The sequence below is a fragment of the Uloborus diversus genome, chromosome 5 (assembly GCF_026930045.1).
Source record: "Uloborus diversus isolate 005 chromosome 5, Udiv.v.3.1, whole genome shotgun sequence".
In the NCBI taxonomy this organism is placed as follows: Eukaryota; Metazoa; Arthropoda; class Arachnida; order Araneae; family Uloboridae; genus Uloborus; species Uloborus diversus.
Window position 1 is genome coordinate 145,911,521 of NC_072735.1, and position 144,179 is coordinate 146,055,699.

General features: G+C 32.1%; 2 protein-coding genes across 2 annotated transcripts; one reads left to right on the top strand and one right to left on the bottom strand.

Annotated features, from left to right (window-relative positions):
- Window positions 1-8,144: 8,144 nt before the first annotated feature.
- LOC129223401 (fatty acid synthase-like) lies at window positions 8,145-56,584 on the top strand. The gene is made up of 29 exons (XM_054857996.1): window positions 8,145-8,165; window positions 20,321-20,511; window positions 22,309-22,461; window positions 23,779-23,952; window positions 25,225-25,425; window positions 25,568-25,690; window positions 27,096-27,326; window positions 28,063-28,505; window positions 31,617-31,853; window positions 32,773-32,962; window positions 33,554-33,783; window positions 34,047-34,348; window positions 34,799-35,169; window positions 37,390-37,638; window positions 37,750-37,926; window positions 39,296-40,502; window positions 41,337-41,485; window positions 42,570-42,770; window positions 43,296-43,625; window positions 44,191-44,310; window positions 44,842-44,964; window positions 46,029-46,261; window positions 47,536-47,886; window positions 48,809-49,052; window positions 50,543-50,782; window positions 51,645-52,102; window positions 52,992-53,267; window positions 54,078-54,329; window positions 56,236-56,584. The coding sequence occupies exons 2-29, from the start codon at window positions 20,382-20,384 to the stop codon at window positions 56,347-56,349; spliced, it is 7,509 nt and encodes a 2,502-aa protein (XP_054713971.1). The 5' UTR covers window positions 8,145-8,165; window positions 20,321-20,381; the 3' UTR covers window positions 56,350-56,584.
- Window positions 56,585-56,906: 322 nt separating this feature from the next.
- On the bottom strand, window positions 56,907-107,156 carry LOC129223181 (uncharacterized). The gene is made up of 9 exons (XM_054857747.1): window positions 107,088-107,156; window positions 91,158-91,256; window positions 85,434-85,551; window positions 81,272-81,329; window positions 78,730-78,787; window positions 59,341-59,364; window positions 58,439-58,473; window positions 57,965-58,040; window positions 56,907-57,140 (listed from the first exon to the last, which is right to left on the bottom strand). The coding sequence occupies exons 1-9, from the start codon at window positions 107,154-107,156 to the stop codon at window positions 56,907-56,909; spliced, it is 771 nt and encodes a 256-aa protein (XP_054713722.1).
- Window positions 107,157-144,179: the final 37,023 nt, after the last annotated feature.

Here is a 144,179-nt window from a genome sequence, read left to right on the forward strand (position 1 = left end):
GTGAAATTGAGGAGGATAGTCAGATCCGTTATTTAGCGGGAAAGAGGTGGTCAGAAAGGGCAATTGCCTCCTTTTGTCTTTGAAAAATCAATGTATTTACAAATATGAGGCAGTGAGAAGCAAAGGGATGTGAGTGCCAAAATCAAAAATTTGGAGATAGCCAGTACAAAAGGTAGGTGAACCTATCCTCTGTTTTGAGGCAAGAGATAGTACTTCTAGTAGTCCTGGTAGGCGCTGCTATACAGCATGATTTAGAAAACTTTTCAACGAAATCTTACCTAGGAACTTGAAAAGCATTTTAATCAAAACTTAAAAATGTCCACGTAAATGACCAACTTTGCGTCTCATTGCCTTATACGTGATCCTGATTTTTGTTGTGTTTGATAGAATACAGCGAGTATGTACCCTTTTACTCCCCCCCCCCCCCATTGAATTATATTGAAAAAATTTTAAATGATGCGTTTGAGTGCACTTTATCTCAAACTAAAGGAAGCTTCAGCTGAAACATGTATATGAGCATTTGGTTAAATGCAAGAGCAGACAAGTGAGGAGCGACGGGTTGGTGAGGAGCTTGCGACCAAACAGAGCAGAGGTGGAGAACATTAATTCAATACGTTATTGCATGCATCAACTCATATACCTCCGACAAAGGGGTACACCTTTTTAAAAAATGCACTAGAGGTATAGTGAAGGGGTTTAAGGGGGGTTCTTAGAGCCTTTGTTCTTAAGCCATATTGTCAATTCTTGTACTTTAATACTAGAATTCACAAAACTTGCATCTATAGGGATATAGATGCAAGAAGTAAACCAACTTTGAGTTATTCACAAAGCGATCTGCAGAATGAGTTTTCGAGATGTTTGAAGAAATGCGTTTTATATTCAACTAGCATTCCCGTGCCCGGGCATTGCTCGTGTCATGGAATTAGTAGGGAATAACATTGCTTGGTGCACATAGTTACGAAAATCTCATATAATAATTACTTATTACCTATATTTTTCTAATTTTGGGAGGGTCCCGAGGCCCCTGGACTCTTTATATATATGTCCTTGTCCTTAACCAATCCTTAACTGTCATTAACGATCCTTTTAAAGTATTGCTTTTCTTTTCCCGAGCAATGTCGGGAACGGGAATGCTAGTATATATATGTTCTCTCAGGACATTGATTTTTATCATTTACTTTTACGATGTGAACTAAAACTTAAATTCTTTATGTATTTTATGTGATGATGTTCTTAAAATCTTCGTTTCCAGTTTTGAAAAAGTGAAAGCGAAATCCAGAAACGTTATTATTTGACTTGAGAAAAGCCTCGAAGAATCACGTGAAAAACAAAAACAATATCATAGTTAAAAATCGCTATCGATCAAAAGTTGAGATGACGTACTGAATAATGATTTGAATGGGGAAAAGCCTTCGAAAATAAGGGATTTAAATTTCAATGACAGGTTTTAATTTCCCAGAAATTAAGGGGTTTTAATTAATTTCTCATGAAGTAATTGATATTTCGAAAAATCCTTTCTTAGTGGATACTTTCGTAATCATGTGGACATGCCTGCCAAATTTCACGCCTTAGGTTTCATTGGTATTCTCTGTGCGTTGATATATATATATATATATATATATATATATATATATATATATATATATATATATATGTTATCTCAGGACATTGATTTTTATATATTAAGATTCTAACAATTGGGAAATGTTGGAATTAGACGCTCCCTCCCCCCTTTTTTTCAGCGGAAACCAAGTAAACAAACTCTTGTACAATAAAGCTACAAAACAATAGATAACAGAAATGAAAAAAAAAAAAAAGAAAGAAAGAAAAGCGAAATGAAAAATTTGCAGTTACTGCCTTTTCCCTGCCCATGGCAGTACAGTTCTTTATACCAGTGGTTCTCTACCTTTTCACTGCTGAGGACCACTTAGTTCCCTTCCGAATACTAAACGAACCACATAAGCTAGAAATAATATTTTCACAACAATTTTATTAGGTGAAATGAGATAAATACAAAAGTTTTCCGTGAGCGAGTGCATTAATTTTCGTCCCCAGATCCAAGATTAAGGTACACTAGCTGTTCGTGGACCACATGAAAATTGCTTGAGGACCACTAGTAGTCGGAGGACTACAGGTTGAGAATCACTGGTCCAGATAGCAAAAAAAAAAAAAGTGATCAAATATAACTCAAGATCGAGATTATATTATTGAAATAAATATACGTGTTTGATCCACCAAGCATCGAAGATTAGAATTGACGAAGAGATCGAGACGACAAGTTTAGAACATCCGTCATCACTTCGTTAATGACATGGAGGGGGTGGAGAACGCTATCTTCTGATATCAAGTTAGAGGACGACTACCCCAAATGTCACGGTCAAGTTCAACTGTCTTGTTTGGGTTGCCAAGATAGAACCTTCATCAATTTGTTGAAAAATCACATAAAAGTTCCCAATACAGTGCTCCCCTTTATAGCTTTATAGCTATTACTCACGAACAAAAGGTTTTGCGTCACATGCAACTTCGCGAAGATGTTAATTTCTGGTAAAGTCTCAGTTTGTACAATTGACAATTTAAATCTAATTTGAATGGCGAACTTAAGTTTAATTCATCAGAATTGATCATCTAGTTTAGTATCATTTTCTTTATTTTTTTAAAATAAGGTAAAATAGCAGCAGGTGTGCAGTGAGAACGGGGAAGAGGTTAAAATCCTTTCCTACCCAGCGCACTTGGTTTTAAACTAGATTCCTATCATGCTAATATATCAGGTTGAACTGTTATGACCACCGTCCCCAACAATGAAACCAAAGTACTAAAATTCAGACCAAAAAAGTAGTAAGAGTTAGTAAAAAGTATTCAAGTCGTTATACTTGAAAAGCATTTGTTGAATCATTTTCAATGAGTAATGAATTTATTTAGAGTTTTGATGACATAACAGCCAAAATTCGTTATGTACACACAGCTGCAATACTTTGTTTACAGAGGCAATGGAAAACTAAACCCTAGGATAGTCTGGGCATACAGGTCCGATTGGCAGTTTAAAAAATACTTTTAGGGGAGATATCAGATAAAAATAACTTACCTTTTCATTTCATTTTCAATTATCATTTTGGTACCAGTGGGAAATATTTTATCAGAAAATAAACATTTCTGTGTGTGGGTTAAAGTGGCCTCATGTGGCTAGGTTCGGTTCAATATCACTTTTTAAAATAAAAAAGTGAAACATTTCGAAGAAAAATAGAAAAGTAGAAATAGTTTTATCTTTTTATACAAAGGATGTGTTGAGCAAGTTCAGAAACTTTCATGAAAACACATTTTTTCCCCAATTAACGAAGTAATGCTTATAGAATTGCAACGATAGGTGCAATCATAAAAGCATTAATGAGCTATAGAACTTGTGACTACTTTCGATCAGGTGAATCGTATTTGTGACATTTCTTGCTAACTTGCTCGTGATTTACTTCTCACGTTTACTGTGAGGTTCTCAATACTTTTAATGGTTATTGAGCTGGAATTTCATTAGTTAATTCTTTTTGCCTCTAACCTTTTTTTTTTTTTTTTCAACTAGCGTGATTAACTAAATGCATACAGTCTTTTCAAATTCTCTGAAACTTGCAGCACTCCTATTTCTCCACTTTCACTATCTTTTTTTCTTTTCTTTTTTTGCGCTCAATTTTAAACTTTTTTTTAGAGCTCGCTTAAATTTATGACTTTTGCTGAGCAATTACTTTTTGTTTTTACCTGACCATAGCTGATGTCCTATTCTTTTTGAGGTCCACCGGCGTCCGTACGCGGGTGTTCTTCCTGGGCGGTGGTATGGTAACTCCTCCGTCTTCTAGTTCATGTCCCCTGAATCGACATAACACAATCCTCTTTAGACAAAAAACAGCATCCAGCAGACAACATCCAGCACCCAGAACACAACATCAAGCATCCAGCCCCTGGCATTCATTTGAAATTTGACATTTTGAATTCAAATTATGTTTTTCGCAATTATAATTCCGATAGGAACCATATATCGAAACAAGAAACACAACGAGTAGGTTTCTATCAGAAATCGTGATTGAGAAAAAAATAATTTGAATTCAAGATGTGTGCTGTGTGTTTTTTCTTCTTCTTTTTTTAATGATAGGTATCGTAAGAGTTTATGACAGCATTCGTTTTGAGGAGCTCTCCGTCTTCCTTCCATCAGATTCAGGTTTTAAATGAATTGAATCTATCGAATGATGGGATATAGTACTTTTGAGACCAAATGCCCTTCCTTCAAAAATTTTTCATATGGAAAGGTTTTTCGTTTTATTTCGCTTGTTGTTTTTATATGCTTTCATCATGGTTTCACTTTATTTACATTAAAAAGTTAATAGCTATTTTTACATTTTTTTCTATTTTTGCTCGAAAATTCCTTTTTACTGTCAGTTGAAAACCAATTTTCAACTACAAATAAATCTCAGTCGAAATGTTACGTCAGAAGCTGTGTGCGAAAAAAAGGGAGTCATTATTTTCCTCCTCTGTGTTGCTCTGTGAAAATGAAACCTTAAATCAGAAGTTGTATCTGGACGTGATCAGAATATCAAAATGAAAAATGTAATTGTCATGCGGTTACATTCTAGGAGAAAAACATCGTGAGAGAACGCAGACCTTACTAAAGATACTTATTCTAAATAGTTTGACCGAGGGGGAGGGGGGGGGGAGAGTTGCCCCAACACACGCCTATGATTTGCTTAAACTTTTGTAATATTTATCCCGATAGCTACTTGTGGGGCGTCAGTAAACGTTTTTCTTGTTTTACATTGACCAAACGAAGCGAACTCAATCGTTCTTCATTTAGTGCATCTGACTGTAAATTTGTTTGTTATGCAGTAACAGCTGTACGCTTTGTTTAATTTTCTTCAAATAGGATGTTATTTAGAGTCATTAATACGTAAAGATTTGAATTTTTGATTCCTTTTCTAAAGGTGGCTATTTCAATGTGCAGCAAAACTTATATGTCTCTAGTGTTTTTTTTTAAATTTTTTATTAAGAGTTACGTATTCACTTCAATGATTTCATTTGCAAAATAACACCTGTTTGCAAGCTTGCTTCTTAAAACTGCCTTGTTTACAAAACTAGGTCACGTTACCTAGTTATAATACTAGCAAAGATGTATACCTTTTCATTAGTAGCTATAGAAAGCGCTATAAATAAATTGATAGTTTTAAATTTATAGATAAGATATGTTTTGTGACAATCTATAAATAAATTTTGGGTAACGTGCTGATCGGGCATGGGGCTCGGAGTTGGAGGATTCAGGGTATACCGTCACCCCAAAACACCCTCTACGCAAGTGTGACCCCTAAGAGCAATGGAGTATCCCCCAAATACCATGAAGACCCTCAAGAGCGGAAACCCACGAAAAGGTAAAAAAAAATGCCCCAAAAATGCCCCCCTAAAATTTTCAATTGCGCCTTCAGCTCCACGACTCCTTCAGTTGGGGGGGGGGGCACTCCTCCTCTGAGTACATGTGGAGTAAGTGCTCGTCTGTAACTCCAAAAATTCTGGGGCGGAAGAAGGAGGGGGGGATGCCAAGAAAGAGAGAGATAGAGGGAGAGAGTAAAAAAGAACGAATACGATTAAATTTATCGTCAAAAACAACAAATTAATAATAACAATGGGTCGGTTAGATACCTTGGTTGCAGGGTAATGAAGACTCTCCTTCCCCTTCAGTATTATACCTAAATTATGGAGGTTTAGATATGTTGGTGCCGAGTCGTCGGGACTGTTTTTCCTGGAAGATGCAGATGCATATGAAAAAAAAATCTTCATTGATTCCACAAACACCTAATATCAACTTCACGAATATATTTTTTTGAAAATCTTTAAATAAATGTATTTTAGACTTTAAAAAAGAACTTCCTGTATGACTGTTCTGTTTTTTCCTGCACGAATGTCAGATGTCGCTCATGTCATCATCGGGTAAAATGTACCTCTTTCACTGATTTTATTGTACTAATACAAATGTTTTCTAAATTAAGGTTTGGCAATTGGAACTTTTGAAACAAATACTTGCAGCTTCGTACTCCCACTTTTTAACATGGAATTAAGAAAAAAATTTGATTTACATTTTTACATTTATGTAGCATACAAGGATTTGTGTCCATTGATAAAAATGAATGTGATAGTGATGGTAATTATTCTATCAAGTCAAAGACTGCGCTCCCTTTCTCCGTCAAAAAGACTTTTACGTTAAAAACCATTTTTAGGAAAGGAAAAAAAGAAAGGAAGCCTTTCTGTGCTGGCTGTTTAATTCCACCGTAAGAAAAAGCCCTGGGCATGTTTAACATACACAATAAAACTGTATTTCAATACATACATAACACACATTATGAGAAAAAGAGAGGGACTTTCAATTCAGGGGCTGTCTCTAAACGAGCAATTCTCTTGTGGGTACGTATATATATTTATATTTCGTATCTCGGAAACGGCTCTAACGATTTGGATGAAAATTTGGATTTAATTGTAGTTTAGCATTCTAAGTTCATCTGCATCAGCGTTTTTTCTGTAAAACCGTGATTTTTTTTTTTTTTTTTTTTTTTACAAAAAAAGAGTTTTTTAATATAAAGTCTAATTGAGTTCAGCCCTGAAAAAAATTGTGACTTGACAGATAAGGCAGACGATTTGCAACCATAACAATGAAAACTTGTCCCTTCTCGCTTTAAAATTTTAAACTTGCTTAGGGTTGCCAGGTTTGGCTGATATTAGTCACTTTGGCTAATTTCAATCGCACTTATCTAAAATCAAATTCAAAAGCATTATTTAAGTCGATGTAATGCTTTTTTTTTTTTTAAGCAAAACTATTGCTTGACCGTCTTATTTTATTTTATTTATTTATCTTCCTTTTAAAATTTCAAAATTTCAAATAATTTTACATGTTTTTTTAAATCACGCATCTAAATTTTATTTCGAAAAAACAAATGTCTTGAAACTGTTTATATTTTGTTAAGAATGTTGTTGTTATAATTTGTTGGTGTGGTTTGTGCATCATCAGTTTTTATGAATAGCATGCTATATGTAGCATTTTCTGGCGTAAAGTGACCAACTACACTAAAAGTACTTATTCCAAGTGAAAATCTCGATTGGGTATAAAATCGTGAATCGCAACATAGTATGGAAGGAAGTATTGGGTTAAAACCGATTTCACCATAGTAAAATTGGCTCCAAGTTCAAAATCTTTTAATTAATGACAGGAAAATTGTATAGTGGAAACAAAAATTTAACAGATAGTTTAAAGCAAAATGTTGATTTAATTGCATTCAGAATCTTTGTTTGGTACTTTAGTGTTATAAGATGGTCGCGGCGCATTTTCAATCCTAGCAGTTTTTTCATACTTATTATCGCAATGTTTGGTCTTAGTTTTGGCAATACCATGCGTTAAATATGTATGCGAAACCAGCTCAGAGCTTCCCTATGTGGTAGACTGTAGGGGAGAGAAGGACTATATTCTGTAGTAGACTTCTTATAGCTGAAATGATTATAGTGCTGATGAAGTGATTACATGTATATCTCCCTTTTTTCGGAAGCATATTCGACGACTGGCGAGGAACCTTAATATTCCGTTAACGTGATGCTTTTCAAGTATATTTGAAAAAGTATCGAACCTTAGAAAAACATGAGTTGACAAAAAAAAAAAAAAACTTTTAAAGCCGAGCGAGGCTCGGTCGCCCAGGTACTTTACCAATAAAAATACGGACAGAAAAAATAAATAAATAAATAACATCACTTCAAACAGCAAAATGTTCTTTTGTTTGCTCTCTACAAAAATTCAATAATATTTTATCTTCACCGTCAACACATATTGATTAACTTTACCCATCAATAAAACAAGCTCTCACCCACAGTTCCCTAAAAGCCTCCGATTTCGGCAACCCTACTGAAAGACTCAAAAAAAAGTTCAATAAACTACTTTTTGCTACAATCTCTGTATGACCGGCTTAATTAAAACTTAAATCAAAGTCCAAACGTGTCAGCGCTTCCTCCAGAATTAGATTACGGCAATCGAAACCGAGCTTATATAAAGATTCTGCAACCCCTCATTCCGAATCAATTCCGGCCTTTATCCTGAAGTCACCATACACGTGTCAGAAACATCATAGAAGTATTTCAGTTGCACAATCTCATATTTTTTCTAGGTAAGTTTGAATTTGAATTTCGTTCCAAAATGCAACAATGTGCAGTTTTCTAGACCAGTGGTGTTCAACCTACGGCCTTATGTGGCCCATTGTTATGTTCAATGTCACAAGTTGAAGACTACGATTAGTTCTGATGTCACAAATTAGGAGCCATATATTGAAAAATTGATTTTCGAAAAACAAATGCAATAATATAAGAATAATAAAATAAAATTAGCAATATCAATCAATGTTAATCAATCAAGTACTTGATAGTAACAACTCTTGGTTCCAATTTTTTTTTTCCATGTTTTTCTCTGCTAATTACAAAAGTTTTTAGCATTTTGAAATTTTATATGTGTTTTTATCCTCAAGGATCATTTTAATCAAGAGGTGTGGCCCTTGGATAAGAAAAGGGTGGGCACCACTGTGCCCACCTAGCAGGGCTTGATCAAGCCACAGTGGTGCCCTGGGCCAAAAGTTTCATGCATGCACTCTCCTCACTCATTAGTGGTTTGATGCAACTGAAAGTGCTCGGGAAAAAAAAATCTTAATTAAATGCAGAATTTACTATAGTTGAACAAACTGCAACATAATTTTAATATAATATTATATGAAATTTTGTTATGAAAATATACTGAACGTTTAATTTATCATCACAACTAATCGAGAAATTAATGAAAAAGACAAGAACAAAAAACATTTGCAAATACTGTTTTAAATACTTTAATGCATAAAGCCTAATAAATGCAAATATTAAAAGTTGTAATGTGACTTTGAAAAGAGTAAGGGGCTCTAAACTATGGGGCCTCTTGGTCCAAGGTCCAGTTAGCCCTTGCGTAAATCAGGACCTAGAGACCAGACGTTCTCAAATTAATAAACATTGCAGTTCACCTTTCAGAAGGAATCCCAGTTTGTAGCGTCTCATTTTATTCTCTGATTGTTTCCCGAATTGCTTCATTCCGATTATTTTCGGATAGTGGGCTCTTGGATTATTTCGTGTGTATTAAACTTGGCACAGAAATACTATATAAACCGTTTGTTTTTTTGAAAGTTTCGTTTAGTTTAAACTAATGATGGGGGCAGGGGAGGGGGAGGATAATTTCTCGATATGAAAAATTTTCCACTATATTTTTCCAGAAAATTTTCTGTGCAAAAAAGTCAATTTTGCGGTGAATATTTTGTGTGACATACTAAAACTTCTCATGTTTTCCTTCATTTCTTAATTTCAGCTGCATTGAAACAAAATAATGCAGGTTTTAACTTCAACTTTGTACGGGACAAGCATAAACTTATTATTTCTTTAAACGTAAATTTTTACTGCTTCATTTGAAAATAATAACATAGCATTTCTCAATTTAAGTATTCACTGGACGCTTATAGAAGATTAATAACTATAGTTGGGGCAAACTTAACCTGATAGCGTCGTAATGTTGCTCAGGATGTGCGCCGAACAAATTTGCCGAATAAAGACATTTTTAGAGGTCAAAAGGACCTCCCATCGGAGCATCCCTGACTCGGAATAGTATTTTGGGATTTGAAATAAAATGTTGCTTTTAATCTTTAATTTATAAACAAAAATAATCATAAACAGGTTGAATTTTAACTTTTTAAATTTTCACTTTTAATTAGGATCTTATTTAAAACTCTTATTCGTTTCGGATTCTTTCTTTTCGGAAAAAAAAAAAAAACGAATGAGATTACAAACAAAATTATCAGAAGAAAATCGCATTTTTGTATTCTATAAATAAGCGTAAAATGTGTAGTGTCACACTTCTTGTGTCATATCCTCCCTCTTTCATGTCCCAAACTGTCAGTTTTAGGAACCCCCATCTCCCCCTTATCCCGAACTAACAATTTCATGAATCCTCTCCTTTCCTTCCCATGTTCGAGCACTAACCCAGTTAAGGTGCCTTATATGAGTTTTCTCCTACACATAGTGTAAATGCGGTGTAGCTACATTTAGAGCGCCTACGAGATAACAGACGTCCCCTTTAGATGCTCTGCAGTGAAAAATGCTAAACGACAGTACGGAATACTTATCGTCAGAAAAAATGTGTCGAATAACGATATTTATAGGAGGTCACGGTGACCTCCCGTTACCTTCCATCGGTGTGTATAATTGAAGAAGATGGTGGGTGAAATACTTATTCGTTGGAATTCGAAGATCGTCAGAATTCATAATTCGTGTTTGTTTTCAAAGCGTATATAATTTCGAACCATTAGACGAAATGTCTACTAAAAATAATAGTTTAAAAACTAAAAAAACACGCATTTGTAGCAAAATTAACCAAAAAGTAAAAAATAATCTTTGGATGACAGTAATTGACCTAACACTTAATTTTGATGCAATAAATAAAACCGTGAGATGCTGTCTATTTACATTTTTGCACGGAGAACAAATGGATGAAATAAAGGACAACTGATAAGAAGCCCCCCCCCCCCCACGCTTTTTTGTATTACATAAAAATTGAGTGTTTGGTCTAGTACTATCACCCAAAGATTACTTTTTACTTTTTAGTTCATTTTGCTACAAATGCGTGATTTTTTAGTTTTTTAAACTATTATTTTATTTTATTGTTTTTAGTTTAACTTGTTTTACGAAAAAATATTCATTTGAATGTAATTCAAAATCTTTTATATTCATGTTTATCCAAAAAAAAAGAGAGCGACTAAAGGTCTCGGGCAGCATTCGAAACGCGGTCTCTCGAACTCCAAAATGAATAACTATACCCCTTAAAGTGCAATAGCCGAGCTTTAAAATCGTTCAACTACGCTTATAAATTGCCTTTCAAGTAATTGTCTGATCCAGCTAATACATCTCAGTCATTAATGTATGTGTGCGGAAATCATATTTACATTACTTTGAAAATTTGAGATATTTTAATAAAAGTATTGTTCAATAATGGCGTGATCAGCAATGAATTGCCAATTGAAGACTCACTTAAATTTTGGCATGAAATTAGTTAAAAACAATACTAATTCATGTTCTAATTACCTTGGAACAATAGAACAAATTTTATCTGATGCAGAAAAATCAAAGTTTTTTATTGATGTTTTTAAATATTTTTTGCGAGCATTTTTTAAAGTTTTTTTTTTTCTTCAAATTTTGCTTTTTCACATTGTTGGAATTTAGGCCAAAATATTGATTAAAATTGGAATAAACTAACAATTAATAGTTAATTAATTAATTAATTTTATTATAGAATATTGCATTGTCATCGGGGCTGAGGTCGCGTGCCAAATTTCAAGAATCCGATCGCAGAAAGTGGGTGAAATTTGAGTTGCAAGATTTCGTTACACCATTCTTAAACTAAAAAATAAAAATAAATGCATAAATGTATCTTTTTTACGTTTTTTTCTCTCTTTCTTTTGCAAAACGAATTTAGAGGTATTTGAAAGGAAATATTTAATTGACGTACTTTTCAAAAACAGAAGTAATTTCTTTTTAATGAAATTATTATTATTATTATTTTAAAAATGAGAATCTGGGGAATTAAAAACACTGACACTTACAATTAAAAAAAAAAAAAAGAAAATTTGAAAATTCATAAACTTGACGATGAATGCTGAAATACTTTCTTAGGGTTCAACCAAGGAAGCACCTGAGCTTTAATATTTTTTCCCTTTGTCACTCCTTCTTCGAACTCGGAACAATCGGTTTCATGTATGTTTTTAATTTCGATATTCGCTGGCTTTTTAAAATTATTATGTTGCCTTTTAAATAATCATCGACCCCTCCCTTCTATCACTCCTCAAGAATTGTCACCCCTCACCCCCTTGAGGAGCCGAATTGCCCTGGTTGGGAATCACTGATGTAGATCATAGTATTCACTCCGCCCTTTTGGATTTTTTTTTCTTTTTAATTTTTGTTATTTTGTTCTAAGGATACAAGTATCGTACTCTTGTTTTTGTAATTCTTTGAATTTTACATTAGATACTCGTACCTCCACTTTGCCCCACACCTAGGGCGAAGTGAAAATTTTCAACTAATTTTTGAAGGTACAAATTTACTGCCAAAATGAAACATAGCATGTCAATGCAAGTTTTGTGATAAAGTAAATTGTTCTTTCTGTACAAACTGTAATTTCAAAAACAAATTTCTAATTTCTTCATTTTGGTAAAAGGAAATTTATCCCTATATTTCACTTTGATCCACTTTCTCCTACATTATAATGAGCGTGAGTGAGTGAGTGTACTAATATGTTTTATTCGGTTATCTCAGCTCCATACCTTACATAGCATCTCTTCTTCTTCGACTGTTCCCCTTTCCTAAATGTCAATAATTCTTAAAGGTATACCACGTAGAGTGTATACATTTTTATAGCTTCGATTGTAAAAGAGATAAACTTAACGGCTTTTAATGACATTAAAGCGCATAAGATTGTAGCTGTTAATGCATAAAACAGACCAAAATTCTTCTTCCTTTGTGAAGGTAAATGGAGATGTGACCCAAGGCGTATGAGCACTAAAATTTTATCAGCCGAACAATGAAACGTGTGTTGGAAGACGAACGACAAAAAAATAATAAAAATCTTCCTGATAATGAATGTTTTGGATTATACACATTATTTAGATCTTTAGTTCATATAAACCCAAAAAACTAGATTACAAATAAATATTAATTTTTTTATTAAGCCTTCTTAAAAGAGTGAAGAAATATTTATCGGTTTGACCCTTATCCGCCGCTATGACAAAAATTGACTTAAAGCACGCTTATTTTTCTGTATGAATCCCCCCCCCCTTATGAGCACCTCTGTAATATGGCTCTGAAAACAATGCACTTGATCTTGAATAATCTCATTCATTTTGGGTTGAAAGAGAAGTTCTTACATTGAGACAACGCAAATAAACTATTATTGGCAAAGCAAATTGTATTTTCTTCACTCCAATTTTGACATATGGAATCAAATAATCCTTCGCTCATCTGAAGTCATCTTATTAGAGCCAGACTATTTCATTTGGGTTCATTAGGGGGCAATCCCCCCCCCCCCCCCGCCTGGCTTTGAGAATATAATGAATTTACATATAAGTGCGCCTGTGCTTTTGGTTTCTTTAAAGAAAAATTGGCATTGAGAATACACCCTTTGACTCCAATTATCCCGTGGAAAATGTCAAAATGACTGACCTGGGGCAGTTTTCGAAATATGTTTTTTTTTTTTATTATTGAAAATGCAATTGTTATGTAAATTGGTTTCCACTCACTTTTTCGTTTGATGAGTCCCCTTAAATCCCAAGGTGAGTTTCCCCAGAACCAGATCTGATTACTCGCAGACCCCGCAGTGCATGGGGGGGGGGGGATACGCCCTTAATGGTTTCAACGGCCCACAAATGGGAAAAAAAAAAAAAAAACCTGCAATAAGACTTATTAATGTTGCAAATAACTATGCACTGCTGGCCTCTGGGGTGGGGCCCCACTGATTTTGTTGCGGTGGGGGGGGGGGGCGGAGGAAAATTTATAGTTCTGGAACTGGTTCCCCCCCAAGTATTTTTTCCCCAACTTCTCTGCGGCGAGGAAAAAAATGATTAAAAAAAATATTCTAGTTCACTATGCTTGATGAGGTTTCTGCATAATGAAACATGACGCAAGTAAACATAACGTGTTTGGTATAAAACAGTTCGGAAAACTAACTTTTACACATATAAAACAATTTAAAATTTTTACCAGCGAATGTATAAATTTTTAATTACCATTCAGAATAGCTTCAAATGAAAAGCCTACTTTATAAGCAAAAAGAAATACAACAAAAAACACAGTAACAAGAGAACCCAAATTTCTATCGGCAACAAGTTTTTTCTTTTACAATTTTGAAGTCCTGTCAATTTTTTTTTTTTTTTTTTAAATTTATACCAAACATTTTTTTGTTTACTAATCATGCTTGAAACGAATATTCACACGAAATAGTTAAAATATTGTGGTTTTTAGAACGAAGGCATGAAATTCACTATTCATAAAACAATGAAAATTAAGGAAGTACATAACATACTGTAGTGAAGTTAAGAAAAGTCTTTTTTGTAAATAATTTTTTGTAAATAATTTTTTTTTCTTCTGATTCTAAAATTTACATATGTACGTTTGCAATCATGTCGTAAATGAGTGACATATAAAATCATACAACTCTTTGTCTTTTTTTTTTCTTTTTTTTGTGGGGTGGTGGGGGGGGGTGGCGGGCGTGCATGGCGCACATTGCGTCATTTACATTTTTAGGGAGGATTGAGAGGTATCCTCCTTTGTAGTAACTAAATTTTCAATTTCTTGCGTTACGCTAACGATTTTTTTTCGGTCTGCAAAGTTGCATCACTTATAAATCCAGGTGTGCTTGCCGCATGGTAGCGGCTGGACCTTTGATGATCGATTTCTTTACTTCTGCTTCTAGAAGATATTTTTAGATCAGTTACTATTCAGTGAAAAACGTTCCTCTCGCACTTGACACTTTATCTTGTTTCTACGTAAGCATTTCTTTCTTTTGCATATCTGGGGTATTTTCTCAATTTTGTAAGCCATGACTTTATTGCGTGGTCATTAAATGACCGCACTGAAACAGGGAATAATGCATCCAAATCATTGGACACGCGTCGTCACGTGATATGTGAGGCGATGAGAATTTGAGTACCTGATTGGCTGCCTTATAAATGGCCGCACATCGGATCATTGCAGCGGTAGAGACAGTTTTGTATCCGGTGTAACATAGAAAAGATGCAGTATTAAGCCGGCTGTCAGTAGATGAATTTGAAATAATATAAAATATAGCTGGCAATAACTTTTTTTCAATCATTTGGATTTCTTTCTAGTCTTTTTTCCGGTAAGAACTACCCTTGTCAATACATTTTTAACATTTTAAGTTAATCGATCATGCAAACTATAACTATAATTTCTTAAACTGTTCCACTTGGCATTATATACCTAATCAATACGAATATTTTTGTAGTAAGAGAAAAATATTAGATGCTTCCAAGAAATCAATACTTATTTGTTACTGTTCAATATTTCTGCAGCATATTTCGTAAATTTTATTAGTCGAACTGGATCTCGAAGACAAATATTGATCCTAAAGAATTAAAGATTCATTAAAAATACTTTGAATACAATCTTCAATTGTTTATTCAGTGTGTTGCTTTTAGTTATCATTTTTTACTGTTTTTTTTTTTTTTTCATTTTTAAAACAAGTTGCTCTTTTTATTATTTTGCCAGAAGCAATGACTTGAAAGTCAATTTTATTTTTGAACTTGTCACCACAGTGAGTGCTTTGTAGCTAATATGTTAACATTATTTTCACTTCAACCTGTGTCAGATTTTTTTTTTTTTTGAATAACCTTGGCATTTTTGTTTTTATTGTAAACATAGTTTTAATTTTCTTTTTGGATTTTTAAAAATAATTGTTAAACTTGCTTTTTTCACCATAACATATTTTTGAAAATAGAAATGCATTGCATTACTCTTTTTAAGTGTTCCAACTGTGTTGAAGGTGTTAAGTGATATGAAATGGAAAATGACAATTGTCATTATTGTTATTTAATTTTTTTTCTTTACTCTTATGATTGTTGTATACTAATTCTATAAGAACTTGATTGAGATTTTGAAATTAAACAATTTTTTTTTTACTATTTCATTTAAGGTTTTACAAAATTGATATTAAAAAAACAAAAGTAGTTGAAGCCTAACTTGTTTATATATCTATGTTAGAGTAATGATGTTTAGTATAAATCAAAAATAGTTTGAAAAAATCTTTGTTTTTAAGTTATGAGTTCTAATAAAAATTGCACTTGCACATTATTTCATTTTGTAATTGCAACACTGACAACAATTTGCTTCAATTTCGAAAATCTATTTCAAACATTGAAATTCTTAATTTATGCTGTAGAAACTGAATACTTTTAAAATAATTCTTTAATTATTCTTCATTATTGTATTGCTTTGTGCACACTATTGTTTTTAGTTAAAAGTGCTAAGAAGATAATGTTTTCTTAACTAATTAAAAATTTTTATAATGAATAATTTTTGATGAAATGTATGAAAACTATTTTAAAACTCTATTGATACGATAAAGAAATATTCATCCGGTTCATGTAAAAATAACTTAAATATTTAACCACATTTTATCTTAAGTGGACCAGTCATATTCTGTTTGCAGAGCAGCATATCTTCATGCTTATCAGTCCGGAGGACCACTTACTTTTTTTGAAGAATTTCTAGTGCTGCAGGATTTTAACTTAAGCAATGTTCTTTAAAGTTTTTGACCAGTTCTTTTTAAAATATGGTATATCCATTCAGTTCAAAACTGGATATAAGTATTAGAAAATATATATTGAAAACTGATTGCTGGTACAAAAACTCTTATAATGTTCAGACTCCAAAACAAAACTAGTCTTAACCAAACTTGTTAAAGTATGCATATATTGAGTTTTGGAAAGTTTTGAGCATTTTATATGGATGAGCCACAATTCTATAGTTGTCAAACCAAATTTATCTACTTATTGAACTAATTGGATATAAAATTTCCTTCTTGTAGAGACCAGATTTTGTAAAATTTATTCTCACTTTTTAGAATTGTTCCAAAACTTTCATTGTTGAACCAATTTGAATTTTTGCATTCTTCTAACCCATTAAGTGCAAATTCTCAAATTTTGGGAACCTTTGATTAAGATTTTGAAATTATTTTAAATTGAATGATAGAGAACCTAACTTTATTGGTAATTTTTTCAAAAAGGTTTGGAACGTAAAGTTAAAAACAAAAAAAAAAACCTTCAATTTCTCAAACATTTCTCCGTTTTTTTATTACATGGGAAAAAACTTCCCTAAAAATTATTAATATGAATGCAAAAAATTAGAAACGTAGAATATGAAGCTAAATAAAGCTTTTTTCCAATCACAATAAATGGCCCACACAACACAAACTGGTGGAATAGACGTTGAAAAGTCGTCGAATCTGGTCTGAACACTCGTCTATAACTGATCTAAAAACCGTCTGTAACTTGTTGAAATGTCCCCTCAGAACAGTCGAAAGTCGTCTTGTACACGTCGAAAAGACGACTACAATGGATGAAAAATGGTGGAATTAGATCAATAATAGATGATATCCATAGCGCTAGATAACGTTACCAAGTTCAGTTATAGATGATCTAAAAAACGTCTTCTAGGTGCGCTTATTAACACAGCACACCTTTTTTCAATTTTGGACTCTTAATTGTAATGTTTATACGACACATTACATTTTCCTTAACCTTTTAACATTCATACATTTTTGTCTAATCTGCCAGTTCAATTTTTTAGTACTTATTGCAATTACACTATTAAACTTAAAACCTTATTTTCAATTTTTCATGTGTGTTAGCTTATTTTTTTTTCCAAAGGTCTTATTTCCATATATCATTTTGAAACAGAAATCATCAACAAGATGAATAAGCTTACCGAAATCAATAAGGCGCTATAAAACAGACGCTAAAATATCAGAAGTAAAAGAAGGCGGTGCTGCTCAACGTACGTTGAAGCACGTGCTTCAACACTAATAACACAGCAACAAGTGTTGCCAATTATGTTAATAAATTATAAATATCATCATTGTCATTAATATTTTTTTAAAAATAAAGTTCTAGCCCTTTAACCAATGTTACATGAACTAATGAACTATTTTTAATTCACTTTTTGCAGCATTTAGCACCACCGCAATCCACTTTCACCCATCACTGTTTGTGTTGATTCTACTGGACACTTCTATTCGACGTTTAGTAGACGACCCTTGTGGATGATATAATTTACGTCTGTAAAGGATTACTAATAGACGTCCAATTATAGACGTTTAATAGAACATCTAGAAATGACGTTTATTAGTTGTAGAATAGATATCACCTTTAGATGTAGATGAGTATAGATGAGTTTCGATGAGAAATAGTCGTTTTATAGACGAGTGTGCTGTGTGGGGGGGGGGGGGGGTCAGTCAAAAAAAAATTTAAAGGAGTTTTATAGGAGTTTATTTACCGATGTCCCAAAAGGGTAGACTTTGCGTGTTCAGATTAGCAGAAAGTTACGGCTGGTAGAAATGGTCTTCACCCATTTTGCATGAATGAACTCTCCCTTCTCTATTTTTTCCTGTTGAATCCACAGCTCCCTTTTGCATTTTCTCATTGTAAACACTCTGTTGTTCAAGGTCAAGATCAGGTGCTTTTATCAAAATAAGTGACATTCCCATAGTTGCCAACTCGTACAATTTTGCCGTACATTGTAAGACTTTCGGACGTTCTCTCTCTATTTATCGGATAACAGCATGGAGAACATTTTAATCTGTAGGAACTTACAGAAAAACTATTGCTTCAAACAAGTTGTTGATAGATAATTTTTGAAAGTTGCAAAGTCGGCAACTTTTAAAAGTTTAAGTTCAAAGAAATGAAAGTTTATTTATTTACTTATTTTTAAATTTATTTATTTATTTTTTACTTATAAAAGCACAGATCAAGTAAAGGTAAGGATTTGAAAATGTTATAATACTTTAAATTTCAATACTTTTCTTTATAATGGTCAAAAAAGCGTAGAAATAGCCACCGCATACATTGTAAGATTTTTAAAGTTGGCATGTTGGCAGCTATGCATTCTATTTCTCTGGAAGAAACTGCTCGAAAAACAAGTGCCAATCCTCCCTAAGGTGGATGACCCATCTCTCTGATTTTCTACAGAGTGCGGAAGAGATTTCCCTAAAATGAGATCAAAGATTGCTTTAAAATTATCCTCCTCCCCTATAAATGTCAATAGCTCAGTCAGCGCCATGTGCTCCTTCCCCCATGAGGGCACCCCTGGAAAAAATACAATAAAGTCTAGGTCAAGGGCTTTCAATAAGGGAGGTAGGATTTCAGTAGAGAAATTTCAATAGAATATTTTACTGTTTCTTGCATTTTTGACTTTGCCACTTGCATAAAAAAATATGGAAATAATATATTTTAGCATATTACAAGAAGATGACTGTAGTATCACTTGTTTGTGAACAGCCAGATTCTGTTCGGATAGTTGTGGAGAAAAATAAATAATCGAAATTGATTAGATCACTGGTAATGCGATAACTGTCTCAATTTGCATTCTTACAATTTACTGTAATTTGTTGGATAAAATCGGTGAAGCTAGAACCATTGCTAGTTCCTCAACTTGAAGCATGCAGGCCATTGATCTCTGAAACCATTTGGATGATGTAAATCATTTCATCAAACATGTTGTGAGGCAACCGAAACATAGGCTGTGAGAAAAATCTCACCTATGATGAAACAAATACACCGTTAGGCAGCCCAAACATACCTTAGTTCCATTTTATACCAGTCTAATGCTTCGGATCATTGTCATTTACTGTTACTCGATCCTCGAGGTGGTTATACTTGAAGAGACCTACCACTTTCCTTTTCGTATATGGAAAACCTAAAGCTTTTCACTATAAGATACTAAATTGTGTGAGAAAAGTTCCGTTTCGTACACAAATGTATAAGAAAAAGGAATGAAAACCAAGCTCAGATCAGCGTACCCGAAGAGCGAGCATGGAAAGAAGGGGGCACATCCTTAAGGGGCCCCAACAGCTCAAGTATTGGAGAAAAAAATGGAAATGACTAGCACTAAGACTTATTAACTTTGCAAATATACACCGTTGGCCTCTGGAGCTAACCTCTACATATTTTGTTGCAGGCGGCCCAAAATTTATAGATCTGGGCCTCATGAAAACTTACAAGTTCTATATTTCTATGCTTGAATATGTTAAATATGTGCTTCAAGTACCAATAACTAACTTTATTTATTACATAAAGATGATTTTTGGGTTTTCAAACTGGATTTAGTCAGATATTACTCAAGTATTAAAATAGTGGCAGGGATATATATATGTTATCCCCATTAAACGCCAATTCTCGCACTTTGGGACCATACCATATATCCTAACCTAATAAATATTTTTGCAAAATTTCAGCTACATATGATAAGAACTTAATTTACTTTAAGAATTCACTCTTGTCCGTCCCCTTCTCTCTTACTGTACCTCTTTGCTGTTAATATTTATTTACTTGAAGTGTAATAGGAAACTTGATTTACTAAAGGTTTGTTTAAAAAACAGCAAAACTAAGTCTTACTGCAGATTTGTATAAATATTTTCTACATTTTATTTCTTTTTAAAGATTTTGGCTAATTCTAATTGCGTTATCTTCTATTGCAGGTGTCCATCATTTCATGTTTTGTAAATAATATTTCATTAGAAGAATTTAAGATATTTCATCATGCCAGAAGAAATTGTTATAACCGGCATGTCCGGTAGGTTTCCGGAATCTGATAACGTTGCAGAATTTGCTGAAAATCTTTTTAACAAAGTAGACCTTGTTACAGAAGACAACAGACGATGGGAGCCAGGTAATTAGTTTCTTAATAAAATTTCACTTTATTTTAATATGGATAAATGACAAACATTTGTTTTTTTTGTGCATTTCAATAAAGTTGCAGAATTTCCTGCATTAGTAATAGATCTGCTAAAAAGTGCCACATAGGTCTGGTCAGCTTATAGTACTTTGAGACAGGGGCATTCCACTGTATTTTTGACATTTATGTAGAGTCCGTAATGTGACCTTTTTTGTCATAACTTTTTAATTTACTGTTTGATTGGCATATTATTTTATTTTGATCTTTTCCTACCAACACACCAGCTCAAATTAAAATAATTTGCAAATCAAACGGTAAATTAAAAAGTTATGGCAAAAAAAGGTCACGTTACAGTCTCTACATAATGTCAAAAATACTGTAGAATGCCCCGACAATGAATATATATTTTTTAAAAAATTATTTTTTAGAAGTCGGTTATAATATTGCAAGTTGGCATGGGGCCCTGTGCGATTGCCCGGCCAAAGAGCCACCCCTGCTCAGTACCTTTTAGTAACATTTCTGTCAAAGGTAGCAGGCTAGTTAATTTACAGCTCAAATGCTGTATATCCCCCCCTTGTTGATTTCTAAACATTAAAAGAAATAAACGAACCACTTGACCAACATTTTGATGCACAAAAATTGCAAATTTTTTTGCATCAAAACATTGGTTAATTGAAGGCTTGCCAGACGTCCCAGTTTGACTGGGACAGACCCCAGTCAAACTGGGGGAAATGATAATGCCGGTTTTCAGACAAAATCCTGATGTCCCGGTTGGTTTACTTTAAATCCTGGAAAAAAATTAATTTAATTAGATGACCAAAAAAGTCTAAAAATAATTATTTGTGAAGGGTTATTTTAGATAATTATTTTGTCACTTGAAACATAGACTTATAACAGCATCATTAAACCAAAAAAAGATTTTCTAAAAAAAAGTCGTGGCGAATGAAAAATGCATCTAAATATTGTTCAAGTTTTTATTCCTCATTTAAAGATATTTCTTCTTACCGAAGTATTTTAATAAATATTTGCATTTAAGAAATAAAGTGTTTAAATTTATCTGCTTGTGTCTTTTGTCATTACCCTCGGCATCGAGAATGAACTACCCTCTAAAACAAGCAATCAGCCAGGGGTGTATGTGATCCGAAATTTGGCTAACAGCATTCTAAAGTTGATAAATTCAAAAAAAAAAATATATATATATATAATAAAGATTTTTTTTTAGATTCAATAAGTTTTGTTTGCATGTTTTAAAACTTTTAACTGGGGGGGGGGGGGGAGCTTTCTCATAGTTTCTGAAAGTTTTTTTACTGTCTTCAGAAATTTTTACTTGAGTCCACTATTACCCCGGTTCTCTATTGAATACTCATGTTGGGAGGGGGGGGGGGTATTCTGGTGTACCGGTTGAACATTTCAGAAATCTGGCAAGCCTAGTTAATTGGTTCATTTAATTTTCAAGCACAAAGATATTTATTAATTATTAAAGAAATAGCTGGTAGAAGAGAGCCTCAGCAGCTGCTTACTGGCACACTTAGTGCAATAGAAGTGGAAGATATGATTTCACCCTCACCCACTTTTCCTTTTATGTGCTGTTAATTCTGTACTATGTGTCACATTGAACAAGAGTTCACTAATGGTTCTTGTGAAACCAACCACTACACAAGCTAAAAAAATAAATAAAAGTATATTGTGGAATAAATGATTTTGTATTTAATAGAAGATTTATATGCACTAATATTTTGGTAATTTAACCAGAAAAAGATTTCATTAATTTACTCATGACTTGATTTTCAGGACTCTATGGCTTGCCCAGACGAATGGGTGTAATAAAAGATATCAGCAAATTTGACAACCAATTTTTTGGTGTTCATCACAAACAAGCTCATAATCTGGATCCTCAAGCAAGGATACTTTTGGAATTAACTTATGAATCTATAGTAGATGCAGGTATGAAATACTAATCATTTAATTTTGAAGAAATTTTTCATTCATTACATGGAATTCAAATTGAAGTTGTTAAACATTTTTATTTATTTTTTTGTTCTCTGTGAACCAAACCTAATTTTGTACCAATCATTAATGGAACCCAATATTATTAAATAATGGTGTACTAAATAATGGTAAACTCAATATTACTAAATAATGGCAACTGTGATTTAACTACGATAATAACTAGTCCCTTATCAAATTCTTTGGATAAAGCTTTTGTTTGTCAAATTAGTGAACCGGAAAATACAGGGTGTCCTAAAAAAGACTGACTGCTTTCAAAAATTTATGACAGGAAAACGATTAATGATAAAAAAACAACAAATTCTTGCTGAAAATTGGTGGCTCTAAATTTTTCCCTGAGAAATCCAAATTTCAGTTCAAAAATGTTTCAATAGATGGCGCTGCACATAATAAGCTGGTAAGTCAAAAAATAAGAATTGAAATTCTTCGATTTTTCCTCTGATTTTTCCTCTGATTGCGGCATGGGATTACAGGCGACAATTGTTTGAAAATATTGTTTTGTTCTTTTGTTCATTATTTTCGAAAAAATTATGACGTAATTTTCTATATATTTCTTTGATTTACGGGCTTACTATCGCAGCGCCATCTATTGGAAAATATTTCAACTAAAATTTGTAACTCAGAGAGAAAACAATTACGACCCACCACATGAATTTTCTGCAAGATTTTTTTTTTTTTATCATTTACCCTTTTCTTGTTATAAATTTTTAAAAACAGTCAGTCTTTTTCAGGACACCCTGTATGTAACTGTGTAAGATTAAAAGTATTCAATAATATTATATAATTTATAAATAATTTTACCGACATTTATTATTAGGTGTGTTAAACAAAATTATTACCTTATACGAGGAGGAAATATCTTTATTGTTACATATTTTTGAATTTTTTTGCCTTCATAATTTTTGTAATCACACTCTATTTTAACGGCCTTCTGTATATTTTCTTTCACACTAGTTACAACACAGTTGTTTGATATTGTTTATTAAATTTGTTTGTTTTCAATACATTGAGTTGTCAGACAGCTAAATTTCAACAATGCGTGGGCTTCCAGGATTTTTTTCACAACAGTAATAATTTTACTACATATAATTTTGATAATTGGAAAAAAAAAAAAAAAAAATCTAACTAGTCAATGCAAACAAAACATAAATTTATTCCAGTATAATTTATACCTCTGCTGGCAATTGTAATGCACATTTCTTTCATCAAGAAATTTTTTATCCCTAGCGTAACTATTAAAATTTTCATTTATAGGTTATGATCCTGATGAACTCAGAGGCAGAAACATTGGAGTATTTATTGGAAATTGTTCATCCGAGAGTGATGAATTTTTCACTTATGACCCAAAGAAAATTAATGGATATGCTATGACTGGTTGTTGTCGTGCAATGTTTGCCAATCGTATCTCTTATACTTTTGACTTTAAAGGTATATAATGAAGGGAATTTTTGGTACTCTAATTGATATTAGTTTGATTTTTTTTTCTTGAATCATGGCTAATACAGTGTTTGAAATTTTTAGAGCCACAATCACTAATCTCCTGAATTAAATTTAATAATTATTTAGTAGCAATGTTTTCAGTAAGATTTTTTCAAAAAGTGAAAAGAAAGTAAAAGTTTTTATTTTTTCGCTAAATAGTTATGTCAGTCAAAAGCAGCTTTGTGTTAAATTTTTTGTTTTCTAAAATTCTATCTATGAAGCTTTTCTTGATAAGTTATTAAATTATTATTTTATTATTTGTTTATCTAACATGAAATACACTTTGCAAGTATCTCGTTCAGGAATAAGTTGCAAGTTTATTTATATAGATAAAACATTTGGTTGTTCATTAATGAGTCTCTTTTTTTTTTTTTTTGAAGTTTTGTTTTTAAAAAGTTTTGAAAATTGAATTTTGTTTGTTATTAGGTAATTGCTTAATAATTGGATGTCTTTGACAAATTAAAAGAAAAGAAATTTTACAGAAGTAGCAGAACACGCACAAACACGAGAGGAAAAACTTGTTTTCTTTGGAAAGAATGAAAGCACTTCTTTTGCTGAATAGTTTAAAATATTATTAAAAATTCACTAGCACCTAGTATACTTGCACTATTGAGATTTTTTGGCATAATGCTAGTTAAAAAAGCCTACCCGGCTGCAGTAACCCCAATTAGTTACATTTTACTTAAAGAAGAATTATTTTCATGCACATTTTGTGCTTTCCTTTTAAACATTGCTTCATTTTTTATATTCATTTAAAAAATAACAAGCATTCAGTTGTTCTTAGCAATTCTGTGAACTACTAAAAATATAAAACAAAAAAATTGATTCAGTGATGAAAAACTTAAATAAGTGATTTTATTATAAGAGAGAGGTTAAAATTATAACCATAATAGAAGAAATGAAATCTTTGCTATCTACATAAAGTAATTTTTTTTAAGAAATAAGTACAGGAATGAAAAAATAGTAAAAGGTACATTCTAATTTTAAATTTGAAGGTGGTATATATTTATTGAGCACAAGATTGATCACAACATATGTGCTTTTATTAAAATCAAAGAGTTAAGAGAAAATTTTTCTAGTTTTTTTTTCTGTTCTGTTTCTTTTTGAAGATTTCCACACTAAATGACATACTGTCTTATGCAGTATTATTCCCCATGTTAAGTTTCGTTATAAGTATTAATTAAAAATGTCCAGCTGCATGTAAAAAATATATATTTACAGGACCAAGCTTTTTAATGGACACAGCTTGTTCATCAGGAGCTTTGGCATTGTATGAAGCAGTAAAAGCTATACAGACTGGGCAGTGTGAAGCTGCTATTGTTGGAGGAGCAAATCTGTGTTTAAGGCCAGGCACTGCTTTGCAATTTTATCGCTTAAATATGTTATCGGATGATGGCAGATGCAAAACTTTTGATGCTGCTTGTAAGTAAAAAGCTATTAGTTCATATTTAATTCAGTTCTTTAAAAAAAATAAATAAAAACATGATGTTCAATGCATTTTTATAGATGTTAAATTATGCACTGAATAAAAAAGATTGTTTAATAATTGATCTGTATTTGATAGGTAATGGATATGGGCGAAGTGAAGCTGTAGTAACTCTATTTCTACAAAAATCCAATGTTGCAAGAAGAAAGTATGCCTCCATTGTACATATCAAAACAAATACAGATGGTTTCAAAGAACAAGGTACAGTAACACTCAAGTTTTATACAAAATGAACTTTTTAATGTCAATTTTATCAATTTAGTTTTGTACATTTACAACTGTCATAGATAGTTTTTATTTCACATCAAAGATATATGTTGTAAATTGTATACAAATATTGAGTCAAAAAAAAAAAAAAAAAAGATATTTTTAAACGATGCTGAAAAATGTTAAATAACTTCTTATTTAGCGTGAACTATTTCGCTTTATTTAGCATAGCTCATTATTTTAATTATGTGCACCATAAATTTATATTTTTGTATGATCTAAAATCTTTTTTTTATTTATAAAATCTCATTTTCTCTAAAAAGAAATAAATAAATGATGTAGTATTTTTATGTCTGGGCATTTCACTGAGGACAGTTTGTAAGTTCATATTTTGTTTGATGTTCAATGCTGCAACATCAATTTTTATCCTTTTGTGTCAGTGCTCAAATTTGATCACTACATATGTAAGCAGGCTTAATTTGAAGTTAATCTGCTTTTTAATCAAGAAAGGATCCAACTTCTTTTTTTGGAGGGGGGACATTAGGCACAAATAGCTGATCTTTGGAAAATTTTTCAAGTAAAATGTCCACAAAGTTCAGATTTAGGCTACATTCAGTTGCTTAAGAAAGAAGGGGGGGGGGGGGCAATTCTCAACTCCCATGACCCCCCCCCCCCTGGATTTGCACTTGATCTGAATTCATAATTTCATTGCAATGTCACATTATTTGAAATTTTTCTAAAAAAGAGGTAAGCTAAATAAATAGTTGTGCCATTTTATTTTGTAATGCATAATATAGTTCCCATCATCCAATACAAACAAGTGTACTATATGTCAAGTTAAGAAGTGTAGCAAAAAGAGTATTTTTTTTTTAGTTTTTTTTTTTTTTTTTTTTTTTAAAGAATAAATTTATATTTAATGTATGGTTTTTCCTACCACATTTTTTTAATATTTATTGTTTTCATTTCATTGCATCTTAGGTTACTTTTTTAAAGCACAATTTAGATCTTTTTTTTCTCTGATCATAATTCATAACTCCTCTCATACTGTAATTCCTAGCAAAGCTGGGTATTTTCTCTTCATTTCATAGAACCTTTAAACTATTTTTACTTTAATGTTAGAATTGCATCCGTTTTAGTTCATGTGTTAGTATACAGGAACAGAATGACTTTCTGTAACAAATAATTCCATGAGTCACAAAAATGTAAATTGCTAATTGAACCAGAGTAGCATTGTACGATTAAAGTTACCAAGTGTACTAACTTACTACTGAGACTACAATTAACGAAGAACTTCATTGAGGATAGTTTTGACACTGTCAAAATCATATGTTTTCAATATCAAGGCAGTTATTATTGGAATATTTAGCAATTTTGAATGTTTTTTTCTTCCCTAATATAGGAGTGACATTTCCATCTGCTGCTATGCAAAAACAATTAATCAAAGAAGTATATGAGGAGAGCAAATTAGACCCTTTACAAGTATCTTTTGTGGAAGCGCATGGTACTGGTACTCCTGCTGGTGATCCCATTGAAATGTCTGCTATAGCTGAAATTTTTTGCAAAGGAAGGAATGAACCTCTTCTTGTGGGATCAACAAAGAGCAATATGGGCCATTCTGAGCCCTCTTCAGGTCTGTTTGAATGCTCTTTTTGACATTTGATTTTCCAATTATTATTTGTAGTAAAATTGTTCTTGTGTTCTTAGTTAAATTCAAATTTTGTCTATATCATCATCGTACTTCAGCTGTTCTTTAAACTGAAATTTATGAAAATTTTGGGCTGCCGTTTCCAAAAATTTTGGGTTGACAACACTTATTTATAATGTGTAACACATTATATATACATAAAGATGAAAAATTATATAAAAAGAACGAAAAACTTTTAAAATGTTTTTTTTTTCAGATGATTTCAATGAATTTTGTATACATATTTGACATATTAGATTTTTATGTGTGTGTGTGTGGGAGGGGGGGGGGAGAGTAGAACTTCTTCATAGTTTCCGAAAATTTCACTGCCTTCAAAAAATTTTACCTAAGTCCACTTGCACCCCTGGTTAAACTTAACATGAAGTTTTCTAAAGTGATCTAAGTGGTGGTAATCTAAAGTGGGTACCTCTTTTTAGGTCAAAATTAAACTTCTTCATATCTTTTTTTAATGAATGTATGTCTTTAGCTGAAAATCACCAAGTTAGGTGGTGAATAGCATTTTTTATAAAAAATAAAGATAGATAAATAAGTAAATAAAAAGAGAACCTGTTACAAAAAAAAAAAAGAAAGAAATCAATCTTTATCCATTATTATTATTATTATTATTATTTTACGTAGAAGAATAGTCTTGCGTTACTGAATGTTACATTTTTAAATTTAGGTATTTGCAGTGTTGTAAAAGTACTGATTGGCATGGAAACTGGTCTTATACCTCCAAATTTACACTTTAATACACCAAATCCAGAAATCAAGCCTCTGATTGATGGGGAAGTTAAAGTTGTAACTGAGCCAACTCCTTGGGAAGGTGGTTATGCTGCTTTAAGCTGCTTTGGTTTTGGAGGTGTGAATGTGCATGCAATTCTGCAATCCAACAGTAAAACCAAAAAGTCAGAGGAGGCACCTGACGGAATCTTACCCCAGTTGGCATTGTATAGTGGTAGGACTGAAGAAAGTGTATTAACAATGTTTGACTACTTAGACAAGGAGAAGTTGCCAAGAGAATTTTTTGCATTGTTACACAAATCTGTTTATACATCACCTCAGTTAAAACCATTCCGAGGGTATAAATTACTTGCTGGCGATCCTGAGGCATCAAGTATAAAGGTAATTAACTACTTTGTGTACTCATTTGTATGATTATTTTCTGATGTTAAACAGGAAATGTACTATTATGGCAAATTAAGTTTTCATAAAATGTAAATTATTTAAATTTTAAATATATTGATAATTTTATTTCAGTCATTGATAACCAATTTTACAAAATCATCAATTTTAAAAGTTGTCTAGATTTTGCATTCTCAAGCCTCTTCTTTTACAACAATTTTTGTGCAGAATAAATTTTTATATTTAAAATTTAAATTAAAGAAAAAACTTTAGTTTTGTGTTTAGTTCATTTTTTAACCGACTTCAAAAAGGAGGCGGTTATCAATTCATACCGTATGTATGTTTTTTTTTTTTTGTTTGTCCACTCATAGCGTCTCACCTAGTGAACCGATTTTGATGATTCTTTCTTTAATGGATAGGGGATGGCTCAACTTAGGTCCCATTACTTTATTTGACCATATTTGTTCTTTAGAAAAAAAGTTATGGGCAAAAAACAGTAAATTTTATGCAATTTCCCTATTAAATTATTTTGTAGCGAAGTTCGCACTTTTCATCCGTGGATAACGGTGGCTCAGTGGTAGAATTCTCGCCTCCCACACGAGCGACCCGGGTTCAAATCCCGACTAGGACTAAGTGAATTTTACTAAAATTTCGTTTCTACTGTTTCCCGTATTTTCTCGAATCTTCTATTAATTTCTGTATCTTTCCAAGTCTGGAAAGTTCCAGCACTTTCTGAAGTTGTAGATGTAACGTTCATTCGTGGTTCTGAATAAAGATCTCGAGTTGAGACTAACGAGTATTCGCTTCATTTGGCTTTCACATTGCCACGGAAATATAAGTTCGTTGCTTGAGGCACCTGGGGCCCTGCCCCTTATCCTCTGGTGTGGTATGTTGATAGTTCCTCGGTTGGGGCCATGGCTTTATTTTGGCGCAGAAGATGGTTGCGTGGATGTACGAGAGATGTGGCTTCCTCTAACGGGAGTACCATAATGGTTAGCCGAAGGCTCTTCAAAGTAAATTTCAACTAAAGTTCTTCTTTATTTAAATAAGTTTAAGTATTATTTTTTTTTTGCTTCCTACATATTTTTTTAAAGTTTTATACTTTTTTTCCCCGTGGGGGATTTCTAGGCTATTTGAATGAATAAAAATAAAATAAAATTAAGACAATGATAAAATGTTAACAAGAAATTTAAAAAGAAAATAGTGAAATGAAAATAGATAGGAGCATGCTCCCAGCCAGAGTGTAGCACAATAACTAGAGTCGAAACGAGGTATGAACCCGATAAGGGATTCACTCACCCCGTTTCGAAATTGAAACTAAGCTAGCAGAGCGCGAGGCCTGCGAGAATTTGCCGGATCCAATGGATCGTAATTTGGAAGGTTGTTAAGTAGTGGATAACACGGGGGATGTTGTAGTGAAATCTCTTGGCGAGCTTTTTGCAAAAGATGTGGAGCGTCGGGATGCCAACCTCTTCCACCAGCTTGTCCGTACGGACGTAAAGGCTTTCACATTGCCTTCGCTATCTTCATCTACGCGACAATAGGAAACTCAATGTTATAAAAGTTTGGTGCCATATAACAGTAACATTAATAGTAATTGTAATGATAATTTTGAATGAAGGCTTCTCTGAAGCAAGCATCAAATTTCTTCAAGGGATATTTCGATAATGGGGAATCTGGCGCTGTCGTCTCATTTTTGGCGTACATAATTTTATTTTAGTAACCCTGCTGATTTATAGTAACCCTATGTGAATTATCAAAATCTTCCTTTCTTCAGTGATATTGCTCCATAGTAGGGGTAAACCTAACCTGGAAGCGAGGTGATGCACTGATTACGATCTGCTTAGCCTTCACAATGCTACCATTAGGTTTGACTCAACTACTCTGTAGTATTTTTATCGTTATCATCTATGCCGATAACAGATGATCGGGGCTAAGTAAGAAAATACAGGATTGCATCATGAGCAACTTAGATGCTGTGGAATGTAAATTAGTTAGGAAAAACGTAATACTTAAATGGTTATAATTAAATTAACTACGCATGATTTCCAGAGAGGAACAAAGATAAGTTTTTAGTGCCAATCGCTTAAAGTTTAACGCGTGTCAATAGTTTTTTTTTTTTTTTATTATGGAGCATTTTGAAGAAAAAAATGTGAAGTTTCGTGATGGTAACTTCTTATTACTTCTGAAATACCTACATTTACACTAAAAAGAATGAAATAAAAAAATTTTGAAAAAAAATAGAACCGACTTCAAAATTGCTCTAAAAAGTGAAAAATAATTTTATTCTTTAAACACCATCGATAATGCTTTTAAACATAATTTTTGAAGTTGGCGCAAAAACGATAGATAAAATCATTCACAGTCATAACTCAAATACAACCATAAATTTAACCAGGACCAGTTTCTTCACTATCACATACATTATGCATTGATGACAGCATATTTGAATAGCGATATAAATGTTTCGTTCGTAACTTAGGATGCTTTTTCTGAAAAAAAATATGAACGAAGCATGGTTACACTGGATTTTACGTTTTGTTTTTGCGCCAACTTCAAAAATTATGTTTAAAAGCATTATCGATGGTGTTTAAAGAATAAAATTATTTTTCACTTTTTAGAGCAATTTTGAAGTCGGTTCTATTTTTTTTTCAAAATTTTTTTTTATTAATTTATTTTTGTAATTTTTGAGTTATGAAATGTTACTAGGTAGTTGTAACAATATTTAGTTACATGATAGTAGAAATTGTTAATATTTTTACACTCTTTTTTTTTTTTTTTTTTTTAAGTTTGATAAAGGTGTTTAAGATAAAAATTCACATCTTTATGAAAAAGAGAAATATATATTTATATTTATTCAGGTAAGTAAGCAATATAAATATGCTTATTTGAAATGTTTGCTTCTTCTGATAAGGTATAACTCATATGAATAGCTAAATTTTAATTCTCTGACTGAATTATTAGATACATATTTCATCTCTAAACTGTTTAACGAGATTGCTTCTTTCTGTCTTTTATATTTTTAAGCTGTTGTTGATCTCAAAAAGATGTTCTTGTAATTTTATTGTTTTGAATCTTAAATGCTAAAAGTAAAATTGATTACTATTTTAGCAAGTATCTGCTGAAAAACGTCCTGTGTGGTACATTTTCTCTGGAATGGGTACACAATGGCCTGGCATGGCAAAACAATTAATGAATCTTCAAGTGTTTGCTGATTCAATAAAGAGATCTGCTGAAGTTTTGAGGCCATATGAACTTGATTTAATCGATTTGGTAACTAATGGTGTAAAGGACAAGACTAACGTTCGAAGCATTATCCCTGCCTTTGTATCCATTGCTGCAGTACAGGTAATAATATATGAAATTTTAACACTAATATGGAAGTTAATAAAGATTTAATGTTCAATAGATTGTCCTGCATGAAATCTACGCCTAATGTTGGGGAAAACCTAACAGCACACTTAATGATGTGATCAAGCTCTTCGTAGCTTTCACAAAGCTGCCAAGTTAGCTTTGCTTCAACTATAGTTTTGACTTCACTACAAATTTGAGTTCACAGTTGATGTTTTGAAATTTTTATTTTCTTTATAGAAACGCTTTTAACTGCATTAAAAGGTTTAAAACCATTTAAGAAAATATAGCATGGGAAGAGGCATATAGATAATGCAAAAAATTGTCTGGAATTGTATCATGAAATTTTTCTTTTACTACATTTTGTGTACAAACATGAAAAAAAGATCACTCCAAATTTGGAAATCCAACTGCACTTTCTACTTGCAGCATAGCTGGAGTACAATATTTTTAATTACATTCACACAAATCTGTGTGTGTGTGTTTGAACTTTTATGTAATTTATTATTTTATTAACTGCGTATGTTTTATCCTTAATCGACATTTTCTTTTTTTTTCTATCTTAAAAAATGCTGCATTCATGAATTAAATTTTTTCTTTTTTATAATTTTGATTAAATAAATAATTTAAATTGAAATGTATCACTGGTTAGATTTTATTTTTCTATATTGTGTTTGCACTACAAAATTGCAGTTATATCCCTTTCCTCCCCCCCCAAAAAGGAAATAGTTTTACAAAGTTTTCTACTTTCATCTGTTTGGTTAATTAAATAGGGAATCAAATCTACTTCTCTTCAAATTATGTATATAAAATTTCATTAAAATATTTATTCTAGTTACATTTTGTTTTATTAATGAGCAGTTTGTATTAAGAATTAAGTTTTAACTTCTGGAAATAAATATAAATGAATTTTTAGGTGGCTTTAGTTGATGTTTTGAATGAACTTGGATTGAAACCAGATGGTATTGTTGGACACAGTGTTGGGGAATTGGGATGTGCTTACGCAGATGGTTGCTTTACTGCTGAGCAAATGATACTTGCTGCATACTGGAGAGGAAAAGCTGTTGAAGACTCTAATCTGGAAGATGGTGCAATGGCTGCTCTTGGTAATTTGTTTTTCTTTTCTTTCCATGTTCATGTTTTAAAAGTATTTTCATTTTTGCCCTTATCAAAAAAAACTTATAACAGTACAAAAATAAATAAGTGTAATAAAACTTGTCAAAAGGTTAAGACGGACAAATTTGTCAGTACTAAACTTTCTATGTATGAAAATGTTTTTTAAATTGTAGGTATTTGTCTTGATTTGCATTGAAAAAAGTTCAATGTTATCCTAGTAAATGAACTTTGCTTTTAATTACCTTTAATAGTTTTAACCCTTAAGCATCAAAATTAAGTATCCAATGTCATGCCTTAAGTGATAAAAATGAATAATATAATAGTTTTCAGCTGATTTTCCACTACACTTAATAATAAGAAAAAAGGGCAATTAAAATCAGCTAAAGGATGAAAATTTTAACCTGTTTGTTTTGTTGTTTTACAAGAAACAAAATAAGTTTCATACACAGTGTGCATCATCTTTATCTGGCAGAATGATTAAGATAACCATTAAACACACATTTCAGGTTCCCTGGTTCTAAGATTTTACAATTCTTGATTATGTGTTTGAACCAATTTGACTTTTTTTCCCCACTTTTCAGGAATCACATGGCCTGAAGCTCAGAGCCGCTGTCCCAAAGATATCTTTCCTTCATGCCATAATGCAGAAGATTCCGTCACAATATCTGGTCCCAAAGAAAGTGTAAAGGTTTTTGTGCAAACTTTGAAAGATGAAAACGTTTTTGCACGTGAGGTTGACAGTTGTGGTTATGCATTCCACAGCCAATATATTTTCCCTGCGGCAAGTAAGCTTCGAGCAGCTTTAGAAAAGGTAATTTTTTTCTTACTGAAATAAAGTTCAGACGCTTTGTTTTTCTCTTAACTTAAATTTAGCTATCATAATTTTCTAATTATTGATACTTATGGTATTTTCATAATGTAATTTAATGTGCATGAAACATCACGAAAAAAAAATCATTTTTGATGATAGCAGTTGAGTACTTGTAAAGTGAGAAAGTAAAAAAAATTATCTTGTTTTAACACATCTTCTTATGAATTACTTAGTTTTAAATTGTTGATTTGACTTGTTTTTAGGTCATTCCTGAGCCAAAAGAACGATCTCCGAAATGGATTAGTTCATCATACCATGAAAGCAAATGGAATGAGCCATCTTCCAAACTTGCCGATGCTGCTTACTTTGTACATAATCTTGTGTCACCAGTTTTGTTTCACGAAGCTTTGCACTATGTGCCTAAAAATGCTCTTGTTGTTGAAATAGCTCCCCACCACTTGCTGCAAGCTATTCTTAAAAGAGTTATTGGTGCTGATGCTGAATATATTGGGCTGATGAAGAGAAATGTTGATAATACTGTTCATCTTTTATCTAGTATTGGAAGGTAAGAAAGAATCAGTGTTTATGCCATTTGAAACTTATTCAGGCATTGGAAAAAGAAAAAAAAAAGTAACAATAATATATGAATTGAAAAGTAGAAAAGATGTATAGAGGACAGTTTAAAATTTCTACCTGTTGCTTGTTTTCAAGTATATATACTTTCAGGTTTTTAAGGAATAACAATTTTTTATTGGTAGAGTTCCACATTAAATCTACATTATTAAAAGTAATTTAATGATATAACTATGTATTATAAATTTAACTATAACTTTAAATACTGTGTTAAGATTTAAAATTAAATTTACTTGAATCAATGTCTAAATTTATAGCTGAGATCTCTTTTGAAGAGCATTTGAGGCTTTGTTTTAAATTTTATTTTTCACACATCTCATTGCAACACTCTTGTTAAATGAAATTATGCAATTGAAATTGAAGTTATTTGCATTCTTTCTAGGCTTTACAATTGTGGACTCAACCCTGATATTGAGAAATTGTATCCCTCCGTCACTTTGCCAGTACCTAAAGGTACTCCCATGATTTCACCACTTATCAAGTGGGACCACTCTGAGAGCTGGACAGTGGCCAAATGGGACAAGAACACCAACCAATCTCAGATGATAATTGAAGTTAATGCTGGTCCAGAAGAATCTCCAGATAATTATATGCTAGGCCACTGCATTGATGGAAGATATTTGTATCCTGCTACTGGCTATTTGGTACTTGCTTGGCAGGCACTTGCTGAGCTGAAAAATGTGGAAATGACACAGTTGCCTGTCACATTTGAAGAAGTCAAAATTCATCGAGCAACTGTTTTGTCAAAGACAAGTATGCATTAGTTTTGTTTTATGTATAGCCAGTGGCGTAGCTACGTTTTCTGCCGCCCGGGGCGGTTCCTCAATTTGCCGTCCTTTTGATGGGAAATAGTTCATACATTAAAGAGTCAAAAGTATTTAAAAAAGATTTTAAAAAAGAAAAAAAAAAATTCCTTTTTTCCCTTGCAGAAGGGAAAAAAAAGGAATTCAGAGCTCCACCGAAAAATTCCAAAAGTTAAGTCAAAGTTGTTAATTTAAGCAATTTTCGGCAACGATTTAAATTTAATTTTTTTCAAAATTAAAATCAGTTTTATGCTTTTGACGTTAGGGGGTTTGGGAGTTCGCCAGGAAATTTTCTGAAACTGAAGTCTTAAAAAGGTAAATTTAGGCTATCTTTGGATACGTGAAGACATTTGGGAAGGTTCAGCAGCACTGTCCGGAAAGCTTTTCAACTAAACTTAAAAGCACGTAATTGTGGGCTGTATCTAGTGTGTAAGGGCCTCCCCTCACTTCAATAAAGACTGGATTTTCCTCTCGAAATATTTTCAAATTTGAAATCAATTTTAGTCTAACTTTAATGACGTCAAAGAGAATGTGGAACGTAGGCGAGCTCTTGAGAAATTTTCCAATGCCGAAGTTTCAAATATGGAATTGTAGGCTATTTTGACAGCATAAGTTTTTGACTATTTTTAAAAATGTTGGGAAGTCAGATGGTTTTCCTGTCTCCCAACGGAACGTTTTGAAAATGACGTTCTAAAACCGCAACGTTTGCCATTGTTTGACGGACAACGTCATGAGAGAGAGAGTTCGGAGGGGGGTTTCCTACTGAAATCTTTTTTGGAACTATTGCTCATTTTAAGCTCTTCATCCCTGAGAGAAGAAAGCTTTACGGTGTTCCCTTAGAAATTTCTAAAAACGAAATTTGGAGCCACCTATGATGACAGGTTGGTGCACATTTTGGGGTCCCTACCTTAGAATTTTTCTGAAATTTCAGTTTCTAAAACCCAACGTTAAACTATTTTTGGAGACATTGGATGCGATGAGGATTTTAAAGTTCGAAGTTAATGTCCTTAATACAAATATTAGACTATCTTTAACGATGTTAAAGGAAGGGTCAGGGCTTAACCGCCCTCAGGAATTTGTTGATATTAAAATTTTAAAAACTCAATTTTAGGCTAAAAGATGAGATGTAAAGGGATGGGGTGGGCGTTATCCTCTGGAAATGTTTCGTGACTCAAGGCCTAAAACTGCACTTTTGAGCTGTTTGGTGACGTTAAGGAATAGGAAGGCTCTTCCGGTTACTCTTCCCAAAAAATATGACACCGCCCTCAGTCTGTAGCTTCAGACGAAGGAAGAGAGAAAAAACAAACAATATAATCCTGAGGTGTTCACAAGACCAACACGTGTTTTGTATTTGAGTATAATTTTATTATCAAAGTCGTACCACAACCTTAGAATTAAAAGACCGTTTTTTTTGACTCCAAAAAAAGATCAAAAGCATGATTTACTAATTGGGGAAACGCGTTAAATTTTTTCGCATCAAAAGTGCGAAATTGCCGCCCCCCGAAAAGTGCCACCCGGGGCGAACCGCCTCCTCCGCCCCTCCCTAGCTACGCCACTGTGTATAGCATTTGTTTTGGAATTAATGATTTTCAGTTTAAAGTTTCAAGTTTGTTTGTAATTATATTAATTAGTCATATATCCATTTGTGAACTCGACTATGGTCATGCAATGCTTAATAAGTTTACAAAGCTTACAAAAATAGACATAACTTTTTTCTAGTTGTTTATTCAAAAGATAGACATATTTTCTTAAGGATGGAGAATGATGTAATTTTTCTGGTAAACATATAACATATACAATCATAACATATAATATACAACAATAACATATCTTTGACTTCTTTTTTTTTCTAAATCAATCGGTAAAAAGAATAAAATATTTTTGGAAAAATTATTTTTCAACTGCAAAAACTTATATGCATAAAACTCGAAACCTTTTTTTTTGGGGGGGGGGGGACATTAAAAAAAACCTGTTTATGGAATGCAAATCCATATTAAATTTTTTCTTAGCAAGTAATTTTTTTTTTCTTTTATGAAACTATGTGATGTAAATGTGGTTGCATTCTATTTTGTGGCATTTTTTACATATTAAGACTTTTTTTTCTTGAATTTGCAGCAAAAAAGTTTCTTTGCTTAGCACAATAACTTAAAATCCTGTGACTTTATTTCAGATTCAACAAAATTTTTGGTGGATATTACGAGTGCTGGTGGAGATTTTGAGATATCGGAGGGAAACATGACAGTGTGCACTGGACGTGCGTATTGCCCTGAAGAATTACATGATCCAAACTACATGCCAAAATGGAAATCAGAGAAGCCTGATCTGCAACTTAACAGCAAAGACATCTACAAAGAACTGAGGCTGAAAGGATATGATTATGGTCCTACATTCCAGGGTGTAATTGGCTCTGATTTAGAAGGTAATTAGTTTATTTATTGCATGAATGTTTTTTTAATCAAAAATATCATTAATAAATCAAAGCTGAGGATTTCTAGTGACAAAATGCTCATTTAAAATTTGTCTCTTATAGGAAACAAAGGCCTTTTGAATTGGTCTGAAAATTGGGTTGTATTTTTGGACACTATGCTTCAATTTACTATCTTAGGCTCAAATCAAAGAGCTTTGTTCCTGCCAACACGAATTCAGAGTCTGAAAATAAATCCTGTGTTGCATAATAAAATAGTTGAGGAGTCTCAAAATCTTGAAGGTTAGTATTTTTATTTAAATATTTTTCATAAATATATTTTTAATCAAAATTTTGTTTTATCTGCATTAGGACGATTCTCGAAAAAGTGTCCCGTACGTAACGCTAAGTTTATTTATTTTTTCGAGCTTACCAAAGCCTTCAAAAAATAATGCTATTGGGGAATAATATATGCTTCAGTATACTATCAAAGCACAACAGTTAATACCATATTCAATTAATAGTTACTTGAATAAAATAAAAAGTTTAGCGTTTTTCGAGAATCGCCCATTAGCTACTTGGCAATACAGCTGTTTCAACCCATTGAAATCTTATTTAACTACCCCTGGTACAGGTAAAGGACAAATGTGATAAACGAACGAACATCAACAAGTAACATGGTGGGAAAAGCAGTCCCGGGTTTTGGGGAGTTCAAGATATCCTAAAGGGGGGGGGGAGGACAAGAGGCAGTGTAAGCCTGGGCACTTTGTGGGCAATGGATATCCTTTGTATGCTAGACCAGTCAAGCGTAGTCAGCTGTGACAAGTCATTAGAGTTCAACAAGTTAAATGTCTTGATAATTATAACATATTAATAACCAAGGTTTATTAAATTAGGGTAGACAAGTTTGTAGAAACTAGTACTAATTTTTTGTAATCTGGGCTATACGAGTATGTTTGTAGCTTTTTTGCCATGTCCTGATCATTTTAGAGCAAAGCCATGTTGCTGATTGCAACATTATAGGAGAATTCCTGCAATTAGTCCCATTGTTTTAGCACTCTGACATTTTTTATCAGTGCTTTCTGCATTTTTTAGGAAGTAAACAAAATTATTTTACTTCCTAATATTGCTATGAATTTCATTTTTAACCATTGTGAATGTTATTTGATTTAAATGTAAAGTATTAACAACCAAAATTCCTGATATAATGGTTAAGTTTTTTTTTTTTTTTGTTTTTTTTTTTTTTTTTTTTTTTACAACAATACAGAGTTAAGAAATATGGTGAAACTTTTTAAAATATAACTTGTATAAAATGCATCTTAGTATTCTTTTTACATTTTTTTTTAAAGGAAAAGATTTACAGGGTAATTCAATCATCAAAATTGATCAATTAATATCATTTTAAAATTTATTTTCTTAAAAAATGATGTGAAACATTATTTCATTCTCACAACTTTCAATCACTTCTTGATTTTTAAATTTGCATAATTAGTTCATGATTCGAGAGAACAGATTTATCAGTTACTCATGCAACTAAATGATTGCATTTACATAATTTATATTTTAAGATTGGAGCAATGCTTAATTTCTTTTCTTACTATATCATCAACCTACTATAGATGGAATAAGATTTGTTTCCTTAATTCTGAAATTCAGTTTCTCATTTTTACAGGCATCCCAATTCTTCATGAGAAACATACAAAGCAATGTTTTGCTGGTGGAGTTGAGCTCAAAAACTTGAAAGCTAGCATTGCACCTAGGCAGCAAGTTAAACAAACACCCCTTTTGGAACAATATCGATTTGTTCCATATGATGAACCATGTGCCGTGCCCAAGGCTGAGATTGAATCCTTAGAAAGATACACTCAAGTGTGTTCCTCTGTCGCAAAAACAATCTTAGAATTGTCTGGAAAGAACAAGGATCAAATAACAGATGTTATGAATGGCTTTAAAGAAGCTGATGATGCTCTCATATCAAACTACTTAAAATCCAACTCTGATAACCATGTCCTTTTAAAAGCTCTTTGTGGCATTATGAATACAGCTACTAGCAAAGACTTAACCCAACATGTTAAGAATCATTTGAACAACTATATGTCCGACAGAGACACTGATGTTTTGTCTCAAACAATGCTCAATGAACTTCCATTACGAACAGTCGTTGATATTGTTTTAGAAAATGCTTCTTCGAGGAAGCTAAAGGTTGTTGAACTGTCTAACAGTCTTTTACCAATGTGTGCTAAAGTGGCAGACTTGATTCAAGGTTTAGGAATGCTAAATGTTTCTTACACCCTAGCGCATTCCAACCCTGGCATCTTGGAACAAGATAGTCTTTCTTCAAAAAATATTCAATTGGTATCTTGGGACTCAAAATCTGACTTTGATTTCAAGGATGTGGATCTCATTCTGGTAAAATACCTTGATTTCTCTAAGAAAGAGCTTAAGCAGATACTTAATAATGCTTCCGAAGTATTGAAAGATAATGGGTTTTTAGTTATGTTACAAAGGACGCGCCTGATTCCTGCAGAAATGTTCCTGAGTGCTGTGGGAGAGACTGTTATACCTACATACCGTGAATCTGAAATAGAACAATCCTTCAAAGAATCGAATTTCAACATCATTTGTAAGAAGTCAGATTCCTTGGCATCAACAATGTACCTAGTAAGAAAAGTTCCAAATGTGAGCTATGTTGATCACATTGTACCAGTGATACATAACAAGTATGAGAAATGGGTTGATCAACTAAAGGAAAAATTAAGTGAAGTGCAAGCTTCTTCTGATCCTGCTAGAGTATGGTTAGTTAGTGAAAAATGTCATGACAGTGGAATAATTGGACTTGTCAATTGTCTTCGTCAAGAACCTGGTGGAACAAGCATCAGGTAAAAATGATTAATACTATGAAACTTAGATTTTTTATGTACATATTGCTTTATAAGGTAGTCATTTATTTATTCTTGTTTGAATTGTTCAATTTTTCTGAAATGAGATTTTGTAACCTTCTTATTAGTTATGTGAACTAAACACAAAATTATTCTGGATTATTTTTCATAGTTGTTCAGTTTTATATTTGAGCAGTTTAAAGAATTACATTTTCATAAGACTAATAAAATATGTAATTAAATTACAAACTTATATTGTAAAGGGAGGGAATATAATTTGTTCTGTTTTGGGTATACAATCTTACCCGTTTAAATCAAATTGAAAGGGACCAGATAAAAATACTGTTATAAGCATAATTTCATTATAAAAAATAAAATAATACACAGTGAAACATAAAGAGTTATTTGTTTCGTTCTTTGTCATTTATGTGATGCGCTTGATTGTTGTTTGTGGTAACATAGTTGACTGAAAAAATAAATCTTTAAAAGTAATACAGTCAACTCTCAATAACTCGAAGTCCCAAGGGACTAGCTAAAACGTTCAAGTTATTTGTGGTTCGAGTAATGGGAAGTTTCCAAAACAGTCTCTAGAGTTTGGGACCCGATAAAAGCTTCTATATAAAAGAATATTCGAGTTATAAACTTCGAGTTATCAAGATTGGACTGTATTTAAATGGCATAATTTAGTACTTTAATACTTTAAAAACACCATCCAGTCCCTTGGCTATACCTTCCCTCTAGGTCTCAGCTGCTCATGAGGTTTAACATGTTAAATGTATTTTCTGTACACATTTTGTCATTTCTAATTACTTGTATGATTTTCTATTTTATTAGATGTGTTTTTACAAGTAAAGAAGTTCAGGAAGTTCCTGATTTTAAGCTAAAGAGCCATTTCTATGAAGATGTATTAAATAGAGATTTAACAATGAATGTGTTTAAAAAAGGCACCTGGGGCTCTTATAGACATATAACTTTCAGTGAAGGTAATTTTATTTTTTAAATAATAAATGTCATGTTTTCAATATGTTCTAGTTCTATCATAACTGATTTGAAAAGCAATGAACTTTCCTTTTCAAAATTGAAGTTCTAAATAATCCTTTTAAACAAATCCAATGAGTGTTACTGATTTCAGGTCCTCTTTTTGTTAAATATTTTATGAATTTTGTAATGAAATAGTGTTTAAAATATCTTTTTTACACACAATTGCTCACAATGAATCCCGCACCTTGCTTTCAGGTGCTGCTTACATTTGAAAGATTTTTGCAATAATTTTTCATTTCCTTTATTAAAAAAAATAATAAAAATGTAGTTCATACTATACTACATAATTAAACGTAATTTTAAGTTGGCGACATAATTGTTCTAATTTTCTTCTTAAGACTTAATATAAGTTTTAAAAGAGTTTAAAAGTTGAACCAAATTATAACTGTTAAAATTTGTTTGAATAACTCTTTCATTTTTCAGAGAATTAGGAAAAATCACTTTATTTTGCTCTGAGAATCTTAATTTTACTCATATCTTTTTTTTTTGGAATGAAGAATAGAGTTTAAATACTGTATTTTTTATGTTGTTTGAACTCTGGGTAAACCAAATGTTTTTAAAGTTTTTTTATTTTTTAAGTCAGCTCTTTTAGTAATAAAATCTTGCATGTTTGGGATGGTCATGCAGAATCTATCAAACAGAGTTTAAAAAAAAGTCTGAAATATTTATTCCTGGGCATAGGAAATATTTTATGAGATGCTTCACATTTTTGCATGTTTCATTATATTGCAGTTTCGATGTCACTCAATATAAATATCATTTTTTCTAATAGTAATTAATGCGGTTACAGCTTATGTTATGATTCTTTTTGTACTCATTTCTGTTTTCTCCAGTGAAAATGTATAATTTCTGTAAAAAAATTCCTCTTATAACTTTTCTGTAGTATAATATATTGTTGAAGTAAATTCAAAATTCTTCCTCATTATTTAAAAAAATGTTCATTAATTCAGTGACAGTATTTATTTAAATTTGTTGACAGTTTTAATACAATGTTGCACACTTTAATCATTTTAATCGTCATTTTAGATCCTACAAAAGTAACCACAGGAGATGCTTACTTGAATGTGCTTACTCGAGGAGATTTGTCAAGCCTTGTTTGGTTAGATTCACCCCTGAAATACATTTCTAAACCTAATTATGGAATCTTATGCGATGTATATTATGCATCTCTTAATTTTAGAGATATTATGTTGGCTAGTGGAAAGTTACCTCCTGATGCTATACCAGGTAAATTTTATAATTACATCTTAAAAAATGTAATATAAGTCACATTGTTGTATCATGTATTGAAGATAATTGGTTTTTATGTAACAAACACTAATTTAGTTTTTTTTTTTTTTTTTTTTTTTTTTGTGAGCTAATAGTTATGATTTTCTTTCAACCTATTACTAAAACAAGTCTAATAACATGTTTGTACCAAATTAAAATAATTTGTTGCTTTGATGTCTATCTTGAACTTATCTATAGCATTATAGTGTAAAGTCAGCTTGTTTTATAGTATCTTATTTCCCTCCACGATTTAAAATTATAACGTAACCACGAACAGAACTTCTTTATATTTTACTAAATCATGTCTGAATTCTTCATTAAAACCATATGGCTAAGTATTCAAACTTTGAATTAAATCACAGTGACTAAAATTTCAAATTTTAAACTCCAAAACTGAAATAATTTGAGAAGCAAAATTCTTCTATAAATCTGTTATTGAGTGAGCAAAAGCTGCTTATTATATGAGTATCATTTTCTTCCTAGGCGATTTGGCCCTTCAGGACTGCATACTTGGGTTTGAATTCTCAGGACGTGACAGAGAAGGTTATAGAGTGATGGGTGTTCTACCAGCAAGAGGTATGGCTACAAGTGTTATTGCAGATGAAGATTTTGTGTGGAAAGTTCCAGATGCTTGGACCCTTGAGGAAGCTGCTACGGTTCCAGTTGCCTACTCAACTTCTTATTACGCTCTCATTGTCAGAGGGAACTTGAAAAGTGGAGAAAAGGTTTTGATTCATTCTGGAAGTGGTGGTGTTGGACAAGCCTCAATTGCAATTGCTTTGAGCTATGGATGTGAAGTTTTTACTACAGTCGGTATGTTGTGTTTTTAGTTATTCAAAGTGTGAATATGAGAAAAAAATATTTTGATTTAGTATTTTTTCTAAAATGCCTAATTGAAACTAAGTATTAAAATAAATAATTAAATAAATATAAAATAAGTTGAACTGCAGAAGTCAAAAACAACAACATACTATGGTGTACATTTCTCAACTAAAAACAATTTTTATTATCTTGAGACTTCTTAATTTTCAATTTCATAACCATCTTATTTCCATTGTTAAAATGATACTTTACCTTTTGACATCATAGCGTTTTTTGAAAAAGTGGATGACTAAATGCCCTCCTTCCATTTTTCTGTAAAAGCAAGTTTTTTTTTAAATGTTTACTTTGTTAATTAATTGCTCAGAACTTTTCTTAAATATATCTTAATGTTCGAGTTCTATATTTCAGTTTTCATTTAAATAAAAATTTATAGCAGATACAAAACATTCCTTAAAAGGGCTAGGATTTACGAAAATCATTTGAAAAATATTAACTGAGTGATTTAATTGTAATCAATTGTATTGCACCAATTAATAGTATTTATTTTTCTGCATAGGTTCACAAGAAAAAAGAGATTTTCTTAAACAAAGATTTCCTCAGCTGCAAGATAGAAATTTCTGCAATTCTCGTGACACTTCATTTGAGCAATATATTTTGAACGTCACAAACGGTGAAGGTATGTTTTTTTCAGACTGAATTCATAATACAATAAAAAATAGTTGAAGTAAATTTTTGCTGCTACCAACCCATTTTGACCTAAATTTTATCTTGAAAGTAAGAAAGATAATCTTTTAATCACATTCCTCACTAGGCAACTAGTACGTAAGATTAGCTTTTTATCCTTTCTGTCATTCAGAGTGCTTTCCTCAATCCAATTAGGATTCGAGAATTGAATTAGTTGCAATGCACCAAATTTTAAACTTTATTTAAAAATAAACAAAAAAATGTAGTTTTAAAATATTTTGGTTCTATCTTTTTCCAAACGACATAGGCTTAACTTATGACTATGATTACAAAGTAATCAAAATTTACCTATTTTTTGTTGCATATTCTTGAATTGCTTACCTTTAAAAGAAAATCCTTAATTGATGCAAGTTCAAGGAGCCTGATGCCTGCAGAGTGAAAATCCTTTATTTAATCATTTGGCACAGTAGGCTATTGTGATTCACACTGAGTTAAGTGACTTTTTTTTTTCTTCTTTTAATAGGAGTTGATGTTGTCCTCAATTCTCTTGCTGATGATAAGTTGAAAGCATCTTTGAACTGTTTAGCTCAGCATGGTCGTTTCTTAGAAATTGGAAAATATGATTTGTCTAATAATACACCTTTAGGTAAGCATTCTTTCTTCAGCTTTTTTGTTTTATTTATTTTATTTTATTTTATTTTTTTTTTTTTTGTGAAGGGAGTTATGAATGCAATTGATAGTTGTGCATCTATGTTCAAGCTGTCTGTTAAGTTTTAAATTTTTTATTAGTTAAATAAAGATATTTCATCTTTCAAAAACTGCATTTTTTTGGGCATGTAAATTATTAAAAATTGCTTCAAGTTTTGAAATGTAACTTTTTTAAAGGAGATACAATGCCTGTTAAAACTGGTCAGTCAAAAATATGGCCTTAAAGGTTAAACTAATTTTGTTTTTAATGAAAGTTGAATTGAATTTTTTCTGCAAAGTAATTTTATCGCTTTAAACTCATATCAAATGATAAGTTTTATTATGTATGACATATTTGCAAAACTGCAAGTACAAAATGGAAATTTTTGTAAGCACTGTTGTTCATTTATAATTAACATCTGAAATATGAGCAATATGAAATTTAAAATTCTTCTTTAAGTTGCAGTAAAAGATTTTACAACATTAAATTATAAAAATTTGCAGGGAGATGCAGACGTGTGTTTTGTGGTTACACAACCACTTTTTCAATGCTAAAGAAGTGATATTATGAATAAAAAGACATCCAACTGAAGCCTTGTTTCATCCCTTATAAACCCCAAAACATGTCTGCAAATTTATTTAATGTTGTAATCAGTGGCCTCGCTACAGGGAGGGGAGAGAGACGAGTCAACCCCTCCCTCCTGTATGTCACCCGTATCGGGGGTGACACCCTAAGTGGAATTATAAGTTTTTGAAAATATAAAGCTAAAATGCATTTTTAAGACTATAAATGTGAAAATTTTCAGGGGGGAGGGGTGACACCACATACTGTCCTGGTGTCACCCATGTCAGGTGCGCCGCTGGCTGCAATATTATCTACTTTTCAACACAAAGTTACTTCTCTTTATCTTATTCATAAGTTATGACAACTTAAATGTTGATTGCATAATAAAAGTTTATGATAATGCAAGAAATGATCAAATGAAGGGGAACTATTCTTACATTTTTAACCTCTCATTTTAGGCATGGCAATCTTTTTGAAAAATATGTCTTTCCATGGAATATTATTGGACGCGCTCTTTGAAAGAACAACTTACAGCTCCCGTGCCAAGCGAGAACTTGTTGCTTTAGTAAACAAAGGAATAGCCGATGGAGTGGTTCAGCCACTTAAAACCATACTGTTCAACCATGACCAAGCTGAACAAGCTTTCAGATACATGGCTAGTGGGCGACATATAGGAAAAGTAGTTCTGAAGGTGAGTTCTAAATCAATCTTAAGAATGACAGTATGTTTTTCAACTGTAGTACCTAGTTAGAAAAGAAGTTAGAAGAGGTGTTTAGATTTTAAAAATTTTCATATTCACAAAAAATATTTTTTTTTACTAAATAAAATTCTACCGGTTGTAAAATTTTGTATTCAAAATGTAGTTTCTAACTGTCTTACTCTAGAATAAAATTTTCACAATCATTCGAACATTTATTTCCAACCTGTAGTCATTTATTTGAAATATGACCACTTTACCCGATTGACCACTTTTCCTCACCAGACCCTAAGCAATTTAGGTGCTAAAAGTTAATATTTCTGTGGAAACAGGCATTGAATATTTTAATTAATTTAATTTTTCATGTTATTAAAGGAAAAAATGTTACTATAACACTGCTGAGCACACTTCATACAAAATTTGAAATAGTTTTACACTTTAACATAAGATACTTGCAAATGATAGTCTTAGTAACTTATTGAAAATACAGTGAAACCTCTCCTAACGGACACCCCTCAAAGGCGGACATTCCTCTTATGCGGACAATTTTTAATTCCCCAGTTCCAATACAAATATCATTATTAAACCCCTGTCCTGCGGACACCTCTCTATTACAGACAAAAAAAATGTCCAGTTAGTGTCCGCATTAGAGGGATTTTACTGTAGTACATTCCTGAAACTTGCTACCTTGTTGAAGCAACTACAAGAGCATTAAATTTTATAAAACAATCCAAGCAAAAATAAATACAGTTTAAAAAGAAAAAAAACTTATTAACAGATGCTAATCTCAAACACTTAATCTGATAACCTACTGTTTGTTGTGTAAAAGTGTAGTAAAGGAAGTGTAAGGGTGAAGGTGATATTGTTATTGACTTGATACTAATGAGATATGAATGTGCAATAGTTGAAGTAAGACTATATTGAACATTCCTTTTAAAAAAATGGAAAAACAATGGCATTAAGGTTAAAACTCTACCCTGAGCTCGAGTTATGGTTATTAATGTTGATAGATTTATAAAAATACAAAAAAGATAGTAAGGATCCTCCCCCCTCAAGGAAAAAAATGTTTGCATAGCTTGAAAAAGATGCTTGCCATTTTCATTATTGATTTATTATTAATAGCTTGCAATATTTTATAATATTGTAATATTTAATTTTTTTGATATTTGTGCTTCAACTTTTCTAGAGGTTAAATTCTTACATGTGTTCTGGTAAAAAAAAACTATACATTAAAAATAGTAAAATCTCTTTTTTTTCTTCCATTATAGGTTAGAGAAGAAGAATCAGTTAAGAAAATGCCTGCAACTCCAGTCAATTTCACTGCTCTTGCTCGCACTGCTTGCCATCCTAAAAAGTCTTACGTTATTATTGGTGGTTTGGGTGGATTTGGGCTAGAACTGAGCCAGTGGCTGGTTGACAGAGGAGCAAAAAACATAATTCTCACTTCTCGATCTGGCGTCCAAACTGGTTACCAGAAAATATGCTTAAAACGATGGCGAGATGAATCCATAAATGTTGTGGTTTCAAAGCTGAATGCTGCAAAACCTGAAGAAGCAAAGGCTTTACTTGAGCTAGCTTCAAGATATGGACCAGTAGCTGCCATTTTTAACTTGGCTTTAGTAAGTTATTTATTGCTTTACACAGTTAGTACTTCAAGAAAGATAAATGTGAAGCATATTTATGAATTTAGGCTTCTGGTTACCTTATAAGTTTAAAATTTCCTTACAAAGATTTAGTCTTATATAAAATCATTGTGAAATAATTTTACCAAATAAAAGGTGATATTCTTTTGATGAGCCTTTGATTAATTTTAACCTTAACACAGGCATAATTTAGATTAATTTGTAATTTAACTCTTAAAATGATCTATTTATATCAATATTAATATTTAATTAAACTTTTTAAAATTCAGCTAAATTTATTCAACTTATTATAATCTTAAATAAATTATTTTTTTTAAAGAAAATGACCAATTCATATGTTGTCATCTTAAGAATATTATGAATTAAAAATGTTTTATGCATGTATAAGAAGCTATCATCATTGAATTCTATTTTTGTTAGAAATATGAGAGTGCATGAAAATGAAATGCCTAAACTATTGTGTAGGACATATTGAAATAAGTTTTCAAGCGATTCCATTAAAAGATCGCTTGTTAAACGAATTCAGCAATGTCATAAAAGAACAATTTCTTTGTAAAGCACTTAACTTTACAAATTTGTAAGCATGTTTAAAGCATAAAATTCTACAAAATTTTTATTTCTGCAACCTGTGTGAAATTGTAGTCACGTGTATTGTCTGAGTAAAAAAAAAGGTGAGTGTGGCTGGTTAAGATCTTTCTTTCTCTCTCTCTCTCTCTCTTTTTTTTTTTTTTTGTTTTTGTCTTGGCATTCAAAACCAACGCAGAGCTAGGCAAATCATCTACTTAAAACAGATACAACTAATAGAGTGAAAAAAAAAACTATTGCTTGTTAATTGTTTCTACCCTTTATTGTACCACAATTATTTTATTTACAATTTCTTTTATTTCAAAAAATTTAGGTTTTACGAGATGCTTTCATGGAAAACCAAACTGTAAAGAACTTCCAAGAAGTTGCAGAATCAAAAGTATCTTCCACCAGACATTTGGATGAATTGTCTAGGAAAATGTGTCCAGAGCTAGAATGGTTTGTCTGCTTTTCTTCAGTCAGTTGTGGTCGTGGAAATGCTGGGCAGAGTAACTACGGTTATGCAAACTCTGTCATGGAAAGAGTGTGTGAAGAAAGGCACAAAGAAGGTTTACCTGGTACGTTTCTTAATTTTCTGAAAAGGATGTTACCATTCCAAATGATGTTTTAACATTGAAAACATAGCTTTGTGTTCAACTAACCATTGTAAAAAAAAAAGGGAAGTTAATGTTTTTTTTCATGCAGATTATGATGAAACGTCTAAATACTTCAGAATTAATTATTATTAGACTCTCCTTTTAAGAAAAATGCAGTTATATACCCTGTTAATTGAGGTTTTTGTTTCTTCAGATGCATTTATAGGACTTAAAATTTTGAGTTTGGATTAATTTCAACAAGTTTAACAAATTTTTTTTAAAAATTCATTGATCACAGAAATATATATCTCATTTGCTCTTCAACCGTAAGTTTTGAAATGAAATGTAGTTTTAACTCGGAAATATGGATTATATTGAAAGTTATGAGCTACATGTGCTTATGCCTGATGCATTCCAACCAAATTCACTTTTTCATTTGTATGGAGGATCAGTTTTATGTAGTACAGTGCAGAACCTTTTATCCGGGAACCAAAAAACCAGGAAACCAGAAAACCGGCAATTTTTTTTTCCCGATTTTCCGCCATTTTTTAAAAATATGCATTTTTGGCAATTTTTGAAAACTAAGATCTTTTTTTTTTTTGAAATACATAAAAGAATATGAACGGTAACTTAATGAATATAATGTTAATCACATGTAACTTGAGAAAATGTTTACGAAAACGAACTTCAAAGGGTTATCATCCTTTACGAGGAGCAAAATTTCCGAAATATTTTCTTGAATTAAAAAGTACACTCGTAAGTCTGAAATTTTCGTGTTTAATTCCAACTGAAAACTAAAGAAATGAATATTGTCCTATTCTAATGCAATATTTTATTTAATGGCCTTTAATTAAAGCCGTTTAGAGCGTAAGTGACGTCGCAAAAGTGCGGGAGACGCTGGAAGCCAGATTCGAGAATTTTCCGCATAGTGTTTGTGCAACTTAGAAATCGTTAAACGCAAGACTGTAATAAGGATGCAAGAACTCACAAATAAAATTTCTATTGATATTAACTTAATGCAAAAGCAGTAAGAATCAAAAACTACCGTAATTGCAAACAGAAAATCTTTACAAATAATTTTAAAAGAAAGAAAAAAAAACGCGTTCATAAAAGCCAATTCTTTTTATACATTACAGTAAAAAAAATCGCACATTTACGTTCCGACTTTTTTCTTGCCCTTCTCTTCATTTTATCATTAGCGTTTTTTTAGCGATCCAGAAAACCGGGAAATTCAGATATCCGGGATAGCGATGGTCCCAAACTTCCCGGATAATTGGTTCTCTACTGTATTTACAAAATTTGATGCAGTGTATGCATAATTGTCAACCAAGAACTAGACATATTACACACCTATCAAGAGTGTTTTCATAGTAATACTTTAAAACACTTTTAAACTTTATTTTGTTATGCATTTTTAAAATTTTATAATTTATTTCTATAGTTCATTGATTGTAACCAAAATTAAATTTCAGGTTTAGCTATTCAGTGGGGTGCAATCGGTGATGTCGGTGTTATTCAAGATACTGTGGGATCTGATGTAGTCATCGGCGGTACCATCCCTCAGCGTATTCTCTCTTGTGTATCTGTTTTAGATAAGTTCCTACAACAAAACCATCCAGTTGTGTCTAGTTTTGTGCCGTATCAACCATCAGAAACTACTACACAGAAATCATCAAAGCACAATGTTCTTTCAACTGTTGCTAATATCTTTGGTAAGAACATGCAACTACTTTGTAATTTAATTTATTTTTAAAGCAAATGTTTCACATTGTGAAAAGTTACTAAGAATAATTTAATTTTTGTATTATCAGATAACAGATTGTTAAAAAATGTCCATTTTTCTCATGATTTTGTGAAAATTATGCAGTTTAATTTTAGTTAAATATTTTTAACTTTAAAATTCATTTCCTTACTTTTTTATACAGTGGATGCCGGTTAGTTGAATCAGTGGTTAATTGAACCAATTGCTTTAAGGAATCAAGCTGTTAAAAACGGAGCAAAATCCAGCTTTATTGAATCAGCCGCTTTATGGAATCTAAACTGTGTAGAACAAAAGTGATTCATATAAGAAGCAGCCACTGTATTAAAAAGTAAAGTTGAATTTTAAACTTGATTTAGGTAAAATGTTGCAATTGAGACTTTATCTTCAACAAGACATAGCAATGGTTGTGTATCATGTTTGGACTTAAGCAGCATATTTTAGATACAAATTTTACTATATTTTTCGTGCATAAATTTGACTCATTCAGGAGAAATTTTTACTCAAAAAACTTTGTGGATCAGAAATTTGAGTTAAAAACTTGACTTTTGCAGAAATTTATTAAAGTATTACTGGTCTTACCGAGACATTGAGAAGTTTTACATTTTTGATGATTAAATTTGTATGATTAATAGTTGATTATTTACTCATATATTAACATTTTTTGAATCAAACGAATTTAAAAAAAAATTAATTAATTTAAGTGATGCAAATCAACACTAATAAAAATGTTCATATAAACAGATAAGAAATGGACGCCTTTTAGTTCTTGCATTTTGTGTTGCATGTACTTATCATACTTGTTTCTTTTAAAGGTATCAAAGACATGACAGTTATCAATCCGGAAACATCTCTTGGTGAATTGGGTATGGATTCTCTGATGGGTGTGGAAGTGAAACAGTTCCTGGAACGTGATTATGAGCTTGTATATTCTATTCCTGAGCTTCGAGGACTCAAGATTAAAGATTTGAAGAAACTGGAAGGTGAAGGAGAAGACAATAAAACGAAAGAAGAATCTGCACCCAAGCAAGTGGAAAAAGTTGCTGGACATTTTAGCTCTCTTCTGAGTAAACAGCTTGTACCTGCTGAAACATTAGTTCATATGAATTCAGTGAAGACTGGTTCTCCATTATTTATAATTCATCCCATTGAAGGTACAGTTGTGATGCTGGAAAGTGTTGCTCAACTGCTACATTGTCCTGTGTATGGAATTCAATGTACTTGTGATGCACCAGCAGAGTCACTTGAAAAACTTGCTTCTTGGTACTGGCAGGTTAGTATTATTGTCGAAATTTATTATTATACATACTTCATTGTAGGCGCATTTGAAAATTATTTTATTGCATCATTTATGATGAAAACTGCAATCTAATTGTAGAGTCCACACAAAGTCTTGTCAGACCTGTATTTAACTCTGTTAAAGTGGCATATCCTAAAAGTTAGTTTTTGTTTTTGAGTACCTTACCAAATATTTGGTTTTTCCTCTTTAATAATTATGTGTTTTGTTCTTGATTGTTATTCCAAATATTTTTTTATTATTTAGCTTAGCTCTAATGTGTTGGTAATTACAGAATTAAGTAAATTTTTCTACTTAATTCTGTAATTGATTTTGCCTTTTTTTAGTAATTGATTTTTAAAGAAAAAATGTCTCTGTAGAAAATTGAAATCTGCCCTTCTTGCGTAGAAAAGCAGAACTGGGACTGAATGACAAAATATTTATTCACACTCATTAACAGGTTAACATTTTAAATGTTACGATTTAAATGTTATTCTATTTGTTAATCTGATCTTTGTAAAAAGTGTCTTCCAGAGTATTGAAACAACTGGTTCATTCAACATCTCAGAAAAATTGGATACTATTATTTTAACTGAATGAAATCTTTTGTTGTTATTAAATGTATTTTTTAAGTTCATTAAAAAAATAAAGAGTTAGAAATAGATACTTATCATAATAGCCCTAATTCAAAATTCAAAGAGTAAATGATTTCATCTTACTTGCAATATGAGCATAGTAATTAAATTGTTAGATTTTATATAAAAATCATTTTAAGCAGAATTACACCTCAATAATAACCAAAAAATTAATAGTTTGTGTATAGTTTATAGTATTGTTGTAAATATGAATTTTTTTATTTTAATAAGTCCTTTTTTTTATTTTGTAGAATATCAAATCTCTCAACATTAATGGTAATCCTATTTATCTGGCTGGATACTCATTTGGAGCTTCTGTGGCTTATGAAATGGCATTACAAGCCCAAAAAGAACCTACCAAATATCCTGTGATCAAATCTGTAATCATGTTGGATGGTGCTCCTGCATTAGTTACTGCCTATACAAGAGAGCATGAGTCCCACTTTTTACAAGACTCCCAAGTAGAAGGAGAAGCACAAGCATTATCATTCTTTACGTTACATTTCATGGAAGAAGATTTACGTGATGTAAGTTGATGTTATCTTTTTGGTAAAATTATCTATTGCCAAGTTGATGTTTGCCAAATCAATAAATTCAAGCCTGCTGTTATACATTATATTTCAACTGGGATTTTTAATTTAAGGAAAATATCAACTTTAGTTTGAAGTACATGTATTAAAATAAATTGGAATTATAATTTTATAATATAAGATAGAATTATAATTTAGATACAAATAAATAAAAGCAATCTCACATGGAAAAATATTAGCCATTCCAAATTGCAGCAATGTATTAAGTATAGTAAAATATAGTGCATGGTATGTAATTAGCTGTTTTTTAGTGTATCTAAGAGTTGAATAGCAGGGTCTTGAGTCTCAAAATGAATCTTTTGAATTAGTTGCAATTGCAAAGCATTTCACTACAATCTTAATTGCAAGAATCTATTCTTCACAAGATTATAAACATTCATTTGCATTCAAATAATATCTTTTAGTGTTTATGATGATTTGCTGTGCCATGTTTATATAGGTACTAATTTTCATTTTGGGATAATCTTTTTTTCTGTGATTTTGATTTTGTTAGTGCATCCATTAAATTTTTTAATACAAAAATAAATTGTGAAATTTGCAAAAGTTAGCTTTATCAAAAATAAATCATTTTTACAAAAGCAGATTAGCCTTAATTAAAACATATAAAAATGCTTATATTTTGTTTAATTTATGTATCAGTTCTTTTAAATATCTATCTTAAGTTTATTTTGTAAATTTTTTCAGCATATTTAAACATTCAAATATGCATTTTCTTAAGTTTTCCATTTTTTTTTTCTCTTCCAACAGCTCAAAAAAGAACTTCTCAACTTGCCCACTTTTGCTGATAGAGTCAAATATACAGCAGATAAAATTGTCAAAGCATGTCCTAGTTTGCTACTAGAAGATGTTGTTACTGCATTTGACTTGTACTATAAAAAACTTTTGATATCTTTGAAATACACACCTAAGTACAGACTACAAAAGGATGTCACACTTATCAAGGCCTCTGAGAGTGTTGATATCGCGAAAACATTTTCAGAACTGTACGATTTGGAAAAGGTAGGAAGAACTCTTTTTCCTTATAAAACATAAAATTTTCGTTTACCAATTTTCAAATTTTAACTAAAATGTTGACTTGATTATTCTTAGTTACTTTAAGGTGAACAGATCAAAATGTTTATAATTTTCTTGTAATTTAAACTTAAGGGGTTACGCTCATTTTGTAGAGAAATTTGCTGCACAGGGTCCAAGTGTCTCTCAAGTGACGTTTCAAAAAATGGATCTTTGAAAATAAATAAAAAAAGATGCGAATATATATGTTTAAGAAAAAATTAAAATATTCAAGCTACAACAAAAAGCAATATTTAAACTAGTAAGGCGGTGTAATAAGGCGGAATAAGCGGTGTATTTCATGTATTTCTACTTTAGCCCTGGCTATTGGGCAGTGATTTACTGAATATACCATGCCTTACCTGCAATCCTCCAGTGGAACCGAACCATTGCTTCGGTCACTCGTGTGGTCTGCGCTAATTCTATATTAGCTACCAGCTTGTTTGGCACTCTTGGTTTCCTTAAGAGGTTTTCCATCTCCAGCTCAGTCACTTTCCTATGCCGGGCTGATGACTGCTAATAAGCACGAAACTGCAGTCCTCGGCAGGAAATGACTGAGCTGGCTGTGTATTTCATGCATTTCTGCTTTAGCCCTGGCTATTGGGCGGTGATTTACTGAATATACCATACCATGCCTTGCCTGCAATCCTCGAGTTGAACCGAAACATTGCTTTGGTCACTCGTCTGGTCTGCGCTAATTCTATATTAGCTACCAGTTTGTTTGGAACTCTTGGTTTCCTTAAGAGTTTTTCCATCTCCAGCTCAGTCACTTTCCTATGTCGGGCTGATGAGTGCTAATAAGCACGAAACTTCAGTCCTTGGCTGGAAATGACTGAGCTGGCGGTGTATTTCATGTATTTCTGCTTTAGCCTTGGCTATTGGGCGGTGATTTACTGAATATATTTAAACTAGTAGTTAACAGGTGACGAAGATCAACACTTATTTGAAAGTATGTATGTAGTCTTACAGAACTCTTAAGTTAAACAAAAAGCCATTCACTAATAACACTAAATTCAATTTCAAAATTTTTATAAATAGCTGAAATTATTACTATGTGTACAAAATGGATATGATTCAACATTATGACACACAATCATCTATTATTTTAAGTCTTCATTTTTGTCAGCAGCTTTACAGAGCTCTTGAGTGAACTCGGTACATGTACAAGAGAGTAGATAGATTAATAAAGAATTGCATATCTGGTTTTTGGCAAACATTTCAAAATTAATGATTTTACAAATGGATTTTTGTAAATGGAGAAATTAAGATGTGTACATAATGATGAAATTATACTTAGATTCTAAATGATAAATCCATAAGCCCATTTTCCTTTGTTTGCTCATTCTCCCTTCTCCCTCTTTGACTTTTCAAGGACTTCATGAATTTGTTTTGTTTGTCTTGTAGTCAGTCTACTATTTGAAAATGATTACAGTCGGGGCAGTTTGATGAAAACGTTTTATAATTCCATGTAAAAGACTTTTCTTGGTATAAATAGGAAAAAATTATATTACATTACTAGTAGTCACTTACTCATATGACAATGAAACTTTAAAAAACATTATAAATTGACATCCTTTAACTAAATTATTAAATCATGAGTTTTCCAAAGGGAAAAAAGTTTTTTAAATTCTTTTTAATTGCTCTTTAAATTTAACAAATCAACTATCAAATTATTGATTGTTAAGATTTTCTACTTAAAACAATACATTGCAGAATATTCTCAGGGGCAGCAATTGCTCCTCAGTCACTCTTTTTTGTTGTTAATAGACTTATAGAACTTGAACATTTTACCTAAGTGTATTATACATAAAGTTTCAAATTAATTTTAAAAATACTATTTTCTCTACTTTTATAGGTCTGTGAAGGCAAAATCACTGCACACACTGTCAAAGGCACGCATAACTCTTTCATTCAAGATAAGGGAGCAAAAGAAGTCTCAAACTTAATCAGTGAAATTCTCAGTCACTGAGCAAAGGACTTGAAATGACATTTTGCAATTATCCTGTAATGTTCTAATGCATTTCAGTTGTTTTATGCATTTTTTTCTTGGTTTTTGTGATTAAAACTCAAGCTTTGTAATATAGTTCCAATTAAGGTTTTTTATTTTTAATTGGTTACAAGTTTGAAATTTGTATAATTTGTACAAAATTGTTGTATAAATGTTTAATTATATGAATATTAATAAATGTTATGTTTTGTTTTGATTTTTAAATGATTATTGGATTTTTATCATTTAAAAGTAAAATATTACTTATGTATGTATCAAATTACAGAATTTAATTATATTGAAGTTAGTCAATAATGCTGTTTATCAGAATTTTTCATCAATCATAAAACTGCATTCAGGAGTAAAAAAAATGCCTTGTAATCAGTTAAAAGTGATTAAATTTGAAAGCAAGCGGATGTGCAATATGAGACAGATTCTAAGAAGCTAAACTTTAAATATCTCATAATGTGATAATTTGAGAGAGAAGCAAAGGTTGTTCATTGTCATAAAGAAAGAACAAGATACAGTTCCAGAAATATTTAGTACATTCTTTTCATTTGTCTTTGGTTAGTGCCAGTTTTTACTGAATCAGGGAGTTTGAAATGGAATTCATTGGAGTTATTTTTATCATGAAAATTTCTTATTTGAGACTTACGTTTCCTTTGTTTATTAATTCGAATTATAGTATCCAGAATGATGTCATAACTGCCAAGTAGAGAAATTCCAAGCCACATTCCCATGTAGCCGCCAATAACACTAAAGAGTTCCAAGTTCTAAAAAATATAAAATCGAAATTAAAACCACGGGTTTCTAAATTATAATGTAATTCTATCAGAAAATCAGAGAATTGTAGAAAAATAAGTGGTAGGAAGACAAAGTAATGCACCATATAAACCCTGAATTAGTACCATATAAGGGAAGTTACAAGAAAAGGTCAACGGGGTAGGTTGGAAACAAAGCACTGATTGGAAGAATTAAAGGTAGAAAACATTTTATATCATCCTGTCAGACTTTTTCAGTTTTTTTTAAAAAATAATTTTAAGAAATTGAAATAGTAAATAGGAGAAAAAAAAGCATGCTCTTTCAAATATTTGATCTTTCACTTTTTGAGAATGAAAAACAATATTAGGCTAGAAATATTGTAACAAACCAACGCATCACGGTAAAAAATAGAAACAGGTAGAAAAACTATGGTGATAAAAATAACAAATGTATCTGTATCAAGTTGAAATATTTTATTGCTCATTACAATTACCCTAATTCCTGATCGTATATAAGAAATTTAACCATACTGAACTGAAACTACAAAACCCTGTTGCGTGTGACGTTTGTTAAAACCCTGTTGATGTTTGTTAAAACACATTTACCGTTTTTCAAATCAGAAAGAAATTTCATTTCCTATCTTTGATTTATTTATTAGTTTGACAATAATATTCAATGATTTATCTTCTAGTCTTCAAAATTGATTAATTTAAAACTGCTTAATATTTAAAACATAGATCAAAGCTCACTAAACGAGATGAATTTTTTTCATAATTAAAAAAAAATAAGTAATTAAATATGATGAAACAATGCAACTGAAGTTAAGATGTATTACCTCAAATTTCGGCTTATAAGTGTACTTGGTTACTTCGAATTTATCAAAGATGGCTTCAATATCGATCAAAAAACACCTAAAAATAATATTTTGCGATTATACATTAACAAATATCCTCGCCTCAGAGCAACAGTAAGTCATTGAAACCCCAAATAACCTTAAGATATTATACTGTTGCTCTGGAGCGGCAATATAACATTGTATAATGTATATACATATCTATATATACAGCATGCAATCGACAGATTCTTCGCCTGTAGGAAAATTGTATGTTCCAATAATAAAGAAATGAAGATCTTTTATATGAATAACTTTTCGGATAACCTTTTAGTTAAGTAATGCAAGATCTTTATAAAAAAAAATGTAATGACTCGCTTCAAAAGCTAATAGTTAAAATTGATTTATCCCCATTTTGATGTTTTCCTAGAAGTTTATAATTTCAAAATTTTTTGTAAATATATATATTTTACTCACTCTTGATCCCACATCCTCCTTCCAGAACAGTTACGCTGAGAAAGAAGAAAAAATATTTTTTTTAAAAACCAAATAAAGGTTTAAATAAAATGTTTTAACATTTAAAAATCAAATATTGTTATGTAAAAAGCATAGTACGATTAAATAAAAAAATATAGTAAGAGGCAATTTCAATAAGTTTTTTTTTTCTTTTTTTTTAAAAGATTGATATTTCCGGGATTTTGTGGAATTCTGCTTTTTTCTCCATACTGATGGCAGCGAGCAGGAGCAGTTCCCCCTTAGTATTTACATAAATGCATATAATAACTCCTGCTAGGATTTGTTTTACATTAATGCCATAATTTTATTGACTAGATAATATTTTGTTTTTGGACATTGAAGTGCTCACACATACGCTACTTTTTCCTTTTTTAAAAACTAGACTGTTTTATTATGTGATTCTTTTTTTCTAAGGCTTTTTTACTCATAGGTAATAAGAAAAATCTTTTATTGCCTTTCATTTACATAACGTTATAAATAAATGATAGGAAAATTGTACTAATATTTCTCAAAGAAGAAAAGTTAGTCAATTAAGTTGACTCTTGTGAGCGCAACAAAAAATGTTAGTCAACTTTTTCGGAAAGTTGATTTAACTAACCACCGTAATGAAACTGATATCGCCAAATGCGGTATGTGTTTCATTTCAGATTGACACAAATGTGAGTTACGATAACTCGATGAGTGATGAAACGCCATGCTACAAATAGACATTTAAACATGGTTACACAAAATATTTACAGCTAAATGACCAGAATACAATATGTGTACTAATATAATTTTAAATATACTACTTTATTTTAAAAAAAATGACTAAAAATAGGGGGCGGAAAAGCATTCATTTCATTAAAAATATCAACTCTTACCTCTAGCACTTTTTTCTCTATGCCCTAAAAAGGAGAAATAAAAATCATATTGACAATTATATTCTAACAGAGCAAAGTTATAGTGCTTATGAAATAAAATCAACTACAAAACTTGCTATTCATAATTTCAGTAACGAATTTAAACCAATTTTGACCATTCCGCATGAGGTTATATCCCATTCTCGCGTAACATCTATACCGGGTGATCCAAAAGTCACGACCAACTTAAAAAAAAAAAAAAAGCTCGAAAAACGAATGAGGATAAAAAGATGCGGTTTGCAGTAAATGGATGGAAAAGAAGTCAGATTCGGTATGGCAACAAAACAAAAATAGTTCTGTTGGCGACCAACAGATGGCGCAGTCTGATGTAGGTTCACGCAAAGCAACAAACGATATAAAAAGGAGGTACGGCCCAGGGTGAAGGAAAAGGAGGGTGGGACCGTGTCTTTGATCTTTCAGTTTCCCCGCTTCGTGGCTAAAGGAGGGGTGGAACGGCCGTCTCTGACGTCATCCTGGAAGCACTCTGACTTGGGTATTTCCATAGCTCAATACTGGTTTGCATCTTCAATTTTAATTTTTCTGCTCGCACTGTTTATCGCACGGGCTCCCTTTGCCCGTGCCCTGGGCATGACATTTCCAAGAAACAGGCCCCCTTTGTTTACTTCATCTGTCGGCTCTCGCTGATTGGGTTTAGCAACCTTTTCCTCAAGAATCCAACATTAGAAGGTGGGAGGGCAATTTTTCATACTTCATTTAAATTATTTTTCAAAAACTATCCCAGTGCTTTGAAATAAATTCTTTAATTCTTTGTATTCCTTCCTATATTGTTTTCCCTTTTTCGTTCGGTGAGGGGGGGGTGTAGTTTATAATGAATTTAAAACACAGAAGCAAAAATAAGATAACTAATGACTAAAATTAAGAGCAGCTGCAACATAGGTTTTGGTATAATTGGAAAAAAATGGGTCAGACAGTGATAGGGGTGGACGGGCCCGCCGGCCGATGCGCCCTCAATGCACCTTCGTTATTGTTATTTTCTTTTTTGCACCCTCAAATTTGTGTGTGACTTCGTTTTTTTTCATTCATTCATTCTTTTTTTTTTTCTTTTTTTTTCTTTTCTTTTTTTTTTTTTTTTTTGCACCCCTTCAATCCTGAGCCTCTTCTTTTTCTTTTTTTTTCTTGCTTCCTCAAACCTAATCTCAGTTTTTCTTTCATCCCTTGAACCTGTGTACCTTCGGTTTATTTATTTTATTTTACTTAATTTTTTACGGACTGAAACCTGTGCGCTTTAGGGGTGTCCCCCCCCCCCTTAAACCTGTGGGCTTTCGAGGGTTTTTTTTTTTTTTTTTTTAAACCTTTGGGAGTCAAGGTTGGTTCTATCTTGGGGAATCCTGTTTGCCCATGAATAGTTATGGATTTCAGAGTGGTTTTTTAAAAATTACCTATGAATTCAAAATGTTATGCATTTTTTTTGTTATTTCATAATTAGTGATGTTTATTGAATGAAATTATTTAAGAATGTAAATTAATTGGAGATTAATAAAAGATCTGCATATATTTGATGACTTGTGCATCTTTTAATTTCAATTCGTATTAATTCGTATCGCTTCATAATTATTTCCGTTTTATAGTTGCGTACCTGAGTGGTTATTCTTTATTTTTTTTTTTTTTTTTCGAGTTTAAAATCTTCTTATGAAACAAACTTACCTGTACACAAGAAGCAAAATATTTAACAAAAATTGCTTAACATAAGTTCGAAATTTCTTCAATTGAGCATCAAGTCGAAAACATGAAAGGGTTGGCGGTGCATATCTTTGATGTTCAGTTTCGTATAACGCATATTTTTCCATCTAGAGTTGCGCATATATTCTACAAATGCAATTATTTCAGTATATGTATTTATTGCAGCTTATTTCATTTATTTGAATCATAAACATCAGTAATTACATAGTTGATCATACTTTGAATGTTCATCAGTGGTATCCATTTGACAAGTCACAGCCAATAATTCTTGGAAATATCAGTTTAAAGTAAAGGTTTGGTCTTAAAAATATTTCATCGGATAATTTTTTTTTTTTTTTTTTTTTGGGGGGGGGGGGCTATTAAAGAAACGTTATGTATCAACCAGCTTCTGATATTCCGTACTTATTCCTCTATAATTATTTTAATATTCTGCAAAAATAATATTTTAATATATATATTTATTGTAGTCATTTATGTACACAGCTATTTGCATTTTGAATCAACATAGTTACAAAATCTTTCCATTATACACGAGTAACAGTACTTGGGAAATATCTGCTTGTAATAACAGTAATTGCTTTAAAAATGCTTCATGAGATATTTAATTTTTTTCATAAAAGACGTATAAATGAAGTATTACCATGTGGTAATCAGTTTCTGAGTATTTGTATTTTTCCCTCTATGTTGTTGTATATATTTTATAAATGTAAATATATAACTATTTTGAACTAATATAGTTGCTATATATTATTAAATTCAATCATTATTCATTGAAAAATTCGTTTTTTACTTCTTAGAATTAATATTAATTTATTATATTATTAATATTAATCATGATTCTTTCTCTCTTCTACTATTTTTTGAAGATAAACTTTAAAGTAAATGAATAACAGTAATTTCTCTTTCAAATCACGAAAAGATTTTTTGTAGTAGTTTACGAATTTAATGACTCAAATAGATTACCATTTTCTTCTAATAAAATTATTTTAAGTTGTAGTCAAACTTGGTTTAGTTTCATAATAATTATCGTTTGAAATCACTCATGATCAAGTTTTGTTTTTCCGTTTTATTCGAATTCAAAATAATTCTCGTAAAATATGGGTGAGACACTAGTATCAAAAAAGGTAAATTAAGACACGAAGACTTATTTTTTTTATTTTTTTTTCCAAATTATGCTTTTATGTCCAAAAATAGGAGCGAAGCAACCATTTCCTATTGAAATCGTCTTAAAGTGCTCCGCGAGTGCTTCCAGAGCTACGTCACCAATTTCATTTCCCCACAACCTGTTTCGGGAGATGGTCCAACCTAGAGTCCCTATATGAAAACGTAGTTTTCAGAGTTGCGACAACGCGGTATCATTTTCCTATTGGTCGAAGACCGCCTGAGGCGAGGTTTCTTCTTCTCCCGTAGGATTAACATGGAGCGTATGACAGTGCTGTAGAAAAACCCAGAATCTGAAAAATTAAAGGTGAGTCCAAGATTTTAATGCTCATATTACTGTTCTACAATGTTCAAATTATACGTGTGTAGCTTTACTTGAGTGAGTCCATTCCTATTTCTTTAACTATCGCGTAATTATATCAAGAACATGTGTTCCGGTGTGCTAAAATTCCATCCTGACACTTTTTTTGGGTCTTTTATAGTTATTTTTTCTGTTAAATCGATGATTCCAATCACAACGTTATTGAAAAACAACACTTTAAGACAAGGAAAATGTTTAAATTGTGTAAATTAAATTTTTTTAACGATAGTTCTCTGTATTCGGTTTGGCGCGATCAATTTCGTGCTTGGCGACGAGTGGAAGTAAACAAAACATACACTTGTGATGCGAAGAGATCTTAACTTGTGATTTGTATTATAAATGCTTATGCTGCGGAAATTTTTATTTTGAATGAATGTGACTTGATATTAAAACCCGTTTTAACTTATGTTTTAATGTTAAGGTTTTTATTTTTCCTGATCATTTCTTAGACAAAAATTGACTAATGTATCTTTTTTAATGTTCCTTCAAGCAATAAAACTCCAAGTTAAATCTTCTCATTATGCAACGTAAGTATTTACAGTGTCAAATTTTTGTTTTTTGAAAGGAGATGCAGAGGAAATAAAATGCTTATAAATTATAGGACTTTCAGTGCTTGCTGGCAGTATCTTTTAATAACATTTTGATTTATGGAAACGTTTTGTTATGATATTCTGCTAAATGTTTATTAGTTAAAATTTGTTTAAAAAAATGTCAGTTCGATTATGAAATTAATGTGTCCACATGAATTTGCCAAAGCGTTTGAGGTGGATATGAAGTGCAACACTTGCTTGACACACAGTACAGTTTTTATCTATTTTTTAGGTTGAGCGAGCCAATTTAAAATGTATTATTTTATTAAAAATTTAATGAATTGTAGGTAGTTTTGGTTATTTTGGTAATTTACTCTTTTTTATTCAACAAGCATGCCAGTCGCTGTGTGTTCCATCATAAACAGAAAACTGAGGTGTTCTAAGTTCGGTTCAAGTAGTGGGTTGGTACGTTTTATTATGCTCTAATTAGGGTTTACTAATTTTTAGGTTGCCTTGTTATTTCCTTTACCTGCTATTTCTTTATCACCTGAAGAATCAAGTGCATGCTATCAACCCACTTCAGGTTCGTAAAAATTTCTATTTTTATTGAGAAAATGATTTTTAAATAATTATGCCATGATTGATACATAGTTAAGTTTTAACAAGTTTTGAATAACCTTTGAGGTGAGAACTGTTATCATGGCTTTTTGAGATTGTAAAAGTCCTCCCAGCCACAAAGCTCTTGTTTGTCAGAAATTAGGTACATTTAAAGTTTTGCGAGTTGAAATATCAATACTTTTATAGTAAAATGCTGAATCAAAGATTTTTTAAGTGAAACTTTATATGCAAGGGCTTTGAAGTTATAGGGTCTGGTGGGGGAAAGTGGTCAATGGGGTAAAGTGGTCATAATTCAAATAAATGGCTATAGCTTGGAAATTAATGTTCGAATAAATGTGAAAATTTTATTTTAGGGTAGTGCATTTATAAACTATATTTTGAATACAAAATTTTACAACTGGCAAAATTTTATTTGGTAAAAAAAAAATATTTTGTGTAAATATGAAAATTCTTAAAATCTAAACACCTTTTTTAACTTTCTTGGGAAATTTTATTTGTTAGAATTATGAACAGTTTGACTGTACAGGAAGCTTCCTACATGTCTCAAGAACTCTTACTCATTAGCATTTAGCTGAATCTATTTTGAATAATTTGTTAGAACAATTTAAGTAAGATGGGGTAAAGTGGTCATAATATTAGGCTTAACGAATATTGTTCTTCTAAAGTCACTAAATCTTTAAGTATAAGGCAGATATAAATTAAATCTTAATTTCACTTAATATGTATTGTTTTTACAATAAACAGGGTTAAATATACGAGTATATGCGTATGTATACGCATATACTCGTGTAAGCACGTATATATATACGTATTCACATAAATGCACCAATAAACACGTATTTGGGTACCTGCAAGTATTTTTTATCTATACAGATATACATTCGACTATACACGTATATTCCCGCTTATATACTCGTATATATACGAACAATTATATACTTAGGGAGACACGTATATACGCATACGTACTCGAGTAGACACTTGCATACAAGCATATGATATACATGTATAGAGGGTGAGTCTGAACTCTTGGTCAAATTATTAAAAGGTGTTAGACGGGAGGATAAGAAGCAAGAATCATAAGAAACATCCAGAATCAAACTCAAGGCTGACGCGCTACATGCACGCAAAGCCAGAAACTGATGGATGCAAAACATGTCACAAATTTATTACACAAAGACAGTTTTACACAACATTTTAGGTTTTAATAAAATTTTAAAGTTATTGATGAAATGTGCGGCCGGCAGCTGTAATACATGCATCGCAATCACTCTGTTGCAATTACGAGACTTTTGAAAAACTTTCATCAGTCGCTGCACCTTCGTTGCGATGCGTGTATTAGAACTACTACAGGCCGTAACTTTTAACAACTGCTCTAAATATGTCTTAAAAACTAAAATGTCGAATAAAATCATCTTTGTGTAACAAATTTGTGACCTGTTTTGCTAACGTCAGTTTCTGACCTTTTGTGCATGTAGCGCGTCAGCGACCATAAGTTCCTTATGATTCTTTGCTTCTTATCCTCCCCTTTCACACCACTTAGATTTTGCAAAAAATCTTGGATTCATTCTGTAAGCATACATGTATATTAGCGGATATACTCGTGGATATACGTGGATACATGTACTGGTGTATACACGTAAATGCACGTATATACGTCTAACAGGTATATAATCGTGTTTACACGTAAACATACGAATATACTCGTGCTTTCATATATATTTACATGAGTAGACACGTACAAACACGCACTGGATATATCCACAAATCAACTCGTGTATACTCGTATAAGTATGTATGTACACTTATATATGCGTATATACGTCGACTGTACACGTATATACTCAGGTATGCACGCATATACTCGAGATACAACCGCAAAACACGCATATGATGTTCTTTTCTACGCTTTACTCGCATATACACGTGATACGTATATACTCGTGTAGACACGTATACACTCCTATAGGTAATCACGTATACATGCGTGAGTATACACGTATATACTTGAGTAGGCATGTGCATGCATCTGATGTATACATGTATCTATTCATATATGAACATGTTTACTCATGTCTACACGACACGTATAGTAGACTCGTGTATACCCGTATATACTCGTACATATACTTGTAACTATAAAAATAACCGAAATATACAAAAATTATTGTTATTTGTAACGGTTTTGCAGTTTTTTAAAACTATGACCACTTTCCCCCATGCTATGACCACTTTCCCCCATCCCATGGGGTAAAGTGGTCATAAATACAAAGGGAAATGAAAGTGTTATAAAACTAATTAAATTCAATATTTTTTTTCTGAAATGCAATGTACCGTGTTCTTTAATAATGTAATGTAAAATAACAACAAAAAAAGTTGAAGTGTTTGAAGAATTTATTATTTTTATTATCCACCTAAGTTGAAAACCTACGATTTTATGACCACTTTACCCCACCAGACCCTATCCAACATTTTTGTGTGATGAAAAGTGGTGGGGATAAGCAATGTCGGTTAGAAGGGAAATAGTGGCTTGCTTGCCTTCAGATATTGGAGGAAAGTGAGACCTTCCGCTCTTCTCGCTTTCTTTCTCATTTTGTATGGTTGCATGTACTACGTTTAGGCAGCGCGGAGATCAATATGTACATTTGTAATTACTTACTTTAGTTATCGTAAACAGATCATTTCTCTTCTTAAGAAGGAAGAAGATGATCATTATAAGTGAACACATGTATATAATTTTATGTAAGAAAATGAATAAGAAATACAATCTATTCAAAAGTGTTTGATGAACAATTAACATGTTTCGCATCTATCGTGTGTCATTATGACACAACCCGTTTCTTGGAATCAAACTTTAAAAGAATTCTACTCTTCTAGATCAGCAGAAAAATAAAGTACATGAAGTCTCACCCCACATCAATTTCGTAAAAATTTCGATATTTGGTGGAAAAATGATTTTTAAATAATCCTATCTCGATTAATGTGGAGTTAAATTTTAACTAGTGTGGCATTTTAAAATAAAGGCTGTCATAATGGGTTTTTGAGATTATCCGTAAAGATCAGGGTTCGAAAATATCCGATATTTTGATATATATTAGATATTTTTATATTTATCCGATGTTTTCAATCAATGCAAAATAAAGTGGAGTTAAATTTTAACTAGTGTGGCATTTTAAAATAAAGGCTGTCATAATGGGTTTTTGAGATTATCCGTAAAGATCAGGGTTCGAAAATATCCGATATTTTGATATATATTAGATATTTTTATATTTATCCGATGTTTTCAATCAATGCAAAATAAAGTCTTTAGTAACTGCTTCCTTAAATCAGAGTTGTTTATTTCTCTTATATTATTATTATTATAAATGCATCCACTTTAAAAGTAATGTTTCTTTCATTATTTATATTCATTTATTACATGTTCTTGATTTTGCCTCACCCACTCAAAAGGTAATTCAATTGCATCTGAGTTCATTTCAACCACTCATAAAAATAAATGTATAAATAAAAAATATTCAATTTATCAGAGATTATCTTAATTTGTTAAAGGCTTTAGAAAATCAATACTTTTGTCAGGAAATAGAACATTGAAATAAAGGGGAATTCAAATGCTCTAAGACGATGGTGAAAATGGACAATTTTGAAAACATATGGCTTTCAAAACTGATTCATGTGACCAGCTGAAATATCTGGTATAGATAAATGAATTTACTGAAAAATGTGGCTTTATTTTAAAGAATAAATTTAAGCATCAGTTATATTGCATTCTCTATATTTTTACTTCACTTAAATTTATATGTTAAAGCCAAACAAGAACAGTTTATAAATAGTTTCTACAGTATGCACACACATTTTTTCAATCACAAGCACAAGTAAGCTCTTTCATGAGGTAGTGACATTCACGTAAAAGTTTAAGACAGGAGTTTAATTTTTTTTCTCCTCAATCTTGACTAAAACCATTAAAAAAATTAATTTTTAGTTTTCTGAAAATTACTCAGGACTGCTGAAATAACACTTTCTGGAAAAGAATTTGTTCAATATAACTGTGCCATGTGATTTCGTGATAGGATTTGTAGGACCTTAGGAGCTATTTGTAGGTCAGAAAATAAAATAAAAAAGATTAATATTATTAAAATAATTGGGACTTGAACAATGTGCCCCACTGTCCAACATACCCCACCTACCCCTACAATTTTGCTGTGGATATTCCTAAGTGAAATGCAGAATAAACAAGCAAGTTTTCTCACGGTTCCTATAAAATTTGGAATCACGAACAATCATTACTTATTTTAGTCATCATAAACTGATGATTTCTCTTCTTAAGAGCAAAGATGATGCACACTAAAAAATATGTACATAATATTGTGTACATAAATGAATGAAAAACATAATCTATGCTAGTCAAAAGAGATTGATGAATTAAAATATTCCCTGTAATATGTGTTTTACTTTTTCATGTGTTTTTAGAACACCCTGTTATTTGAAATTAAACTTTACAACACACTTAATGCAAAGTAGTTGAAATACAGCTCTATTTCAATTAAAGTGTGTTTATTTATTTTCCATTTATAATTTTATGAACTACTTTAAAAAACATTCCTGCCAATTCAAAACATCAGCCGTACTGATGATTTAGCACATTTGAAGAGTTTTACTTCAGCTTTAAAATTTATTTGCCCTTAATGTTTTTTAAGTTTCTTCCAGATATTCTGCAAATTAAAGAAAGCTCAACTACTAATTGAATTGTAGCCCTGATGCAGATGTTCTAGAAAACTCATGGTAATATTGTACTGTTTGCTTAAAAAGTTGTATAATAGAATGATCTCCAGTATTAAGTTTACAAGGATGTCCAGAAATCATTTTCGAAGTTTTCTTAGCTTGACAGCTTTATCAAAACTAATTTTAATGAAGTTGTTTAAAAAAAAAATAATAAATTTCCATGTATAATATGCCATTCATGTTTGTTATGTTGTAAACTTCAGGAAATTTGTTGCCGAAATGGTCTTTGGATTTTCAACAACGACATACAAACCAACGAAAATTTTGTGTTTAAATGCTAAATAGTGTAATTAAATGAAATTTTGATCTTCTTCATACAGACAATGCTGTATTTCTGATTTGTTACACTTATTATCAAATTTATTATCAATCATTAGTATAATAATATTGAAATGTAAAGAGGTTAAACAAACAATACTTTTGCAACAGAAATTTTGAAATAGTAGCTGGTGTTCTGTTTTGATTCTCTAAATTTAGAGTTTTGAATTTGTTTTGTAAATCAAGTGCTTTCTTTAGGTTTATGCTTGTTTGTCATGTAAAAATATTGTTTTCAATTCAGATTTATAATAAATTTTTTGGTATTTAAAGCAAGGCTAAAAAATTTAGATATACATAAAATTATGAAAGATGTATTTAGGTTTGTTTATTGTTATACCTTATTTCAGCATTAAATAAACAGTTCATTTCTCCTTATTCTGTTCCTGTAATTATCCAGAACCTCCCCCCTCTCAAAAAGAGATTTTTCTCCCCACTTAAACTACAGGACAGAATTTGAATAACTGCAAATAGCTCCAATTTTGGAAGGGATTGGTAGCAACTGTTATCTTAGTCCACTTTTGACTGTCAGTGCACCTGTTCTGTTTCTGACTGAGTTCTGGGAGCATTTTTCAGGATATTAGAACATACGTCATGTTCATCCATCCATGATATGGGGTAATGAATGGAATAACAATCTATATGAAAAAATCTGAACAAAAAATTCAATTTATTTCAATCAAGGAAGTTTTTTTTTCATAAAAATTCACTTCACGAATAGTATAAGAGAAAATAAATTACAAGCATCAGTATATTTTGCCCTGTCTACTCGAAACTCCCTGATTGAGTAGATGGGAGTAAAGCCTATAACAAAATTTATTTTCTTTATTTTTCTATGCTTATAAATGACTGAAATTTTTGATTAAACTTGTGTTTTGTCCATAGTTGTTAGTTTTAGGAAATGATACTTTGGTGTAAAGAATTTTTAAAAATTTGATAATAATAACCACATTTTGAACATGTGAATATTTTAAAGTTACGTTGCATTTCAGAAAACACAAAGATTAATCTTTGCTTATTTTGTTACTTAAGCAGTTATTGACAATAATAGTTTGCCCCAAAATCTATAAAAACTACAAATTCTGTTTTGGTACCCCGAATTTGATTTTAATTGCCTCATTGAGAAAAATGTCTTTGTTTTCTCTCTTTTTTTTTTTTTTTTTTGTGTGTGTGTAAGAATGTTAGAAATTCTATATTTGTAATAAAGTTTACAGATGTAACAACATCAAAAAATAAATTGAACATTAGATACTTTGGTTGTAATTTTTATGTGGTAATGACCTGAAGACTTAGTATGGAATTAATGAGTTTTCTTCATGCTAAGTTGTATTTAAAATATCTGTCAAAATTAAATGTAAACATTGCTTTTCCACAAAAATTGAAAATAAGTACAAGTCCTCTACTGGTGCTGTGAATGATTTTTTCTTTGTAATATTGTTTTGATGTGAAAATATTGTTCAAAATTTAAGTAATAGATGTATGATGCAGAGAAATAAATAAATAACAATAGATACATTTGTTTCTTATTCATATGAGTTGAAAATAAGTAATGTTTAAAATTACACCCCCTCAACTCCTCATTTTATTTCTGAATATTTCTATCTACATCAAATTAAAGTAATAATTTTAAATTTTATTCAAATTAATATTTTAACCATGATTACCTACTGAACCACTAAAATATTTAGAGGTTCTTGGTATTTTTTCTTTCTTTTTTTTTTTTTTTGGGGGGGGGGGGTTACCTCGTTTTAACCATCTACCTATTTCTAGTATTAAGCTTTCAAATTTTCCTTTGCATATTTACCTTTCAGATTTTTAATTTAATGTTTAACTTAATCACATTTAAATCAAAAAATTGTACAGGGTAAACTTAAACATGCAATTTTTTTAATAGCAAACCATTTTTATTAGTAATATTGCTTTTTAGATGGTTACAGGAAATATTTTTAGATTTAAAACTCTTTATAACGCTTGCCTTTCCGAAACAAAAACAAGCAATTTCTAACGTGCATTATCTGTCATTCATTTATTTATTTTCATTTTCTTACCTTTTTTTATCACTTCATTTATTTTGAATTAATTAAATTCTAATACATGGAGGTAAGAATTCACATGCTGCAAACTCCCAAAAATAAATAAATAAAAATTATTACAAAAAAAAAAAAAAAAAAAAAAAAAACTGTCGGCAGATTTAAATGGATATATTTTTGCTGAAATTAAAAAACTAATAATCTATTCCTTAGTTTTAACTGTAAAAGGCATGTGACAGCAAAGTTGCACTTTTTGAAGATTAGCCCATTAGTGACTGAAGTTTTTAATTAAACTAATGTTTTCTTTTTCGGATGAAAATGCTGGAAATTTTGTGTTTTAAATAAAGTTTATAGATACAATAACACCAAAAAATAAATTGAACAACAGAGATCTATGTTGTTTACAACAACAACAAGATAACAACTATAAGATCATGCTATTGATCTGAAAACTTAGCATGAAATAAATGAGTTTGCCTCATGCTAAATTGTTTTTAATTTTTAGTTTTTGTTTCCTCATAAAAATTCAAAATAAGTACAAGTCCTTTTTTGGTGCTCTGAATTGTTTTAATTTTGTTTCATTAAAAAATTGTCTACTACCTAACTACCTTTCATTCTAGTATTGTTTTGGTATAAAAATGTTGTTGAAAATTTTAAATAATAGATAGTGTACTTTCAAGAAATAAATATAAAACAAAGGAGACATCTGTTTCTTATGCATATACGAATGTTAAAAAAATATATGTCAAAATACACGCCCCCTCCCTTAACTTCCCAATTCATTTCTGAATATTTCTATCTGCATCTAGTTTCAAATAAAAATGACCTCTGATTAATATAATTTCGTATTCAACTTTAATACAAATTAATCTATTAACTAGGTGTACCCACTAAACCATTGAAATATTCAGAGGTTCTTAATTTTTTTTTTGGAGTGGGGGGGGGGGAGCGAGATAGGATCCCCGCAGTGTGGGGTGTCCCAGGACTTAAGGGGTCCAACGGCCCATGAAATTGAAGAAAAAAAAATTGAAAAAAAACCTAGCACTAAGACTTATTTAATGTTACAAATGCACACTGATGGCCTCTGGGGAGGGGTTATAGAGATTTTGTTGCAGGGAGTCCCAAAATATATAGATCCGGGCCTGGATAGGATACCTTGTTTTAAGCTTCTGCATATTTCTAGTATTACTCTTTCAAACTTTCCTTTGCATATACATCGGTGCCCCCCCCCCCCCCCCCGTAGGTGGACATCCCAGGCATATATTTACTTTCGGAATTTTTAAGCTAATGCTAAACTTTTCCATTTAAATCAAAAAATTGTATTTTTTTTCCTTTTATAGAAAAAAAAAATAAATAAGCAATGCTTTTGATATCAATTCAAGAAATATTTCTATGTTCAAAAATCTTTATAAAACTTAATTAATGTAGCAAAAACAAGCAATTTTTTATGTTCGTTATTTGTTGCTTATTTATTTATTTTCATTTTCTTAATCAGTTTTTATTCCTTCATTCATTTTGAATCAATTCAAACTATAATATAATTTTCGTTGTCTCAGAATCTTTTGATTAATTTAAAATTAATCGTATTAAAGAGAATAAGGTTAAAGAAAAAATCTGCTTTTAATTCTGCTAACACAGGGCCATTTTGTCTTTTTCTAATGTTTGAATCAAAATCGAGCGTTTCATTTATTGACAGCATGCATTTTCGAATCCGCGTGCTTACATCCTTCAGAACCCGTTTCAGCCACTCTTCCCGCTCCCGCTTGTGACTATTTTTTTGTAATGAAACTCGAAGGCGAACAAGGAGCCAATCTTGCAGCTCGGCAGCAACCCTATCTTTCTCCTGTAACCGGTTGCGCTTTCCGAGCGTAGCTGTTGTCGCAACTCTGAAAACTACGTTTTCATATAGGGACTCTAGTCCAACCATAGTCTCCTCTTCTAAAGACCCTGGGTACGGCCGCAGGTCAAGCCCGTCGTCCTCCCTCACACCGCCCCTTCACGCCAGCTCGACTACTGTTTATTTCTCTCATTCAGACCGCGTAAAAGAACCTTGGTTCTGGCACAGTGAACTCTCCCGATCTGTATCTGTATCTGTCAAGCCCGTTTAATTAAGGTGTAATCATGGAGAAATAGAAAGATATAGCGCCATCTGTTAGTCAAAAACAGAACTATTTCTTTATTGTTGCCACACAAAACTCGTCTTCTTTTCGATTCGTTAAGTGCAAACCGTTGTATCTATTCGTTTTCAAATTATTATTATTCATTTTTAAAGTTGATCCTGACTTTTGGATCACCCTGTAGTATGTATTGCACATACATAAATACGTTCATACAATACGCAGGGCCGATCCTAAAGTGTCGGCCGCCCGTGTGCAAAGACCTAATGTGCCGGCCCTCTAGAGTAATTTGCATATTTTGACTAATCTTTGACGTCCATATAAATATTTCTTCAAATTTCTGTATGAAGTACTAATTTAAAAAAAAAAAAAAAAAACAAGAATGATGAACTTATAAAAAGGAAGAAAAGTTTCATAGTAAGAAACTTCTTAGGTACAATTTATATCGTTGAAGAAAGTAATAAATACCAAAATTTACTTGTCGTAAAAACGCATTTTATAGTCTGTCTTCGGTGACATCAGAGAAAGGACGGAGGAGGGGGAATCAGGAAGGGGGGATTGCTCCAAGAAAATTATCGAAATTGGCGTACGAAAAATAGTATTAGTAACCTTTGGTTATGTTTGGTTACAAGGAGAAAAGAGTCAAATACAAATACAAATATGACGACCAGCAACAGGCTCTGGGCCCAGGTAGGCTGATCCTAGTCAATTAATTAGTCCCCAATGAAGATCAATGGCCCTCTTAAAGCTATCTACTCACTTGCTCATTACCGCCTCTTCCGGTAAGCTATAGTTTTTCCTGATTTCCAAGTTAGCCTGAGACTTAAATAGCTTAAAACAATGACCCCTTATCCTGCTTTCCCCGCAAAAATTTAATAATTGTATATCGTGTATATTCAAGGTGCATGGAGAAATTTTCGAAATTGACGTCAAATATCGCTATTTTAGGAACTTATTCGAGACTTCAGGGGAAAAATAATGTTGGAGTTCTCCCCTAAAATTCTTTCAAAATTGAAATCAATTCGAAGCTATTTTTTGTGACCGCATCTTAGGAAAGATCGGCGCTCTTCCAGAAAATTTTCCGATACTGAAGTTTTAAACAAGCAGTTTTGGGTTATCTTTGTTGACATTGCTAGAGGGAGGGAGATTCAACATCTCCCATTGAAAGTTTTCGAAATTGAAGTTTAAAACGCAAATTTAGGCTGCCGTTGGTGACGGTAGGTGATCTGGCAGCTTTCCTCCGGTAATCTGTCGGCACTATTGTTTCAAAAACCCATTTTTGGCTATATTTGAAAACGATAGGGGAAACGTGAAAAAATTCCGAACCGAAATATTTTTCGGAACTAATTCATTTTAGGCTATTTTTGGGAAGGAAGGGTTTTGGGGTTCCCAGGCGGATATTTCGAAAAGCGCAATTTTATGCTATCTTTGGTGACGTTAATAAAACTGGGAAGCTTTCGGCGGATCTTTTTGGGATATTTTTCGATATTAATATCTGAAAAACACAACTATAGACTTTTGTCCACCTCACTTCGACGATTGATGAGTATATGCCCTAGCGCCGTGAAAAGTTACGTATAAGCCAGGCAGTTCTCCTCTAGAGTGTTTTATAAATTGAAGTCCCAAAATCGCATTTTAGGCATTGTTTGATAACGATGGAACAAAGAGCGGGCGGGGGTTCAGTGTGCCCTCACGAACTGTTTTTTGAATCTGAAGTCAATTTCAAACTGAGGAGGTGGGATTAGGGACCTCTTTAAAGACGCTAATTGAGACTATCTTTGGTAGTAATGTTTGGGAATGGATTTTGGGGCCCTCCATCGCAAAAATTTCGAAAAAGAAATACGAAAAATGTCATTAAGCAATTTTTGATGACATTAAGAAGGCCTGTCCAAATGAAAACACATTTTCTATTTTAAAGCCATCGTTTTCAGAGATTTAAGTAGGTCCTTAAGATCGCGGTTCAAACAGCAAAATTTTCCGAAATTAAAGTCCTAAAAACGCCATTTTAAGCCTTCTTTAGTTTCGTCAAGCAGGTCACTGCATTCGTTTGGATCTTCGTTTTGGAGCTACGTTTAAATTTACTACCCAAAGCAAGAGCCCTGATCTGAAACCGGGCAGTTCATTCGTGATTTTAATTCGAAAAAAATGCTGTAAAGAGGGAAAATTACAAAATTTTAGTTCATTCATATATGTTTGACTCTCAGGGGAGTCGCAATTTTCCACTGTCTCTCCACTCAGCCGCGACTGTTGAAAACAGAGTTTGTTGTTTGAAATGCTTGCGAGAGTATCTAATCAGTAGAGCTTCTTTTTAATAAATAAAATATGTCTTCATTGTTTAGGTCTATAAAAGCTTGGGGGGTAAACATTAGAGGCCGCCCTGGGCCTTGAGTGCTCTTTTTAGAAGGTACCCTTTCATGCTTATGGGGGGGGGGGCATTTCCCTCATCTCCTCCCCCCCCTGTATCCATGCCTGATTACCGGTTCTGTCATAAATTTTGCAACTAAATGAAGCATGTGTGTAAAGAGTAGATATTAATGGACAATGAACCAACACAATGTTCCCTAACAATCTATTTTTCTTAAAACTATGCTATGATGTCGGGAAATCGGCACTTACTTTGATAATTGAACATTTAAAATTCCGCACATTTATTTGACTTATAAGTTATCTTTTGAGGAATTCTTGAGGAATTTTGCTTAATTAAAAGAACTATATGATGCGGTCTGCGGCCGCCCCTCGCTTTGGCCGCCCTTGTGCGGTGCACACTCTGCACACCTGCTAGGATCGGCCCTGACAATACGGTGTAACGAAAAAAAAATTTTTTTTTTCGTTTTTATATTTCGTAAAAGCACGGGAAAATTGTGTATTGATATAACTGCAAAATTTGGATGGTACAAAATAGGGATGCACCGATTAATCTGCCACTTTGTCCATTATTTATGATCGGCCAAATTTTGCCGATTAATCGGCGGGAAAAAATATTTTTCAAAATAGTTTTTTAAGCATTCCTTCAACAAGAAACTATGATAAATACATTTATGAAGAATAAATAAACGTATTGCTGCAAACATTATTTTCGAACTGCAGTATGAAGGTGTACAGAGTAAAAACAAATAACTTAGAAAGTGCGTAAAATTGGATAAAATATTAAAGAATAATTCTCACAGCTGAAATTCACATGACTATACAAAGAAGAATTAAATTACAGGACTTTTAAATTGAAATGCGAAAAATATTTACCCCCCCTTACCCTATTAAAGAAGAATCAAGCGAATCGAAAAGACGTAACTATAAGGCAACGCCAAATAAAACATCAATAATTTTAATGGAGATGAAAATTTTTCGAACTGGGGGGGGGGGGAGTTAAAGGCTTGTAACTTTTTTTTCCCTTTGGAGATAGAAGCGATAAGTTTTTCGACCATAGGTCGAGTTAGATCTGGAGTAAAAAAATCCGCTCTTTCCAGTGGTGTCAAAAGGAAAACTGTGGGACTATTCCTTCGCTTTTTACTGATAGATTTAAGGAAGAAAGTAGTGCCTAAATTTTAGCTTAGCCTAAAAAAGTTCGAGCTAAAGACGCAAATTACTCCCGCCATATTTAAGTTAGAGCATTGAAACAAAATGGGTAGAACACGGAAAATTCTACCCTTTCCAACGATATATGTGCAAGTAATTTTTCAGCCCTTTAATAAGCAATTTACGCTAAATTTGAGCTTTAAAAAAATTTCAAGGCTGTAATTGCTATGGGGTCTCGCAGGTCCGCCACAGACTTCCTTCCAGAATTTCTTTGAAACCTTACTTTTATTTACTATAGAGAGAAAAGAGAAAACAACCCAGAGTTCAATGTTCCTACGGCTGCTCAAAACTGTGGTCTGCGGGCACCTTGGGGTGGTGACTGTGCTATGTTAGAAGATCCGCGGCAAACTTCGAAGGAAAAAAAAAGTTGAATGATAGTTTAATAATGCTTCTGCATTTGTAAACCTGGAGCTTTAATCTTCGAAATAGTTTCGCTTTTAGCACTTTCTTTTCAATGCTTTGAGATACAGTGTTGCAAAATCATGCATGGTGGGGGGGGGGATCTTATAAAAAAAAAGGGACATGTTGTGGAACTTTGTTGTGTGCTGGATGCCGAGAGGGTCGGGCGGTCGGGTATGAATAAAGTCGATTCCGGGGGGGGGGAGGAGCCGTTTGTAAAAACAATAAACCTAACGAGTGTAATCCTATCGCAACTCGTGATTGTGAAAAACATAATTTGATTTCAATAAGTTTAAATTCAAATATACATATATTTTTTGCGTTATCATTAAGTAAAAGCTAAATCGAGAATCACCGCCTTATCAAGCATTTAAGTTCGGGGAGCTCCATTCACGTATTTTATGAGTCGGTAATATCTGGAGTTGCAATCGGTGAATTGAGAAATTTTCCCCTTCCATGTATTTAACTTCGGGATGGGTGCCATGCAAAAAAAGACAATCGTGCATACACACGCTTTGGTCCAAAATGGCGGAAGCGACAGCCAATCTTTCTTGTTGCTTTTTTTTTTTTTTTTGAGCAATCACGATTGCTTATTGTTATCACTTGACAGTCTTTGGCGTCTGGTTCCTTTTTCAGCTTGGACCAGGGGCCTCAGCCGCACCACCGCTCACCGGCCAGTGGTGCAGGCCACGCGGCTGCTCCGGTCCTGAGCAATCCGTTTCTCCTGGTCGGAGGCGTCCATGTACTACACACGCACGCTCCCACACACACGACTTCACACACATAATACACTCATACATGCCTACGTGCACACACACAGGTCTACGCACACACACAAGCCTATAGCCTACACACTTACACACATAACTATGCACACGTAACCGCATAGGAGGAGAGGCAAGCTTGGGGGGGACAGGAGCCGTTTCTAGAAACAATAACTCCAATGAATAGGGTCCTGTCGCAGTTCGTGATTGCGAAAAATATAATTTGAATTTAAAATTTCAGAATTCAAATTAATTAATTTTCTTTTTGTTTTTCGTTACGTTAAATCGGTACTTCACATTCCGTTGCGAAACAGCATGAGTAGGCCCGACGTTTCGAATTTTTTCAGGGGTATCTACTTCATGCAAATTACACAGAAGTGCATCATTTTCTTTTCTCAACGCCAACGCATTGAACCTCAATATTTGCAGCAGGAACCACCAATAGAGACCATTTTGCTGCCTGCAGGTTGTTTATTTTACATAGCTTGAATGTTCCTCTTACATGCTTCAGGCTATGTAAAATAAGCAAGCATACAGTTAAAGAAGAAGCCTTCATTTGCACAAGGTTAGACTGTTTGCTCCTTTGTCCTGAATCCTGGTCTTTGAGTAATAAAGCGTACTAATCACGATTTCAAGAAGAAATCATTATTTTTTAGATTAATTTTGATAATACCTTAAAAGTTATTCACGATTTAATTTGTTAATTTGTATTCGTAAAACTGTATGTTGAATCAAAACTTCGTTTTTTTACATCGTATTGTCCGCGGATTATACAAAGATTTTTTTTTTCTTCGGGTCGATTTTAGACATGCAGATTATTTGCCGCCGCAGATGATACACAGGAAAATACGGCAAATGCATTAATTTTCCAAAGCCAGTTTGCGGGGGCAACTGACACTCCCTGATCTCTTTAAATGACGGGCCTGAAGATGAGAAAAACTGCGGTAGCAATAACATGCAATATAACTAGTATATATAGTGCAAGAATCAACGTGTACTTACATCGTCATCATACACGTACACAGCTTTCCTTTTTCGCGACACAGTATAAGTTATGGAGCTGGAAAAAATAAATACTTTAAAACATTTCCAATAAACATAACAATCAAGTAATATAACGAATCAAAGATACATGCACTGTAAAAAAAAAATGTGTAAACTTACTCTATCGAGTCGATGGCAGCATAGTGCCTTGGGAGTAACTTAACTGATATAGCTAGTGTACACATTGATTGTGGAAGGTAACACCATGGTAATGTAACTATAGCTTAATTTCTCACTCATTTCCGCTTAAGGTTACAACAGAATATTCTGTGTGCTTACATAGAAGTTGATTGAAAGGTTAGTAAAAATTAAGCTTTCATCTGACTTTCTTGAACGGGTACTCATTTTTAATTGTAAGTACACTTATACTTCAAGTTAACTTCGGTGATTTAAATCATCCAGATATATTAAATAATCAGGTAATAATTTCTTTCTATTCGTTTTAAATCGAAAGTACAAAAATAAATTAGTACTAGATTAAGTTATTTGAAATTTTGCTATAATAGTATAGAAAAAAAAAATCACGCTAGAAACTCTTGTTTTTCGTCTTCTTTTCAGCTTTTGCTTTCAATCATTCTTCTATTCAATGTTTATCAACTTCATGCTTTTTCGCAACCAATATACGTATACCAATTATTTATTTATTTAAATTTACAAACAAGATATTTTATTGACTGAGGGAGAAAATAACACCCAGGAAACTTGAGTGGCGTCCAAACATACAACGCAAGTCTCACAGACAGATCACAAAGCAAGAGTTTTTACCGATCAGTCACTAAGGCCAGCTTTCGTTTCGCTAATAAGAGTTTTTACCAACTCTTTGCCGATGCTGATCTTATCTTTGCGCATGCGCCTTGAATTTGAATTGTTATTTATACTCTTCAATTTAAACGCAAGCAACTTATTCGGCACTTAACAGAAAACGATACATTCTCGGAAACTTCTGGGGGAGAACAAGCATACTACAATATATTATGCACTTTAAATCATATAATGCATTGGACTTTATATGATTTAAAGTGCTAAAAAATGCAGTACAGTATAATTTGGATCTTATTAATCCGTTTTAATTATCTTGTTAATTCAGATCTCCGGTTTATGCGGATAAAATTTGTATCCTTTAGGAAAAAATGCGTTCACCATAGATAATTTTACAAAATACACACATACTCGTACTGCCGTGCTAAGCTCAAAAGTCGTATCTGCAGCTGAGTTTAAAATGAGAAATTGCCGTTTAAAGTTTGGCGCCTCCATGTATTTGATTCGGATGCAACTTTTCAGAATTTTTTTAAAAATATTTCCCATTGAAAAGTGACCATAAAACATTGTATTTTGGTGAAATATGTGACAAAGAAGCACCAGGAGACCGTAACTCAATTTTGATGAAAAGTGCAGATACCATCTTTATGCTTATTTAGTAATTGCAGTATTGCAATTATTCCTTGAAATTTGTTGAATATTTAGACAAAAGTTGCCGAATAAGGAAATTTTTGGGGAGGTCATATTAACCTCCCACCTGGGCGCCCTTGCTCAGGTGTGTTACATTCACCGCTAAACTGCCATAATGGTAATTTTTATGAAGACAAGATGTAACTTTAAAGATATTAAAGATAGCTTTTCAAGAATAGTACAGGTATATTGCGTCACATATGTAGGAATCAATGGTGACTGTAAGAAAAAAAAAAAAAAAAGAATTTGAGATTAGATTATTTTAAGTTTTGACGTTTGATATTTGAGGTATAATATGTTCAAGATATCTTTGCTCTAATTTAGTTTTAAACTTTCTTTTAGTCATCTTTACACATTTATGTTGAAGAATATTAAAATTTGTTTTCATTTTTAGAAACCTTGATAGCAAGCCCGTCATTTTAGGAACATAACATAAAAATACATTTGAGTCAGTGAGAATCAAATGGATGTGATTGCTAAATTTAAAAATTTGGAGATCTCCAGTACAAATGGCAGAGGATAACTTCTCCTCTGATTTGGGGCAAGAGTTGGTGCTGGTAGCCCTGTTAAACGCTGCCATGCCGACTTTAAACCTGTTTTACTTAAAACTTGAAAATGTCAACTTACATCCCTTTGCTTTCCACTGCTTCATCTGCGTATGTATTTTGACCCCCCTCCCTTTTTATACGCATTGATGATGTACTCATACCCGTCGTTTGGGAGATGGCGGGAAAGGGGTGCTATTTACCCCTGGATTTTCGTAATATAATGCAATTAAATATTTTTTATCATGTATTTATCTTTTTTTCCCACAAAAAAAAAAAAAAAAAAATCAATGACCGTGCACTCTTTGAAACCCCTGGAAAACTTTGAAATGACGGGCCTGTATGTACCCTTTGCCCCTCTGGAAAATTTAAAAATGACGGACCTGTTTCATATTTGGGATTTAATGAAACACATAGCTTAAAAAATTGAGAAAATGAATCTGACATTGTTGTTCACCAAACATTACTCGTATATAATACTTCCAATAACTTATCATATTACTTACTCGCAGGGTTGGTTGTAGCGCTCTGTTAACATAGAGCATTCACTTACATTAACAGGAGCTGGAGAAGAAAAAATATAAGACAGGAAACACATTAAAAAAAAAAAAAAAAGAAACATGTAAATCAGAAATGCGTGAGAACGTCCAGCTCAACAATTTCGAGATGCGATTTGTGTGTTTATTAAAAGTTACTGAAGCAAACTGTACACATTGTCCTTGATGCATCCTGTATATAAACAAAGAAACCCTGGATGAATGCTTTTAAACATGGCACTCGTTATTTTATTCGTAGACTATTTTTTGTTCTCAGCAATTTTTTTTACTGAAAATTAAGCCTTCTTCCACGTTCTTATTTTAAACTTATCTAAAAAACGTATGCGGAAAACCTTTGTAACAAAAAAGTAAAATCACGCTATCAGTGCACACAGAATTTAAAGTGTGAGCGGGGTGTAGGAGGAGGTTGGAGATACAAGTTCTTAAACGTTACATGCATGTACATGCGATCCTAATGCAGTGTTGGTCAGAAATGTGATTGCAACTGAAAATTGCGCGGATTGTTTTTTTTTTCTCCAGTTAATTAGAATTTTTTCTTATTCGAGTTTATTATTATACTATTAAAATGTGTGGTATCTGTGATTTTTGAGTAATTTTTTTTAAAGTAACCAAAATTATTTAAAAAAAAGAAAAATGATGGTTATTTTGTCCTCCTCCCCTTTCCCCCAAAACCCGACGTGCAAAATGCTGGGACTTTTTACCCTTTCTTGCTGGTAGGGTAAGAAGTAATTTGCAACGGGTTTAAACTTTTTTTTTTTGGATGCTTGGGTTTGGCCATTCTTTGGTCTAATTTTACTGTACTATTTATAAAACATGTCGGACAGTTTAATATCTGCATCGTAAGTTATGTTTCCGATTAATTTCCTTACAATGCTTGTTTTTTGGAGCAAGTTCGTCTTATCAGCCTACTTTCCCAGTAAAAGTCAGAAAAAGAAGAAAAAAGCATGAAAGAAGGCTTAATGTATCTTAAAAATATCGCGAAAAACAAAAAAAAAAGTCAAAAATAAATAAAATAATTAAATAAATATCGAAAAATTAAAAATTGGAAAGTAGGGTATTGAGATGGGGAAAAATGTCTGTTGGTCTGTCGGTCTGTCTGTCTGTCCCCCCCCTAATAACTTTTGAATGAATAATCCGATTCAAACAAACTTTTTTTTAATCGAAAGATCTCGGCAAAGACACCTCATTCCCATATTTCACTTTTTGATTTGAACTATTTTTGATTCAATTTTGAACAGTTCAAAAAACTTAACATTTGCGCCTACGGGGAAATTGAAGGCAATTCCGAACTGTGAGGCGAATTTGCTTCAAATAAATTTTGTAGGAAAAAGCTTTTGATAAAAAACTTGTATATAAAATATCTTTTTGATTTGAACAATTTTCCGTTCAATTTTGAACAGTTCAAATCCCTTAACATTAGCGCGTACGGGGAAACTGAAAGTCAATGTAGAATTCCACTTGAAGGCGGATTTACTTCAAACAAATTTTGTTGGAAATAGCTCTTGAAGACAAACTCCTGACTCTGTCTCCAAGAATTTTGGGGCATCTGACTCCGACTCCGACTCTTATGCCCGAAAATTAGTCGGACTCCAACTCTCCTACTTCGACTCTGACTTCGCAGCTTTGGCAAAAATTTATACACGGAGAATATATGACTCAGTCCGATTCTCGGAATCTCGGATATTCGACTCCGACTCCTTTATCTCAACATGAGATTGACTCCGACTCCGACACCGCAGCTATGGTTTTAACTGTGAAATAATTATTGTTGATCTGACTTTTTTATATTTTCACGCTTAAAGTTTTAATTTAGGTATTTAGTTTTCGGGGAATAAACTCGGAATCATTTATGTTTCTACATAACGATATGCGCAGACAATTATTATTATTACTATTATTATATTTTTTTTTGGCAATGAAAAATATTTCTTTAAGTTGACATTTTATTGTTTTTATTTATTTTGGTAAGTGCATTAATTCATTAAAAAATAATTATTTTTGGCTACAGGTGAAAAAGAAACGATTTTTTTTTATACGATGTATTTATTTTAATGAGCTTATTAATTTGAATTATTATTTTTTTTTTATTTTGAAAGCTGTCAAAGATTTTTTTTTTAATGTAAAAAAGTGTATTAGCTGCTTTGTTTAAATGGTGCTGCTATTTTATTTGTTCTTTTTTTAAATTTAATTTTATTTATTTTATTTTTATTTATTTTTTTTACGCATCTAATTTTTTTAGATGAGTGAGGAATATTTTATTCCTAGAAATTAGCTTAAAATATTTAAAAAATATGTTTGAAACAATTTGCGATTTTAGCTATTTTTGAGAATATTGACTAGGTACTAGAATGTAGTATGGGTGGGTATACGGGAAAGTAGGCTCGTATAGTTCTAGACAGAACTTCTTGTTTTCATTCTTTTCAGCCTTATAGAAACAGAAGATAAGACTACCTGTATGTCTCTGTGGTTCATATTTGCCGAGACTAAAATTTTCTATATACAAATAACCATTCTCGATCTATTTAGTTGCATTGTTTTTCAATTCATGCAAATTTTGCTTTTTAGAACGTACACACACAAATACAGTTATCTTTATAATTTAAATCATATAAGACAGCTGTCTTAATTTAAAACACATTTTCTGATTTTTTTTGTACTTAAAAAAAAAAATAAATAAATAAAAAAGGCTTCATTGGTTTCCAGCTACATGCATTTATTTTCTGGCCTCATCTAGCCAATTTGATTTCTCTTTCGTGTTCAAATTTTGACCACCTTTGTATATTAATACAGTAACATTTGACATAAAACTCTCTGCTGAATTTTCCGCACTCTGCATGAGTGCGAATTAATAAAATGAGTTAAATGTATGGTTCATGCATCTGTTTGGCAATATCAAGTTTTAGAGGTATATATTGCCTCCTTTTTTTCCATTTTAAATTTTAGGCACAAAAGTCATTAAAACACTATCTTTAAGAAGCACTATACTATGAACGTAAGCGTTTTACAAGCTTAAAATTGAGGAACAAAACGTAATAAATGGTACATACTTAAATTCAGCGAAATTGTTATTGAAGTGCTTGCTTCAAACAATAAATTCGAAAAAAAAAAAAAAATTTATAAATAAAATGTTTAAATCGTAAATAACGCTGAATATTTAAATTTCGATATTTGTTCTATGAACCGGTATTTACATGATGCATAAGCAGCCACTGGGTTAACATCAAGACATGACGAGTTATAAAACATATCGAAATACAAAACCTTTTCTTCTTTTTTTCCAAAAAAATTATGTATTGCAAGTTTTAAAAATCGCAAGAACTGGGAAATGCTAGGTTTTTTCGGATGGAAATTGCATATTTCAGCTAGCAGGTTATACGAAGGCTATTCAGAAAGTAAGAAAAAAAAACTATACACAAGGGGGGAAAAATGTATTGCATACAGCTGAAACAGCGAATAAAATTCTACTTTTTTACACAGTTAATGTTAATATTAGGTACTTAACATAGCAGTGGACAAGCTTTGAAATATTTTCGTCGTAAAGTTTTGTCTCCAGCGATTTCAGCTATTCAATGACACGCACCCGAAGTTCGTCGTCGTCGTCAATACGTTGTACTCCTAGCCAGTTCTTCATTTTTGGAAACATTTGAAAATCACTTGCTGCAATATCGGGACTATAAGGTGAATGAGGGAAAACCGCCCATCATTAACCTCCCTTCATTGTGAACCTTAGTTCAATCATTTTTAAACTTACTGCAACATTTTCGGATGTAACTTTTATTTATTACGTTGTTTCCATACACTTCACCCACTTGCAGATAATTTTTATAGGTTTTAAGTTTTGTGCCAACAAAAACCGTATCACAGACCGCATCTCTCAACTGATGGGAATTTCATCTGCAGCGCACATTTTAAATTTGACTTAAAAAAAAAAGCAGAGATGTTCCCGTTGGGATGACTGGATGCCGACTGGGAAACTGAGGACGTAGATACCAAAATATACGTGATTGGCGCTCAACTAGCGGCGTCAGATGGAAAAGTTCCTTACTTTCTGAATAACCCTCGTAAATGCTTATTTTAAAAGATTGCTGTATGTGTAAGGAACTGTACTTACGTGGACATTCTTCAGTACACGCTCGGCAAACGTTATACGTATGAGGATAGTCTATATCCAAGGGAATACAATTGACAGATTCAAGGGTCTTATTCACACGGCATTCCTGAAAAACACCCTGGAAGGGGAAAAAAGTTTTGCTATGAAAAATATTTAGTTTTAATTAACTTTCACTAAAAGTTAAATAACACTCTCTTCACACCGATCGCGACAAGATTTCCAGCATGTTAACGAACTATATTGCTTTCACGAGAAAGATAGACTATTTGTAAACAAAAAATGCGCGGTTTGGCATCGTCAAATACGTGTCAGGAAAAAATCCACAAAAGTAACATAGTTTAGTGGCAAACTGCTTGTTTACTCCTGGGCTATTTTTTCACTGAATGCAGTACAGCAGAAAAAAAAAAAAAAAACACACGAAAGGGCAGTACAATTTGTTATAATAATGTAGCTCCGAAATTAAATGAAAAAAAATAAAATAAAATAAAATATGGGGGAAATGAGGTATATGTCGATTATTTCCTTTTTTAGTACTGCATGGGAACTAAAGCGAGAGCCATGGCCTCATCTATATTGACTGGTTGGAGCGCAAATAGTTGCAATAGCTGAAAATTGCGTCGGATATTTATAATGGCGTAACCCCTGTCAAGTTTTTAGAGCCGTTGATTTTCATCTGGACCAGTCGGGCTTGATTTCCGGCAACCGGCATGGTAAAGATCTGCCACTTCTCTCGTGCTACATGGCAATCATAAGACTTCACACTAAATGATTATAGGTCGTTTGTAGAGAAGTACCTATGTAGAGATGGGCAAGAATCTGTAGCGGAGTGTTTTGGTTCAGGGACAAACGATATGGTTTGTTGTTGTCGTACTTGACAAAGTGCAAAGGAAGAAACGATGATAAAAATTATATATTGCCAAAGTCATGAATTGCTGCCTAGGCAATGTCTTCACCTTCCAATTTTAGAACAATTTAGAGCTGTTCCTAGATTGGATGGTTAAATCAGGTTTGCGTTTTGAATGGCATATAAGCAAACAAAAAAAAAAAAAAAAACAAAAAAAAAAACCCAGCAAGTCCTATATTATTGATCTGGACAATAACTCCAGAGAAATTTCCGTGAAAACTTCCGAATACTTACAACATGCAATGTCAGTGAAACAACCCAGTCATCTCTACCAATCTATGCAAGCCAAACTCTCTCAAACCACGAGATTAGAAATTTTTTTTTGTTCCTTTGAAGACGGACTTCTACAAGGGACTGCTATTTTCATTCAGTACAATCCAGCCTAATAATTTGTAAGATAGAGGCAATTGAAATTCAATATTTCGTTTTTGCATCTTGTCTTCGCAGTCAGATGAACTGGATGAACTACGCAGAATTCGTCTAGCCTAAACTATAGTGCCTAGAAAGAGTAGTGTGCCGATCGACGGGGAAAAAGTGAGGTCAGATATGAGGAAAAACCAGATGGCGCTGCGCTCGAGTAGTACGTTATTCTTCTCAATCAGACTCGTTTTAAATCAGCGATTGCATGCTCATTTCGCAGCTTAAAAGCCCCGTTTTTCGGATTGAACTTATTTCTGCGCAAAAGACAAATTCTGTAATAAGTGCTATTTCTTACATGGGTGTTCATTTATTTTTTGAAGCATATAAAATTACCTTATGCTAATTTATCTTCAATGAAAATAGTAGACTATAAGGGGCCATTCATTAAATACTTAAGGGTCCCGAGGGGGAGGGGGTTGGAAAAGCCTCTACGTACCTTGGGGGGGGGGGGTCAAACTCATTCTTACGTAATATTTTCCAAGTCGATATTTCACATTAGAAATTGCGCGGTCAACAAGTGATTTGGCAGAGATTATGTTCCATTTGCGTATGGAAGGTAAGAAACGTGTTAGGATAAGATGTTTTTTTATTTGTTTTACAAAGAATGAATAGTGTAAAATATAATAAAAGAGTCGCATTATGTATGGCATGTTTCATTTTTAATTAATATTACATCAAAAAAAAAATGTCGAAAAAACATTCAGTTTAGATTCTAACTTTTCAGTAACTATTTCTTTACGCAAAAAGTTAAATTTAATAATGTGAATTTAATAACGATTCCAGTGATGAAACGATTTCAAGATTTGTTATTTTCTCATTTTGAAAAACAAAATGGAATCTTACTTAAAAATAGGGGGGGGGGGTGAAAAATCTTACGTACCCTTACATGGGGGGAGGGGGATCAAAAATTGCGAGATTTTAAAACCTATAGGAATTTTAAGGAAAGCGAGTCTCGTTGTTCCAAATTTAGCGAGTTTCGATGGGGACAGACATCTTTCTCACGCTCTGTAGATATGGATGTCCTGCCACATGCAGACGAGGAAATCGTCTGTGAGAAATTGGTACCTTCAATCCCTCGCCAGGTGTTTAAATTTGCCACTTTTCTTACAATTTCGGGAGACTTAAATATCTTTTATCTCGATAACGGGGGACGATAACAAAAATAATTATCAATTTCGTACTGGATTTTAAAAGGCTAAAATTAATTTTTTTTTTTTAATATAACTTACGTGCTCGTCGATTCCGTTTGTCCGAAAGTCGAATGGTCGTTCGCTAACAGTTACCAGGCGTAGCGTTGCTGGAGATTTCCAACCTATTCTCCAGACCTATAAACTGTAGAGCTGATGCTACCATATACCGTGCTCAAGTCGGGCTCTTTCTCATTTAGGGGCCTCATTGACTCAGGAGTTGCTCCATTCTGCTTTAAACTCATGCTGGTTACATGAATGGGGCTTGAGTCTCCCAAGTGGCATTAAAAACAACAACAAACTGCGCCCTAAGCCATCTCGATTGATAATTCATTTGCCTTAAAATATAAGTATCAAATTTTCAGTCAATTGTGTAAAATTTTGTTTTGAAAACATCCTTGTCTTTGTGTCTACTTCAATAATGATCTTTTTATCGTCAATATTATTTTCCACATAATTTTCATTATATACAAAAACTACAATATTTGGAGATTTTTTAAATTTCATACAAACCCAATATTCGTTAGGCAAATTAATATGAACAATTTCATTTATAATAGATTTATACGTGGTTATTTCAGTTTCATCTGCAGAAAGATCAAGTTTTATTTTTTTCAAACAGGGAACATTTTTCTTAACTGCCTAATTCCTGATGGACCTTTTCTTTGGTAATTTTTTAGAAAAGTATGTTGGCAGACTTGGAAAAATTGTCGGAATTGCCTCATCTTTAAAAAAAGTTTTTCCCCGAGGAATCAAAACTTCCTCACCATTTATAATATGCTTAAAATGCGTTTCAATAAAATGTTTTTCGAAATGCAGAGCACAAATTGAGCAATATTTATCAAAAACTTTATCTAACCTGGGAATTAACCAGTTCCACTTTAGTTTTTCTTCATCTGCTGGAGCTTTAAAAAGCGTAACTTTTCCTTGCATGTTTTGTACCCACTTTTGCACCCTGGTACGAAACAAGATGAAGCTTTATTTCTTCCATTGTTCAACTTTGATGCCTCCATTAAAAGCCTTAAACGCTGTTTCATGAAATATTCACGAAATAAAGGTAAAAAAGAGAAACGCGGAACTAAATTGTAACAAAATCCCGCGTCTACTAATGTAAACACCGCGAAATTGAACGTACATCTCGACCGCACTGCCATCCAGCGGTTTTCATACGACTTGTCTTCAAGAATCGTGGGGAAAAAAACGCCGGTCGGCACACTACTCTTTCTAGGCACTATACCTAAACTTCGAATCTAAACTTACTGCCGATCTACCTTCCAAGTGAATCGATTATTGCATAAAAGGCATAAGTCACATTTTTTTCAAAATTGAATTAGCTGTGGTTTTTCCATATTTGTATGTAGAGACATCGACTAGTGTAGCAGGGAAGTCAATTCTTGTGCAACAAAGCACTTTATTTAGGGGTCACATTTTTCGTTTAGTGCAGAAAGGGCGTAAGTCCCGATTTATGACCTTTCTGCGCTAAACTCGAAGGAAGAAACAGTAGGACGCAATGGCAAGTTCCTAGAACTAGATTTTTTGGCGAAATGAAGTAAACACAAATAACTCCTTTAAGGTAGCTTAATTTCGGTAATGGTAGGTTCGTCAGTTCGGGGGGTTAAGGCGGGGGGGGGGGATTAGAAATCACCGAACCAGAATGAAATTCGCTAATTTCCTAGGAGTTTATAAACATTACTCTAGGAACTGCGAAAAAACTGTATACTTTCAGTGAGATATACACTGGCCAAAATAAAAAACAACACTGCAGGAGACTTTCTAGAAATAACTCTGAAAAAATTTAACAAGATTGCTGATGACTTTACTCTGGGAGGACATTCGTTTGTCCTTTGCAACCGGAATTTTGGGATAGTAAAGCAAATGTTAAACAGATATGACAGATTATAATCATGGGAAATCAAATCTCTTGTAAGTGAAATCCTGAAATTATATCAAGATTCATCCCCCCCCCCCCCCCCCGTCAAAATCTGTTGAAAACAATAAAATCTGTAACTGCTAAAACAGGTGCCCTTCATTTTTTAAGTAGACTTATCTCTTAAATTGAGATTTTGGAAAAATATTCTACCGGGCGACAAATGTTTTCAATATCAATATTCATGATGTTTAAATATTCGATAGAACATCAAAGGAACGGTTTCAGACTAGCTATTTTATAGACGGTTTTCTAGAGAATATTGCAAAGTAACGCTTGTCGGTTGAACTACCTTTGCCAATATTGAGTATAAAGGGAAAATTTTCATATTGTTGGAAGAAATAACAAATAGCAAGATGATTATTCAGTGCAATTTTGAACACAGTCATACTAATATGTAAATCGAACTTGGTACACTGAACTAGACAAGAAAAGAATAGAAGAAAAAAAAAAAAGAAAGATTTACATAGAGGATGTATTTGATGAATATGAATGTAGTTTTATACGCAAGTAAAACTTTTGCTTATTCTCTCAGTTTGTTAGTTTTTGTATTTTTTTTTTTAAATTTTAAACCACATTTTATTATTTCATTAAAACAAGACTAGAGAAAAAGGAAAAACAAGATGTATTTTCTTAAGATAATGAATTTATGAATACGGACTTCACTAATTATTTTTGTCACTTTGTCATATTATTTTTCATTATCATAAATCAGTTTGAATCAAATCCGATTCACTTGATTTACATTTTTATCACTCTAAACTTGTCTTTCAGGATATTTATTGCAGAAAGGGCATACGTCCAAATTAAAAAACAGTTTTTTAATTAACTTCAGTGACAAAATGAAACTTAATTTAAGGTGAGGTTTACCACAAGTAGGTGATCCTACTTTTGGCTGGATTAGTCATAAAAATTTTCATAGAATTTAGTTCATTTCTGAATGAAATAATCACTTTTTTTATTCCTGAAAAGTTACATTTGTTGGACTTATGCCCTTTCAGAAAAAATTGATTCAAGTTTGGAAAGCACTAAGATCGACTCCGGGGGAGGATCTCCTCCCCTGTACCCCTGACACAATCCCGTTCAAAGCAATAATTTCCTTGACCAATGAAAATGCTACAATGTGCTGTCCGGATATCTTACTGGCGTTTAACTGGGTCGGTCAATATGACCTTAAGAAGTTTTGATCCGGCTAGGTTATAAGGTCGCAAGACATGTATCCGATCTAGATACACTTTATTGGGTGCAGCAAAGCAAGCAAGTCGTGGCAATATTTAATTTCATACCAGTTGATTTACAGGAGCTTTACCACCGCGTTCTCTCCAAGTCTGTAAATAGTCTGTGCAGTTCGACTCGTATGGAGATGGCAGCAAACGAGTTTCTTCCTGCAAAAAAGTAAAAGTGATTTGAATAGCAGGTTCACCACATGAAAATAACTATTCACTTGAAGCTTTGGGCTCAAGAATAAATACTAAGGCGCTATAGAAATGCAAACAGGTCGAAAATTTGAAGTAGATTATGATATATACCGATTTCGACTTTTTTCAATAATAACGTTCTTGTTTTGAAAGAAAATCATTATTCTTTATTTTTAAGCAGAAACGAGACTTCACAGAAAATTCGTTTTCATTTCGATAGCGTTTGTTGGGAGAAAAGCACTGGTTTCCTAGGAGCGAATCGCCGATCTTCGACGTCGCTCCTCGCCGTGTCGCTGAAATCAAAGTCAAGTGGATTCCGGCGTGGCCATTCGAGACGTCGCTTTAGCTCGGGCACGCATGCGCAGAAGAATCAAGTTTTTGCCTCGGCGAGGAGCGACGCAGACGATCGGCGTGTTCGCTCTACAGCATTGGTTTCCTAGGAGCCGACCCTCATCGTCGCTTATCGCCGAGAGGAAAACTTGATTCTTCTGCGCATGCGAGCCCGAGCTAAATCGTCGTCGTGAGTGGCCACGTCGGAATCACTTGACTTTGATTTCAGCGTCACGCCGAGTAGCGACGCCAAAGCTCGGTGATTTCGTTTCTAGGAAACCAAAGCTTAAAGCAGAATTTCCTCGTAGCAGATTTGTCTTAATGGAGTTCAATTTTAGTAGTTACTGGGAGGGAACTGCAGGATGTAAAAAGAGACACATTCCGCTGAAGTGTACACATTTACATCTAAAAATGCAATAAAATGCTGTTCTTTCTCTATTTTCTTAACCGGAATCAAAACAAGTGCATTATTTGGCACTCTCACAAAAATTCAAAACCTAGTATTGTGTGGGTTTGGATACGACACTGGCTTAATACTGCTTCGAGCTTCATTTTGTGAAACCTACATCATAACGAATAATGAAATACCGGTATCGACATGATATTAAATCCAGAATTATAACAGTTTATAAAACACCAGTCCTGGTATGCTGATGGATTTGGTACAATTTCGGTTTTGGTATGTTATACACAACGGTTCCCTTATGATACATGAATGGATATTGTTCCGGATTCGATATCATACTAAACCGATGTTTCATGAGTTGAGTATTATATATTTTTACTGGATTTTTCTGGATTAGAGTTGTCACTACAACAGGCTTGTATCAATGGTTCTTCTGAAAGTACTTGCTGCTCAAGAATGAAGATTGGCTATGGGATGTAACCAGCTCTCTCCGATACGTAAATGTTCTATACTGCCGTGGGCAGGTAAAGGGCAGTAACTCCCAATTTTTCGTTATTTTTCTGTATTTTTGTCATCTATTGTACTTTAGCTTAATTGTACAAGCTTGCTTTTTGGTTTCCTCTGGAAAAAAGCGCGAATGAAACGTCTAATTACAACATTTTCCTATTGTTACTTAGTATTAAATCCAAACACATTTCTTCGAATGTCTCGAAAACTCATTTTTGTAGATACTGCCGTTTACACAGCAGTATAAGACATTCGAATAGTTTAAATTTACGATTACAGGAAAAAGAATGCATGTTTCCCTCCCTAGTTGGTCATCTATCTTCATTTATGATGAAACTTTTGATTTTCCTATTGTATGCTCTCTCTCTCTCTCTCTCTCTCTCTCTCTCTATATATATATATATATATATATATATATATATATATATATATATATATATATATATATATATATATATATATATATAAAGATTAACACATTTTTCATTCATTTCATTTGCTACCTAAAGTCACAAAATTTCCGAACTATATTAGATCTAAAATTTGAATGTGTATTTTACAGCATTTAGTCAGTACCTGCTTTGATGGTTTTTAAGATGATATAAAAAATGCTAATCTACTTAAACTAGAAAATGAAAAAACCTTTTCACAAATCCTTTTTCAATTTCCCTGCCAGCTGTTAATTGTTACAAACCTGAAATATAAATTAGAACCGTGCAATGTGGAAAAGAAAACATAAGGAACTTATCACCTAGCCAATTACATTGAATTTCGAAATTTGCACCAACAATAATTTTAAAAATTAACACGATTTGACTATCGGATATCGTTTTAGGTTTGGTTTACTGTGGTGTGAAGGTGCTTGAGAACAAATGCCTTCTATTATAAACATTAATTTAAATACACCTGAAGAGTCTAATTTTGTTTAAATTTTCAAGAACTAATTCTAATATAAATTGATGACGTGGAAAAAATTACAAATACATAAGCCATATAAAGTATTGACTGTTTAATAAGTAATTATTATTAAAAATTTCAAGTTTTTCGATTGTATTTTATACGTAAATTAACGGACTCTGAAAATATTTATTTACAGTAAAACCTTCATTTCTATTTTCGTTTTTCTCGTCATATAGTTTTAATCTCCAATACTCAGACTTGCAAAGGAAAAGCATGCATAAGTGGCATTTTTTCACTCTTAAAGAAATTGGAAGTGGTACGCATAGCCTTTTTTTCTTCAGGTACTAACGCGCTTCCCAAAGTGGTTGGCCAACTTGGGAGCTGGCAGGGGGTGCAAGATGATGCCCTTGCACACCCTTTATTAAACGAGCTGATGACTTTCTTTTACTCCAATTTAATGATAATAGTGCCTTGGAATAAGAAAAAAAAGCGCTTTAAATATTTTTACCCCGAGTTTGCTACGAACTGAAGCAAAAAAAAAAAAAAAAAAAAAAAAAAAAACCGTTTTATACAGATTAATTTTCCAATGTGATTCAATGATTAAACTCTCTAAATAGCGCCAATTGAGGTCAAACTAAAACCAGATCAAACAAAAAAAAACCGCTAATTTTGTCGCTAAGTTGTCGAAAAAACTTGACGTTCAAAAGATTGGTGATCTATCGGAAAGTGTCCGCCAAATTATAACACCACTTGAGTTTGCATTGAAATTAACAATGATTCCCGCCCCCCCCAAAGAAAAGATGTAAAAGACCCCCTTTGGAACATTCGAATGCAACCAAAAAGGAAGGTGCACAACTAGACCCCACTATGTGTCTACGTACCAAATTTCAACTCTCTAGGACATACCGTTCTTGAGTTATGCGAGATACATACGCACATACACACATACGCACATACATACGTACATACAGCCGTCACGAGAAAACTGGTTGTAATTAATTCGGGGATCGTCAAAATGGATATTTCGAGTGTCTATACGTTCTTAGGCATATATCCACGTGTGGTTGGGTTGAAACAAAAACTCAATATTCATTTGCAGGCGAGCAAAATGTAAATTAAAGCCGATTTTTTGGTGAAATTTTTTTTTTGCGAATACAATACTTCCTTTACTTCGTAAGAGGAAGTAAAAAAGTTAATTCATGAAACTAAATGAATTTCATACTTTTATAAAATTGAAAAAATAATAACTATTTATATTAAACAATTAAAATTCAACTTATTTTAAACAAAGGATCAACCATAAAGTACAGCATGAAAAATACTAGTCTCATTTTTTAGCCTACTTTCCCAGTAAAAGTCAGAAAAAGAAGAAAAAAGCATGAAAGCAGGCTTAACGCATCTTAAAAATATCGTGAAAAACAAAAAAAAGTCAAAAATAAATAAAATAATTAAATAAATATCGAAAAATTAAAAATTGGAAAGTAGGGTATTGAGATGGGGAAAAATGTCTGTCGGTCTGTCTGTCTGTCCCCCCCCCTAATAACTTTTGAATGAATTGTTCGATTCGAACAAACTTTCTTTTGTTCGAAAGATCTCGGCGAGGACACCTCATTCCCACATTTCACTTTTTGATTTGAAATTTTTTTGTTCAATTTTGAACAGTTCAAAAAAACTAACGCCTACGGGGAAATTCAAGGCAATTACGAACTGTGAAACGAGTTTGCTTCAAACAAACTTTGTAGGAAAAAGCTTTTTTGATGAAAAACTTGTATATAAAATGTCTTTTTGATTTGAACAATTTTCCGTTCAATTTTGAACAGTTCAAATCCCTTAACATTAGCGCCTACGGGGAAACTGAAAGTCAATGTAGATTCCGTACTTGAAGGCGGATTTACTTCAAACAAATGTTGTTGCAAATAGCTCTTGACGCCAAACTCCAGGCTCCGAGAATTTAGGGGCACATGACTCCGACTCCTGTGCTCGACAATTAATCGGACTCCGACTCCCCGACTTCGACTCTGACTTCGTAGCTTTGGCAAAAATTTATACACGGGGGACAAATGACTGACTCACATTCTTGGATATTCGATTCAGACTCCTTTATCTCAAAATGAGATTGACTCTGACTCCGACTCCGTAGCTATGGTTTTAACAGTGAAATAATTATTGTTGATATGACTTGTTTTTATTTTCACGCTAAAGTTTTAATTTAGGTGTTTTTAATTTAATGTTTCTACATAAAAATATGCCAGACGATTTTTTTTTTTTTGACAATGAAAATTATTTTTTTAAGTTGACATTTTATTGTTTTTATTTATTTTGGTAAGTGCATTAATTCATTAAAAAATTATTATTGGCAACAGGGGAAAAAGTAACGATTTTTTTTTGATATGATGTATTTATTTTAATGAGCTTATTAATTTTAATTATTATTTTTTCGTTTTGAAAGCTGTTGAAGATTTTTTTTAATGGAAAAAAGTGTATTAGCTGATTTGTTTAAAAGGTGCTGCTATTTTATTTGTTCGTTTTTATTTTATTTCATTTTATTTTACTTTTATTTATTTTATTTTATTTTTTACGCATCTAATTTTTTTAGATGAGTGAGGAATATTTTATTCCTAGAAATTAGCTTAAAATATTAAAAAAATATGTTTGAAACAATTTGCGATTTTAGCTATTTTTGAGAATTTTGATCAGGTACTAGAATGTAGTATGGGTATACGGGAAACTAGGCTCGTATAGTTCTAGACAGAACTTCTTGTATGTCTATGAGTGTCTGTAAGAGATGTAAGAGACGCACTTTCACCCCCTAGTTTTAAAAATAAAATTTAAGTCATTAACAAAGGATAAAATACAACACGAAAACTTTAAATATCATATTTATGTTTAGGAACACCGACAGGGGGTGCTTCTCACACCTCTTGGCTTTTGAAAATAAATAAAAAGAACTAAACAAGGCGAACAACAGCATACTTGAAGAAAAAAAACCTTAGAAACTGCGTCACGAAAAATATTAATATTACACTTATGTCAATGAGGGCTAGCAGGGGGCAGTAAGAGGGATTCTCAGCTGAAAGGTTTCGTCAAATTTGTTTAGGGTTATAGTTTTAGTATTGTGCGAGCAAAGTACCCTTGGCGAGATTCCGCATGTTAGTTAAACCATTTTTAATTTTTATCATGAGTGGAATAAAATGGTAGAAAGATTACAGAAGTAAAACGAAATAATGGCAGATCAACTGAAAAGAAAACTGCCACCATACATCCGTGAGAATTTTGTTGATGATTTGCATAGCATGACATAATTAAATCATAACTCAGAAATTAGAAACATCGAAACAGAAAAATTTTAAATTAACCGATTCGGAAATTTGAGAGAAATAACTCAGCTACAAATGCAAAACAATAAGCGCTAGCCAAGCAAGGCAAAGAAGTATCATCTTCTTTTGATAATAATTCGTAATGTCATATTAAATTTTCTAGCATTAGTTGTTATTCTTGTCAGGCCACAATTATTATTTTGATTTATCAAGAATTGATAAATATCGAATTCAACATCGTGGAAATGGTTGCTTAGAACTACGAACTAAATAATTTGCATTAATTTTTGACGTTTAGTAATTCTTCTTGAATTCTCATTTCTTTCTACGTGGGGCAGAATATCCACAAGGCTTTGACAATTAATATGAAAAGAATAAAGCGAAAAAATCATGCATACGAACAACATTTACTAGGCTTATAAGCATTTTTTACGCTACGGCGTGCGTTTGTTTTACCCTTTTCATCCGCCATTAGACGATGGCTGCAGTGCCCACTATAGTTCGTTGGAGTAGCGAAATCTGCCAGCAACCATATTGGCCATTCCGGTCGACATTATATACAGTGCTGGCAAAAAAAATCTTTACATTTGGTTAGCAATTAAAAATTTTACATGCAAATTTCTTTTTATGATATTGCATGGCATGATCTCTATTTATTTAGTCGAATATCGAATATTCGTTTAGATTGTGGCCGAATATTTGGCATTCGGCCAATTCCAAAGGGAACATGCCAAGTAAAATCACGACAAGAAAAAAATATGTAAAATTTTTAATTGCAACTAAATGTAAAGATTTTTTTTTTTGCCATCACTGTACAAACTATGTAGTTACTATGTTATTCAGGAATTTTTATTTCTTTCCTGTTCCTGTTGGGTGAGCAAATAAAATTCTAATAAATCGCAACTCGAAAGAACTATAGGGGCACTGTAGCCACTTTCTAATGGCGGATGAAAAAGGTAGAACAGATGCACGTGATAACGAAGAAAATGCTAATAAGCCTAGTAAATTTTGTTCGTATGCATGATGTTTTCGCTTTATTCTTTTTAAATTAATTTTCAAAGTCTTGTTGATATTCTGGCCCACGTAGAAAGAAATGAGAATTCAAGAAGCATTACTAAACGTAAAATATTAATGCAAACTACGTAGTTCGTAGTTCTAAGCAGCCATTTCCACGATGTTGAATTTGATATTTATCAATTCTTGATAAAACTAAATAATAATTGTGGCCTGACAAGAATAACAGTTAATGCTAGAAAAATTAATATGACATGACGAATTATCATCAAAAGAAGATGATACTTCTTTGCCTTGCTTGGCTAACGCTTATTGTTTTGCATTTGCAGCTGAGTTAATTCTCTCAATTTCGATGTTTCTAATTTCTGAGTTCTAATTCTGAACAAAATTCTCACGGATACATGGTGGTAGTTTTCTTTTCAGTTGATCCTACCATTATTTCTTTTTACTTATCGAATTCTGTAATCTTTCTACCATTTTATTCTACTCATGATAAAAATTAAAAATGGTGGAATGGTAAACATGCGGAATCTCGCCAAGGGTACTTTGCTCGCACAATACTAAAACTATAACCCTAAACAAATTTGGCGACACCTTTCAGCTGAGAATAAAAGCAATAAAGTAAATTCTTCCTCTGTTAAACATTTTCATTTTGTTCTACGATAATATATTCAAGAAAATATTTTGCATACTGTCTATTCCAACTAAATACTGCTGTAAAATATGGTTAGTTAAATTAATTTAAGATTTAAAAAAAAAAAAAAAAACCTATATTCTTACAAATTCACACAAAACAATAAAATTTTTTACCTGGTATAACGTTATCCAAGTTTGTTAATCCAGAGTTTTCTAGGTGTTAACGCTTTCACCATTTCTCAATCAACTCACGTTTTTAGAAGGAAATAAGGAAAACTAACATTATTTTGAGAAGCTCGAGAATACTGCTAAGGGACGAAACAATTTCTGTAGCTGAAAGCAATCTAAGACACATCGATTGCGTTAATAAATGCTTAGAACAAACTACCTATGTTTACGTCAACAGACATACGTGGAAAGCAATGTGGCAATGTTTTAGTTTTTTCGGCAGTTTTGTAAATCACCGCAAGATAGCGTATTCGAGCACTGGAGTTGCGAATTGTTTTAAAAGAGATTTTTTTTGGCTGCTGTCCAAATCTTAAAACAACGTTTCCATCTAGAATTTCATTTTAAATTAGTTTAAAATTGGTTGCCCTATTCGGACATAGCCTTTATTTTATCGTCTGTACCTTTTTTAAATTTTTTACATTCAACGTTCTTAACTCTTTCCAGCAGCTAGGCTACGTACTGGATATTTCAAGGGCATGAAGATTCTACCAAATAATATTAAATCCTATCCCATCTGCAAGCACTGTCCCTATTCACAACTAATTCCGGACCATGTCTTTAATTGCCAGGCCATTATTCGCTCCCTCCTCCAACTTGGAGCACCACCACATGAAATCTCTTACAGTCATTGGGCTCCAGAATTAGCGGATCTTGTTTTTAAGACTTTTGGAGCCATTTAAACCTTTCGCACTCTGCACTTCTTTGGACACGACAACAACAACAACTCTTTCCAGCATATGAAACTTGTTTCTTTAGGTATGTTTATTGATTGTAGTGTAAGTTTATCATTCACCGGCCTCATATTTCGGTACATTTAGGATGTGCGACATTTTGTTGGACTTTTTCCCGTCACATGGGTGAGCTTTCGAATTGTAATAACTCTCTTTTTCCTTCCTGTTTCTATTTTTGGAATACAGTTTATATCGTTAAAAGAACATGTTAAATTAGGATTGTTTGGATTTCTTTACGTGAAACAGAGTTGAACAAAAAAGATTGTTTTTAAGGATTTTAACTAAAGCTAAATTGGAATCTGATGACTTGGTATTAAATCAATGCTTATTGGTATTTATTTAGTCTTGGTGTTTTAGTTTCACGTAATCAATCAAAAAGTGTGTGTCATTTTATGTGTAAAAAGCTGATTGTAAGCACATAAATATTTCAGATATAGTCTATCAGATGTAATTCATTTTAAGGTAAGCACAGATTATAGTTGATAATGCATATATTTTCATCTTTTGTGCCAATTGAAAATACTCATAACTTGTATCATTGATAACTATGATTAACGTTAAAGAGATTTTTGCCAAACATATGCTCTACTGGTGTTTTGCAAAATTTCCATTACGCGTATTTATTAGCGCTTTAGAAACTGATGTCAGTAATACAAAAAGATCCATTTGACATCTCTTTCATTTTTTAAGTAGCCCGTGCAACGCCGTTCACGCAGCTAGTTTGAACCTAAATATCACGAATCACTTTGAATGAGACGGCAGGCAAGTGTTACAGTTTGCGAACGACCCGTTACGATTCGTCGCCTGTCCAAGAATTATTGAAATTCGGCTTATTAAATCGCTGTTAACTTTTTGAATTTTTAAGATATCGAGCTGGAATTTTATCACGAGGGTGTAGAATCTATCTGGGTTTTGGTTTATGAAGGTTATCAATTGATATCTTTTGCGCTATGCGCAGTGAATACTCAACTGCTTTTAAACGTTCATACTTCAACAAATTTTCAATATTTTAATTTCAAATTTTATTATTATGCTTTTCTTGAATGCTGTCAAATATTCCGAAAGTTTAGTAACGGTTTTGACAGTAAACTTTATGTGCTATGAGCCGAAAACTTTAAAATAAAATTTGCATTTTTGAAAGAAATGCTTCCAAAAATGTCGCCGGCTTATACAGGGTGGCAACAGGAATTGGAAAAAAAAGTTCCCTGACTTTTACCTGATTAAGTTCACCAAATTTTCCCTAATTTACGTTACCAATGACGTTTGGTTTCTTTTCTTTGCCTTACCTGAAAAGCATTGCGTATTAAATAAAATACAGTGTTTAGAACGGTTTAAGCTGTTAATTAAAAATATACTTAGAGGACATACCAAGTACTCGGTAACTACTCGGTACTCCGCCAAATTTTGATCAGGTACTCGGCCAATACCGAGTAGTTGTAAAAAATTGAATATTGTTCAAAGCAGATTTCACAATTAATAAAAAAGTGCAAGCATATAATATACTGCAATCATTATACAATTCAAATTTACAAGTAAAATTCAAAATTTGAGAAGAATGAAGTTTGTTATGCTTCAATGGGGAAAATTTTATATTTTAATGCCCCGCAATTAATGAAACTTATTTATTAAATAAAAATGGGGCAAAAAAGGTAAGTGCAGAAAATATGAAATTTTTATGTTATTGCCACAAACAAAATTATTTATAAGAAACATATAAATACCTTTTCTTAAAAAATAAAACTGTTAAAATCACAAATGCGCTTCAACACTGCAGACACGTGTTTTGGCATTACAAGAAATGCTTTTTTCAATACACAAAATGTGAGCTTATGGATTTAAAAACATCCGACAAAAGTAGGATTTTTTTACATTCATTAGCTCACATTTTATGCACTGAAAAAGATGTTCATTGCAATGCAGAAACACGTGTCTGCAGTGCTGCACATTTGTGCTTTTGAACCTTGTTTCATTTGCTTTTGAAAATTATTTACGTTTGGCGGACTAGAAGTATAGATTGATATAATTTGCTTTAATTCCACCTGGATTAATCCTACCTTTTATGTATTTATTTCTTTTTTACCTAAGAAAAAAAAACTTATTTGTAAAATTATTGACACAAAGCAAAATCTTTTAAATAATGCGTAGTTAAATTTCAGCTGGAATTTTGTTTGTAAAAACTATTATTTGTACATGGAGGTCTATACTACTATTCCAATGAGTTCAAAATTCGGTAACTCAGCTACTCGGCCAAAGTGCTACTCGGTACTTCTCTAGAATATACTTTGAAAAGATGCTCTTTTTTTTTGGTAAAAATTGTACCGTACACTCCCGATTATCCGTGCTAATCACCGGGTCTGCGCAGCACAGATAATCGAAAAACACGGATAATCCGAAAAATCCTTTAAGGAATATGCAGGGTAACTATTTAAGGTCGAAATTAGAAAAAAACTAAATAATATATATATTACACTAACTAAATAATATATATTCTAAATAATATATATATACTCACACAAACCAAGAACTTTTCTTCGAAATTTATTGCTTGAAAAAAATCGGTGATACATTTTTTTTCTTACTGCAATTATTTCTCCGTGATCGTAACCTCTTTAACTCATGTAATCCAATAAATGTTCTACAGATTGTAGAATAGTAGAATGTGAAATTGTATTTTCTCCACGTTTATCTTCGTTTTCGGTATCATCACTTGCGTTTGATTCAGTAACAAGTTCAATGATATTTTCGTTAGTTAGACATTGAAATCCTGATTCACATTCGTCGCTTTTAAACCACTCTCCGACATTTTCAGCGTCAACTGATTCGAAACCTTCGATTTCCTTAACTTCCTCAGTGATGTTATGGATATTATCTTCGGCAATCGAAGATGATTCTTCATCCAATGACTCTTGGATGACCCCTAATGGACAATGCAACAATAGAACACATGAGGGTAGGACACGCGTCCGATTTGACCTCTGTGCACGGATAGTAGGGTATGCTTCGTATTACCTTGATTTTAGCACTTGAAAGAGGCTTTAAAAAAGTGTGATTCCGAAATGATGCACGGATAATCCGCACACGGATAATCGGGAGTATACTGTATATTAAATTATCAACAGAGAAATAGTGTAGGAAATTTAAAACAAATAGTTTACTTCCAATAATCAGCTATCATTAAAAATTCTAAGAAATTATTAAAACCACTCTTAAAGAGATATCTAATCATGATAAAAATATAAAAAAAATAATGGAAATAATCTTGAACTGAATTTTCAAGCAGTATAAATGTTGCTGCAAGAATAACAAGTGATAATTAAAGTATAGAAGTAATGTAGTTTTACATATGTAAATAATCCTGCCGTGTGCAGGTAAACGGTAGTATCTGCAGAAAATAGTTTTCGAGATATTTGAAGAAATGTGTGGAGGATTCAGTACTAACAATTGAAAAATGTTGTAATTAGACGTCTTTTTTGCGCCTCTTTTTCAGCGGACACCAAATAAACGAGTAAGTACAATAAAGATAACGTACAATAGTTCACAAAAATGAAAAAAATAAAATAAAATAAAATAAAATAAAAAATATGCAGTTACTGCCCTTTACTTGCACACGGCAGAATAGACATATTTATGTAAAACAAATTGAAATCTTAAACAACCAGTCATATTGAGCTATTCTCTAATCAAGAACATAGGTTTTAATGAATGAATACAGCATTTTAACTATTAAAAAATAATAAAAATCTTTAATGTATGTACACAACTCAATTTCAATTGATTTCATTAGTTGTCGAAAAAAAAAATCTTAGATTACTTTAGTAACAAACAACAATGAAATTTAAAAGCAATTATTAATTTCAAAATGTATATGTATATGGTTTTAAAATAAAAGAGTTTCAAAGTCTTGAAGCAAAAAACAAAAAAAAAAAAAAAAAAAAAAAAAACCTTTGTGTAATCTGAAGTGACAGCAAATAATGCCATGGCCAAAAAAAAAAAAAAAAAAAAGATTTTTCAGTCAAAATTCTATTTTAGCAATTAAATCAAAAACGTCCAGAGATAACTTTTAAGATTTTTTCAGTATTAATTTAAACAAGGATTTTTTCTTGAAATCTTGATAACAGTATGCTAATTACCTTAAGACAATGAGTAAAGGCATAGGAGCGAAGTCATTAATGACGGCTTCCTCTTTGCCTGTAGGGTTGTTTATTTTATGTAGCTTGGAATGCTTGGAAGTAGGGGTGCGACATCGATGTCGATGTTTTGGAAAAATCGATGTTTTTAACATCGATGTTTTACTTTCAATGTTTTTGGACCATCGATGTTTTGGCTTCGATGTTTTTTCGACGTTGATGTTTTTGCATTTTAATTAAAAATTATCAGAAAATTTGCTCCAATTTTCTTGCCAGGTAATTAAGTTTACTAATACAGTTGCCAAAAAAAAATCATTTTTCTGCACCCATTTTATAAAATCAATTTTTTTGTGTACAGGATTATTATAGGAAGATCACTACAAGATAGTAAAAGATAAACTAGAGAGTTAGTCCAGTCAATGAGTGCTCAAAACAAGGGTGTAGCGGACGCAAGGAATATGCGATAATTTTTGACTTCAGAATATTGTTAGGGGTAGTTAGTAAGTCAACATACTAAAAGTACTCGACCCTGGGGGGTGAGTTTAAAGGTAGGAGGGAGGGGGGAAGAAAATTTTGGGTTTTTCGAGAAAATGTTGGAAACGGTGGAAACTGCGTTTAAAATAAAAATTGAAGCTAAATAAATTTACTATGAAACTGTGTTTACACATATGTGTCGAATTTCTAATAATTTTCCGGGTATTTGTTATGAAAAATCGATGATTTTCGGAAAAATTCTCTCTTTTTGTCAAAAAATTTGATCCTAGTGTCTCCAAGGATCAGTAATAATGAAAATTGTCAATGACAAAGTTGTAGAGCTTTAAATTTCCTTCAATTTGATATGCTACTTTGTTATATTTTATTCAACCAATCAAAAGTTACAGAATTTCAAACACGCACTTTCATAGCAAAAAATGGAACATTTGCCACTCACAAATTTCAAACCAACTCGAAAGGATCGCGCACTTCCTCTTTCTTCAATGAATTCGACAATCCTGATGGAGAATAAAGAAGTATTTGTGGTTTACTACTACTCAAATGATGTTTAAGTGTTGAGGGCGGGGGGGGGGGGGGAGGGGAAGAGTAAGAAGTGTGACATCAAGCATTTTTTAATACGAATATGTTTATAGAAATTAGTTTATGAAAAGTACTTTGTGACAATTGGGGAGGGTGTCAAAATGTTGAGAAAATGTGTAACATCATTTATAAACAGCCCCTTACCAAGAAATCGGAAGAAGATTTGCAGAACTACGTTTTAAACGTTTTATTCATTCTGCATAAACTTTATGCAGAATGAATTGAGGAAGTGCAGAAATCCAGCATTTCCTCAGTAAGAAATTTGTTAGCAGTAATTAATAAGTAAATACGACTGAAAGTCCCCGACGCTGGGAGGGGGGGGGGGAGGGAAGTTAAAGGTGGGAAGGTGGAGTCAAATTTTGTGGTTTTTACTTTCTTCTATATCTAATATATAGAAGAAAGTATTGGATTCGTGCAAATTTTCGAATTTCGAATTTTGACGAATTCGAACGTTTTGAGGTGTGCTGAATCCATTTCGACTATTTTTGGAAAATGTCTGTCTGTCTGTGTGTGTGTATGTGTGTGTGTCACGTCTGTGTGTGACCAGTTTTTTGTGGCCGCTCTACAGCAAAAACTACCGCATGAAATCGAACGAAATTTGGTACACATATGTGCCCCTATGTGAACTTGTGCCCATTGGTTTTTGGCGCGAATTCCTCCAAGGGGGGTGGAGCAATGGGACGTTTTTTAAGTTACGCGTGATTGCTATTCCTCAGGAAGTAACTGGCGGAATCAAACAAAATTTGGTTCATATGTTGCCAGTAACAGGAACAGGTGCTGATTCAATTTTGGTGTCAATAACTCAAACGGGGGTTTGAGCTATAGAACGTTTTTTGTCGTCAATTGTGACTGCTGTAGCCCAAGAAATAATGAACGGAATGAAAGAAAAATTTATCGGCAAGTAGCCATTAGTGGGTATAAAAGCTGATTTTATTTTGGTGTCAACAGCTAAAAAGGGGGGGTAGCGCAATCGCCCGAGTAGTAGAGAAAGAAGGGTTCTAGCGCGCTTTTAGGGAAATGACCAAATCATCAATTTTCACACAAATTCATTGATTTATGGACCAAAAATGCAAAAAAACATGCAAAAAACAGCATAAAACCCTTTAAAATCAACAATTTTTTTTTGTCCAAAAACGAGGGAAATGCGTGAAAAAAGCCTCGTTTTCCAACAATTTAATGCTGAAAAACGAGGCTTTTAAAAAGATAATGAAAATTGAAAAACACCATTTACATCTTTGAACAAATCTTAGCTAACAGCTTTAAAATCTGACGCTTATATATCATATTTATAATTTCTTCAGAGAGTTCTAGATTCATCATAACATTACAATCGTCTATTTTATCAATATGTTTAGTAACAAATGGTTTAGATAAATTCTGATATTTAAAAATGTTGTTCCAATCCACAACATCATCAAGTTTTTCGATAGTATGTTCTGATATTTTTTGATATCTAGAGACCAAAGCCATATTTAGTTTTCCAACATTATCCACAAGAAACTTATCGCTTAATATTTGAAACTGAGATACTTTATTCCAATCAAGTTTGTGTGCAAACATTGTTAGAAATCTTTCCGATAACCTTTGATATCGAGAGATAATACTCCAATCAACTAAATCTTTATTTTCCATAATAAATTTTTCTGAAAGTATTTGATACGCACTAATATTAATCCAGTCTACTTTATCTCTAAATTCAAGTATAAAGGGTTCGGACATCTTTTGATATCGAGAGGCTAGCGACCAGTTTGATGCTTCAGAAAACCGTCGCATAAGATCTTCTGATAAAGAATCCTCTTTTGAAACCTTGTCCCAATTGATATCCATTTATTAGTGTTAAAATTTTAATCAGATTTATAAGGATAAGGAATTTTTTCCAACAAATCTAAGCCTATTTGGCGAATAGTATAATTGTCTACCTGAAACATATAATTATACATTTTTTTTAGATATTTGGATATTAATCTATCCAATTCTGAATTACAATATTGTTTGTTAAGATGCATTAAATCTTCACATAGACTTGCAAGATCCTGAATTTTATCAGTGGTCTCTAAGCATTTTAGATCACCTATAGCCTCCATTTATATACAATCATTTTTTAAAATATAATGATTGATGGCAGATATCTTTTATAATCCAAGGGCTCATCTAAAACGTTCCAGGCTTTAGATTCATGTTATTTTGTAGTGTCCTAGAGCTAGAGTATTTATTCCATCTTCTAGTATATGCCTCTTATCATCATCAGGTGACAGAGCTATTTTGTTTACTTGAACTGAATATATTTCATGTTTGTGGCTTCGAATCAGATTCATTGCTCTATATTTCTTTACCTTGTTAAACAAGCAGTCTTTATAATCTTCAAATGAAATTCTGTTCTTTACCACAATTTTCTTTACACCTTTTGATTTTTTAATCACTTTATCTTCTACTTTTAAAGCATACATTTTAGCTCTTAATCCCACAAATTCTGTCATTATCTTACCATTATTTTCATCTTTCATTTTACCAAGTACCTTTTTATTTACTCTAGGTATGCCATATTCATTATTTTCTTTGTAATCTGATGTATCAAAATGATCAATCATATCTTTCATGTCGCTGTAAAAATTATCAGTCTTGATTTCATAAATATATGAATCAGTATCTTGATACAATAGTTTTAAACTCTTATCATATTTTGTTTTCATAACTTTATAATGAAAATCAAACATCAATTGTTTAGATAAATCTAAAATACTCAAGCCAACATAAATTGGTTTGTTAAAATATACTTTGGTTTTATTCATATGAATTGCAGTCAAGTTTTCAGCAAATATAGTCCTATCTTTAAAGTTTGGTTTTGATATTAATTTTTCAGCTTTTTTAGCATTGCAACATAATTTTATATCAACTCTTTTCCTTATATTTTCCATTGTCTTGCCAAATACAGAATTGTTCATAAGCTTATAGAAATCTTTCTCAAAATCATTGGTAGCAATAGTTCTCATATCCGTATTCAAATCTATATATTTCTTTAACCAAGGGGACTGTTTAAACTCTAAAACTCTATGTATCTTTTTTAGTTTCAATCCCATTTCCAAACATTGTTTCAGATTTCGATAATGAATCACATAATTCTTTTTATCATGTAACGTGGTCAAAAGCTTTGATTGACTGGATCCATCTGGAATTCTATTTTCTGGTGCTAACGGTAAATCTGAATGCTTTTTATGTAATTTCTTTGAATATTTCAAATCCACTTCCAATATATATCCAGTATCTGAATCATCTGGAATTTGAGTCACGTCTATATTGATTTGTGACCATTTGAAATCACCATAGGGCAAGTACTGACTCATTGCCCATCCGTATAAATTATTGGCATCTAGATACATTAAATAATTTGATTCTTTATCTTTATTATAATCCTTCATATACTTATTATTTGCTTTGGCGTAACGGTTACAACATTGAGATATACCACCTCTGGTTCCTTTTTCAAGCATTAAAATCATATCATAATCAGTTAATAAATCTAAATTTACCTCAGTTATCTTGAGCATAGCGTCCCAAGCTAGCCCTGGTGCTGTATAGTACCAACAGGGATCTAATTTATATGTTTTGAGGCATACGTCTCTAAAATTTTCAATTATATCCGTTAAAATTAATACATCTGTTTTAACATATAAATCTGAATAATCACCCATATCTCTAATCTTGAAAGCCTTCCAAACATTTTGGACGTGTTTATAATCTTCATCAGATATATTACTTTCATTCAATTTGCTATAAAATTCTTCTTTGGAAGGCAATTGTGTTTCATTACATTTTTCCCATGTATCCATATAATCATAAGGATAAACACCTTTTCTAATTACTAAATTTAATAAATGTTTTGGAATATATTTAGCAGTCTCTCTATATTGCTCTTTCTTTAAATTTTTAGACAATGATTCAATACTACTGGACATTTAATGACTTAATTTGAATGAATCTATAAATCTTAGTTTTAAATTTCCAACTTTTTTACTGAACGAAATGTATTTTTCTTCTGTATTTGGAATAACATCAATATCTTCTTCATCATATCCCAATCCCTTAATAAAAAGATGGGCATCGTATCCAGCTAAATTATGAATAAATACTGGAACAAACTTTGGATTTTGATAACATAAATTACAAGTTTCATGAGCTGGACCTCTATAAAAACCGGTCAAATGATCATGATCTCTGACCTTTTTACCTTCCATATTTACTGGATTTTCACCATATTTTTTATAATTATCCCAAGTGATAATGGGCTTATTACAAATATGACATTCATCTGTATTTTGAAAGTGCTCTTCATTTTCAGCAGTCATATTTAATGGTTTAATATCTTTATAAATCTTTTCAATTTCTTTTGTTTCTTTTTTCATCTTTTTACAAAATTTAGCTACTGCATCTGGTCCTCTATATACAACAGGTGCTTTATATTCTCCATGTTCATATTTGATGTAATAACTAAAACTCATGGGTTCATGTTTTTGGTATTTGAGAGTGTAAGATTTTGATTCGTCTGGTTGACAGGTATCTATTTTTCTAGTCAAACATTCAAAATCTGCATATATAACAAATGGTACTCTTAAAGAATTATGATCATTTTTAAAATAAATACTTTCATATTTTCTAGGCATTTCAATCTTTACAGCTTTTTTACCTTTGCAATCAATTTCATGAGTTTTTAATTTTTCTGCTGAATAATAATAAGTTAAACATCTTTCACATGGATAAATTCTTTTTTTATTATTTGATATTTGATTTCTAATCAGTCTAGATAAATTTTTAATCCAACAGTAATGACCGTTATCTTTATCTTGAATATAAAATAAATTTACATGTTTTTCTCTTTTATTATCTGTAATTCTTAATGTTACAATTGATTGCTCATATCCATAAACATTTACGGATATATTATTCAATTTTTCAAATTTAGTTATATCTGTTAATGCAACTGGAAATTCTATTCCTTTAAAATTTAGTTCATTTTTAAATTCTCTATATTTTAAAACTCTTTGTGGATCTTTATCTACTGGATGTATAGCAGATAAAATTGACCACATGAAACATTTATTATCTTCATTCTTTACATTTATTATTGCTTTTTTGTTCTTAATTTTATCTGGTAATTCAATATAGGATGAGCCTCTAAGTGGATTATATTTATTAATTCTGAGCTCTAAATTATTAATTTTACTTAGGACCCATCCTGATCCTCTTGCTTGAAAATCATCCATTTCCATTAATAATTTATCAATAGTTTCATCATAAAATGTATTTAAATCAGATGATTTTAATAGCACTTTATTTTGAGTTTTGAATGAAAATTCTTGATATTGATTCTCTCTTTTATATGTACAAAACAATTTAAAATTCACTTTTAATCCCATTTTATTTACAAATTCTTTTATCTTTGTAATGATTACATTTCTTAAATCTTCTAAAAATTCTACAGGTAATATAAAGTTTTTTACATTTTTCAATGAATAAGTTTTTAATCTTGATTCATATGCAGTCTCGATTTCTTGAATACCTTCTTCATTAAATAATGCATTTTTATGTTTTTGTGACTCTAAATGAGTCTTTTTATATGATTCTTTAAAATAAACACCACAAACATCACATTTAATCTGTGGCTTTCTTTTCTGTTTAGGCTTTGAAAACAAATCGTTATCAAAACCACGAAATTCTCTTCGAAACTTACGCCTCTGAACCCTATCAATGATGTGACTGATAAGGTCCGCTTTCTTTAGTTTCGAATACTTATCGATATTTTTTTCTCTACAATACTGACGTAACTGTTGAACAGTCTGTGCATTTAAGTGTCGCTTCCATTTATAGGGAAAAAAATTACGCCGTGACAGAGTCACTATTTATAGGCAGGTAAATTTATAAACAGATTTCCATAAGACGTTTATGAAGATTAGACCTTAAATGTCTTTGATAATGAGTGACTTTGTGTACTGTTTTCCACAGACACAAATCTTTTTTTCGTAATTTCTTTTTGATTCACAATACTTGCAGCTGCTTCGACGATGTTTTTTAGCATCATTTATATAAAAAAATTCTTGAGAAAATTGGAATCACAATCTTTACAATAACTGCTTAGATGATTTCCTCTTTTGTAAAAAAAATCTTGAGATAATGAAAGTTTGCAAATAGTGCATGTTTTCTGGTTCTCCATTTATATAAAAGTAATTTATTAAATACATTTCTTTAATAGAATATTTTAGTATATATAGTTTTTGGTTGATTTTCAGGTAGCGTTGTTTTGACGCTACTTGAAAATACAGAAAATTTTAAAATATCTTCCTTATCTACATATCTTTTTATTGCATCTCTAGGTCTTTCATATTCTAAAATTTTTGCTATATTATTTCCTTTAAACCAAGGATTATTATCTTCATCAAGTATAATGGAAACATCTTTATCATTAAAATTCAATTTATTATTTTTAATATCTATAATGTTATCCATTATAATTTATTGGAAATCATTTTATTAAACGTATATTTAGTTATTCACATTTTTTTAATATTTTAGATAAATATAGTTTTGATATCTATTTTCTCAGACGGACCAGTTTGGTCCGTCATACTTTTATAACTAAAGTAGTATTAAGCATTATTTCTATTTCGCCAAATCTCTTCAGGATAATCAAAATAGAGTAATGTTGGACCTCTTTCAACAATATGATTATTAATCAAAAACTTTTCATTTTCTAATGATTCGAAGTACTTTAAAAACTTGTCCCATTTTTCTTTATAATCCTTTTTACATTTAATTTTATTTTTAATTGAATAGTATTTACAAATTCTTTTTACAAAATAATTATAATTGATATATTTTTCAAAACAATAAAAATCAATCAAATGATGGAACATGTATTGAACTTTTAATCCTAAAGATGGGAAATGTTTTTGAAAGTATTTCAATCGATTCAACATTTTTTCTCTATAATTATTTTTAATCACTGGTTCATAATTTTCCGGATCTGAATCAATTGATGATTCAATATCTGAATAGTCAACACTTTCAGCCTCAATAATTCCATCCATTTATTAAAAATACAAGTTTATAAAGATAAAAAATTTGGCATTCTTGGGGGGAGAGAATTATCACCCCCCAAAAAAGAATCAAAAGGAAAATTTAAAATAAAAATACACGCAATTCATTATCAACTCTTTTTATATGCTTCATTTTTAAAGCCTCTCTGAGTCTATAATGCCATACATCTAAAGCGTCTTCATTACCCCATTCATCACCTTCAGGATAAATATCTACAAATATAATCTTTTTAAAGTAATGTAATTTAATTACTTTTCTTAGTTGATTTTCAATAATTCTCATATAATCAAATGTATCCAACTTAAAATCATCTCTAGCACTAAATACTATATTGTGATGATTCTTTTTTCTCAAATGGTCATATTCTAATTCAATTCTATAATTAAATAAATTTATATTTGAATTTAAAACCTTACTTATATTTTTCTCAAACATTTATTTATACACAAATTCTAAGAGAGAGATAGAATAGGTCCATCTACCCAAGAATTGAAACTCTCTGGATAACCAAGCCATTTCACTAGATATCTATTTCCCTTCTTTTTAATAATCTTTTCAATTGTATATACATCATCTTGTTTATCATAAAGAACCAATTCTTTTTCATATAGTGTTCCTTTTATAGGTTCATTATTCAAATCTTTAATTTCATAAGTAATTGGATCAGTCTTTAAAACTTTTGAAATAATAAAAGTTTCTTCAGTAAAAGTAGGTAAATATCCTTTTCTAAATGGTTTTTTATATATTGAAATTCTAACTCTATCATTTATATTAAATTTAGGTTTTGGTATATGTTTTGGTTTATAAAGATTTTTGAATACTATGGATTCATTGTCTTCATCACTTGCTTCAACAGGTGTCATTTTAATAGATCTATGAAAAGAATTGTTATAATTTTTTACAAGTTTTGGTAATACTTCAATCCATCTTCTTGTGTTATTTGCTGTAAAATACTTCCACATTTTTGTTTTCAAAGTTCGATTCCATCTTTCAATTATAGAACACTTTATTTCTATGTTTTCCGTTGCAAACCAATTTATATTATTGTCTTCAAATAACTTTTGAGTTTTAGAAGATAAAAATTCTGTACCTAAATCACTTTGAATCTTTTCTGGAATTCTTTCTTTAAATATAGTTTTGAATGCTTCCGTTATTAAATCACCAGTTTTTCTTTTGATTGGTACAGCCCAAGCATATTTACTAAATATATCAATAACTGAAAGAATATAATTCGTATTATCATTATATTTTTTAAATTTTTGCAAATCAATTAAATCTACTTGCCATTGGTCGTCAATATGAGATACAAATATTCTTCTTCTTTTAAATTTTCTAACAATTGGTTTATGTTTGGTATATTCATCTTGTTTGTGTAAAAATTCTCTAATTTCATCTTTTGGAATTTTAGTTTTACGATTCAATTCATTTATACCACAGTAACCAGTCTCTGGATCATAATACACTTTTGTTAGGGTGAGTGACTTACTCACCCTGTCTTCTTTAAAAAACGATTCTTTTTAGAACCACAAACTGTACATGTTCCTTTCATAATGGGTTTATTATTCTTTGTAACTGATTCTTCTGCATTATCTGTTTCTGTTTCTTTTTTACATTTTAAACAATAAATCATAAATTTAGTTCCTAAACCAAAAGTTTTCTTTGCTTTGATTATTGGTTTTATTAAAGCTCTTGCTTGTTTTTCACCTAAAGGATAAATACCATTAGTTGGATTTTCAATACTATCTATATCATTTAAAAGTTCTTGATCTGCTACATGTCTTTGTTTCGTATCTTTTGTTTTACTATATGCAATATCATGTTTTTTACACGCTTTATCTACTCTATTTATTCCAGGATCACCTCTTTTTAATCTCTTTTCTAATTTTGTAAATGGACCACAGTATTGATATCCAGGTACATGCATTTCAGGTGGATTTAATTTATCTTGTACCCATCCTACCAAATCACCTCCCTTTGTTTTCTTACCCATTTATTTACATGAAATTCAACCTAGCTGGTTTTTAAGGGGGGGACGTTTTATACCCCCCTTACGGAGGGGGCGTTTCACCCCCCCCCCGTCAACGTAAGTGAAATAACTTGATTCAAAGTTAAATCTACAGTTTAAAGGTGAATATAAACATCTAATATGTGTTCATATATCTGATGAAGAATTTGAAAGAGTCAGTCCAACGCTTCTAAATAACTTAAATCATAAGGGGGGTGATTCACCCCCCTTAGAATCATACGGACTGATCCAAAATATTGATGCTTTAATTAGGAATATATATAATTAATTAGGAAGATTTTATGGGGTAGCTGGTAGCGACCCCTTGAAAATTATATTTAATAATGATTTTAAAGGGCTCTTCAATGTTGAAGGATGGACGCCGTGAAACACGGCTACTGATTTTAATGGGTATCTAGCAGAGACCCTTTGAAAACATGACCCCCTGAAACGTGGGGGTCTTATTTATATCCATTCAGACACATTTTTTTCATATGTTTTTCTAATGGAAAATACTTTAAATCTTTTATAAATTCTTGTTCTCTTACAAGTATATCTGATTCAGATATTACTCCAGCCTTTAATGAATTTAACGTACTTTTATAAAATTTGTAAGCTTGTTTATACTCTTCTTTTCGTTCTGAAATCTTTAAAGATTTATCAATAATTTCAATAACACCAGCGCCAATACTTAATGCAGCAAGAGGCATAAATGCGAAGGCTGATAGGCCCGATGCACTAAATAAAAACTTGCTCACTGATAAGGATAAGCTGATATCATTATAAAATTTGTAACTCTTTCTATATACATATAACCACTTTTCTAATTTTTCTTCCATTTATATAGGGTTAAAATTCCTTCTATATCTTTGATCGCTTTTCAAGTCTAATACTAGAAAATCATATTTCTTTTGAACCGCTTTGTGATAAATTTTCTTAAATTCATTTGCATCAATTGAGCCATCTATATCCCTAATTATACTCATTATATCTCTATTTTGAAGCTTGAAAAATATAAAGTATTCACAGTTTTTTCTTATATCAATTGGTGTACTATAATAGGATTGAGATATGTAAATAATTGAAGCGTTTTTCTTTCTTGCTCTAAAAAAGAATTCTAATATTTTAGTTTGATCTTTATCAGTTATACAGTCATCAAATACTACTAAATTTCTCATATTTTTATCTAAAGAATCAACATCAATCATATCGTCTTGATTTGAAACAAATAACGTTTCTTTTTTAAATTTATTGTACATCTGTTTAATTTTCTCTCTTTCTTTCTTTTTACACACATCCAATAAATCCTCTAGTTCAACATCATCGAATTGTGTATAGTCTCTTTGTAGCTTTTCATATTTTGGTTCAAAAATATCTTTAGCACATATATACAACGCATCAAAGTTTAATAAATCATATATCAAATTTAGTAATAAATTTGTCTTTCCACTACCTGACCCCGCTGCTATTAACATTCGAAATGGATGTATGGGTAGTAGTGGATTTTGGTCTGGATCTATAGCCTCTTCTGGCTGTGTATAGTCTTTTATTTTAATCATTTATTTACTTCAAATATTTTATTTTACTTAGTAAAACTTTTATTTTACTTAGTAAAACTTTTATTTTACTTAGTTAATATTTTATTTTACTTAGTAAAACTTTTATTTTACTTAGTAAAACTTTTATTTTACTTAGTAAAAATTTTATTTTACTTAGTAAAAATTTTATTTTACTTAGTAAAAATTTTATTTTACTTAGTAAAAAAATGCCATTTCAAAGTTATACTTACTATGAAAATGAATAAAAAGTTCTTAAAATAATCGAACCAAAAACAACTTTGCAAAGTATATTTAAAGTATCGGAAGATTTTTCAAAAATCAATAGTAATTGTAGTAAATATGAGCTTTATTTTAATAAAACACCTTGTTTTTAGCATGTTTAAAAAATGCGATTTCAAAGTTATAATCACTATAAAAATGAACAACTCTTCTTAAAAAACCATCGATCTTATCACACGCATGATAAAACCAACTCACATTGAAGAGGCGAAAATATTTTCTTCAACCGTTTCTTCCCGTTTCATGGTCGAAAGTTCCACGCAGTGGGAATTTTAACATAAAATGGGAAGCTTCCCACTTCGCGGGGCGTTATCACAAAACGAGACGGATCCATTCCCCGGGAAACAGTCTGTTGACGTCAATCGAAAGCATTGAAACTTTAACAGCGTTATCAATTTGATCAAAGCGTGACCTAGTTTTCAGAAATTTGTCCCGTTCCAGCGTTCCAACTTTTTTCGGAACGCCCAAAGTCCAATACTGATAATAAGTGCTTCTCAATTGAGATGGAATAGTCTATAGCACAGCAGTCTTACAACGTAGCTGCTGATAATGAATCACAAATTTTCTGGAATCAATTTGTGAAAGTTGCATGCAATAGAAAGAGATTTAACTATTGAAAAAAATAAATGTCGAAAATGATATAAGAAAATCAAAATTTAGATTAAAAGAAATTGTTGAAAAATTAAAAGCTTTTGGAATAGCACTTGATAATACAAATGTTTTAGAAAAGCAGCACAAGATTGTGATAACGATAATAACCCATTTTATCCAACGATATGGTGAATATTTAAAAAGGGGGTCTATGCACCCGATAATGCAGCCAAAGCAGGTCTCAAGCCCTGTTGAAAAATGCAGAGAGTCGGGTGGGTAAGTAAAACATATTTGTTTTGAAGATTAAAAATAAAAGAAGATAAGAAATTATATAAAATCAATTTTTTCTACGTGAATATATGGCTTTAATCTATTTGAATCACCATCAGGACTAATAAATAATTTTATATAACTATTTCTAGTTCCGCTAGCAAAAATGACTGCTGACTCAACATTTACTGTTAAAGGTCTACGAAGGACAACATCGTTTCCAATATCTAATTTGATTAAAGGATTTCCAAAAGAATATTCAGAAGACAAAAATATCGTTATTTTCATATCCATAGTTTGCATCAGTTTCAAATTTGTATCTATTAATTTAGAGCTCATTTGATTAAATTTGACTTCCTTGAATCCACCAGTTTTATATTCAAAATATCTTTCTCGAATAGTAGCATAAAAATTTTGAGAATCTACATATTCTTTTGTGGCTGCATCCTTATTAATTATAGGATGACCAATCATTGAAAGTCGTGCATTTTCAAAATTATAGACACCGTGTTTCATTAAAGAGGGAACATATAAACCATCATTATCTCTAGTTAGTAAATTACCCTCTTTTTTATCATTAATTTTGACTTTATAATCTAAATAATTTTTAGTAACAGCATCAGTTTTATCAACGGGATTTGAAAGATTGGTTATTTTAATTCTATTAGCATTATAAACACCATTTTTTAAAGACAAAGCATTAGATTCTAAATATTCTTTAGTTACGACATCGTTATTATTTTCAGGATTTGACACGTTAGTAATCGATTTATTTTTAGCATTAAACTTATCATTTTCTAGTACAATTGCATTATTTTCAAAATATTGTTTGTTCACTACATTCTTTGATGATTTAGGATCTTCAACGTTTCCAATTATTTTTCCTTTAGCATTGAAACTTCCTGCACTAGTCTGGATTAAACTTTTACTTTCTAAATCATTTATCTGTGTATCCACATAACCCATAGTAGCAGAATCAGATAAATTTATAGGATTTTCAATATTTTCAATTCTTTTATTTCTTGCATCAAAGGTATCATTTTTAGAAAGAATTAAACTGTTTTCCGATAATAAAACCAATTTAGATTTTAATTCATTTTGTAGTAAATCTACATATGATTTTGTTGTTGAATCCATTGGATCTGAAGGGTCATTTAAATTCTTTAACTTCTTTTTTTCCATATCATAATTACCATCATTTGTTAATTTAAAACCATTACCTGGAGGGCCAGGTGGTCCTTCGTTATTTTCATTTATATCTGTTCCAAAGGGATACCAAATCATTTATTTACTGTAAAGTTGGAAGTGTTTTAAATTTTCGATTGTACATGTTCATAATTCCTGATCTCTTTTCAACTAAAATGAAGTAAAATTTATAAGCTTTTCCTGGATCATTTCTCAAATACCATGTAAATTCTACGTTTAAATTGCTAACATTTATAAAAGATGGGTGGTTGGATACATCAAAATGAATGATTGGATACAGCTTACGATATTCATCAAAACTAACTAAACAACCACTTTCACTATTAATAGTATTCAATCCTGCAGCTAAGAAATCTGAATAATATCTTGAATAATTTAATTCACCTTCTTTAAAACTTGCAGAATAATCTTGAATGGGATACATTTCATTGTTGATTCTAATCCAACATCGAGTTAAATCTAAATTGTCAAATATCATATTGTTCTTAGATTGACTATTTTCTCTTTCAACATACTGTGGAACAACAAATATACTAACCAATTCATCTGTAGAGGATTTTACATGAATAGTACCATTCGATCCAGTAAATGTGTTTGATTCTCTAAGTCTTGGAGCACACCAGTTTATATTGATATCAGTAGATGGGTTTAGTGATAATTTTAGATAATTAGCTTGTGCTTCAGGATTTAATTTTACATGAGGTAACCACATACTAATATTGGAAATTTTAACTTGATAATTTGGATTAGCAACGTCAGTATATAACATATTATTATTAAATTCATTTCTCATAAATTCAAATTTTACATCAATACTTGACATAATTTTCCTATAATCATTAAAAAATCCAAATAAATGCTTAATTGGTATCCATATCTTTACTACACTACTATTTTTTGTTAAATTATATCTTTGCTCAAATCCTTTATTATATTTTTCGTTTAATTTAATCTTCTTGATTAAAGTGTCCATTTTTTCACCATCAGCCTGAGCACCTTCAAATTTTAAAAATTGTCTGTCTGCGTAATCAGAAGTATCTTTGAAATAAAACATGTTGGTTGCTTCTGAAGTGGAGTAATCATTCGTAAAATTGATTAATCCATTAATATGATGAACAAGAGAAGGTTTTTGAATTTCTTCTACAGCTATTGATCCTATATAGAGCGTTGCTCTTGAAAATAAATTACCTGTATTTACTAATGTAACGTTATCTTCACCAACTGGATCACCATTTGATTTTGTAATTTTTACATCTGCACATACATATCCACTCGAAAACAGAATGTTATCATTCACATCTTTAATGGTAAATGAATACAGTGCAGAGTCACTTTGATTGACAATTACACCATCTTCTTTGTGTTCTTTATATACAAAACTTTCAATTTCATTTTCATAGTATTTTGGTACCGTCGTTATATCCCAAATCTTTTCCATTTATTTAGTTTAAAATTTCTTTAGTCCTGATCCTAAAATTTGTCGCATTTTATCTCTAATGAATGTTTTTGCTTTATTTTCAATTAATGGAAGCGCCGCACTTGTTAGCACATTTAAGCTTCTTTTACCAATAGTTTTGACGGCATCAGTAAAAATATTTCCTCCATGATATTTTTTACCTCTCGAATACAGTCTATGCTTATTGTAATGCATTTATTTAATCTAAAATTAAACGGTATACAACTCTCTGGTTATTCAAATTTATGATATTATTGTCTTGATCTGTTATATACATCCTTATTCTATAAATGTGATCACTTCTATTTACATCTGCATATATTGGATTTATTTCGTCCACTTTTATTAGACTTCCGGGGGGATTATGAGGTGTAAAAGAATAGATTATGTCACTAAAATTATCATTATATAGTGCCCCTTCAATGATATTACAATGAATATGGATATCATCAATTCCTCTTGAAATGTTTGCTATATATTTACCTGTTTGCTCTTTTTCAGAGTACAATTTGCTTTCAAATCCTAAAATTTTACGCAACTCAGAGTCTCTAAAATCAACAGTATAACCAGGTTTTAATTTCATAACGATTCTTGTTGTTGCAAAATTTATTCCAAATTGAATAGGTGGATCAACATTAAAGTGCTTTACTATAAAATTATTCAAGTCCTTAACAGTATAATTGCCGTTATCAAATTTAAGTTGATGATGAGTGTTTTGAAAAGTATATTTCAATATATTATTTGTCTCATCTATATTGTGCCAAGACACCCACATAGACATAGATTTAAAGCCTATTTTCGCATTTTTTACAGGAATAGGATTTCGGAATTCAACAGTAAAATCTTCTGATTTTTCAGCATCTTTCGAATCTAAGAGTAGTAACTTCATTTATTAAGTACTAAATTTTCATTATAGTCACTAGGTGATTGTGTAAAAGAATACAACACATCAGCTGGTGATTTACCTTTATTTCTTTCTGCAATATATTTCATACAATAATAACCACATTTCATTGAGCTTGGTTTTTGCAAAAAATTTGAATTGTATCGAATTTCTTTTCCTGATGTTTTTAAATATTTAACAATTTCATTTGGTATTTTTAATGATTTGATTTGAATGTTTCCTAATTTATATTCACCAAATGGATCAAAATATTCGATAAAATTGTATTTAGGATCATTATAATAACAAACCCAATGTGTTCCATTACCTGTTGAAATATCATGATTAATAATTCCGTTTTCAAATTTTTGCACCTTTTTTGGCAGCAAATCTATTGTGTATACATCTCTAAAACCCTTTTCATTTTTCATATTTTTTAGAATCATTTCGTTGGAAATTCCCAATTTTGAACTACGCCCTTTCCAGTTTTCGTTTTTTTTAAACAACCGGATCCAGCCACCTTATCTAACACTTTTTTAGCACCCCAACCTGCCACACCACTAAGTGTTCCTGTTCCTAAGGCAGCTAATATTGGTAAAAGAAACGGTAGGAACCCACCCAGTTTCTTAAGTTGAGTCTTACTTATTGTAATTCTTTTTCCGTCTTGCAAATGCTTTATCTGTGTTTTGGTTAGATAAATATCATGATTAGGCTGCTTCGTTTTATCAATCTGTAGTGTCAATTCTTTTTGATTTTTTAATGCTGTTTTAAGTTTATTTTTCTGAGACTCGCTCAAATACACTTGTGTCTTGATATAATTACTCATTTATTTGTATAAAAATTTATTATAATACTCTTTCACCTCTTCGTTAGTAAGGTCACCATCTTTTAACAATAAATCTAGTATGCTAACAATTTTGTTGTACATTTTTTTATTCTTGGATCCGCTTATCAATTTATTTGTCAACACTTCTAATTCAGAAATTAATCCTGATCCAGTTACTTTAAAGAGCTCTGTAACGTTAAGCGCTTTCAATTTTTCCTTATAATTTCTAATCTTTGATAAATCTTCATTTAATTCAGATTTTGTGTAACCTGTATCGATGCCTCTTGAAATTTGGCCTTTTAAATTTCCTAATCGTTTACTAAGATTTTCAGTTGTTTCTAGAACCTTTTGAATTTCATCCGGTTTATTAAATATTTGAGATGGTAATGGAAGTTTATATTTTTTTAGAAATTTAGTGTCCAAATCAACGTCAGGATCAATTGTATATGTCTTTTTAATATTTTCATCCGATTCATCCGATTTAAATTTAGGATCTAGATCCATTATTGCAGTAGGGGTAGAGACTTGAAAAGATGGGTAGTTGATAGCAGACAATTCATGGAGTGCATCATTAATTGCTTTGTAATTTGTTTTCAATTGTTCTTCATTTGTTTTCAGTTGAGTGGTTACTGGTTTGTGGAATTCAGTAATTGATTTTTGATATCCAGCTTCTTCCCATTCTTGGTCGACATTTTTTTCTTTTACTTGTTTATTTAACTTGGCAAGTCTCACTAAATCTTTAATTCTATCCATTTATTTATGATGAAATTCCGTTTATAAAAATGTTTACCCATAAATGGATACCTTGAAACAGTTCAATTCTGTCGGAACACTTTCTTACCTTCCAACTTTAAAGATTAAAGATATGAAGCAAGATTATGAATATCCAGTACTTAATATCAAAACACTCAACACGAAATATGGTAATAAATTTGTTGTGGAATTAATTGATGAGGAATGGAATGAATTTCAAATCTTTTTACCAGATCGATTTACCAAGAAATTTAACGATAAAGATCTAAAAGCATTAAAAGGACTTAAGGAATTGAAACTTGTTTATAAGGGAACAAGGAAGTGTAAAGAAACAAATGATGCCTATATACTTGAATTTACCATTTAAATCTTTAATTTTCATTATTTTTTTAAAAGCCTCGTTTTTCAGCATTAAACTGTTGAAAAACGAGGCTTTTTTCACGCATTTCCCTCGTTTTTGGACAAAAAAAATTGTTGATTTTCAAGGGTTTTATGCTGTTTTTGCATGTTTTTTTGCATTTTTGGTCCATAAATCAATGAATTTGTGTGAAAATTGATGATTTGGTCATTTCCCTAAAAGCGCGCTAGAACCCTTCTTTCTCTACTACTCACGGGACCTTTCGGAAGGGGAAAATTTTTTAAAAATTGCACTTATTTACGTTTTATTTGCATAAGTAATGTATATTTAAGCTATAAATTATGAATATTTTGGTGATTGATATACATTTTGGTCCTAATTTTTCAAGAACATGGCAAAAAATGTCAAATTTCGAAAATTAAAAAATTGCCCCTCGCGCCTCAAATGATAACCAAATTGCTAGAAAATTTATTTGCAACTCCAGAGCTCGAATACGCTACCTTGTGGTGATTTATAAAATTGCCGAAAAAGGTAAAACATTGCATTCCACGTGTACCATTTTGGGCAAAACAAGCACTTTGTTATGTGTATTTTTTTTTTATTTGCGTGATTCATTATTTGGAATCGTCATTCGCAACATTGTATAACATCAAAAATATCTGCTAATAAACTGTGAGCACACATTTTATTTATCTTGTTCTGAGTGACTTTAAATAAATATTAGTTTTTTTTTTTTCGATGAAAAAAAGCGGACTTAACAACATTGGCTGGACACTAGGTTCATATGTTGACAAATTATTGCTTTTTCCTTAAACTCATTCCAAATAATTGATTTAAATAACCTTATTACTACAGCATCTAACTGAAATGGAGAGTATGCAAATAAATATTCTTGAAAATATTTATCACAGAACGGATTGAAAAAGATAGAAAGAACGTTAAGAATTTAAACAATAAAAATAAGTTTGGAATTTTTATCGCTAAAATAGCGCGCCAACTTTACTTTATTGCTCTGCAAAAGTTGTCATTATCGGTGGAAGAGTTTAGCCAAAAATCTGTTTATAGGGTTATGGTTTTAGTATTGTGTGAAAGAAGAATGTGTCTTACAGGATTTCGCTTCTCAGTTAAATCATTTCCATGACGAATGAATTAAATGTATTGAAGATTTAAAACAGAACTGCCACTACATATCCGCAAGGATTTTTTAAATGATTTACACAGCATAGCATGACAGAATTTTATTTTTTAGTTGAGAAATAGAAACATATGAAACAGCGAGAATTAAAATCAACCCGATTCGAAGAAATAACTCAATTACATAAATAAAACAATTTGCGCCAGTTAAATAAAACAATGAAATATCATCTTCCTCTTTTGATATTCAGTCATTTGGTCATAGAGTATTAAATGTTACTCTTGACAGACTTACGGTCACGTATGTGCACTATGTGACAAAAATGTCATCAAATGCCGGAAACGTCACGAAACTGGACAAAATAAGTACCAATGTATAAACAACAGTACAAAACTAAAATGTTGTTCGAAGTGAACCAAAAATTTATGAATATCGAATTTAACATCGTGAAAATGGCTGCTTCGGAACAACTTACTGTGTGCTTTGCATTGATTTCTTACTTTCGTAATACTTTTTGATTTCTCATCTATTTCTACATGCGTCAGAATAACCAAAAGACTTTAAAGAAATCTTTTCAAAAGACTGAAGAACAAAAAAATCATACATACGAACAAAAGTTTCTGTCATTTACCGATTTATCAAGCTTAGAAGCAATTGTTACGTACGGCGAGCGTTTGTTTTACCTTTTTCATCCGCCATTAGACAGTGGCTGCAGCGACCCCTATAGTTTGTTTGAGTTGCGAATTTACAATCATCAAAGACCAAGACAAATACATACAAGCATCGGTGTTTGCTTCACTCCAATATATTTTGAGAAAAAAAAATTTCTTTCATATTTCGTTAATTTTTTTCAAACAAATTTCACGCTCCGGTGACTAAAACCAGCACAAATATTTTTCTAATGAATGTTTCAAAACACAAATGCTTAGAGATGTTTATAATCGTCATATAAAGCATCAGAAAAAATTTGATTAACATTGCTAAAAAATTGAGGCGCGAGGAATAAAATGAGTAAGGAAAATACGAGAAAATTTTTAATGAAGAAAAATGCTTTTTTTGTGTAAATTATTTTTTTCAAAGAGTTACGAAGACATTATAAAGCAAAATAGATTTCTGATTGCTTTTGTACAATTAAATACAGTATTATTTTAAAAACAGAAATGTGTAATTCTTCATTTTTATGAGCAAAAAGGTTTGTATTATATGTATTTTATTAACATACTAATGAAGATGCGATTTTATAAAATGTCTTATATACTGTCAACTTTTCATCATGCTATGCAAAAACAAAGTGTTTTCAAATATGTTATAAAAATTGAAAAATAATACAAAATTATGTAAAGTTTGAAAGTATTAAAAACAACATACAGTAGAACCTCCATTAAGGGACACCTCTATTTAAGGGACATTTTTTCTGGTCCCAGTCCCTTTGAGGGACTTCCATGTATTTACCTCTAATTAAGGGACACTCTGTTTAAGGGACAGTCACAAAAAAAAAAAAAAGAAAAAAAAGCAAGAAATAATGTATAAGCACATAAAAATTAGTGAATTTACTGGAATTCAAGTTTCACTTTTCCTTTAAAAATTAATTGAGGTAAGTTTGACTTAAACATATACGCGAAGGAAACAAGTAATGTATTGTGTTAATAATTAATGCTTATTGTGATATTATACTACAAGTACACAGCATGCATCAATTCATCCACCTCCGAATAAGGGACACCTCTATTTAAGGGACAAAATATCTGGTCCCCTTATTGAGAAGTTGTACTGTATTTGGAAAAATAAGACAGGCAGTAGCATTGAAGAAAATTTGATTGTGATCTGCATATGAGGTTATAAATTTTTATCACTAAATATAATAAAATGATGTTATTGTATATCCTTGCTTCATATGTATACCAATTATTAGGCATACACAGTATACTTCAGATTGTCCAAAAAGCCTTTATGGCAACAACATTTTGTCATTGCGAAATGCCATTGCCCGAAACGTGTCGCAGAATATCTTTAGGGATGAAAACTCAATTGAGTAACTAATGTAATATCCTAATATGAACATGTTATGAGAAATAAAATATCGTATGACTGAAAAATAAATGAATTCTATTATTTAGGTACACAATATCACACAGCATAAATTCTGCCTACAGAATATCAACACTTTCCTTTCGAGGTTTCCAATTTACTGTTACCTGAGCTTTGATGCTAATTACTCGAATAAATCTTGGCAAAAAAGTATCGCCTTTCAAAGTTATGGTCCCACCATTTTGCATGACATATTAGCCAGTGAAATTTTCAACATATTTTCAAATGGAAAACATTGATTACTTTGCACCATACCTATAAAAACATAATTCAATCGAAGAATCACATATGGTCACCGTAAATAAAAAACACCGCTGAAAAAATTTGACTAAATTACATTATATATATTTTTATTTCACACTCATATTCAATAAAATGTTGACGGCATTAATGAACACTATTTAAACATAAGTGAAAAATTAACATCCTTTGTGAATGTAGTTTGTTTACATAATAAGTTTTTAAAAGGCACCAGACCCGTACGTTTTAACTTCTTCCTTTTAATGTTTTTTTTATTCACTTTTTTTTTTTTTTTTTGGCCGCTTTCTTATGAGTCGAGGACTGCCGTCTGACACTTTGCTTGATTCTACGGGAATCAATGTTAGAAGCAACTTTCAATGAACAAGAGTTGCTTTTCAAAACCGTAGTAGCAACACTTCCCATATTATACACTGTTATAACCAGGGGTTCCAGACGAGTGAAAATATTCCCTCTAAGGTGAAAGCATAGTGCCTGAAGGTGCAATGCAAGCCAGAAAATAGAGCAGAGGAGCCAAAACAGCATGCAATCGCAGAAAGACTCATTGCACATGCGCTTTTGCCTTAGACATACATTCAACCATCTCAATATGGCGGACAAATGATGATTGCGTTTGTGTGTCTTTCACATTGAATGAAGTACACTATTGGATTAAAACACAACTTTTCTAGGATTAATTATCCGAAATTACAAGTAAGTACAGCTTTTGATCACTTTGTAGCTTTTAGGGCTTTCAAACATAGTTAAGTGTTTAAAAGTTCTAGTAATTTATTGCTTTTCAGTAACCGTTAGTCTTCTAGTTCCCGTTTACCGTTACTATCGAGAAATTTCCATCATTCAAAACGCTACTGAAAATACTGTCATTATTTTCTTGAATACTCGATAAGCAGCTTTTATTAATCACCAAGAGAACCTTAATAAAAATGTTTCTTGTGCTTCGTAGATTATAACAGAAAGCTAGCGAAAAAAAAAAAATCTTTCTCATTCTAGCTCTTTTTTTTTTTTTTTTGCTTTTTCATTCACGTGTTAGAATCATTTCCTGTTAGCGGTTAGCGATAGTGTTAGAAATTTCTTTTGGTTTTCTATTTAACTGGTTGAAAAACTTTATGTGCATTTTATTTTGTTACTCTTGATTAACGTTTATGAAACGATTTTGTTTTTCCGTAATTGTAATATCCCTGAATATTTTTGGCTCATCATGTAAATAATCCATAAGTACAGCTATGCTTCAATTTCGGAATACGTCATGTTTTAGTAAATGTATAATTTCTCACATGTTTTAAATAATTACTCGTTTTTAAATTATAACGTATTTGTGACAGATCTTTGATATCAAGTGAAGGGGTAGATATTTATTGTTTTATTAATTTTTAATATTACTTTTTGTTTTAAAAAAAAAAAACATCAGAACCCTTAATTTTTTCGCATGTTTTTTAACGGCCTCAGAGTTATTATTCATATTATTTATTTTATGAATTTTTAAGAAAAGGATCAAGATTTCACCGGTTTGCAAAGTTTTTCATTTGCTTTTACCGCGCCCGTGGGTCAAAAGAGGTTGAGAAACACCGAGTTAGAGCACGATCAGATGAATTAAAGCTATGAGCACTTCTTAACTATGTTGAAAACTCTGAAATATGATCAAATGCTGTAATTACATGTTTTAATCATTTCCAATACCGAGTTCAATGTGAAAAATGTCCAAAACGTAGAATATCATAAATCAAAACAAAACTTAAAAAATAAATAAATAAATAAATAAATAAATACACAACTGTATTCAAAACCGCGCACAATACGGGGGAGGGAGGAGGAGGATCAAAAGGAAGGGTGCCATTTCTCTCTCCGAAGGTTCCTTTTTTTCACTCCGGCTGTCTAGTTTTTAAAAGGTGCCTGTTTTTCACCCTATTTAGAGGTGCGATTTCGACTCCGTATTGGGTGCCGCTGGTGAACAAGCGTTTCTTCCCTGAAAGGTGCCTAATGCATCCTGTAGTTTTAACAGTGTAGTTGCTTACTGCATTTGTACAGCTATCTCTAAGCGTCGTTTTGTCACGAATACTTCCTTAGGGCCATATACTACTTATGCAAACTTTAGTTTGCATTTTGCGTTTGTCCTGATGTGCATCTCTTTAGAAGTTCATCACAGGCCAAACGTTGATACACTGGCAAAATGTGGGCAACTACTTTGACATTCAGGGGGGCTTTCATTTTCGAATGGCTAGGTGCTTTCTGTTCCATTGCTTTGGCACAATTATAAAAGCACCAAGAATTTTCACCTTGTGGGCACTTCAAATGCTTATGTTTACGATCGGTAGACGAGCAATGGTGGAGAAGATGCGAAAATTGATGTCTTCATTGCATCTACATTTGGAGCATTATCGGTTATTGATTTCCGATAATAGTTCGTAAGCCGAGTGATTTGCCCATCCGTCAATTGACCTTTTCCTTTGCCCCCCAAAGTTATTCCTTTCCAGTGGCGTAACTTCAAATTTTCGGTCCCCCAGTAAAATATGATTTTGGACCTCCTTCTATACATTGTATTGATCTATACTTTTAGTACAACCGCGAAGCCCATTTTGTAATCGTGAGGTCAAAGCACAGGGGAAGGGTTTCGGGGGGACGATCACGAGTTTCGCGGACTCCAATTTTTTTCAATCTTATATATATATATATATATATATATATATATATAGAGAGAGAGAGAGAGAGAGAAAGAGAGAGAGAGAGAGAGAGAGAGAGAGAGTGGGTTCAGTTTCCGTTTTAAAAAGTCATCATTACTTGAATATGAGGGCAGAAATCACATACAGGGTCGTCAATTCAATTTTTTCCACAGGGACGGAGGGACAAAGGGCATATATTTTTTTTACCGGAAAACAGAAAATACGCTCACTTTTATGTAAAACCCGCCAGCAGAATTCCTTTCAGCCGTTTGCGAAGCAAATTTAAAATCCCAAAAATAGTCTTCAAGATAAACCGATATTAGTTTAATCGTTAAATTTAAACGAGCACCAAGAAATGTTTCAAAATAAGCTGCTTAACCTAAAAAATACATGGGCTATGTGCGGGAAAAAAAGGCATTTGCATGGAATGTGTAATAAGCAAAAGCTCTATCAAAAACTGCAGGTTTTTTTTCTTTCTTTTCAAGACTTGAAAATGCTTGGAAGATTTTCTTTTATATCCCATTTCTCACAGCGCGTTGAATGTTTGTTGTAAATACAAGGAAGAAAGTGTGATTGACTAAATTTTTGAGTCGTTTTTTTCTGATTTTCATTAGAGGGGAGAGTATACGTGAGTACACTTGTAGGTACGATGAAAATAAAACCAACCGGTTGGCGTCTCAATAATTATAGGGTTCCTCTCACCGATCTCTGATGGTCGGCAAAATATGCTTTCAAATCTTTACTGGTCGGGTGGTCGGGGATTTAAAAAAAAAAGAGGAGGCCGGGAACAACACTCTAGTCTTGGAATGTTTCATCAGAACAATGACAAAAGAACGTTGCCGGTTATTCTCCGCAAACGTTATTCTGTTCTTTAGTTCCAAGAAATCAAATCATTCTAATGATATTATTTTATTTTTTATCAAAGAGAAGTGTCGAAGACTTTTTGGAAATCCTAAAAAATAAAAGAGGAGGTGAAAGGAAATTGTTATTCAGAAACTCATCAACTTTAAACGTAAACATCCGCGCGACTATCGAAGTTGCCGCAAAAATCAAAATACCTTAACGCAAGTCATTTTTTACTCTTTGGTATTGCAACCGCTGATTTTGCTAGCTTTTGAGGCATAATAGAAAAACTGATTAAAAAAAAAAGAAAGAAAAAAAGCGCATACCTAACACATATGTTGATAGCGTCTTTCCTTGCCGTCTCTTTGAAGTTCTTAAGAGAAATGGGAGGTGAGGGGGAGCAGGTGGGGGCAATTACGGATTAAAAGAAGGAGAGATGGGGGTGAGCGCCGCCCCGAAATGCATTGATAAAACCCGCAGCAGCTCTTCTTTCAGCAGTCTGCGACGTACGTTAAAAAACCCAAAAATAGTCTGCAAAATGAACCGACATTAGATTAATTGTAAAATCTAATTTAGCCCCGAACAATGCTTAAAAATAAGATGTTAAAGTTAAGAGCCACTGGAACATGCTCAGTGCATTATATGACAGAAAATCTTCGCTGGCTGAAATGTTAGATTATTTCTAGTTAAAAAACTTTTTTTTTACCCCATCTAGTCGGAAGACTTTCCCATGAATCTGCGGTGTACGTCACAGCATCACGCTGTTTCTGCAACCTGCTGTAAAAACATTAAATTTTCAAATCTTCGAGTTACAATTGAGCTCCACCCCCCTGATCACGCTAAATGACGGGTCTGCTTACATATGATAAGAAAAAAGTTAACAGTATGAAATTACTTGTAAATTCAACATTTGTTCAGATATAGGGAGGTCAGGGGGGTTCCCCCGGAAAACTCCTAAATTGTAGTTCCAAAAATGCAATTTTAGACTATCTTGAGCTTTGTGAAGAAGGGAGGTTCAATGGCACATTGAACTTCCCAAACGCAATTTTAGAACATCTTTGGTGATATTAAAAGAAGGGTTTCTGGGGCCCCGGAAATATTACAAAATTTTCACTCCTAAAAACGTAATTGTAGTCCACCTTTGATGACGATAGACTTTTAGAGGAAGGTTCGAAAATCCGGAAAATCTACAGAATCCGGAATTTTTGAAATCGAAGTTTCAAAAAAGTAATTTGAGTAATTTTCTTTTTTCCATTTTAATTTCTACTTAAAACAAGTTTTGGCTGCCTATGTATTTTTTTTACTGTTTGCTGTGATATTATGAGCTTTAAAGTGTTTAGAAATGTTAACATTCTGGCAGGCACTGTAAAGCTATCATGTTTATTTATCGATTCGGTTTTTCAAACTGAGACTTGACATGGGTTTCAATAATGTAGCAAATATTTTTGGTTTTGTTAAATGAATGAATAAATTTTTCGCGTACATTTCGGAAGTCTTTTTTAAGTAATCTTAATAAAATAGATTCTCAGATAGTTAAATAACATTTTTAAATTGCATATTTTAAACTACACAGAAAAAAAAATCGTATTTTTTCTTCATTTCTCCCCAATTATTTCGTATTTTTTCACTCATTTAATTGACCCTCGACCCTTTCCTTTTTTTAATTTTATGTCTGTAAAAAAAAAATCCCCCCACTCTTTTTTTACACCAATAAATCGAATTTGCGGCCATTAAAAAAAAATGGTGCTGGAGTGTGGCCCCTCTGGTGACTTTCCTGTTCCCCTGATCGACTCAAAGCTATAGATAGATACTTCATTTACATGATTTCAACAGTATTGCTGTATTTATAGGACAATAACTATAAATTGTAGAAATCATTTCAAAGATTACATCAATTTTTTAGCACTAGGTGTGTTGTCGAGTAAACTCATGCTGGAAGAGGGGAACTATTCACTCTTAATTTTACTTTAGTTTTACTAGATTTAGGGCCTCATCACTCGTTAATCGAGCCTTTAATAAGATTGACAAAATTTCCCGAGCATATATCTCACAATTAGTAGTGATATTTCTCTTAATAATACGCGACGTTTAGGAGTCAGGGGCGTAATATTGACATCTGGGTACCTCAATCCTACATATTCTACCTAAAGACTTTTCTTGGCTGTCATTTTCTGCCGGGCTGCCAAGTAGTGTAAATTTTTGGAACTTCAGAACCAGACTTAACCATTCGAGTTAAGTCTACGGAAATTACTACTAATACGGACTACTAAGTTTTACTAATACGGAAAAGTTTAATAAAAGGAATAAAACTGAAGCTCAAAAGTTTAAGGGCCCCTTCTGACTCTGGGCCCCACCGCGTTGCTGGGTCTTGCGGTACGTAGTTACGCCACTGTTCCATTCACTTTGCACTCCTTGACTTTATTTCGAAGAGCGGTACCCAGTCGCTTCGCAACATGATTCACGCACTACTCTTTGTTGATTTCATTTTCTTTATAAATATTCAACTCTTTCAAGTAGGAAAATGTTTTGGAGTCCCCATCCGAAAGAAGAGTAGTGTATCGCATTTTGCACTGTTCGATGGAACGGCTCCACAAAATGACTGCTGCATGCACTTCCATAGCACATGGAACTTTTAGTTTTTCTCTCATATGTTGGAATTTTTATGTGCTTCGTACCAAATGGAGAATTCTGGTGAAGAAGCACCTAAGTCTTTTTTTGTGACTTCACACAAATGGAAATACTTAGACACAATTGCGAAGTCTAATACAATTCCTGTCAAGATGTCGATGACACAGCCGATGCCGTACAGAGAACTATGGCCACGCTTTTGCCAAGTACCATCGTACGAGACAGCAATATTGATGATACCATGACTGTCTACCAAAGTAGTATTTAATTTCGTATGCTCCTCTACTACTTTTGCTCTGCATTTTTGCAGAACTTCAGCTTTAAAAGTAGCATTTTCATTTGACAAGAATAACACATACTTGTCAAATGTTTTGCGGTCCATTAGATTGAGGCCAATATTAGCAGAAAACTTTTCTAGTGCAGAATAACCTTTTCCTACGCTAAGAAAAGCCGCAACAACGTCTTTGTTCACAACAAACTTTTTCTGCTGTTCAACTCGTGGGCTTGAAAAACAGCTATTATATTTCTTTTCACAAATTTCACAGAAGAGAAAGAACTTTGCAGCAAATCCAAACTCAGTGGTCTTTTTGATGGTCAAACTATGCTGATCACAGTCAGTGCATTTTAATTCTTTCACCAGTTTAGGCCACATTTAGTCTGCTACAATTGTGCTTGTTGATGATGAAAGAATATTTTGCTGCTTTGGCAATCCATCCGACTTTAATTTTGCCTCACTCCGGGAACTATTTAATTCTGATTCGCAAGCTGTGCCATCAGAAATGTTAGATGTTTTGTTCCATCTCATTTTTGCTCTTTCAGCAGCTAGTTTTAGTTTCTTAGATGGCCGTGACTTTGATTTGTACCATCTCGAGTTGATCGCGTCCACGCTTTGTAAAATCAAAGCTTCAAACAGAAAAAAAAAACCCAAACAACAATAACAAAACGAAGTAAATAACAGAAAACAATAACGATAAAAATAATAAAACAAAAAAGTAACAATTTAACAAAAAAAATCAACAAATAAATGTATTTTATACGAGTTCAAAAGTGATAGCAAACGTCGCAAAAAATAAACATACACAAATGCATGGAGCTTATGTAGATACGGTTGCAGTTACTGTTCTGTTGCCAAACACAGTAAAAATACATATATTAAATCAATTATGAAAATATTACTATATAAAAACCAACAGAAAAAGTATGCTCAAACAAACAAATGTAAACAAATTTGACAGCTCGTAGAACTGTGAAAAAGGCCACGCCCACTTAAAAAAAAAAGTCCTATAAAATCGTTCAAATTCATCGTAACGAAAAAATTTCAACACCATGTGATAGAGATAGCATTTCTTCTCACTTTTAGCCAAAAGAAGGGGGGATTTTTCGATTTCATCGTCCCGTGTCCCCTTAAGTTTAATATTTAAAAAAAATACTTAAATCGGTGCGCTTTCATTGTTTATATTTCTGTCGATGACATCACAAATGATGAAACGCCATTCAGTGTTGCCATTCACAGAGCAAATTAAATTCGCATCTTTACTCGCGTGTATTGGTAACGATATGGTTGATAGCGAGCGTAGAGCGCAATGTTTAATTCACTTCTTGATTATCATAACGTGGAAATGCCGTAGAAAGATGCGCCAAAATGCATCATTTGTGACGTCATCAAGACCACGCCTTGTTTGAAAAATCGGACATTTAAAAAAATTAATTACAAAATAACCGTTGGGAAAATGAAAGTATTTTCTGGGTCCGTGTTATTGTTTTTGCTTATTCTATCAATTTCAGTGACTAAAAGTAGTACTTTTGACTGAAACCCCCATGGAGCGATTGGCGCCAAAATTGAAGCAACGCCTGTTTACATATGGATTCACATTTATTCCAAATTTCATCCAGAACGCAGCATTACTTCTTGAGATATGGCACTCACAAGGGGGGGGAAAAAAAAGAACGTTCGATTGCGCCACCCCCTTTTTAGCTGTTGACGCCAAAATAGGATCAGCTCTTATACACTCTAAGGGCTACTTGTCGATACATGTTTGTTTGATTCCGTTCATTATTTTTTGAGATACAGCAGTCACAATTAACGACAAAAAACGTTCTATAGCTCAACCTCCGTTTGAGTTATTGACACCAAAAATGAATCAGCACTTGTACCTGTTAAGGGCAACATATGGACCAAATTCTGTCTGATTCCACCAGTTATTTCTTGGGAAATAGCAAGCACGCAGAACTTAAGAAACGTCCCATTGCTCCACCCCCCTTTGAGGAATTCGCGCCAAAAACCAAGGGACACAAGTTCACATAGGGGCACATATGTGTACAAAATTTCGTTCGATTTCATGCGGTAGTTTTTGCTGTAGAGCGGCCAAAAAAAAAAAAAAAAAAAAACTAATCACACACATACGCGACACACACACAGAGAGACATTTTCCAAAAATGGTCGAATGGACTCAGCACACCTCAAAACGTTCGAATCCTTCGAAATTCGAAAATTTGCACGAATCCAATACTTTCTTCTATATATTAGACTAGCTTTTGCCCGCGGCTTCGCTCGTGTTAAGAAGTATTATTATTAATTAGGTATAGTTTTTGCGGCTTTACTTTTGTTTAGCGTTTGTAAACAATTAGGGCCTACAAAACTTCTTTGTTCATAATATTCTTAACTAATCTGTCATTAGGCGCTAAAACTATCAAGCTACTGGGTGAACTTACTCGTGAGCAAGCAACATAAAACTGCCCATGAGAGAAGCAATGTTCTTTCAAGTCAATACCCGCAAATTTGAGAGTTTGCCCCCGAGACTTGTTTATTGTCATTGCAAAGCAGACTTTTAGGGGAAACTGTAATCGTTTCAATTCGAACGGGATATCATTCGGTATAAATGGGATTCGTGGTATAAATACAGTTTCCCCTTTCGCACACCCAGTTAATATAGTGGCTTCTACTATATTGCGATGTAACGCTTTCACTTGCAGTCTCGTACCGTTACAAAGTTTTGATGGTTTTAAATTTCGCAACAGCATAATTGGAGCGCCCACACGCAGAATAAGCTTATGATAAGGCAAACCTAGCGGTTTCAATGCATAAAAAAATTCTACAGGGTAATTAGTAGCGTCATCTATATTAACCACCCTATCAATCGAAGTATAGACCTTTTCTTCGCCCTCAATCGACACGAGCAGGATATCGATGATAGTTGCTGCTCGATCGTTCTTTGGCGCTCTCACATAACCATTGAATAGGCTAGTCGTGTATATGAATACTGTCTGGATAAACTTTAGACAGTAATTCTTGAACTGTAATAACTAAGCATTCAAACTTAAATGGGAATATTAATCCTGCTGCTATTAACTCACAAAGTCCGCCATAAGTAGCATTTTTCATCATATCAGCAAAATATTCGTCAGGTGTTAAGTAGTTATCACCATTCATGTCGTGGTTCATAATTGAAAACTTGCTCCAGTCATTAACCACATATCTGACAATTTCTGAACGCACCTCCATCGCTCTATCGTGTGGTTTGTACATTAAATAAGAGAGAGCAATAAACAAACATGCACCGTCACCAACAATAGGGACGACAGTACATTCTTCAACTTCTCCATTTAACGTTCAGATTTTCTTTAGCCATTTTTAAAAAGTCGAACCGTCAAAACCTGTACTTAAACCAAACGAAAACAAAACAAATGCCAAATACAAAGCAGAGTCTATAACCAAAACTACTACACCGAAACAAAGCAAATGCAAACCAAAATATGCCTGAAAGCTTTTAATGAGTTAAAATTTTATCAGTTGCCATTTTCAATTCGCTAATAAATAAAACTTGAGTAACTAATTCAAGCAAGGATTTCACTTTGATTTTCAATTTACCCTTTAACTCTGTTTTTGCATGGGTGTTTCGGTAAACAAACTTTCATCCATTATTTTATCCCCTTGGGGGTAGAATTTAGCAAAATCCTTTCTTAGCGGATGACTACGTCATAACATCTAACTGCATGCCAAATTTCAGCCCGATCCGTCCAGTGGTTTGGGCTGTGCGTTGATAGATCACTATGTCAGTCAGTCAGTCACCTTTGAGTTTTATATATTTAGATATAGAACAGAGTAAAAATTATATGGTATCAGAAATGTGTGAAGGAAAATGTCTACTGAAATCTCTCGCGATTATTGTGTGAAAACTAAAATCAGTGTAATTTTATCAATTTTATCTATGAGCGTAAGAGGGAGATAAAATATGCCATCAGATTTGGTACAGCACCAAATTATAGCTAAAATAATTTGATTTCGACTATATTACTACAAAAAAGAACTTACGGTAAATAGCTTACTTTTATGAGCTAATAAAAACTAGTATGTTGTGGCCATCACGAAACTTTCTTCTATATCTTTCTTGTGAATTCTGATCAATCCCTATGCTTGAAGAGAATGCAATATTCCCAGCAACAAAAAAAAAAAAAACCCTGACGGCCGTCCGAATTCCTGAATTCCCACAAAAGCAAAGCAAAGAACGACTTGAAAGTTATTTTAAAAGCCTTGCTTGAATTAATTAGATGTTTTATTTGTTAACAAACATAAAATGGCAACAGTTATTAATTTTAAATCATTGCGATAACATTTCCGATTATTTCCCAAAAATTAAAATCACGTGAAATAAGCAGACGACAGTATTACAATTTATCTTTCTTATTGTTGCATTTATAAAGCTATTTTTCTTTACAAAAAAAAAAAAAAAAAAATCTGCCCCCCCCCCCATGGAGCGATTGGCGCCAAAATTGAAACAACGCCTATTTACAAATAAATTCACATTTATTCCAAATTTCATCCAGAACGTAGCATTACTTCTTGAGATATGGCACTCACAATGAAAAAAAAGAACATTTGATTGCGCCACCCCCCTTTTCAGCTGTTGACACCGAAATAAAATCAGCTCTTATACCCACTAAGGGCTACTTGCCGATAAATTTTTCTTTCATTCCGTTCATTATTTCTTGAGATGCAGCAGTCACAATTGACGACAAAAAACGTTCTATAGCTCAACCCCCGTTTGAGTTATTGACACCAAAATTGAATCAGCACCTGTTCCTGTTAATGGCAACATATGGACCAAATTTTGTTTGATTCCGCCAGTTACTTCCTGAGGAATAGCAAGCACGCGTAACTCAAAAAACGCCCCATTGCTCCACCCCCCTTGGAGGAATTCGCGCCAAAAACCAATGGGCACAAGTTCACATAGGGGCACATATGTGTACCAAATTTCGTTCGATTTCATGCGGTAGTTTTTGCTGTAGAGTGGCCACAAAAAACTGGTCACACACAGACGTGACACACATACACACACACATACACACAGACAGACAGACATTTTCCAAAAATAGTCGAAATGTACTCAGCACACCTCAAAGCGTTCAAATCCGTCAAAATTCGAAAATCGAAAATTTGCACGAATCCAATACTTTTCTTCTATATATTAGATATAGAAGAAAGTAATAAGGTACTATCGGGAGAAAAATTACTAAGCTTTATCCACATTCTAGTAATGAGATAATAAAAAGAGTTTGCAGAACAGGGTTAATAACTTAAACTAATACCGCGCTGCACTAGATATGAAAGATAAATAGTGCGTTCCAGTTTTGTTTTGTTTTTTGTTATTATTATTATTATTTGTGACGCAACGTGCTATTATATTTTTCGTCAGATAAAAAACAAAAATAATATTAATTTTAAAATGCATTTTTTTCCGCTGCAAAACAAGGGCACTCAATCTTGCAAAGCTCATATTTATTTCCCTAAGAAGGAAGGCTTGGTAAATTCACCACTTACAGCACTTTTTCATTTTTAAAATAGCTGTTTATTTCCATTCATCTCATTATCTTATTGATTTTTCATCCTTTTATCTCTTTTGCTCACTTTAAAGATCTTGTTCTAATTTTCTTTCTTAGAAAAAGTTGCTCATATTTTCAAGATTATTCATCTTACCACGTGGTTGTATTTGAGAGGGAAGTTTATTCAAATAAATAAGAACGTAAAAGTTATAGCTTTTTTGTCAATAAACTTATCTGCCAACGAGATTATTTGAAACAAAAAAGCTTTTTTTTTTTCGCCACAACTTATTTCTAATGTACCGCAGTACAATACACATGTAAAGAGTTTTTGCATTTTTAATACTGAAATATTATTCTTGAGTCTACGGCTAGTGTGTAAGCAGCATTTTGCTAATTTTTGAGTGTCTAAATTTCAAAGTATAATATTTGATAAAAATATAAGTTCGTTTTTCGAAAATTCGTAAATGTAGGTATTTTGTACATTGGATTTTTAAAAACAAATAACTGTGGGGATTTTTCGTAATTGATGAGCACCAGAAGTGTTGAGACACTTCAAAATTCATATTTTTAAGGATTTCTCGAGAAATAAGAGACCAATTGCTTTGTAACTTTTGTCACATAATTGGTATGCTTCAGTTGCCATTTTTCAGTAAAAATGAAGTCCTCATGCACTTTGGGGATCAGCAACAAATTAAGGAAAACAAAAACGGTTTTTTGATCATCCTTCCTCGCAAACAGCTGGAATAAGCTGTAAATGTCAGAAATTAGTTAGCTTATATTAATGCACATTTGTTTTACATACTTCCAGAAAGCATCCCTGATATTCACGAAGGTCTTTCAGAACTCTACGAATTTTATTTGAAGATGTTTGGCTCGTAACGCACCCAAAGCTTCCAATCAAACCTTAATAAAGTTTCCGAAAACTTGACAGCATAGAAGAGACCTCTAATTTCAAATTGAAATACACTGTTAAAACTACAGGTTGCGTTTGGCACCTTTCAGGGGTGAAAAGCTTGTTCACCTGCGACACCCAATATGGAGCCAAAATGGCACCTCTTATTTGGGTGAAAAACAGGCACCTTCTAAAAGATAGGCAGCTGGGGTGACCAGAAAGAACCTTCTGAGAGAAAAATGGCACCCTTACTGATTTCTACTGTAGATCCTACTCCCCCCTCTTCCGTATTGTGTGTGTTTTTGAATAGAGTTGTGTATTCAGTAAATTACCGCCCATTAGCCAGGGCTAAAGCAGAAATACGTGAAATACACCGCCAGCTCAGTCATTTCCAGCCGAGGACTGCAGTTTCGTGCTTATTAGCACTCATCAGCCCGGCATAAGAAAGTGACTGAGCTGGAGATGGAAAACCTCTTAAGGAAGCCAAGAGTGCGAAACAAACTGGTAGCTAATATAGAAGTAGCAGACCAGACGAGAGACCGAAGCAACGGTTCGGTTCAACTCGAAGATTGAACGCGAGGCAAGGTATATTCAGTAAATTACCGCCCATTAGCCAGGGCTAAAGCAGAAATACGTGAAATACACCGCCAGGTCAGTCATTTCCAGCCGAGGACTGCAATTTCGTGCTTATTAGCACTCATCAGCCCGGCATAAGAGTGCTATTCACGTACAGTTGTGTAGTTGTTCTTTTTTTTTTACACATATCTAGTTTTGATTCATGATATTTTACGTTTTGGACATTTTTCACATTGAATTAAGCACTGGAAAAGATTAAAACTTGTAATTACAGCATTTGATCATATTTCAGAGTTTTCAACATAGTTAAGAAGCGTTGCTTTAATTCATCTGATCGTGCTCTAACTCAGTGTTTCTCATCCTCTTTTGACCCACGACAGGTAAAAGCAATTGAAAGGAATTACGGACCAGTGAAATTTTTATCCTTTTCTTTAAATTAATAAAATAAATAATAATAATGAAAATAACAACTCTGGGGCCTTTAAAAACGTGTCAAAAAATTATGCGTATTGATGTTTTTTTTTTCCAGTAATATTAAAAATAAATAAAACAATAAATATCTACCCCCTTTACTTGGTATCAAAGAGCTGTCACAAACATATTTAAATTTAAAGACTAGAAGTTTTTCGCCACTTAAAAACCAAAAGAAATTTCTAACGCTATATTATCGGCTTCACAAAATAACACCAATTAGATAACTGCTAACAGGAAATGATTCAAACACGTGAATGAAAAAAAAAAAAAAAAAAAACCTAGAAGGAACGAGTTTTATTTTTTAGTTCATTTTTTCCCGCTTACTATTCTGTTTTATAATCTACGAAGCAGAAGAATCATTTTTTTCATTATTTCATCTCACTTGTTGATTATTATCTTACTGCTGGTCAATAATGTGGTGGTTAAACGTTGCTTATCGAGTACTCAAGAAAATAATAATAGATATTAACCCGCTTTTATTAGCTTCACCTGTATGTATGTATGTATGTATGTATGTATGTATGTATGTATGTATCTTGTAACGGAATCTTGCGACTCAAATTTCGCCCACTACCTGCGATCGGATTCTTTTGAAATTTGGCACGCGACCTCAGACCCGATGACAATGCAATATTCTATAATCAAATTAATTAATTAACTCTTTTAATTGTTAGTTTCCTCCAATTTTAATCAATATTTTGGCATAAATCCAACAATGTGAAAAAGGAAAAATTAAAAAAAATACATTAAAAAATGCTCGCAAAAATTATTTAAAAATATCTACAAAAACCTTTAATTTTTCTGCATCAGACAAAATTTGTTCCAATGTTCCAAGGTAATTAGAACATGAAATATAATTGTTTTTAACTAATTTCATGCCAAAATTTAGGTGAGCCTTCAATTGGAAATTCATTGCTGATCAGACCATTGTTAAACAAAACTTTTATTCAAATGCATCTCAAATTTTCAAAGAAATGTAGATATGATTTCCGCACACATACATCGATGACTGAGCTGGATTAGCTGGATTAGACAATTACTCCACAGGCAATTTATCAGCGAAGTTGAATGTTTTTAGAGCTCGGCTATTACACTTTAAGGGGTACAGTTGCTCCTTTTGGAGTTCGAGAGACCACGTTTCGAATGCCACCCGAGACCTTTAGTCGCTTTTTTTGGGCAAATTTCATGAATATAAAAGATTTTGAACAATGTTGAAATGAATATTTTTTCGTAAAACAAGTTAAACTAAAAAGAAGAAAATAAAATAATAGTTTAAGAAACTAAAAAAAAAAAAAAACACGCTTTCGTAGCAAAATGACCTAAAAAGTGAAAAATAATCTTTGGATGATAGTAGTTGACCAATCACTTAATTTTAATGTAATACAATAAAGCGTGGGGGGCTTCTTATCAGTTGTCTTGAATTTCTTCCATTTGTTGTCCATGCAAAAATGTAAATCGACAGCACCCCACGGTTTTTTGTATTACATTAAAATTAAGTGATTGGTCAACTGGTCAATCCTTAACCAACCGGTCCAAAACAACCGGTACAACAATAACAATCAACCGGTCCAAAATTAAGTGATTGGTCATCATCCAAAGATTATTTTTCACTTTTTAGGTCATTTTGCTACGAAAGCGTGTTTTTTTTTTAGTTTCTTAAACGTTTAACCGCCGAACTATTGACGGATGATCAAATTTGAGTAATTTTTTGAAATTATGTCTATTTATGTCTAGTAAATACAGAAATAAAATAAAATTTCCAGAAAAAAAATTTTTACTATGATTTTCAGCGTGTTCCATTTTTGGAACATTGGCGTTTTGCATGAAGTTTTTTTTTTCAGAGAATTTTTTTAAACTAAGAGGTTTTGAATGCGGTTTTTATCTTAGAATACTTTATTGCGGAAAAAATAATATTTGAAATTGCATTTGTGTACATATCAGAATTCAGAAAATCCAATACAGAAATATCTAATGCCCATCATATGAAAGGAAGCGTTGCTGGTGAAGTCGTTTGTCGCAATGGAAACATTTCTTAGTCGTATTTTTTTGCACACCGCGCAACGTCCTTTGGATGCAGATACAATATAATGTCCGTCAGACATTCTGGACCGTTTATGTAAATGACAACGAGGCCCTGGAGGACTTTCCACTCGTACTTTTCTTCTTAGGAGGTGAGTTGTTATTTCTCTTCGGAACTCTAAATGCTTCATCTTGACTTCGTGTAAATCAAAATGAAGTAACCAACTATTTACAACTGAAATATTCAGCGCATTACTAAAAAGATTCCACCACCATTTTTTACTCCTCAAATGAGGTCTGTAGCTCCCTAAAAGTTTATCCAAGACGTCCACACCTCCCATTTCTTCATTGTATCTCTTGATAAGATGAGGTTGTGGCACATCTATCTTGCATTTCTGCGCATTTGAGTAACATTTTACAGATGCAAGTGGCTCATGTGTATAACAATTAGATGCTACTGTAACCACTGCATTATCTTTCCAGCTGCACATGTACACTGATCCATCAGATCGATAGTCAAAATTTCCGCGATCTTCTTTAGAAAGGGCTTTTTTGGATTTCCGTGGACAATGGCCAGTTCGGTTTTCACGAATTGTTCCTGTTGCTCGTACACTTTTTTTTTTGATAGCTGAGAAATTAAGTCATATGATGTAAAAAAGTTATCAAAGTATACTTCATGCTTAGACGTGTCAGTCAAAACTGATAATAGATCATTTACAACTCTGGATCCTAATTGCACATCAGGGGATCCTTCTTTTTTGCCTGAATAAATCTCCATGGAATACGGGTATCCACTTGAAGAGCACAGCATCCAAATTTTGAAGCCGAATCTTATGTGTTTTCATCTAATAAACATTTTACATGAATGCCGACCGTAGTAGGGAACCATAGATTCATCTATGCTTAATTTTTCATGAAATACACCCAATTGTTGAGGGTTTTTACACAATTCTTCGTAAATAAGGAAAACTTTTCTTAGTTTGTCATTTTGTTTTAATTCATGGTTGTCCATCAAATGAAAGTTGTTTTTTATTTTTCGAAAACGATTTTGAGGCATAACTGTTAGTACAATTGGCACAGATGTATCTTCTGCACTGCTTCAATACATATCTTCAGAAGGAACAGAATGGTACCCACTCAATAGCAACAAACCAAAAAATTGTAGGATTTCATCTCTGTCAACATCTATTCTTCCTCAGTGATATTGCCTAGTTCATCAGGGGGTAATTGGCATATATCTACATCTGACAAATCCGAATCTGACAATGTCTCTAAATAAGCCACAGCTTGTTCTACAGTAAGAAATCTTGTAGACATTTTTTAACATTTATGAACAGTTGGTATACGTCAAACAGAATTTCCTTTCGCCCGAAAACAAAGCTAGCGAATTATTGAACTGCATTTAAAATATGAAGAATAAAACTCTCACTAATATTATTTTTTATTATTACGTGACAATGCAGCTGTCCGAGCAGGTGTGGATTCGGAGCCATATAGTCCGTCAAACAGAAGACTGTTATTATTTTCTTTGCTAACGAAACGTCATATCCTTTCAAAATATAAACTTACTTGGTTTTGCCAACATCTACATCAGAGTACATTCAAAATGAGAAAAAAAAAGAAACATATATTACGAAAAATGAAATTTCCCCTTGGAAGTCGAACGATTCACTTCTTGGAAATTTGACTCCCTAAAAGCGCCAATGTTCCAAAATTGGAACATGCTATTTTGAAGGGGTACACCTTTCGGAAATATCATTGTACATTTCTGCAAGCATTTTAAAATCATATATTGAAGTATTTTTCACAACTATAATAAATATCATCACATTTTCTGAAAAAAACAATTTTTGGTAAATTTTATAAGAAAAAGTTGCAAAAAGCTAAAAAAACACTCATCTTTGAAAAATCGCAATAAATAATTGAAAACATGTAAACAATCAAGCAGGAAATCAAAAAATACTTTGAAATAAGACTAAACTGTGTTAAAAAAAACTTGTTTATTTTAACGTTATTTCTTGGGAAAATTTTCACTTAAATATGATGTTCCATTTTTGGAACATTGGCGGGTAAACGGTTAAACTATTATTTTATTTTTAGTATCGGTTTGAATGTTGGAAATAGCAATACAGTAACCGTTAAACAATAAAAAGCAGTAAACGTACTTTTAAAAACACTTTTAACTATGTTTGAAAGCCCTGAAAGCTACAAAGTGATCAAAAGCTGTACTTACTTGTAATTTCGGATAATTAATCCTAGAAAAGTTGTATTTTAATCCAATAGTGTACTTCATTCAATGTGAAAGACACATAAACGCAATCATCATTTGTCCGCCATATTGAAGTGGTTGAATGTATGTCTTATGCAAAAGCGCATTGGCAATGAGTCTTTCTGCGATTTCATGCTGTTTCGGCTCCTCTGCTCTATTTCCTGGCCCGTATTTCACCTTCAGGTACCATGCTTTCACCTTATAGGGAATATATTCACTCGTCTGGAACCCCTAGTTATAACAATGTATACATAGTATTTAATGATCTTTTTACCAAAATTTATTTGGCGAAATTTTTGCATTTTAATGCAACTTTTGTAATGGCTGTAGCTCCAAGATTTTTGAACACTTGTTTGTAAAACTGTGTGTTACTAATTTTCATCGAAGAGATAGTTTTGCCAAATACTGAGATACTTCTGGTGATCATAAAATGATGCTACTTGAAATGTTTCGAAAATATGTAATAAAATTTGTTAATTGTTTGAAAGTGTGCGCAAATTTGTGCTGTTTATGGATTTGCTTAATTTAGTTGGCGGATTATTTTACATGTTAACAAATGATTTAAAGCTAGAAATATTAAAGAAATGACGGTATTTTGGTTACATATTGAAAACTGAGAAACAGTATTGCGTAGTCTTTTGCTTAAAAAACCGCGACAATTGAAAAATTTGCCAAATGCCTCAGCT

Excerpts from the sequence above, each read along its gene's own strand:
- LOC129223181 (XM_054857747.1), bottom strand. The coding sequence starts at position 107,156 with ATGAAAGATATGATTGATCATTTTGATACATCAGATTACAAAGAAAAT. Across the intron at positions 91,257-107,087 it reads ATGAATATGGCATACCTAGA|GAAGAAACTCGTTTGCTGCC; the intron begins GTAAATAAAAAG and ends ACTTTTTTGCAG. Across the intron at positions 85,552-91,157 it reads AAGCTCCTGTAAATCAACTG|GGTGTTTTTCAGGAATGCCG; the intron begins GTATGAAATTAA and ends TTCCCCTTCCAG.
- LOC129223401 (XM_054857996.1), top strand. The coding sequence starts at position 20,382 with ATGCCAGAAGAAATTGTTATAACCGGCATGTCCGGTAGGTTTCCGGAA. Across the intron at positions 25,691-27,095 it reads AGATGGTTTCAAAGAACAAG|GAGTGACATTTCCATCTGCT; the intron begins GTACAGTAACAC and ends TCCCTAATATAG. Across the intron at positions 54,330-56,235 it reads AACTGTACGATTTGGAAAAG|GTCTGTGAAGGCAAAATCAC; the intron begins GTAGGAAGAACT and ends CTACTTTTATAG.